At 40.0% G+C, this 113400-nt stretch overlaps 2 protein-coding genes and 2 long non-coding RNA genes across 15 annotated transcripts; 2 read left to right on the top strand and 2 right to left on the bottom strand.

Moving 5' to 3' along the window:
- Positions 1-8727: 8727 nt before the first annotated feature.
- Positions 8728-64596, bottom strand: LOC121892134. Of its 4 annotated transcripts, XR_006094304.1 has the most exons (7): positions 64229-64596; positions 59272-59425; positions 30606-30672; positions 30186-30326; positions 29804-29934; positions 17699-17761; positions 8728-8779 (listed from the first exon to the last, which is right to left on the bottom strand). It is a non-coding gene; the product is annotated as an uncharacterized LOC121892134 (long non-coding RNA). The 4 variants fall into 4 exon arrangements; XR_006094305.1 differs by lacking the exons at positions 8728-8779; positions 17699-17761 and adding an exon at positions 29345-29376; XR_006094302.1 differs by lacking the exons at positions 8728-8779; positions 17699-17761 and having other exon boundaries at positions 29331-29934.
- LOC121892132 (chloride intracellular channel protein 5) lies at positions 17299-47248 on the top strand. 3 transcript variants are annotated; one of them, XM_042404978.1, is made up of 6 exons: positions 17299-17380; positions 41022-41131; positions 41221-41346; positions 41782-41888; positions 46309-46490; positions 46653-47248. In XM_042404978.1, the coding sequence occupies exons 2-6, from the start codon at positions 41076-41078 to the stop codon at positions 46812-46814; spliced, it is 633 nt and encodes a 210-aa protein (XP_042260912.1). In that variant the 5' UTR covers positions 17299-17380; positions 41022-41075; the 3' UTR covers positions 46815-47248. The 3 variants fall into 3 exon arrangements, with proteins under 3 accessions (XP_042260912.1, XP_042260911.1, XP_042260910.1); XM_042404977.1 differs by lacking the exon at positions 17299-17380 and adding an exon at positions 38550-39910; XM_042404976.1 differs by lacking the exon at positions 17299-17380 and having other exon boundaries at positions 40631-41131.
- A 1025-nt stretch (positions 64597-65621) lies between the features above and the next one.
- On the bottom strand, positions 65622-75764 carry urp2 (urotensin II-related peptide). Of its 7 annotated transcripts, none has more exons than XR_006094083.1 (5): positions 69247-69543; positions 68938-68972; positions 68453-68612; positions 68173-68218; positions 65622-66986 (listed from the first exon to the last, which is right to left on the bottom strand). XR_006094083.1 is itself a non-coding variant. In XM_042404132.1 (5 exons), the coding sequence occupies exons 1-5, from the start codon at positions 75616-75618 to the stop codon at positions 65879-65881; spliced, it is 474 nt and encodes a 157-aa protein (XP_042260066.1). In that variant the 5' UTR covers positions 75619-75764; the 3' UTR covers positions 65622-65878. The 7 variants fall into 7 exon arrangements, 3 of the variants coding, with proteins under 3 accessions (XP_042260066.1, XP_042260065.1, XP_042260067.1); XM_042404132.1 differs by lacking the exons at positions 68173-68218; positions 69247-69543 and adding an exon at positions 75486-75764 and having other exon boundaries at positions 65622-65916; positions 66890-66997; XM_042404131.1 differs by lacking the exons at positions 68173-68218; positions 69247-69543 and adding an exon at positions 75486-75761 and having other exon boundaries at positions 65622-66997.
- Positions 70798-79340, top strand: LOC121891639. The gene is made up of 4 exons (XR_006094086.1): positions 70798-70854; positions 76673-76730; positions 77047-77159; positions 77994-79340. It is a non-coding gene; the product is annotated as an uncharacterized LOC121891639 (long non-coding RNA).
- The last annotated feature ends 34060 nt before the right edge of the window (positions 79341-113400 follow it).

Raw genomic sequence — 113400 nt, 5'->3', positions numbered from 1 at the left:
AGTCAAAAGCAAGAAGAACCAGCAAAAAGCAGCCCAAAAGAGCTGCCTATAAACAGCTTAAAAATACCACAGAGTCTCAGATAAGACACTGTTTTAAAGTTTCAGTCTGCCCACCCAGAAGGTGCATCCTGGCCAATTTCAGGGGTTGCAGAGTTCTGGGGGAGCAGAGTAGGTCCCCTGCTTTCCGCAGACAGGCGGGTACAATTCCTGGATGTGATTATTCTGTTGATCAAAGTATTTACAAGTTAACAATTGCATGATTCCTAATTTTGCAATTTCGACAGTAGCTCTGGCATTCTGAAAGTAAACCAAGCAGAATGGTATTAAACATGATAGTGTTATCATGGATGATGGGATTATGTTATTGGTACATTTCTTGGTTTAAAGGAAATGTATTAAAAGTCTAACTAAACTACATAACAACACATACTGTGATATACACACTCATACTAACATACAATATTAGTTGTCCTTAGACAAAATCTAAAACTACATTTGTAATTCCATGGGTTTTACAGTCCTCTGTTCCCCTTGATCTGACTGTGAACAACAGGGGTCTATGCCATTTGAGTGTGTGTGTGTGTGAGTGTGTGTGTGTGTGTGTGTGTGTGTGTGTGTGTGTGTGTGTGTGTGTATGTGTTCAGGTAAATGTCTGTGAGTATTTATATGTCACTGGGGTATGGCATACTGCGCAGCATGTCTTGTGCCTTATGCTGGTTTGTCCAGTGATCAGTTCTTGGGTTGGCCATTCAAGTCCTGAAATTCAAAATCCACAGTGGGATTAAAGTTGGTGCCAGCTCTTCTCTGTGTGTTCTCTTAGAGGTGAATTATGATAACCTATGGTGGGGGTTGTTTATCCAAATGGTACTATCAGTTCACACTGGGGTGTGAATTGGTCTTCCCATTTCGCTGGCTCTTGTAGCTTGAAGGATCAAGGATGGTTTGGGTCAGTGGTCTGGTTTGGTGACCATGCAGGAGATGGGGGGCGCCTTATCTGATCCTTTCTGTCAAAAATCCAAGATGGTGATGGTCAAATCCAAAATGGCGACGGTCAAATCATTAAACTTGGGGCTTAAAAACAGCAGTTCACAAACCAATGGGTGATGTCACAGTGACTACATCCATATTTTTTTTACAGTGTATGATTCAAACCCACACACACACACACACACACACATTTTGTTTGCATACATACATTCTGTGTAGTAGCTTGGTGGCAGGGTCAGTGCTTCAATTCAAACCTCACTGTTCATTTTATAAATGTCACACAATCTGGACATCATGCAGTTCGTGCGCAAGTTCAGCACAATGGTTTCAGCCCAGCACCAGTTCATCATCTGAGCACTCCACATTCCAGGTCACAAAAACACAATTCCTGATTCACTCTCTCGTTTCCTGTTTCAGAAATTTAGACAACTAGCTCCAGCCTCCGACCCTCTTCCAACTCCAGTCCCTCCGTTTTCAGCCACAATCTACAACTGAACCCGCAACTGGAACAACTGGTCACCACTTCACGGGACAACATCATCAACAGCGTCGCCCCTCAAACACTATCTTCGTACCTCACCGGCTGGAATTCCTTTAAAGCCTTTCACGTCTCCCACGGACTCCCATTCCCGTCACTGGACATTCTTACCCTCTCCTGCTTCATTACATTCTCCCACACTCAACTCAAGATCAAGTCTTCCACCATACAGACTTACCTCAGTGGAATCAATTTCTTTATTAAATTGATTTCCGGAGCGCCATGCCCAGCCTTGTCCCACTCTCATTAATATGTTAATTAAAGGTCTCCGCAAGGTGGAACCGCACCCCACACCAAAACGTTCACCCCTTACGTCAGACCTTCTGGCCCGATGCATTCACACACTCCACACAGGCTACTTGTCTCCCCACATAGACAAAGCCCTGGAGTCCATGTTTTTACTAGTCTTTTTTGGCTTCCTACACTGCTCAGAAATCACAGCTCCTTCCTACTCCTTTGATCCATCACTACACACCACATTGTCCGACATCTCTTTCCACTCTTCAGACACACTCATCTACCACCTCAAACGCAGCAAGACCAACCAGTCGGGTCAACCTCAACCCATCTACCTTTTCCGCCCAGATTCATACATAAGTCCTTACGAACCCATCCACGAGTACATCAACACAAGATTAGCCAACCAAACTTCCCCTCAAGACCCTCTGTTCATCACGGAAACGGGAAGGGTAGCAACACGTTCTTGGTTCCATCACCACATGTGCTCGGTACTTGCCAGATCCGGAATACCCCCTGACCAGTTCTCAGGACACTCATTCCGCATTGGAGCCGCTTCCACCGCCTCAAGACAAGGTATTCCCGACAAGATCATCAAAATCCTCGGCCATTGGTCATCTCCCGCCTATCATACTTACATCCATCATGACCTGGATAACATAAAGAAATCCCATTCTCGCCTCTCTGGTTGAAGTCTCTTTGGGGGCTTTGTACAGATGCTGGATCATCGAGACAGCACCCTCACCCTGAGTCTCAACCCCCTTGTTCCCACTTACCTCCCTGACGTCGACGCCTCTCCTCCTTTCATCTATCACTCTCCTATCCACTCCCTCCTTCCCCTCTTTCCCGCCTGCTCTTCTTTCTCCCCATCCCTTGACCCTCATCCCCTCGACCCTTACCCCCTCATCCCGCATCCCACAACCTCGACCCTCACACCCTCGACCCTCTCCCTTCCCCCATCCATCCTTCCCTCTCCTGGATGTGATTCCTCCTTTTCACCCTACTCTTCCATCACACTCCCAATAAACCATTAAATCCATATTCTAGAAGGAGTGGTCTTAGTTAGTGAAATTAAGTTTATAGACTTATAAACAAAGTTCGGGAACCAAAGACCACGCCTTGTACACATCCCATTTCCGCACCACAGGGTATTTAGCCACACCACATCCGCTCCTCTCCCCTTTGTCACAGCTTGCAAGTCCCTCCCACCCGACCCCTCCGCTAACTTTCCTCTCTTCTCTGCTTGAACACAGGAACAGGGGGCTTGGTACAGATGCCGGATCATTGAGACAGCACCCCCACCCTGAGTCTCAACCCCCTTGTTCCCACTTACCTCCCTGACGTCGACGCCTCTCCTCCTTTCATCTATCACTCTCCTATCCACTCCCTCCTTCCCCTCTTTCCCGCCTGCTCTTCTTTCTCCCCATCCCTCGACCCTCATCCCCTCGACCCTTACCCCCTCATCCCGCATCCCACAACCTCGACCCTCACCCCCGACCCTCTCCCTTCCCCCATCCATCCTTCCCTCTCCAACCATCCCTCTAACTATCCTTCCTCCTTTTCACCCTACTCTTCCATCACACTCCCAATAAACCATTAAATCCATATTCTAGAAGGAGTGGTCTTGGTTAGTGAAATGAAGTTTATAGACTTATAAACAAAGTTCGGGAACCAAAGACCACGCCTTGTACGCATCCCATTTCCGCACCACAGGGTATTTAGCCACACCACATCCGCTCCTCTCCCCTTTGTCACAGCTTGCAAGTCCCTCCCACCCGACCCCTCTGCTAACTTTCCTCTCTTCTCTGCTTGAACACAAGAACAGGGGGCTTGGTACAGATGCCGGATCATTGAGACAGCACCCCCACCCTGAGTCTCAACCCCCTTGTTCCCACTTACCTCCCTGACGTCGACGCCTCTCCTTCTTTCATCTATCACTCTCCTATCCACTCCCTCCTTCCCCTCTTTACCGCCTGCTCTTCTTTCTCCCCATCCTTTGACCCTTACCCCCTCATCCCGCATCCCACGACCTCGACCCTCACCCCCACATCCTCACGCCCCCAACCCTCTCCCTTCCCCCATCTATCCTTCCCTCTCCAACCATCCCTCTAACTATCATTCCTCCTTTTCACCCTGCTCTTCCATCACACTCCCAATAAACCATTAAATCCATATTCTAGAAGGAGTGGTCTTGATTAGTGAATTGCTAATAACCAAACCTGCTCCTAACTGAGTCCCAACAATAGCTATAGAGACATTATTCCAAAATCTTTGCAGATGCAGCTTTCATATTGAAAAAGTATTAAATTAGGCTAGATTTACATCAAGCTTTACATTTAAAAACTTATCATGTCAAAAAGGAGAACATCAGAGAAGTTGCTTGATATTGCTTGTCAATATTATAGAATATTATAGAATAAAAAACTATAAGCCTAACACAAATCTACTTACTTGGTTTTGTTTGTAATATAAATACCATGGTAAGAAAGGAAATGTTGGATCACCTAATGTAATGTTCTTTATAATTAGGGTCAACCATTTCAAACCATTCTGCTACATCTCAAACTGATTGTTGCTCTGTTCATCTTGCAGTCAGATATGTAATTTGCAGTCAACATTCTGCCCTCCTGTGGCAGGCTATACTTATTACAGGCTTTGACAGCATTATGCAGTTGTCACTGTAATCTGAATTTATAGAAGATATGCCTATATATTCGCCTAGTAATGTTTCACTTAATTTGAATATTTTGACAATGAAAACATTAAATCAATTACTGGCTATAAGTATTATTGGCTGGGAAGGAGTGCAATGTAAGAAAAACCCTCCACATCTGGTAAAACATATTAAGATAAAAAAGGAAGAAATAAAGATAAAAAAAAACAACAACTTGATATTATTACTGACTGTGGTGCGTTCAGGCAGAATATAAAGTTAAGATGTGGCCAGTTAGTGTAGAAATAGAAAAAAAAATCTGTAAGTCAGAGGCATGAGCAAAACTTTGAACAATAAGTTTTCATGGTCCTGTCTCAGTCCCGTCTGGTCTTATGGTGTTTTCTGGGTTTTGGTTGTCTATTTGGTCTGTGTCCCCGGGTGCTTTTCATTAATCCAACATTTTTCCAGCGTCATTTTGAGGAGACAACTACTCATAATACACAGCAACTCTACTGTCAAATATATAGAATTCAGCTATCACTATGTAGAAATTATTAAGTAGGCCTAACAGTTTACACTCTAAAGTTTAAACTTAAAATTCATTCATACAATTAATTAACACTTTACACTGTTACTTAATAATTTATACATAGTGATAGCTGGAAGGAAAACACCTGATAACTGTTCCCATTTTTATCTTTTGATAATAGATCTATAGCAGTGTCTGGCTGTCACAGAATAAGACATAAATAGACAATTTAAACCCATTAATATTAAATAAAATATTGCTTATTGATTTTGTGACAGCCTGACATCCCTTTCAGGCTCAGGATGATATTACAGGAGACATACAGCTGTGCAGTTTCATATTTTCCTGAAGGAGCTGAGATGTACTGAAACGGAAAAGAGGAAAAGAAGCCTTTTGGCTTATGAAGAAAAATAATAAAGTTACAAGAGTGTTTTTTGTGATTGATTCAATCATTTTTATTTTATAGATAAATATAATCAGCTGCTGTTTGTGCTTTCATTCCTGTTCCACAGGTACTTTTCCTGATCTGCTGTATTACAACAACAGCCCAACTGTTTACTGTCCCGTCAGATCAGCTGACCAATAAGTAAACACATTAGATCAAAAGGGTGTTGTTGTCCAGGAAAAAACTTCCGCATAGGTTGTGGGTCCTCACTCTAAGCTCCTCCAGGAGCCTCCTCTCTCCTCGCTCCTCATCTCCAGATTCATTTAGGGGATTGGAAGATGCCCCATGATGGCAGAAAGAGATTGGTTTCTGGCTCACGGAGGAGAGAGGACGCGAGGAAGCATAGGGTACATCCCAAGTCTCTTATTTGATCTTTCCTCACTCCTCGCTCCTCACCTGAATCGGAAGTTGTTCTGATCTGCAACTTTGATGGGCGTCCCAAGTCTCTTATTTTTGCTCCGAGGAGCGAAGAGTGAGGAGGGATCTCTGAGGAGCATGGAGCGAGGAAACACAAGAGCAGCCTTCACACCGGCCGACAGGCCCCATTATAGGATATCAGCTGCAGCTGATTGGACTGATCTGATACATCACAACATCACTGCAGTTTCATACCGACGTAGAGACAGATTACAGATTAAATTTAAGTGTATCACTCCTAAATTTTATATATTATTTGTTGTGTGATTCATCATCTAATTAAACATCTGTGTTAATTGTCTGTCTGATCAACAAAAAGAACCATACTTTCTTCATTTATTTGAAAGGTTTGTCTTCTCATGATCTTGTTATTTTCCCCATGAACTATTATTATGGATATAATTAAGGTCAGGGAGGGAGAGTCTGTATGTCAGCAAAAAACACATTTTAAACACATTTATATTTTACATAATTTGTCGTCATATCCATTCAGTCACATGTGAGGCTGAAAATGAGTGTTAGGTTTTATATAAGTTACATAATTTCAATTTTCCCTGACACATAACTAATAAATAATTTCCAGTGTTCAAAAGACACTGATCATATTCTGGGTTATTAAACAATGAATTCACAATCAGAATATCAAAAAATACAGACGCAAATAATTTATAAATGATATAAACATATTCTGCCTGATGTGCCTCTGAGCAGGACACAGTAAAGAATGCAGGTTTCTATTCATGTACAGGTGTTGCTGAACAGGTAACAGGCTACAAAGAGAACTGATAACGTGCACCTTTATTTGTATTATCACAGTGCGCATGTGTGCAGATACAAACTCCATCAAAAGTCGCTACAGCTGTTAAAGCCAACTGACAGCTGATCTGTTGTGAGCATCATCAGAAACAGATGTTACTTCACATGATGCTTCAGAAGAAAGGACGTCTCATGTCTCTAAAAACAAATTTCTTAATTTCCCCTCTCCTCATTTGGTTTCCTTGCATCTCTCCATGCATCCACAGAGGGAGGCACTAAGACGCAAGGAAAAGACGCAAGTGGGGGAAACGTGGAGAAGTCTCTTAAAGTGCTTTCCTCTGAAGTGTCACGTGAAGCGATGTCCATTTCTGATAACAGTGACAGCTGATTACAGCTGGCTCAGCTGTCAGTCGGCTTTAACAGCTGTAGAAACTTCTGATGGAGTTTGTGTCTGCACACATGTGCACTGTGCTGACACTAATAAAAGTGCACAGTTATCACTGCCAGAGCAGCCGTTTCCTCTCTGCAGCCTGTTACCTGTTTAACAAACACCTAAATAACAACCTGTGTCCTGCTCAGAGGCACAGGAACCATTTCTACTCGCAGAATGCGTTTATACTATTTATTGATTATTTGCATTTTTTGATAATCCTGATGGCGAATTCATATTTTAATAACCTAGAATATGATCAGGGTGTCTTTTGAACACTGGAAAATATGTATTTGGCTAAATGTTTCATGGAAATGGAAATTATGTAACTCATATCAAACCCGACGCTCAGGAATTTTCAGCCTCACATGTGACTGAATGGAAATGAAGATGTAAAATATAAATGTGTTTAACTGTTATTATGGATAAAATTAAAGTCAGGGAGAGTCTGTCTGTCAGCAAGAAACAGTTTAATGGCTGAAATAAGAGATCATGAAAAGAAAAATCTTTCTAATAAATGAAGAAAGTTGTTTATGGTTCTTTTGTTGATCAGACTGACGATTAACAGATTTTTAACTATATGATGAATCAGAAAACAAATAAAACATAAAACATGGGAGCGAAACACTTAAAATTGATCTGTAATCTGTCTTCGGTATGATGTTGTAATGTATCAGATCAGTCAGATCAGCTGCAGCGTCCAATCAATAACTGATATTAAATAAGGGGGCGTGTTGGCTGGTAAAAGACTTCAGTGAAGGCTGCTCTCGTGTTTCCTCGCTCCTCAGAGATCCCTCTTTGTTCCTCGGAGCAGAAATAAGAGACGTGGGACGCCCTTCAAAATGGCGCACCAGGAACAATTTCGGGTTCAGGCGAGGAGCGAGGAAAGATCAAATAAGAGACTTGAGATGTACCCATTGAGTTAGCAGAATGAAACGCACCCTCTGTGTTCCTGTGCTCCTCCCCAATCTGCTTTTCTCTAGACACTGCATCGTCCTGCCCTGTGCCATCTGTTCTCCCAGCCAATCGGCTCCCTGCCTGTTCTCCTGCCTAGTCACCTGCCCCCTAGGTTGTTTTTCATTGTTTCATCTTATTCATTCATTGTGCCCTGTTTTATTGTGAAATACTCACCTCTGCTCTCATTTCAGATACTTAACTTCCTGCCCTTGTGTGTTTCCTGCCTGTATGATTGTCTACTCTGCCCCAGTTAGTTTCACTTGTACCTCATTACCATTCCCTCCATAGTATGTAGACTGTATGTTCCCCTCTTTCAATGCCAGTTTCTCTTAGTACCTCTGTGTCTAGTGTTCCAGCCTTTTTCCAAGTGTCTAGTTTTCATGGTGTTTGAGATGTTTGCTTAGTTTTACCTGTTCTTGTACTTATTCCTGCATCTTTGACATGTGGACTGATTTTGACCTGCCTGCCTGCCTGCCTTGCCCAGTTTGGACTCGTTTGCCTTATTTGGACTGATTCCTCGCTAACTACCTGTAAGCTTGTGTTTTAGAATTCTCATTAAAAGCCCTTCTCACTTTACCTGTCGGTCTGTAGTGTCTGCATTTGAGTCCTCTTGCCTGTAACTTTACCAGTCCTTACATAAGTGAGGTGAAAGTTTGAGTTGTACTCCAACTGTATGTCCATCTGTGTGGCATAGGTACATGTACCATATGTAGTGTGGGTGTGTGTGTGTGTGTGTGTGTGTGTGTGTGTGTGTGTAAGGTACCGCATCTGAAGTGGTGCTGGTCACTGGGTGGCAGAAGGGTTTAATCTCCTGGTCATGTGGGGATCAGCTTTCAGGATCAGAGAGAGAGAGAGAGAGAGAGAGAGAGAGAGAGAGAGAAAAGAGAGAGAGAGAGAGAGAGAGAGAGAGAGAGAGAGAGAGAGAGAATTTATTGATGTCTAACTGTGCTTAAAGTACAGTGCTGATTTGAGAGCCCTGTAGCCACAAGCAAGGAGTAAAAGGATGGTGTACTTGAAACCTTAAGCCTTTATGCCTGAAAGACATATATTGTCTTATGATCTTGGACTTACAATCTGTGAATCCAGATTTTCTTTCTTCTGCCTGGAAATTTTGAACTCACAGGCATTTCAAGAACTTCAGAACTTTGTAAACATTCTCAGCTTCATCTTGGAACCCTCCTGAAGGATTGGACTCATCTGAAAATTATAGGCTTCAAATAGCATTTTGGAATTCTGGAATTATTCTTATCTACTCCTATTCCTAGCCACTTGCCTTGGAACAACCTGTGATCAATTTTGGAATATTTTCTTATTTATTCTACTCTTTATTCTACAATCTACAATCTTTATTGTCCTCAGAAACACTCTGAGATTTCTTTTTGGACCTAATCTGGAAATTGGAACCATTCTGCAATCTTAATCTTAGGTACCTCCTAATTCCCTATTCGACCTTTTCTGGAATACTGGGCTAAATCCGCAAACTTGACATCTTACAGAACTGCACACTGATTCTGGAAACTTGGGCACCAATTCGTCCTGAGTAAGTGTCCAATCATTTCCGCATACTTAATCAATGGCTCAGTCAGACTCCTGCCCAAACCCAGACATGTCAAATGGCACCATTGTCCACAGCCCAGTAGCTTTTTGTTCAGACCTCGACACTCAGAGGGGAAGAAGGAATGAGGAGGGAGAAGAAGATGAGGAGGTGGAGCTAGCGGAAGAGGTAGGGGAAGATGTTTTGATGATGGATGAAGCAGGAGAGTGGCATGCTGAAGGAGAAAGTGGAGACCAGGATGAAAGGGAGGAAGTGAAGATTATCCAAATGGCCCTGTTACCAAATGAAGCAATAAAAGAGGGTGAGGGAGGAGGTGAAAGACTGGAGGAAAATGGGGAGGGAGATGTAGAATTGGGGAATGAACAGCATGAAAAGACAGATGAACAGATTGAGAAAGAGGGTACAGGCAAGGGAGTAGAAAGGTCAAAAGACACAAAGACAGTGACTGAAAATTCATGTTACTTTTCAGCAATGATAGAGGTTGAAAAAGATAAAGAGCAGATATCACACAGCGATGGAAAACATGAAGAAGACAGTGAAAAAGAAGAAAATAATCAAGACTGTGTGAAAGCAAGTGTGAAAGAGGAGAGGGAGGAAAAGACCAGTGAGGCTGATAGAGGATTAGAAGAACATCAGATAGTATCTACCACTGATAATGCAGAGACTGCCTGGGATACTCAGAACTCAGGAGCTGATGCACAGAAGTCTGACGAAGGTACACAGTTGTCTTCTGATAACACAGACAAAACAGAAGTTGTTACATTGCCAACCAATGGTGATGTAACAGAAAGAATTGAGGATCCAATGATAGATGTGACCCCTGTTACCATGGAGGTAAATGAACAAGTCAAAATTCAAGATGATCTTTGCCAAACCTCAATTGTCAGTGACAATGTCATACCTTTTAATGCAATTGCTACAGTCGAGGTGGTGGCCAATGAGACAAGCAAATCAAGCAATGAGAGTCAAAATGAAATGAAAAACACTGATGAGAAGCTAACAGTAATGGATGAGGGAGAGCAGAGTACGGAAGAGAAGGGAAAGACAGGTGATAATGTTGTTAGAGAGTTAACAGTTGAGGAAGTGCATAGAGGAAGAGATGATCTAGAAATGCAGGAAGAAACAATTGTTCAGCTTCAAAACCAGGCTCCTCCAGAGGTAGCTCCTCCAGAACCAGTACTTCAGTGTTTGGAGGATTTACCTTTAGACACACAGTTACATGTGGATTTGGACCAGGTGGAGGAGGCCTTTGAACTGGAGGAAGGGAGTGAAGTCGACCTAAACCAGCCAAGGGGAGAGGTCAAATTAGAGGAGAGTCCGCAACAGAGGGGGGGAGGTGATTTGCAAGAACATCCTTCACAGCTCCTCAAAGAAGCAAGGGCAGACACCTTGTGGGAACAGCTAAGAGAGCCGGCCCTTGTAGAGAACGAAAAGGGAGTAGGAACAGAGGAAGAAGCAATGGAGGGAGATGTAGAGATGGCAGAAGAGCCTGTGACTGTTTTAGATGATGAGATTGAAGAGACAGAGGAGAGTCAGAGAAAAGAATCCGAGGAACAAAAGCCTGCCACCATTTTAATCACTTCCGAAGATGCCGCTGTCAAGACAAAAGATGGAGTGCATCAAGAGCTGGAAGGAGAGAAGGTTAAACTAGGTAAAGAGAATGATGAGAAGCAGAAGGATAATAAGGACAAGAAGCCGAAATATGAAAACCCAGAGGTAGAGTTGGATATACATGGAAGAGTTAAAGGACTGAAGCAAGCAATGGAGAATGGGATCCTATGTCCTGAGCCACAGCCATTTAGGAAGGAAGGATGGGGGACATCAAGACTGCTGTCACTCAGGAGAAAAGATGATGACTGGATTAAAAAAGATCAACCAGAGGAAGAGAGAGCTCCAGAAATGAAAGATTGGAGGAAAGACCTGAAGCCTCTGAAAAAAGACATCTGGGAATCTGAGAGGGAGAGAAAGGAATGGATGAACAAAGAACCAATGACAAAAGAGAAAAGTCCACCAAGGAAGGAGGACTGGATAAAAGAGCTGAAGTCAGTGATCAAAGACGAATCTCAGCCCAAAAAGAGGGATGAGCAGGTGAAGAAAAAGCGAGTGGTGCTGCTGGAGGATGGCCATTCATACATCCCCCAGCAGGAGGAGATGACAGAAGAGAGGAGAGAGGAGGTGAAACTGATCTCCCATAGGAGGGTGGAGAGCCCTTTGCCTCCTTTGCGCAGGAACAGCAGAACATCCCAAGACCAGGAGTATGAGATCTCACTTTATGTTAAGGTAATGAAACATATGCATACAGCCTTTCCAACATACACAGACTGTACACATACAGTATGTCCACCCTGAGTCAATAACACCTTATATACATTGAGAAAAGAGGATGCTTTCATGGTTCCTTGGTCAAGGCCACAGACTATAATGGTTTTAGTGGCTCTAGCACCTTAAATGACGTTATCACAATATAAAAGACAGCAATAAGACCATACTTAAAAGATGACGATGAGTATAATTTAAGCCTGTGGTCAGGCCGCCCAGATTAAAATACAAAGCTTCCTTATTCATTTCAAATAGACCACTGGGTTGGTAGAGCAGGGGTCCCAATGCAGAGGCCTCTAGCAAAAAAACAGGGTCATTTGGCAGAAATACTGAACCCATCTAATTCATCTTCTGTAATTCGCTGCATAGGCCAATCAAAAACCCACATTTCTGGTAGTTTACTTTGTATTGTGGATGGCGTAATCCTAGTATTTGCCATGCATAATGGATGATAAAAGAGTATTATAAAACACTGTGCAGTGTTTTGATGTCTGATAAGCACGGGGGTTCTAAAGGACAAAGCATTTACAAGAGTGAAAGTACAAACATTAAGGGAAATGCTCCAAATCCAGAAACCAAATAAAACCAAATACCAAAACACATACAAAAGTGAAAACACTCTTGTGTGTACTTTGTTCTAAGGGCAAAGGTAGATAAGCCTTAAAACTCAATTAGCTCCACAGCACATGCAGAATATGTCATACAGACAACAGAGGTTGTCAAGGTAACAGGAGCTGGGACGTGATGATCCAGGGAGCATATATGGCAAAACTACTGATTTTCTCAAGAGCTGACGTGTACCGACGCTTGGAAATAGAACATGGTGTATGACAATGAGGTGTCGTGCTTCAACCCAAAATGAAGAGTATTGAGATGCTGCTGGTGTGTGTGGCCCTAAATCTGGACTTCCTGGTTTGTTTCATCAACTTATTGATACCTGAAGCAAAGCAGCACACAAAATGTTTTTCAACACAGCACTATTTTTGCTCTGAAATCCTTCTAACTGATATAGAATTACTACTGACACAGAATCAAACTCTTGAATGGGCTTCATACCAGATCCACATAAACTTGTATTGTATCATTGGGTATCAGACCTAGAAACACCAGTCTGGCCACAGGGACAGCTGAGTTAGTCTATCTGCAGCTGATTCTCAGTGCACTCCCATGCTCTGGCACTGGAGAACCAAATGTGAGCCAGCTGTGTTTATGGCTGCCTTTAGACTAGGTTTCTGAGCAATGTAGACTTGGGACAATTTCTGGGTCACAAACTCAATAATAAACAATAGAACTGATTGTGTAGCTGGAAGCTATTCTACCAGCAGCAGCAATTTAAACAAATAGTATTGTGTAAAGCCACCTGACACTTGTGCTAGCTAACAGGCACAATGTGCCATAGATACTATATTCACACTTCACAGTGTGTTTTCAGTTCATAAGAGTTAGCTGTAACATTCCGGTCACCTAAAAAAATCTTGTTCAGCATTTGGTTGTGATAAAAGATCCTCTAAGGAATCAATGTTTTAGGCCTGTTTTTCGCTAGCGGAAATTAGCATTAGCATTAGCGTTATCACTGTTTACCATAGATTGTAAATGTACCATGCTAACCAAGCTAGCAGCTAGCGCTATGGTCAGCTCCAGCCTCTCATCCAAATATGATCACTTCTGGCTCCAAAAATCAAACATGGTGACAGTCAAATCCAAGATGGCGATGGTCTAATCGCTAAACTCGAGGCCTCAAAACGGCAGTTCACAAACCAATGGGTGACATCACGATGACTACGTCCATATTTTTTACAGTCTACGATGTAGATACATATGATGTTGTCTACTAATATTAAAGAGGGTGGTAGTTTTTGCTGATACTTAATAAGATTTTGGTTTGGGAACAAAAATACATTTATTATATTCAGGACTTGACAACATTACCTCATCATTGATAATTTCTTGATTTAATGTTGCCTGCTACCTCGTGTGCTCAGTGTGTTATCTTGCCTTCAGTGTATTTTTATATATAATATTTTTCCTCTTCAGTGTAAAGTGCCTGTGATTACCTTGAAAAGTGCTCTATGAATAAAATGTATTATTATTTTTGTAAGGTTGGAGTCAATGAAGTCAACGACAAGTTTTTTAAAATCAAAAAATGATTGTGTGAATTACTATTATTATTATTATTTCGATTAGATGCTGCCCTTATAGGCACATAATGTTACACACAATTACTTTCAAAATTAGTCTAAAAATAGCATAAATTTGAAGAGTGAGGCTGAAATGTTGAGTTTATGTGCTTTTGTATGTCTAGCATAGGTATGGGTACTATATTATCATTGTGTGTGTGTGTGTGTGTGTGTGTGTGTGTGTGTGTGTGTGTGTGTGTGTGTGTGAGTGTGTGTGTGCGTGATACAGAGAGAGAGCAAGTAAGAGAGAAACCCCATCTTGATCTACTTACCTTATCCAATTAAGATAGTGATATCCTAATCCATCAGGCATGGTAGCCTACATTTTACAAGGTTGTGGACAAAATAATAGGAATACAATATTATAATATAGTGTAACCCAATACAATATCCTTCTGAAGCTTATAATAATCATCGATCATCCATAACTTGCAAATGCACACACATACACACACCAGATCATTTCTCTCTCTGGTTCAGCAGCACATTCCTCACTGAGGTGAGAATAAAGGAGTGCAGCATGCTGAGGGCCAGCAGAGAGGTTTAACGCCAAGAAAAATGCACTAATATCTGAGAGCCTCTACTCACACATACACACAACCACCTTGTTCTCCATGGGAGTTCACATTCAAACAAAGGCCTCCTTTGTCAGGTACACTGTTGGCGGCACAGACTGAGGTAGATGGAAATATTATGGAAAGGTTCAAGTGTCCCTCTGTGTTGCTGTAGCTAATAGCACTTGAGGTATAGGAGGGTTGAAACATTAGATCAATCAGTCATCAAATATCTAGAAAGCAGCTCTTTCAAAATGACATGGTCAAATTACACCAACAAAATCTTGACTTAAATAGAGTATGGGTATTTTCTGTCATTGTCTTGCATGTACTGAAGGAATGAAGTTAGGGCATTAATGAATAGCGTAGTGGTGCTATGCTGTCGCCAGTAGCATGCAGGGTTAATCTCTACATTCTCACTCTGTAAGCTGATTAGCCGTTTGGTTCTTAGAGCTCTGGGCACAGCGGTGCTGGAAATAACACATCCTCACACTCAATTCTGCATGTACATTATGTTTAACAGCTAGGAACCAATCTCAGCAATGACCAAGGTTTGAATGATAAAGGCCTACTGGGTTTTTAATGTATACAGCTGATCTGACAGCTGACATCTGTTCCAGTGACTGCAGTGATCACTGCTGATTTGTTGACCTGTGCTGTCCAGTCTACTTATCCTCGTCCTCAGCCTCACCCGCTTCCTGGCCCCCCTTTTCATGGACTAGACTGATGTAAACATCATGGACCTACTGTCTTTGGACTTATTTTACTGCACTTATTAATCTAATCTTGTTATTTCTAAATTGCACGTACTATAATTCTACTCTTGGACATTGCATTTCTGTTTTGTTTTTTTTTGCTTCCTTCCCATCTACAGCTCCTATAGTGGACCACAATAATTCCTTAACAAGGTTATTATTGTAACCATGATGATGAAGGTCGCCTAACTTTAAAGTCCCCCTCCTTGAAAAAATGTGGTTTGCTCATAGTTACTTTACTTGGCGGTTTGAGCTTCACTGTGCAGAATGATGTATGTGCAGTTTTCACATTCATCTGCTTAAGGGGGAATGTTTCTCTGTGCTGCTCACAATTTAGGGCTTATACCAGTGAGCATGATTTATGACATCACAACTATTTTAGATCCAATTATGGTTGAGTGTACAACATACGGTGTGGAAACCTAAAGCCTCCAGTGCACATACACTGAGAAAGGACTGTTCAGAGAAGTAGGAGACATCTTATGTCCAGCAGTTTGCCACTTTTGAAATGAAAAAATATTTGTAGATTCATGGATTCTGGATTTATCAATGAGGGAAAAAAAAACAATAGATGTAATTTTAAGAATTTTTAATGAAGTAAATTAACTTTTTTTGTTAAAAAAAAAACATGATATATACATTATCATTCAAAGTATTTTTAGATGTCTTAAAACATGTCTGGAGGGGATCTTTAACAAAGTAGTTATTTTAACTTAAACCACAATTTTTCCCCAAACCTAACCGTCATTTAGGTTTAGACACAGTCATTTTGTGTCTAAACCTAATCAAACCTTAAACATAGCGTTGTAACATCATTTTCAGCACTGTAACAGTTTTAGAGGGCACCGACAAATGATGTTGTCTTGCTGATTGAGGCATCAGATCAAAAAATGCTTGAAAGTGTACCAACAACATACTGTATTTTGTCATTAAATTTGGTGGACTTGTTGACAGGGCTGGAATGGGAAAATCATTTGGGAAATATAGCGCGAAATATAGCCCTCGTCAGGGCACTTTTTAAGCTGGGTGTCTGAGGATCTCCCACTAGGAAAATTTTAAACTTGACTTGCTTGTGATCCCACTGGGTGCGCTGTGGCACATTTCAGAAACATCCCAGCTCCGGGCTAAAGATACGTGCCCTGTCTATTTTTGATGGATGCCGTGTCAAGTTGTACACATGGATATATTGTAAGAGCTGGATACCTGACTAAAAATGGCGCCAATTCAGTCCTAAAGGAATTGCTTGCCTGGCGCATATGCCAAAAAAAGTTTCTAGCTTCCGGGTTTGCTTCCGTGTTGTGTGGCCCACTGAATATGCGCATTAGTGTTTCCCCTGCTGGCCCCGCTCGCGAGTTCCCGCTCGGCCCATAGACTTTACATTGTGATGACGTCACAGATTTTTAAATTGCTTTTCTGGGCCTGAGGAAAGTTTTACAAATATAAAACTTCCATGAATCAAAAGTTCATAATAGAAAGAGTTATAATTGACGTTGTTTGCAGTTCGACGTGTCCTGTCAACAGTTTTACAGACGTCTGTTTTACAATGGTGGTCTATGGGGAAAATCCTTTTTGGCCACTGGGAAAAATTGGTTGCAAGGCTGAGTGGCGGTGCCCTATCCAGCTCTTATTATACATCCATGGTTGCACAGAGCAGATCAAGCTGGGCAGGAAGTCAGACACAGAAACAGCATAGAGCATCCGGTCAACTTTCAAAATGAACACCCCGTGCAGATGCCTGATCATATATCAACAATAAACACAATTAAACAGACAAATAAAGAAACCATTTAACTACGTCACCTACTTAACCATAGTAGAAGCACAAAAATCAAGGAAAATTACCAAATCAACAAAATCTGAGCAAGTTAACAAAATCAGGCAGTTTAGTTGCCCTGCTACTGCAGTAATTACGGTAGTCTAAAGACGCCTTTTCAGGCTGCCGTGATTACTGTAGTAGGAATGCAACTGAATTTAAAGGCGAATGGCTTCCCTGCAATCAAGACACTCCGCCTCTTAAACGCTCCTTGTGGCATAGGACGCCGTGCAGAGGACGGAGGAAATCTACGTTCCGGTTAGTACAATGTACTGTTATGAATCTCAAATAAAACTAAAAGTACATATCATTAAGTAGGGAGACGACACTACTACTACTGTGGCACCAATGCTACTCTCTTCACCTTCAAAAAGAAGCCGTGCCATATTTTTAATGAACGTTACCATAATACAGTTAACCACTACACTAAACTCCACCTATTCAAAGAACAGACCAAGAGTACAATACCCTATTCAGTTAACTGATTTACACTCATCAGAAGTTTGAGTACACCTATTTAAAACTATTTTTTCTATAAAATTACCTTAAACTGTATACATTTGATTTTTCTTGTACCTGCAGGTTGCTCTGAAGTAGTGGGCTTCTGTACTACTGTGGCACCAATGCTACTCTCTCCACCTTCAAAAAGAAAAAAGCATAGCTTAGCACAGCACATCATATCTTTTAATGTACCAATATAATACAGTTAACAACTCTCTCCACCTATTCAAAGAATAGAGCAAGAGCACAATACCCTACTCAGTTTACTGATATACACTACTCATCAACAGTTAAAATAGTCCTTTAGCCAACATAAACATTAAATAACAATAATAGGAAGTTTCAACAAATTACAGTAACCTGAATAGTGTGATAGAAGACTTTGTGTTGTCTCAATAATTTTCAATTATGAGTTCAAAGTATGAGCTCACTGACTGAAAATTTCACCAAAACATGAATTTTCAAATACTACTGATCACATTAACTAGACAAGATACGCCAATTATGCCATCAATGATTTTGAGGAAATTAGAAAGGGAACTACCACTTTTATTATTGATTGTGAAGTTTCCTGACAGCTTTAATAGGGGGTAATGATCATCAGTAACATTAGCTATGTTAGCTAGGTAGCAAACGTTAGCTAGCTAGCATGTTTATTTACTGACTAAACTGGCCGCTGTGGTCCCCTGCGTGCATCCATTTGGTCAATTTTGCCACATTTAGCGGCATCTCCTGCAAGCACCTTTCTTTTTTTTCTCTTTCCCTCTCTGCTCCACCCTCTTTTTTTCCACCATTCATCTTGCTAAGTCATTTAACCGCACTAACTGCCAACTACTCTCTCACCCTCTCTCTCTGTCTTTCGACTCGCTACTTCTACTGTGTCTGGCTGCCACAGCAGTCCGGGCAGTGTTATGTTCAGGGTCAAAAATAAAAATCTGCAGCCTGTGGCGAGCCTGCCGAGCCATTTAGCAGACCAGGCCACCGGGAAAAGTCCCAGTGCTCCCAGTTGCCAGTCTGGGCCTGCTTGTTGACATTCACACTTAATGCTACTTTGAGAGGAAGGGGCAATTATTTTGTGGTATGGTTAAGATTTGGCAGCATTTGCATACTGAGTTCATGTTTCAGGCTTTATTGTATTCATGTGTCAAACACCCCACCAGTTACCACACAAACCACGTGAACCACACAAAGAGGGAAAGAGTTGAACTATTAATAGGTGTCAGTGTCTAGTAATACAGCACCTTTATCTACACTTACACTTGGGAGATTTTGGCTTGTGACAAATTGCTCTGGATTGAATTTACAACCAGTGACAGCTTCTTAATAACAAATCAGCCTGCAAAAAAACATATTGGATGAACTCAACACAAATAAAAGAGAGAACAAGACAGATTTCACAGCTGCTGTGGGTGTGAAAAAGACCTTCCATCCCTGCTGTAACACACTCACACTGGATACATTGTGTGCATGTGTTTGCAATGAAGCAGAGATTCCATTGCCACCCACTGAGATATGAAGGAACTGTAACACTGTTCTGTGCCTCAAAAATTCACACAAAAACTGACCTCAAGTAAGATTACAATGTTTATTAGATAATGGTCATTATAAAAGGACCATCAGAAAGAGAGACAGATCATAACCTGCTTTCATCAAAACATTGTGTGTGTTTGTCAACAAAGGGGGCGCTAAATCAAGAAAAAAAACCCTGTTCTGATGTAAATGTACAGTACATGTTATCCTCATTATTGTTATACTGGCAGCTACAGCACTAAAAATAACAGCATGTATGTCTTTTATGTCTTTATTGTCTATAACTGCACTGTAAAAAACTTACTGTGATTTTTACAGTAATTAATTAGCAGCAATTGACAAGTAACTTAGGCGACTGTAAAATTAATTAGTTACTGTAAAATAAATTACAGTAAGTTAGTTGTCAATTGCTGCCAGTTAATTACTGTAAATATAAACACAGTAAACTTACTATAATTTATTTTACAGTAAGTTACTGGTCAATTGCTGCCGGTTAATTACTGTAAATATAAACTCACTGTAAAATATGTTACAGTAAGTTTACAGTGTTTTTATTTACAGTAGGACTACTGTAACTGTACTGTTCTCATTATGCGGCAATACAATTCAACAGCAACCCAAACTCCGTCCAATAAATGCATGAGAGTCAGGGATCATCTTAGTTGTGTCTTTAATAAGATGCCGTTGTAGATGAGAAAACACAACGAAATACAAAACAATTCAATAGTGTTAGAGCTGGTGACATGACAGGGTAGCTATGGCTTACTGCAGCATACTACATACATTTTAAATAAACCAAAATGTATGAATTTCTAATATGAATATATATTAAATTATAATAATGCACTTGCACTTTACATACAATGTAGTTCTCACAACAGTCTACATTCTTTTTTAGCTTATATCAGCGCCACAACAGGCAAACACATTAACTCTCAGCAATTACAGAATATATCTTACAAAGTTCACAAAAGCATCCTCCTCACAAATATCACCAAATGTGATTAGTATTTGAGATTAAATAACACAGAAACTTACAGATGATGCTTTCACAAGCTTAAACAAAGGGATGGCAGCAGATAATATATGTGTCTGCTCCTCAGTCTTCTTGAGTAGAAAGGGCTGATTTCAGATCACATGAGAACTATTTCCTGTACAGACAAACCCACCACTAGAAGGTGCTAAAACACTGCTAAAAGAACTAAAAAGCCTGGGGCAGAACACTCCCCGCCTGGCATCTATAAGATGTGTAAGAGAATTTCTTAAGAATTGAAGTTCTCTGAAGAATTAAAAACACAGAGTGATGAATCTTTCTTTACTCGTACATGCCAGCATGGAGAAGGGCACACAGCCGTTCTCCCGAACAACCAAACAGTCTCAACTTAAGTACAGTATATCCTAGTGGGAATTTGACAGAGAGAGGGTAATAAAGTAATAAAGTACTAATGTTGTAAAATAATAAAGCATATAGCCTAACCAATGAACACTGCTAAACTCTTGATGACCTCCTGACAAATTTGACACAGTCAATTCTACTACCAGGTGTCTCTAACAAGATTCATTGTACAGATGTCCTTCAGCTGTCTACAAAAGTTAAGGCACATACTTTGACACAATAAATCCCTTACAGATGTCATAACTAGTTAACTATCTTGATCTTTTCATGACAACAGAAGGATGACTTCCATGACTGGTCTGAGGAATGTCTTGCATGATCCTTCCTGGGAAACCTTGATTTGTATCTTGTCTACCTTCTCATCTGCACTTTTAAAGACCTCAGAGACAAGTGCCACCCGCCACTCATTGCGTGCTACTTGAGCGTCTCTCATCAGAACAAGGTCTCCCTTCTGAATGTCCGACTGTGTTGTCTTCCATTTGCGGTGAGTCTGCAAAGTGGGGAGATATTCACGTCTCCAGCGATACCAGGACTGGTCAACAAGACTCTGCACCTACCTCCATTTCTGTCTGAAGTGGTTGCCTTCTGAGAACACTCCCATTGGACGAGGTAATCCAACCTCTTGAGTAAGTAGCATGGCTGGAGTAAGTATCAAAGGTGAGTCTGGGTTGGTAGACACAGGAGTCAGTGGCCTTGCATTGATTATCGCAGAGATTTCTGCCATGAATGTGCAGAGAACTTCATGGGAGAGAGGTTGACACTTGTCCTGCATCAACATGGAGTCCAGTATCCTTCGAACATCCCTATCATGTGCTCCCAGGCCCCGCAGGCATGGGGTGGATTGAATTCCCATGTGCAAGAGTGATCCCTGAGGTATTTCTGTACCACAGGTTCCTTCGCCATCTTGTGGAATCTCAGTTCTTTGCTTGCTCTTATAAAGTTCATCCTCCAGTCAGAGCGCAGCTGCCTTGCAGCTCCTCGAATAGCAAAGAACCTTCGAAGAGCATTAATGCAGCTTGAAGTGTCCATCATCTCAATTACTTCAATATGAACTGCTCGGGTGCTAATAAAAGCACAGCCCAGAGTTCTGCATGCCATGACTGTAAAAGGACCAAACACATCCAGGCCGACTACATTCTTAGCTTGAACTAGCTCCCTTTGAAGATGTGGTTGTTCACACTGGTGCCAACCAGTGCATTTGTGTGAAAGATTGACAGAAGAGGACTTGAAAGAGCAGGCTACATGGATAAGTGAAGCGATTCCATTCAGCAAGCTGTCTCATGTGGAAAAATGCTCAAAGCATTCTGAACCAAGTTGTCTGTCTTTCATGCTGGTGGAAGATGTGGTGACCTGGGGCTGATGGTGAATTTCAGAGTCTATTTCTGGAGGCTTGAGTTGTAGGGTATTGTATTCTGGAGGAGGCTTGAGTTGTAGGGTGACATGTGGATGGTTTGTAGAGGAAATCTGGCCCTGTAAGCCAAGTTGTATTCTGAAGTTGAAGGGCAGGAACGGATCTCGAAGCATGGTCAGCTGGATTGAGCTCAGAAGGCACATAATGCCAGTGCTCGGACCTCGTTGACTGTCTGATTCTCTGGACACTATTGTGTACATATACATAAAAGCGTCTGCTCTCATTGTATATGTAGCCCAGTACAACTCTACTGTCACAATAAAAAACGCACCTCATCTGGCTTGATATCGATTTCATGTAAAATGAAATCTCTACAGCTAACACAGCTGCACACAGTTCAAGTCTGGGAATGGTGGGTTCGTGTTGAGGTGTCAGCTTTGCTTTTCCAAGAATGAAGCTGACGTCACACTTTTCATCCTCATAGATGGCTCTGAGATACGCTACTGTGGCAATAGCTTTGGTGGAGACATCACAGAGGAGGCACAGTTCAGTGTGTTTTGCCTTTGTAGTGTAGTCTGTAGTGATCTCCCAGCGCAAGCCAAGGCTACGCTGAATAAGCATGATTTCATCTCCAAGATTGAGGTCTTTGATGCCTTTAGCACAATCCTGAGGAGGGAAAGCTGACAGCACTGCTGCATTGTTGGATGCAATCTTGTGCAACCTTAGATTCGGCTCTGACAGTGGAGCCTGCATTCTCTGCAGCAGATCGATTGCCTCTTCTTCTGTAGGGAGTGACTTAAGACCATCGTCCATGTAAAAGTCGCGTTCAACGAACTTGCGAGTGTCAGGTCCATATTCATGTTCGCACTGCAGGGGAGGGACTATTTCCAAATACGTGGACCTTCATCCTGTATTCTATGATGTCCATGACCAAGTCATTGTCACAGAACCATAGAAACCTCAGATAGTCCCTGTGGTCCTCCCTCACTGTGAAACAATGAAACATTTGCTGGATATCTGCTGTTACTGCGGCTGGCTCCTTTCTGAACCGGATCAGGACACCCAGCAGGCTGTTGTTCAAGTCCGGACCTGTTAGGAGGACACTGTTGAGAGAGAGACCCTGATACTGTGCGCTGGAGTCGAAAACAACTCTAATTTGGTCAGGCTTTCTTGGATGGTAAACTCCAAAAGTTGGCAAATACCAGCATTCTTGACCTTCAGTTAAAGGAAGTGCTGGCTCAGCATGGTCATTCTCGAATATCCTCTGAATGAAGTCGGTGAGCTGTTGTTTCATTCCTGGCTTCTTTTGCAAGGTGCGTCGCAAGAAGAGGCGATTGAGCTCTCTGTTGTTGGGGAGAGGTGGTCTTGGGTGTCTAAAAGGAAGTGGGGCCACCCAGCTGCTGGCTTTGTCTTGGAAGAGCTCCTTTTCCATGGTGCCCAAGAAGACCTCTTCCTCTATAGAGAGAGCAAGTTTGTTGTCGTCTTCTGTCCGCTCAAACACTGAGAGTCCGAGGTAATCTTCGTCTTTTCTGCCTGTTGAGTCACCTTTGAAGGAATGAGGAAACCCTTGCTGTTTGCCATCTCTTTGAGATGGATGCGGTTTTCACAGGGTGTGAAGATTGAGGGCCTGCCATCTTCTAACACACTGGTTTTGAAGCATTGCACTCTTGGCATGTGAGAGCTGCCCAAACACACATCACCTACTAAAACCCACCCCAGGTCCAGCTTGAAGGCAAAGGGGGTGTTGTGAGGTCCATTCACTCGCTTCCTCACCTTGTGGACTCTCAAGATATCGCGACCTTGCAGCAGGAGGATTTGAGCTTTCTCATCCAGTTCTGGGATCTCTGGGGCGATTGACTTCAGGTGTGAATGGTAATGGGCTGCCTCGGGTGTAGATATCTCAGATCTGTTATCTGGTATTTTGTTACATTCTATCAGTGTTGGGAGTGACAGACAAACTCCCCCATGTACAGGCTCTATCTGGTAACCTTCAGCTCTACCCCCAACTGTATCTGTGATGCCAGCACAGGTTTCAAGTGAGTAAGGAGACGCAGTGCTGTTAATGCAAAAGTGCTCAAAGAACTCTGACTTTGCTAGAGATCGGTTGCTTTGATCGTCGACATCACATACATCTTCACTGCATTCTCCCGCTTACCCTTTGGACAGACTCAGACCAAACAAATCTTTGGACAGGACTTGGCTGTAAGACCTTTGCCACAGACCTCTGTACATGCACTGTTCACAGATGGTAATGAAGATGAGGCTTCTTCCTCCCCACGTGACCTGTAGAGGGGCTGGATGCTTGAGAGGCTGAAGGGAGAAGGCCTGCATGGAGGACAGTGCTGTGGTTTTCACTGTTGCACTCTGTACACTTAACCGCAGCATTGCAATTGCATGCCAGGTGAGAGGAAGATGCACAGCACCTGAAGCCGATACCATTGTCCTTAAAATAAGCTTTCCGCTCCTCCAGTGTCTTCATTCTGAATCCTCAACACTGCCTCAAGGGGTGAGGCTTATTGTGAATAGGACAATATTTACCATTTTCTTTGGGATATGGGTCTATGTTGGAGGGTGTTTTTGGAGAGACATCTGTTTTATTGACAGTAATGGGCATTCTCTGACTGCTGTATTTGGGTGTAAATCTGTCACCTTTTGTTGGGTTAGTACTGAGTATGGAGAAATTAAGGTCGTTCCTTGCTTTTGCCTCAAGGCAAATGAAACTGGTGAAATACCGGAATGGAGGGAAGTGTTCATGATTTTCCTCTTTGTACTTCATGCCATGAGAAATCCACCTCTCTTGTGGATAATTGAGCAGCTTCTCCACTATTAGATCGATCCCTCTTGCGTTATCCAAATAAGCCAGCCCCGGTAAGTATCCATCATCTTTGGCCGCTTGCAGCTCCATTAGAAGGTCTCCAAGTTCTCTAAGCTTGGCGTAGTCTCTGTTAGAGATTTTAGGAAAAGCATCCAGCTTCTTAAAGAGTGCATTTTTAATCATCTAAGGTGCGCCATAACACTCTGCTAACCTACTCCAAGCCATTTCTTTTTTTGGAAATTCTTTATTTTGGAGCAGCAGAATGTATTATACAGATAAAAGCAGTTACATTTTTCTCTGCCATCCAGGTTTTTCTTTTTTACACTGAGAAAAGGTAAAATAAAACAAGTAATAGAAAATATAAAAATAAGCAGACTTAAAGAACTTTATACAATTTGGGAGAGGTGAAGTGTGTACATAAGAGTCTATGCAGGAGAGAGGTGATGTAGGTGTTCTCAGTCAGTGGTAGGGAGGGAGTGAGCGGTCTCTTAGTTGGTGGTGGAGGGAGAGGGTATGAATCCCAATGTCTGGCAGGGAAAACGTGTATGGTGGTAGAGAGAGAGGGTGTGTGAGCATTGGAAAGCATATCGGTGGGGGGAGGGGGGAACATGAGAGAAATTAAAGAAAAAAGTGACAATAAAATAAAATGAAACAACAGCACAGTGTCATTCCTTCAGGGTCATTCCGAAAATAAAACAACATTAAAGTGTCACTTATTCACTCCTCCACAAAATCTGGCCGTAAAGGTTTTACATATTTGACCCACTTGGCCCAAAATTTAATGAATACATTTTTCTGAAGGTGAAGAGAGAAAGTGATCCTTTCCATAACATAAATGTCATCTACTATATCTATCCACTCCTGTATTGTGGGAGGTTCAGGAAGCAACCAGCACCTTGTGAGTGCTTTTTTACCAGTGGATATCAAAATACCAAATAAATATTCATCAGGTCGTCTTACCTGGAAATCAGCATTTCCTAAGAATAAGGTAGAAAATTGCAAGGACAGATCAGTGTTAAATATGCTTTTCAGTGCTTTGTGAAGCTCTACCCAGAAAGGTCTTATCGCAGCGCATTCCCAAAAAATGTGCCAGTGGTTAGCCTCCTGAAGTCCACACTGTCTCCAACATCTGGTATTCCCCCTCTTCAATATATGCTTTCTGTTTTGGTGTAATAAAAAATCGGATAAGACACTTCCACCCGAACTCCCGCCATATGTAGGAATTGGTGCACTTCCACTGGAATTTACATACATCAAGCCAATATTCATTTGATATTGAAAAAGTACCTTCTTTTTCCCATTTTTCTTTAATATATTCTGTAGAGTGGAGTATTTTTCGTCATAAGGCCTTTATAAAGTCTGGAAATAACACCCTTATTTGAATCTGATTGATAGGCACCAATAAATATCCTCAATATTGGGTCATTAAAGTCTGTTTTATTCTTAATGTTATGATCAAAATGATTACGTATTTGGAGATATCTATGAAAATCAAAAACAATATTCTTTCCTCAAAGTTTCAAAGTCATTTAAGTGTCCCTTTTCTGTGAGGGAGTAGAATGTTGTTATTCCTTTTAAGATCCAGGACTTAAAGCTCCGATCCATTTTATTAAGCTTAAAATCAGGATCATAGGCACACCATTGGAGTATTTGTAGTTTATGGTCCAGTTTATATTCTTCTCTTATCATATTCCAGATTTTTAATTGGGCTTTGATCCATGGGTTTTGTACCTTGTCTGTAAATTTTCCCAAATTTTTATGAGCCAATATTGCATGAATTGGGGGATCCTTCATAATAGAGAGTTAGATATCTTTCCACCTGGCATTAAATGTTGGGTTGCAGATGTTAATTAAAGGTTTAATCTGGGCTGCATAAAAATAATCCTTAAAATGGGGTAATGCCATTCCTCCTTCCTCCCTTGACAGCTGTAAAGTTTTGAATTTAACCCTGCCAGATAAATCTGGAAATAATCTTATTCAGTTCAGAGAGTTGTTTTAAGGAAATTTCTACAGGGAGTGCCTGAAATAGGTAAAGATATCGTGGAAGAATGTTGATCTTTACAGAATCAATTCTATGGCTGAGACCAGGGAAAGAGATGGCATTCCATCTGTGTATGTCATTTTTAATTTTTGTCAAGAGGGGGCCATAATTTATCTCTGCCAGTGTTGGGATGTTTTTTGGTAAGTATATTCCTAGGTATTTCAGTGAGTTCTGATCCCAATTAAGATGGTACTTCTCTCTGAGGTGTTTTGAGGGTGTATAATTAAAAGTCAAAATTTGCGTTTTTTGTACATTTAATTTGTATCCTGCGTATCTACCAAAGGTTTCTATCAGATTCATTAGTTCAAAAAAAGAGTTAGGGGGTTTACTTAAATAGATCAATATGTCATCGGTGTACAATGCCAGTTTGTGATCTTCGTCATTAATGCAGATGCCTCTGACTTTCGGTTTGCCTTATCCACTGTGCGAGAGGCTCTATAAAGAGCACAAAGAGTAGTGGTGAAATTGGACACTCCTATCTCGATCCACGCTCTAATATAATAGTATCTGAAAGGTACCCGTTTTTATCTGGGCTGATGGTTTATTATATAGCGTGCAGATGCCTTTAACAAATTTTGTGTGCATGCCAAATTTTTCAAGTACTATGTATAAGAATGGCCAACTCACTGAATCAAAGGCCTTCTTGGCATCCAGACTAACCAAGAGGGCTTCAAGTTTGTTCTGCTGGATATGGTTTAATATGTGCAGCGATCGTCTAATATTATCGTGAGTCTGTCTTTGTGAAATAAACCTGGTCTGGTCATTATGTATAAGCTGGGGAAGGATCTTGTCCTATCACCTGGCAAGGATGGCTGTGTATAATTTGTAATCAACATTCAAGACCAAAATTGGTCTATATGATCCACATTCTAATTTGTCTTTTCCCTCCTTTGGGATAACAGAGATCACTGCCTTGTTCCATGATGGGGGCATTTTAGCATTCGTTAGATATGAATTGCAAGCTTGAAGAAGGCTTGACATTAACTCGAGTCGAAAAGCCTTATACCATTCTGATGGAAAGCTGTCCGGGCTGGGTGACTTGTTAGCTTTGAGCCTGGAGATGGCGCTGTTTAGCTCTGTCTCAGTTACTGCAGCTATTAATGTTTGATTTTGTTCCTCTGACAGAACAGGTAAGTTAAGCGACTCAAGGAACTTTCCATTTTGTTGCTCATCCTTAAATGGGGTTGTGCGTACAGTAACTTATAGTATTTTGTAAACGTTTCCTGTATTTTGTCTTGTTTATATTGTATAGTTTTAGAATCTGGGTCCCTTATTTTATATATTGTGTTATCCGCTTGTTGTTTTTGTAGCCTCCTTGCCAAAGGTTTAGTTGATTTTGAGCCTGACTCATAGTATTTCTGTTTTGTAAATATCATCTTTTTTTCAATTTCCTGTGAGTACAACATAGTTATTTCGTTTCTAATTTTCTGAGCTGAGTCAACTTCCCCTTTATCATTTTCGTCTAGAAACCTTTTTATTTCCTCTCTCATTTGCGACCCAAGCCATTTCTAAAGCTGCGCTGGGGTCAGACACATGGACAGACTGAATTCTCCTCACATGCTCAGATGACTCCTTGCCCAACCATTTTGTGAGTAATTCCAGTTCCTCACCAGCTGTAAGATCTAGGCCATGAATGGCGTTGATGAAAGTGGACTTCCATGCCCTGAAAGTCTCTGGTTGGTCATTGAACTGTGAGACCAATATTGACGAGTTCACGACGTGCTAAAAATCTAGCAAAGTCCAACATGTCTCGAACTTCAGGCTGGTGATGGTGTAGAGGGTGGAGTGAGTTAAGTGGATGAGGGTCAGGTGAGTCCAGCTTAGTTAGCTTTGGATATGATGAAATACCTTTCTGGAATGTGCGATCTGTAGGTATGAGCCTTTCACTATTGGCTGAATCAAGATGGTTTTGGAGAAGCGGCTCTCTTCGGCATGACAGTTCTGTGTTTGTTTTAGCCCTCTCAGTAAAGTGATCTTGTGCCCTAACATAGTCTCTCGTACACTCCAGTCTGCTCTGTGATACGGTGCCATGGCTTGACTTGCTCAGGAACTCTTCTTCAAACTCTACTGCTGCTGCTGCCTCTAGTATTTCAGCTTAAGGCAGAGCCGCAGCTGCTTCCTTTTCATGATATAGCATATCTAAGTCTGCCTCTAATTTGGCTTGGTCAAACTGATGGGTCATCTAATTTTGTCAAGTTTGATAGCAACTTCCTTCTGTGCAAATACTGCATGTGCTTCAGTGTGAGTGCGTGCTTTGGCGGCTGCTGCAGCAGCTGATGACCCAGATCGATGTGATAGCCGTGATGAACCAGAATGTCTTGAACCCGCCTCTGACATACAGTCTGCCACACCTGGAGTTACTCCTGTCGTGGCATTGGCCATGCTTTCCTCTGCAGAGGATGCATATAGAATCTATGTAGAATCTATATGTGATCTACTACCATGAAACTTGCTTTGCTTGTAGGATTGACATATTTTCACTGTATTGTTCTCATTATGTGGCAACACTATTCAACAGCAAGCCAAACACCGTCCAATAAATGCATGAGAGTCAGGGATCATCTTAGTTGTGTCTTTAATAAGATGCTGTTGTAGATGCTTTCATGAATCAAGAGTAAAACTGTAGAAAACACAACGAAATCCAAAACAATTCAATAGTGTTAGAGCTGGTGACATGACAAGGTAGTTATGGCTTACTGCTGCATACTACATACATTCTACCACATCCCCTTTAGCCATAAAAGTAGGGTGCAACTTTCTGTCCTCTAAAGTCATTCAAGGTCAACAAAATTTTTAAATGTTTATATTACAAACATTAGCATGTGTTACAAAGACAACATTAAAAATCCAGCACATAAAAACTTGTTTAAATCTGTTGCCACAGTTAAACAAATTACTGAATTTGACAATATACTAGAGACTGTACTTTCCTTGAAACAAAACACTCTTCAGTAATCTAAACATGGATATTCAACTATGGGAGACCTCAATTCACCAGGTAGGCAGGTGTTCTTAGAGTCTTTAAAATTGTGTTTGCGGATACATACTTGCATAAAGAGTCCAGAAGCCCGCTTCAGTCTACTTTTGCAAGTGGACTGGGCCACAGGTCAGGAGCTGGGTGATTTCACTTTGATCCTCCACTGCTGCTTTGTGTTCTTCAGCAAATTGAATTAAACTACTGTAGATGACAAAAAACAAAAATGTTTTACCATTACTGTCTGTGGAATAGCCAAGCTATGATCGAAACATACATTTTTAAGACAAATATAGAAGTAAGATTTTGTAAAATAGGTTACACCTAACAAGATTTTATTTACCTACGCTAAGAAACTTTTAAAGACATATTAATAGCAGTCCTAGCAATAATAGGGAAAATGCAAGTGAAAAGAATGTAAAGTAGGATGTGATGTGAAATTATTTTGAACAGACTCTAGCGATGTTGTTGTTTCCTCCTGATATTCAACGGTGAACATGTTGTAAAATGTGAAGGACAGCCAAGGTGGTGGTGAAGTCAGGTCTCCATCGACAGCATCCATTTGGTTGTACACAGGATCTCAGGTTGAGGTTCTCCTGATGAGTAATGATCAAACACTGAATTGACAACAATTCTATTACCTTAAAGTATTGTTTTCTCTGTGAAAACTACGAAACCTACACAACAGAGACAGTATTGTTTGTGTGAGTTACTGCATAAGAACAGGTCTAGGCAGATGACTGCTGAGGTGCTTGTGGTTAAGCCAAAATAAATATAAAATATAAATATAAATGTCTAAAAACGGGCACATATTATAACCCCAACTGCCAAAAGAGCTGACTAAATTGGCTTTGTCTGTGGATTTTAAATCTTACCTTGCACAGTGAGACCTGTGATAATAGGGAGAGACTGGACTCTGGCATCCGCAGGAGTGGTCGTCACCTGTGAGGAGTAGAAATAAGATGAAAAAAGGCATCAGGATCAAGAGCCATGTACGACCTTGGAAAACATTATTTTAACTGAGAGTGATTACTTTTTAATTAACCATCCTTTCCTGGGGCTCTCACATGCCCCTTGAGCGCAGAGCATACAAAGCTAAAATCTGTAACATCAACAAGCCTGTTGACATGTTCGATTTGTAACATGAAGCTGTTTCAGTTTAACATAGTCAATGCATAGTCAGGTAAACTATGGATTTCTGTTAGCTAACAGACAATTAGCTAACAATATAATGCTCCTATAACACACTCATGAGCAGCCAGAAATCAATGTTAATAATTTAATTACAACACTAGCTTGGTGTAATGTCTGTTGTTAGTCAGCTCCAAGTGTTTTAATGTTGACGACTCTTATTGAGCTGGTGATGTTGGTGACTTCTGCTGCTACTGCTGCTGCTCCTGCTCCGGACTGTGGCTAACGCCTTGATTCCACCAGTCATGTAATGGCTGCATCGTGTTCTGGTGTCCTGACAAATAGAGCTACTGCTCAGAATGACCTACCAACACGATGTGCGCATATGCAGAGTGTTTTAGAGGTGAAAAAAATATTCCAGAGGACACGCACATAATTTTAAACTACCTGGGATTTTCATGGTGGAGAGAGCGGTTTTCTACAGGTAAATTAAATGAAATTAGACTAGATTAAAATGTTATCTCTAAAATTAGCGAGAAAAAAAAAATTCTTATGTTTCAGGTGTTTCAAATAGCTTATGACAAGTAAACTAGTTGTTAGCTGCTGGAGGTGGAGCTAGTTTGAAGCACTTTATATACAGTTAGCTATGTTTATTTTGCTATGAAGACATCACTCTGATACAATTCATTAAGTTACATTTTTTATCTAGTTTTGCTAGTATCTAACACTCTATGGATATGCGAAAGTGGCGCGGTTCAGATACAGTTAAAATGCTCGACAAAGACATTGCTAGAATAGCATTTCAGCCAAAAATGCTAGCTAGCTAAGGGGCGAATTCACAAAGAATGGACTGCAGCTACTGATAGCACCATAAATTGTACATCATTTGAAACCACTATTTGCCCCATCTCAAGGTCCTATTCACAAAAGATATTGCAGTAATGATATGACAAGCAAACATGCCCACAAAGTGTTGCAGCTGAGAGCAATTTGCCCTTGTTTTGCATCTGATTGAGTTAGCAGTTTCCATTGTTTTGGGTTTTCTCCAGCATACAGATTGGTCCATAATGAAAACTGCAGAGAGCATAAAATTGCTTTAACAGAGGTGTGCACACATAGAGCTCTCCACAATCACAAACCAACGTCCATGTATTTTGCTTCTTTTATTTCTCTAGTAATCTGCATCTATAACATAATCCACTGAGATGTCAGGTGTCAAAATACAGGGCCGGGGCTTTGTGGCAATTTTGTGGGGGGTGCTATTCAGCCAGTTTGCATCACATGTTCAGGCCGGGACTCTTATCAAACATTAAAAGTTTGGTGCAGACTGGAGCATGCACAATAAAGTTATAGCAACTTCCTCTGTCATGGTGAAGCATCAAATCTCAACGGTGTGAGGATGAGAATTTTCTGCAGGGTGAGACATGTCTGTCTTACTCACACCTGTGTCATCAAAATTCTGCAAGTTTTTGGCCCTTTCACTTGAATTTCAATTAGTAAATTGAAAACTCTTGATGAGTTTGGTTGTAAAAGAAATTAATTTCCTAATTTTTATCAAGTCTGTTTTTAGAAAAGTACAGACTTTTAACCCACATGACCTGGTGAAAGTTTGATTGAAATGTGTACTGTCAGGTGTAGAGAGACAATAAATAACTGCAGCTGGACACAGAAAAATACTCATATATTTGAATGGAGAGTATGAGCAAACCCACACTTTTTTGATCATTTACTGCTTCCACATAGTTTTGGATACAAACTTCATTTGAACTTTAAATGAGTCACGAGATGTTGACCTACAAATCTTGAATTTACATGTGTTTTCTATCTTTTACTGTTTTGGAGATATTAGAGTTTGAGTTTTAAAGTATTTTCTTGCTCCTCCTGGAATTTGATAATGAGTGTGCATTGCATCATGTGTCACAACGAATGACATCACCAGAAGCAGTTGGAGAGCAGGATTTCAGAGTACTCTTCTTGTGAAATATCTTCATAAATCCCATGACTTTGGCCAAAACACTAAAAATCATATTGTAGTAGGAAATTTCATTGCGAATCCATTGATACAGGTTTGAAAGTGGTCAGACTTATATTTAGACATCAGAAGTCTCTGTTTGACACAAAGTCCATGCCCAGAGATTGCCTCCCCATTGGTTTACATTGTAAGGTGCAATGTGGCACAGCAACTTTCAGGGCTTATAAAATCTAAACCGTTCAAGTTATTACAAAGCTTTTGACAACTTTTGTTCAGTACAGTGTCATAAGTCATGGATCAGAGTTTGAAGCCGATATTATTAACGCCCTCGGAGGAGATAGCGTTTGTTCGGGGTCCAAAATTGGTGCAAAGTTGTACTTTCATGTGTGTATTGTGGACTTCCTGTTGGATTTAGGTCAGGGGTGTCAGTGTATGATTTGTGGGTCTTGATGAGACGAATAATTGAGTTTTGGTTCAATCTCACTACGACATTCCTACGGGCCGTGGCGGCCATATTAGTGACATAGGTGGCGCTATAGAGCATATTTTGGTACTTTGGGGGTTAATTTTTTACATTTTACCAAATTTTTCACCAGACCTGATGTGCATGCCAAATTTGGTGAGTTTTTGAGCATGTTTAGGGGGTCAAATTTAGGTCTGAAGTGGCGAGATAATTAAAGCTGCAAGCAGCGTTGAACGGGCCCTCACACCTCTGTGCAAGTCAGGCCGCCGCACAATCGAAGGGCTTCTGTCACAGGCATGTAGATGTCTTCAGACCTGGTCTGTTTTCAGACAGTGCAAGAAGGAGATAAACATCACTTCCTTTGTCCACTGTTTTGCCCGCTGCTGGGGCTGCTTTGCTGAAATTTCGTAGGGGGCGCTCTTCAGCCAGTTCGCATCACTAATGGTATAATGTCATGTAGACGTGTTCAGGCCGGGACTCTTATCAAACATGTAAAGTTTGGTGCAGACTGGAGCATGCACAATAAAGTTATAGCAACTTCCTCTGTCATGGCGAAGCATCAAATCTCAACGGTGTGAGGATGAGAATTTTCTGCAGGGTGAGACAGGTCTGTCTTACTTACACCTGTGGCATCAAAATCATGCAAGTTTTGGGCCCATTCACTTGAATTTCAATTAGTAAACTGAAAACTCTTGATGAGTTTGTGTGTAAAGCAAATTATTTTCCTAATTTTCATCAAGTCTATTTTTAGAAAAGTACAGACTTTTAACCCACATGACCTGGTCAAAGTTTGATTGAAATATGTACTGTCAGGTGTGTAGAGACAGTAAATAACTGCAGCTGGACAGAGAAAAATACTCATATATTTGAATGGAGAGTGTGAGCGAACTGCTAGGTGCTTGGGCCCTAATAAAGGAAAAACTGCAGTACAGAGCTAAAAATTTTAGTTTTGGTTTTATTTTTCTGCAGATCTTTATCACTAAACTGTCACTCTCACTCAATGAGCTCCATTCAACCCCCACACCCATCACGCCCCCTCCTATTCTCTCTCTCTCCCTCTCAGTTGGAGAGGAGAATGTCACTCTCCTTGTGAAATCTCCTCATAAATCCCATGACTTTGGCCAAATCTTACATTAAAAGTCACGTTTTTGGAAATTTCATGGGGAATCCACTGCTACAGGTTTGAAAGTGGTCAGACTCATAGTTTAGACATCAGAAGTGCCAAAATGTGCTCTCTAGCACCACCTATGTAACTAAAATGGCCCGTAGGACTGTTGTAGAGAGATCGAACCAAAACTCAATTATTCGTCTCATCAAGACCCACAAATCATACACTGACACCCCTAACCTAAGTCCAACAGGAAGTCCGCAATTAGCCTTTCAAAATAAGACTTTGCCCTAATTTTGGCCCCTGAACAAACGGTATCTCCTTCTAGGGCGTTACTGGTATCAGCTTCAAACTTTAATAGGTGACTTATGACACTATGCTGAAAAAAAGTTGTTAAAAACTTTGTGATAACTTCAATGGTTTAGATTTTATAAGCCCTCAGAGTTGCAGTGCCACATCACACCTTACAATGTAAAACAATGGGGAGGCAATCTATGGGCATGAACTTTGTGTCAAACAGAGACTTCTGATGTCTAAATATAAGTCTGACCACTTTCAAACCTGTATCAATGGATTCGCAATGAAATTTCCTACTAAAAAATATGATTTTTAATATAAGATTTGGCCAAAGTAATTTAAGTAATTCATGAGGATATTTCATAAGAAGCGTACTGTAAAATTCTCCTCTCCAACTGCTCTTGGTGATGTCACTCCCTCAGTGTGGTGAAACATTCTGCAATACACAATCATTATAAAATCACAGGAGGAGCAAGAAAAGACTTTAAAACTCACACTCTAATATCTCAAAAACAATAAAAGATAGAAAAAACATGTAAATTCAAGATCTGTAGGTCAAAGTCTCATGACTCATTTAAAGTTCAAATGAAGTCTGTATCTAAAACTATGTGGAAGCAGTCAATGTTCAAAAAGTTGTGGGTTCACTCACACTCTCCATTCAAGTGTATGAGTATTTTTCTGTGTTCAGCTGCAGTTACTTATTGTCTCTACACACCTGACAGTATACATTTCAATCAAACTTTGACCAGGTCATGTGGGTTAAAAGTCTGTACTTTTCTAAAAATAGACTTGATGAAAATTAGGAAATTAATTTGTTTTACACACAAACTCATCAAGAGTTTTCAATTTACTAATTGAAATTCAAGTGAATGTGGCCAAAACACACTAAGAAATATCCCTCATTTTTAAAAAGCAAAATGATCTGATCCCGACAGGCCAGAGTGTGAGGTCCGGACCAACACTGCTTGCAGCTTTAATTATAAATGCATTTAAGTCCACTGTTACATGTAATGTACATGAAATTGACAGTATGATGGTAATTTCTGTTCCTGTAAATGGTTGATTATATAAAATATTTTAAACTAGTACTCTCAGTCTTCTATCTTCTATTGAGAAATGTCTGACCACTATTATTCTCCTCAGGTGCAGTGCCACATTCGTCTCTGATGGGCACGTCATTATTATCTGAAGTGTGAGTGCTTGTGAGATAGCAAATAATAATAAAAATAAGTGATAAATGTGTGTGTCTGTTTGTGTGTACATATGTTGGGTAGTCATTATGAGCTACTCTACTTTTGAACATATTCATAGTAGTCCATTCCGATATTTCCTACCTGACAGAATGAGCTACTCTACTTTTAACCACATTTATAGAGGTAGTTGTCAATTCTGATGAATATTCCCTACCTGCCAGAATTAACTACTCTACTTATAATTACATTTGTAGGAGTTGTATATGTGCTTCTCACACATGTCTGACCTGAGTAGCTACTAAACAATGTTTTTTGCCGGGGTAGGTCATTATGTGTGAGAGGCTTAGTTCACCGAACTAGTCTGACAGGATGAGCTACTGGTAGTCTGTTGTAACAAATATACTCTGATCAGTTGACTTCTGGCCTGGTTCCACTGGTTATGACATAATGTTGATGTAGTCATGTGATATACGATCGGGAGTCTGCAGGGGGTGTTTTATTTTGAAAATTGACTGGATGCTCTATGCCTTTTCTTTGACTGACTTCTTGCCCGGCTCGATCTGCTCTGTGCAGCTTGACGCAGCTTCCATGTCAAACTGTGTGACTAGGCGCAAATGTTTATCAGAGCAGAGCGGAGAGCCGCTTCTGGGACATTTCTGAAACGGAATGCGACACAGCCGTGTCCGGTGGACCAAGCCATAATGGCCAGGACACACAGCCTGTGCTAACAGTGCGCGTGTGTCGTGGAACCTCTTGCTTTTCATTTCAGTGCCCATGTTAACAGAGTAGAGCAGCAACACAGGTTGGAACTTTTAGAACTTTGGTCTCACCTATTTTTTCCATGTGACATGCGCGGTTCTCAGCAAAAATACACAGTGAAAAGGATCTGTTGATAGTCATATTGATGTCATACCAGCAACATTATACCTTTCACTATAGTTTGAATGTCTATATCTGTAGAATATGTCACAGACATGAAAAAAATGTAGTGTCACCACTGCAGGTCAGCCTGCACAGTGGACAGGGAGAGGGACAGGGAGCCTCTCTGGTGGGTAACTCCAGCGCAGAGAGTTGGTGACGCATGGCGCTTCTTCTCTTGACTCTGGCTCGCTTTCTGTGATATTAGTTCAAACTAGGACTCCTGCCAGTTTGACCTGTTTCGAGATGGAGATTTGGTGTTGTTATTTTTCATATTTGTTGTCACTTTCGCTCCTGACAGTTAGAATGGAGGTTAGTTTATCAGAGTGTGTTTGGCCTGTTTGAGGAACTTGGTGTCATCTAGAGGGATTTTCTTCACTTGGAGCAGTAACAGTGGGGGTTTAAGTGGAGGAATAATCAATATAATCAATAATGAAAAACCTGTCCTGTGTGAGGAGTGTATGTGGCTGGCTGACACAGAAGTAGCCCCAACCAGACCCCACCATGCCTGTCAGAAAGAAAGCCGCTTTCATCTCACATAATTATTTATTTTTCACAATTGAGCACATGCTTCTTAACCTTTTTTTGTCTAAACTAAATATAAATTAAATTTATAAAGAAATGATATGAAACACTCTATTATTGATGGCCATTATCAAAGTCAAACTCTGTAGAAAGATAGGGCTGGCGGTAGCAGTGCCCCAGCAGCAACGCTGTCTGTGTGGACACTACAGGTGAGCAAGACACAGCAGTTCAGTGATGCACATGCACTGCTTAGGTAGAGGTAGGCAGTGTGTCCCAGGCGTTAGCAAGCTGTAAGATGTCAGAAAGTACACTTTATCTATTTATTACACCATCTGACAACTTTACACCAAGCATGAACAGACAAGAACACAAGCACTCTTAAAAAGAAAATCCTTTACAGTAAAAAAGAAGAAAGACAACAAAGTAAATCCAAAAAGCTTTTAAGTCTTAAACTGGCTGCAGTGAAGAACTTTGGTGCCTAGATTTGGTGCCAGTGATGCATTTCAAATTTGAGATTGCGTGACACATTTCTTTGGCTCAACCAATCAGCTCACAAAAACTGAATGTAACAGCCTGCTGAAGCATGATGAAACAAGGCATGTTGAAGTATTTGAATTCATATATAATTTTTTTTTTTTTTTACTAATGTCTAAACTATATAATCTGCACCATGAATTTGAGGGTTTTATTTGAAAGTATTACAAAAGAATCTCGAAATTAGTGATTTTCTCTAAAAAAGGGAAAGCTGCTACCTTAGCTACAGTAACATAATGCAGTAGTATGATTACTGTGATTTTCTACAGTAGTATAATGATTACTGTGATTTTCTACAGTCACATAATGGTTACTGCAGTAGTATGAATATTACAGAGATATTCTACAGTAACAATGTTTTCTGTGGTAGTATGAATATTTCTGTGATTTTCTACAATAGTATAATGGTTACTCTGATTTTCTACAATAGTATAATGGTTACTCTGATTTTCTACAATAGTATGATGTTTACTATGATTTTCTACAGTAATATAATGTTTACTTGGATTTTCTACAGTAGTATGTTCACTGCTGTGACTTTTACAATAACATGCTGATTCCTGTTTTTAGGCCTAATACACAGTACTATACTGTCAATATATTCACAGTAATTAACTGTGCAGAAACACAGTAAATTACTGTGGATTTTTTACAGTGTGTAACCACTATAGACCTAACCACAACCCATGCCTTAACCTTTAAATGTCTTCTCCTGAATGTAATGCTTAGCTTTTTATCCCTAGATGTTTTTTAATCCCATAATGTGACTGTATTAACAGATTTTCTCTCCTCACAGTGTTATTAATACACACACACACACACACACACACACGTTCATTGAGACTGTGTTTGTACTTGTTCTGACAAAGAGGGGTTGTGTGTGGAGGAGACACTGACATACCAGAGAAAGCAGAAAAAACAACCAGTCCAAGGAGCAAGCAGATGGACAAACAGACACACATTGTGCTGGTTGGTGGTTATCATGGCTTTATTGGAAGACAGCAAAACTGCTGGTATGGATTAACTACCTCTGCATTATACTACATTTGCCCTGAACTGAAAACGTCCTTTTTGGCTCTGTTTTTTTTTCTTTGTTTTTTTTGTTGTTCTTGGAGAAAGAAACCGTCTTTTAAGTGTTTTTAGAGGAGCCGCGTGAGCTTTCACTCAAACTTTCTGCTCATTTGGAATGCTGAACTGGATTGTTCATAATGTCCTGGTATGACATTATAGTTAAAAAATTGGGCTTCCCTACCATTGAGTTGTTTGTCAAGGTAAGAGATATGGTAAATTTCTGAAAATCCTTTATTATATTCACAGTAATGTTTTTTTCTTTGTGGCAGCTATGTTTAACATATAGTTATTTTCCCTCTGTGATGTATCTATGTACCCTGTCACCTCCAGGGTCCCATTAAGTACAGTACACACAGCAGACTATACATGGCAGCTTCAATAGCTGTACAGAGCCCCAGAAACCTGCCAGGTTACCAGAAACCAACCAGTGCCCAGGTTTTACATTTCTTAGCTTGAGATAATTTAAAAAACAACAAATACAACTTAGCAATACTTACCATGTTAGCAATATAAACTGAAATAACTGTCTGAAACTCAAATTGTGAGACAGGTGAACTTCGATTTTACAAGACAGGTTCAGAACAGAAGTCAGTACTTGTCATAGTCACTACTTCTGTCCACCCCATGACTGCAAGTCCAATATTCACTCACCTTTTAGCTCTGTTTTGGTTTCCACCAATTCTCGAGGTAAGTATCTCACTCATTAGCTACTAAATGCTCCACTGTCTTCACTAGCGAGTCACTAACTTAATCTGTGCTGTTTAGTGTTGGGCAGCTGGTGTACAGTAGGTTTATCAGGACTCTGTCACTGAAAAGTAGTTTGATTTTAGCACTGAATGCATCCTACAGTAAGACAAATTAGTCAAGGTGCAGTTGCCAGGATGCAGTGACCTTGACAGCAGATATGATCAAACTGCTGCTTTTCTGGAGAGCTGACACACATTGACGCTGGGAGATACGGAGTGCAGGTTGTTGCCTTTCATGCTCTGGAAACAGGCCCCACTACCTTAGACCTTAGCTAATGTTAGATTACTGGGAACACCGAATGCTGCACACTTGGGCTAATGTTAGCTACTTTAGCTAAATTGTGCTAACAGGGCAGGTATCATAATCAAGTAACATTAAACTTAGTGAAAAATTGCAACAATAGTACGACTCAGTGCGAGTATTGGAGCTGGGGAGAGCAGCAGGTGAGCCTGCTGTCAACCACAGCTGTCAATCAATCTGTCAATCTTCAAATCTTATTAACGCAGCAATAACTTCCAAATGACGATGATGAGCACATCATTGTCATTTGTCATTTGAGGGCCTGAATTGAGCGATTGAGACCATAATGACTTGTTGAAAAAATGATTTTCTTAGTATTTTTAGAGATAAGTTGAGGCATTTTGAATGGGAGTCTATTGGAGACAGCATCATGTGGCCATCAATTGCATTGCATTTTAAGCTATTTCCGCATTGGCTTGGTGTTTCATATGCTGCCAGTGTATGTTGCTATTGAGACAGAAACATAAATGTAAATGTGCCCTAAAACCAAAATAATGGGCTATAAATAATATAGGCCAAAGAGCTATGTGGAGTTGACAGAACTGCAGAGTTGGTGATTTTATCCACAGCTAATATGAAAATATTGATTAATGGATGATAAAACTGGTGACTTTGACCACTCTAGAATAGGATGTAAAACTGGGATTTATGTGAAAAACAATGTTTGGCATTAAAATAAAATAGTGGTGAGAGCTATTCTGTGGTAAGCCCATCATTATTCTTAATATGTATTGTGTTCACTGTGTTCATTGTGTTTTTCTCCCTTTATTTGGCCAATTTATTACAGCACTGAAAGTGTTGTTTTAAGTGCTGATGGATCCTCAAGGAATTAAATGACTTGCAGGACTTTGCTTTTAGGTTTATATACAGATAAAATCCCATAAATATACTGTAATGTGCATTATGAATGACCTATTCTCATTTTGGCACTGACACCTACTGAGACTTTAAAGTTGATATAAAACATTCCCTCATTTCTATATTTGTGTGTGTATGTTTTCTTTGTGCATGCATGCATGCCTGTGTGTGTAGGCGGGAAGTGATGGGGAGAGCATTGGTAACTGTCCATTCTCTCAGAGACTCTTTATGATCCTGTGGCTTAAAGGAGTCATCTTCAATGTCACCACCGTCGACCTCAAGCGGTAATATTCTGTGAACTCACACATGCATATTCACCTGTGTGAAGATACAGTCTTTGTGAGTGTCTAAATGTTTCTTTTTGTGTTGTCAGGAAGCCTGCTGACCTGCAGGACCTTGCTCCAGGAACCAACCCTCCTTTTGTGACCTTTAATGGCGAAGTCAAGGTCGACGTCAACAAGATAGAGGAGTTCCTGGAGGAGAAACTGACCCCACCACGGTACACAAGCACACATTTACTGGAATATTGCTGGCCAGAGAGGACTTTGTTAATTAATCAAGGTTACACAAGTATAATAGGGTTGTGGCACCCTTTTTAAAGAGATATGATATAGTTGAATTGCTTTATCTCATAACAAGTAGGGTTGGGGTTATTAGTAGCAAAGATGGATGAGAGGCTCTCACCATAAAGGCAGTGGCTGATTGGATGAATTTCAAACAGTATGTGTAGCACTGATATGTGAGTGAGTAAATGATGCACAATGTGAAATAAATAATGAATGTTCTGACCATTGGATATTCTGGAGAAAGAATTAATTTCACATTGTCTCTATTGTTTAAAATGAATGTCAAAATATATGAGCATCATTTGGAGAAAATAAAACAGTATGCAGGTTTACACAGTTGACTTCCCTAATGTGTCTTTTAACACCAGTTACCCAAGATTGGCTCCTAGACATCATGAAGCCAACACAGCTGGCATTGATGTCTTTGCCAAGTTCTCAGCTTACATCAAGAACCCAAGGAAAGACACCAACGATGGTAAGAGACAGATGGAGAGAAGGATGGCTTCAGTTCATTTAACCCAGAAGTATTTTTGTTAAAGTTGCATAAATAAATATTTGAGTGTTTCTCATGTTGATGAACCCACAGTGAATTATCACTAAGTCTGTTAACTCAGTTCCCCTCAGCTCTACAGAGGTTTTTAGCTTATTTTAGCTCATTGTTTTGGTCTTATGGCCCGCAACCTCTGCTTTCATCAACCTTGTGTCCAGCAGTGGAAGGCAGCTGTTTTCAGTGAGCAAGACTATGGGCCCTATCTTACGCTCTGTGCAAAGCAGTGCCAAGCGCGATGCAAGTGTCTTTGTTATTTTAAGACAGATGCAGTTGTCATTTTCCTGTCAAGCGTCCACGTTGTTTAAATAGCAAATGCACTTGCGCCCATCAGAGCGTCCATGGGTTGTGTTGGTCTTAAAATGAGGTGTGGTCAGGCGCATTGTTGGCACATTGCTATCTTGAGGCAGCAGAGAGTGATTGCGCTATTGACCAACAAAAACCTGGTCTGAGGTCAATGGCACAGTGTTTCACTGTTATTTTAAGGGCGCATTATCAAGATAGTAATATGCGCCTACATAAGCGGGTGCACAATATACACCCTGCTTGTTAAACACACACATGGCCGCGCAGCAGCACACAAACATGCAAAAGATGACAAATAAAAGGATTACAATGTGAAAGATTATTATTGTATACATCGACATATGTTAAAAAATACATTTCATAATGCTTAGTCATAATATTTATCAGAATTAACTAATCGCAGTAATGATGGATAACATTGTCTAATTATTTGACCAAATCGTGGCAATACATGTAGGTATTTAAACAGATAGACAACAACGGATCAGACACAGATCGACTTTCCTGCTGCATCAATACATGATGACATGAGGAACACATGAGGAAATAAATGAGGTACTTTCACATACTTTCAGCAGTTAAAACCCTGCTGATTTTAGCTGTTACTCCATGACTGAACAAATCGATTTTTATAGAAACCAAAGCTGTAATTAAAAAATAAACCTTTTCAAAAATCAAATGAAAATAAAATTGCAACAAATTAATGAACAGGACCTTAAACTGGTGGTCTGGGGCTGGCCACAGGAGAGTCCAGGAGCAGCAGGGGACATTGTGCTCATTATGTATCATGCGCAGATCTGTTTCCTCTGCAGAGAAGTGTCCCTTCTTCCTACTTGGCAAATGCGCCATCATAATAGCAATCCGCCAAGGTGCGAGCACACAGTGCTTTTAAAAGGGCATAGGAGATGACATTCTGATTGGTTTATTGCATGTTTATGCCCAAAACACACCCATGATTAATTAGGAGACTATGGACAACCCCTTTGAACAGCAACCATTTTTCCAACGGTGAAATAGCAAAAGTGGATTTGGACACACCCTAAATGCACTTGCCCCATGCACTTCTGACTGTGCGCTTTAGATTGTTAAAAGAGGGCCTTAAGAGTGTACAGCCATGCTAGGAATTAAATGCTAATGCCAGCATGCAACATAATGATGAGTGGAAGGTATTTACCTTGTCAACCATCTTAGGTTAGCATTTAGCAGCTGGAAGACAGCCAGATATTTTTCTAAGGAGTTGGGGAACAAAACAGAGCTAAAAGGAGAGTGAATATTGGACTTACATAGGACTTCATCCGATGGACACAAACACAATTCCAAGTTTATGCTAGTGTTGCTCTGTGTCTGCGCGATGTGTAAATAGGAAACTGTTTGCTAACAGGGTCGCCATTTCAGCTTTATATGGTGATAATATATCAATATTGTGTTTACGGTCGGTTGCCCTGGCCCTAAATGGCCAAAAAGTTATTGCAGCTCTAATGATAGCTTGGGTGTGGTTGAAGACTTGAGACTTTTACTCATGTTGGACTAGAGTCACAAAAATAAGGACTTGTGACTCGACTTGGACTCTGCTGTGAGACTCAACTTACTTGAGACTTGAAAGCCTAAAGAATTGAAAATTGCTTTTGGAGCGCTGCTTGGTAATTAATAACGTAGTGGGGATACGCGCAACATCTCTATAACGCATACCTGCTTTCAGTTATAGCTGCTGGCACCAGAATAAAATTGAGACTCTAAAAGAAGAAAACTCTAAAATTCAGATGAGATAAGCCTTTCATAAAGAAATTTGTCTATCTCTACAAATAAATGAGTAGCTCAAAAGTTTTTCGTTCTTTCCAGTTTATCACCTCTCTGTAGCCGTGTTCTGATACACAAATCACTTATATTAAATGTCTGCTAATTCCTGCTTTTAGCTAATAAAAGAGCTCTTTTTTGTTTTTGTCTACTGCAGTAATTATTAGAATTTTTCATGCCATTTGGCCTGTTTTAAACATGACAACAAAGGGTGCCTAGTGTATGGATGGACCGTGTATGAAACACTAGAGGGCTTTTAATTTGTACGTCACCTGGTAACCATGGACATGGGCAGCACTTTCAAGATAGTAAGATGCTTTTATGTAAGTTTAAGTTTATTTATTTGTATAGCACTTTTCATCCAGTAGTTGTAACTCAAAGTGCTGTACACATAAGACTATAATACTAAAAGACTATGGTGCTGTTTTAAGAAGGGTTGAGTTAAGATTTAGGCTATTTTTATAGTATAGTTTATTATTGTAAGTTATTCCACTTACCTACAACCCAGAAAATAGTTTTAATGCAGTAATTATCAAATTAATCATTAATACTAAGAATGACCCCAATACAGTGTGTTTCATGTGTGTAAAGTTTGCATTTGAAAATGGGTTTGTTATATTGCTTTTATTTCATTTACCATGAACACAGAAGTGCTTTATTTTGAAAAGACACTAGACGCATGTAATGTGCAGAAACTGACAGTAAGTTACAGTGACGACAGGCACAGGTCATCTCTTCTCAAATAGGTGATAAACTGACTGCATATCGGGAATCTAAATGGTTACTTTCTAAAAAACTTTATAAAGTGACATATTAACAGTCCTACAGCAAAAATTACAACAAAAATTACAACAGCTTAATCTCTGCCATTTCTGTTGGTTGGTATGTAATGTCTTCTGGGATACTTAGCTTCAGCGGCCTTCGGCCTGCTCCGGCCACCTTTGGCCAACCAATGGTGTAACTTCATCACTCAGTCAGCCAGTCAGTCAGTGACTCTGTGACAGATAGATGTGGTTATAGGTCTGGCCCTGCTGTTGTGGTCCAGCCAAAAAATATCTAAAAAGAGTGCCCCGGTGGCCTACTGTGGCACATGCCACACAACCGCAATGTCCACAGTTCAACTCCCAGCCAGTGGACCCTTGTTGCATGTCATACCCCTTTCTGTCTTGTGTTTCATGTCTCTCTCTGTACTGACTGTCAAAATAGAATAGAATTTAAAAGAAATAAATACATTTTTAAAAAAGTTTTTGTAAGCTCTTACAGCTTAATGACAAATCATCTTAGCTGCTGAAAAGATGTGTCTAAAAAGATTCATGCGTCTTGTAAAGACAGCCAGGATACTGCACTTCATATCATCCTCAGAGCCAGTCTAACTGATATATAATATTGATACAAGTTGAAACTTGTTAGTTAAGCTGAATACAGCACAGTGTCTGTATGTGCATTTTATGCATTATTTTATAAATCTTTATCCTTCTGACATTTAAAATTAACACCATGTGTTTGGGTCATTGGTAGATCATCAAAAATCACTGCTATCATCAAAAATACAAAGTTGTTTCAACATGAAAATATGAGTGACCACTGCCTTAAAATTTTACTGAACCATTACTGAGTAGTAGGTATAATGTTAAACGTGCTGAGTCAATTGAACTAAAAAAATAACTTAAAATTAAGTTCAGTCAACAATTTGTACAACAAATTTGCCTAATCATCATAGCACTTGTCTACCTTTTAGAAGTGACATTCAGGTTCAGCACTAATCCCTGTTTTAATGTGAGCAAGCAAGGATGTGTTGAGATGAAAAGTCAGGAGCAATAATAGCAAACAAATGAAAATGTTCCAAACAGAAAGAAACTCCATGAGGCTTTCTGCACCATTAAACATATTTGAACCTTCATTTTAAGAGTTCTCACTGAATGACACACATGGGCAATACATTGTTTCCATTAAAAAATAAGTATTTTGTTTGATTTTGGCCATTGTGCTATTGCAACTTGCATACTAAGCCTTGATAGACCAAAATACTTGTTTTTTGACTTGCAACTAAAATGCAAAACTTGAGACTTGACTTGGACCAAAACACTTAAAAATAGCTAAGGGGTCAGAGCACATAGGATGATTTTTAGCAATTGAGATTTCTTCCTTTTAAGGCCACATTACTCTTATTTGTCCCATTAGTCTCCCTCAAGAAGCTATCTGATAAAGCAGACTCCATTTGTCTCTGCAATTTCATCCGTGTGTGCAGCCTTAGAGAAAGCCTTGCTGAAGTCTCTTCGGCGTCTTGATGACTTCCTGAGGACTCCGCTACCTGAGGAGATTGATGCTGACGCCTCAGGAGACCTGCCTGAGTCCTCCAGGAGCTTCCTTGATGGGCCTGAGCTCAGTCTGGCTGACTGCAACCTGCTGCCTAAACTACACATCCTGAAGGTTCTTTGAGCTTGATTTTCACACTGTAGTAAAAAGAATGGTCTATATATTTTTTTGCTCCAAATTCAAGAGAGAATCTATATGGATTTTGCACTTAAATGAGAACAAACAATGCTCCCAACTCCTGTCAACTCACTCCTACTCATATTTTTGTCTTTCCAGGTCGTTGCACAGAAATACCGTGGATTTGAGATCCCAGCAGAGATGACAGGGGTTTGGCGGTATTTAAATTGTGCATACCAGAGGGAGGAGTTCACCAGCACCTGTCCAGCTGAGAGGGAGATTGAATTTGCCTATCTGGATGTTGCAAAACGAATCAAATAAGGGGAAGAGTGGTACAACTGTAAAAAACTAAAACTAAACTAAAACTGATACTGATATTGAAACTGACACCTGTTAACTCCTTCTTAAGTCTGATATCTCCACAGTGGCTTGGAAGTGAAATATACCAGTGTGTGTGTGTGTGTGTGTGCATGTGCGTTCACAGGTTGGACTGCATGGTGATCTATTGTATCTTTATACCAATGATTTAACAAATAATGACATCCAGAAATAAGCAGTAATTAGAAGCAGAATGCTTGCAGAATTAATTTCTGATTTCTTTTTTTTTCACTTTTCAGATGATGGCCGGGCCAATAAAATAGCACATATAGCAAACTTCACCATTCAGTATTACAGTATCAGAAACTATAGTCAGTTTTTACCTAATACTTTTTAGTCTAACAATTACCACCTGACTTTAAATTTTAATCATTAAAATATAAATGACACTATTATCTTCTATTTAAACTAATTTTACTAAATGTTTACAGTTCATATGTGAATTTACATAACATCACTCAATGTATTATCAATTATGGCCCTTCAATAATATACATGACAGAATAATTTTACATTTTGGAAAATACACTATTTAATTTTCTTGATGAGTATTAGATGAGAAGGCTGATATCACCCTCATGCAGAGCCAGAGCTGGAAGTGGATAAGCTTAGCTTAGCATAATGACTGGAACCAGGGGGAAAGAGCAAGCCTGGATCAGTTCTGCCTGATCCAGTTAACTTTGAGTTAAAAACTCAAAGTTTTCAGTAGATTTTCTTTATGTTGTGGTCCTCCCTCTCCCAAAGTCCAGTTAAGTCACTGTAAGTGTAACCACACTGTGTATCAAAACATTATCTGATGGCATCTGTCTTAATGTTAAAGACCAATCAGTAGTTAAATCAAGCATTTAATGTCAAGGCCTGACTTAGAGTGTTTTCTATTTGTACATTTTATAAACAGTTAATTGTACTGTATGTGTACTCTTTATACTGATGCAATTAGACTATTTACTTCTATTGTGATTATCCTTTGATGGAATTCTTTTGTATCTTATGCTACTGACTGAGGCTGAGTGTGAACAGGTCTTGATGCTGGTTGGTATATCTAGTGTTAATGACATTTTGTTTGACATATTTTGTAGTTCAAAATACTCAAAGACCACCATTCTGTCACTTACCCAAAGTCACCTCACTCCTCTCATCTTGCATATTTGGGTTTATAGTCAGTCTGTTGCATTCAAGTAATATTTTCAGTTGTAGTAGAATCCACTTATTCTCAGGACAACAGAAATGATAAAGTTGCATTCATGCCATACAGGAATAACCTTTATTAGTTAAAAAATAGTTAAATTGTCAATTAAAATTAAAAATCACTGGTTCAATTGTTGTAAAGATGTGGTTTTGTATGTTTTTACGCCAAACCACCAGAGTTTTCCAGTCAATTGTTATCTGAACCAAACCAACCCTAACATCAGCCTGCTGTGTTTTGGCCTTAAATCCTCTCTGGGGAGAATCTTTATTAAACTGATTTTATCATTACAGTACTTGGTCTTCTTTGTTTTGGTTGTCTGTGTTCCTGTCATTGTCCTTGCAAAGGAAGATGGAAATATAACTTGAGTTTGAGTCATAATGCTGAGTTTACTGATCCCTCTGTTTCACAAGAATTTTTTCTGAGGGGACGTTTGTGTACAATATGTATTAGATTATAGTAAGTAAGTAATTTCATAGTAATTAAGTGCTTTTTGGACTACTGTTGGTACTCATTGCTGTATTGCCTGTACGTGTCTGTCTGGCCAGAGCAATCAACACTGATGGAAAACAACTGGGACACCGAGTGATTGAGTTTGGGACAAATACTGGCTCATGGCCAGTTGACACTCCTACAGTAAGTTTTCATCATAACTTACTGGTATATTTGCAATCTATTCCTCTGTCCTGCGGCATGGACGAGCCCAGGTACAAGAGCGAATCACCCATCCAGTGGACCGGTCATCTGCCACCCCATTTTGGAGAATAGCAGGTCTCCTCTTCATGCTGATCCTGCTCTCTGGAGATGTTCAGCTAAATCCTGGACCAGTGACCCCTCGAGTGCTGCAGAACTTTGATGCTGATTTGTGCCTGAGTGTGTCTGGGACTCCTCTGGTGCCAGTAATGAATGAGCAGCAACTTTCTGGGCCAGGCTTCTCCCTTAACAGACTAAACTTTGTTAACAGGAGGAATGACGCCTCGATGAATAACTTTTCACTACTGGGCTGTGGAAACCTTGATAGGTCCAGTGTCTCTCTCACAAAACCTGCTGCTGACACCACTGTGTGTCAAAACCCTGCAGTGAGGAGGCAGAGGTTATTCAAAACCTTCCAAACTGTCAATCATGCAAAAGTCTTATGGGACCCGAAGCTGAAACTGAGGGGGCTATTCGGTGGACATTTTAACATCAGAAGCAGTACTGCAAAGAGCAATCAGCTAACTCATCTTGTGTCTGACTCAAATCTTTCTCTGTCTGACTAAAACATGGTTGAAACGAACAACTCCTGCAAGTGTGTTCACGGTGCCCGGATACCAATATTTCGGAAGAGACAGACCTGATGGAAGAGGAAAAGGGGTGCTTTTTTTATGTGAGAGACAACATCAAATGTGAACGTGTGGTTTATAATGCGGGTAACACGTTAGAATATGTTGGGATAAAAATAATGTTATCCCAGCAAATGTCTTAACATCATAGGTCATCATCTATAGGCCCCCTTCTGCAGATGACACTTGCAGAGTGCAATCTCAACAAAGAATTATTACTTATGGGTGATTTTAATGTGAACTGGGAGGATAAAACTAAGAGGAAAAAAGATTCAAGATTCAAAATTTTTATTTGTCAATTCTCTACATGTGCCAAACATACAGAAGAATCAAGAAAACGTTTCTCAATATCCCGCGGTGGAAACATTAAAGTAAGACAAGACAAAGTGTGCAACAAATATATCAAAAAAAAAAAATATATATATATATATAATAAATAAGATAAATATATATATATATATATTGTCCTGTATAGTGCAAATAGTGCAGCAGCATGATATCATGCAGTAGTAGTGCAAAAGACAGTCTGTTTCTGAAGGTCAGGGTTCAGAGTCCAGGGTGTCCAGGAGGGAGTGGGAGGGTGGGGAGAGAGTTCAGCTTCCTGACAGCCTGGTGTATGAAGCTGTTAGTGAGTCTGGTGGAGCGGGTACGGAGGCTTCGGTACCTTCTCCCTGAGGGCAGGAGGCTGAACAGACTGTGTGCGGGGTGGCTGGCGTCGCGCACAATCATGGTCGCTTTGTGGGTGAGGTGGGTGTTATAAATGTATTGCAGGAAGGGGAGTGGGGCACCAGTGATCCTTCCAGCTGTGTTCACGATGCGCTGCAGGGTTTTCCAGTTCTGGTCGGTGCAGCTCCCGCCCCACACAGCAATACAGCTGGACAGGATGCTCTCAATGGTGCCCCGGTAGAAAGTGCACATGATGGGTGGGGGAGCTCTAGCTCGCTTAAGTTTGCGGAGGAAGTAGAGGTGCCGCTGTGCTGTCTTCGCCGGTGGTGCAGTGTTAGTGGTCCAGGATAGGTCCTGATGTGCACCCCCAGGAATTTGGTGCTGCTCACTCTCTCCACGGCAGTACCATTGATGGTCAGTGGAGGGTGTTGGGTGTGGCCTCTCCAGAAGTCAACAACTATCTCCTTGGTCTTGCTGACGTTCAGCAGGAGGTTGTTGTCATTGCACCACGTGGTCACCCCTTTTCCTCTCATCATCCTTGGTGATGAGACCCACCAGGGTTGTGTCGTCCGCGAACTCACAAAGTGATTTGCGCTGTAGGTTGGTGTGCAGTCATGAGTCAGCAGGGTGAAGAGCAGGGGACTGAGCACACAGCCTTGGGGGGCCCCTGTGCTGAGTGTGATGCTGCTCGAGGTGTTGTTGCTGACTCGTACTGCTTGTGGCCTTTCACTGAGGAAGTCCAGCAACCAGTTGCAGAGTGTGGTGTTGAGCCCCAGCTGGTCCAGTTTACCGATTAGCTGTTGTGGGATTATGGTGTTGAATGCTGAACTGAAGAACAGCATTCTCACATATCTTTTCTCATAGTCTTTTGTGTCCAGGTGGGTGAGGGCTGGATAGAGAGCAGAGCAGATTGCATCCTCTGTGGACTGTTTGGCCCAGTATGCAAACTGGAAGGGGTCCAGGGTGGGGGGGAGGATGGATTTAATATGTGACATGACTAGCCGTTCAAAGCATTTCATGATGATGGGGGTCAATGCCACAGGGCGATAGTCATTGAAGCTGGATGGAGCGGGTTTCTTTGGCACAGGTATGATGATGGTGGACTTGAAACATGATGGAACGGTAGCCTGCCTCAGAGAGGTATTAAATATATCTGTGAAGACATCTTTAAGCTCCTCTGCGCAGTCCTTCAGCACATGACCAGGGATGTTGTCTGGACCTGTTGACTTGCGGGTGTTGATGGCGAAGAGTGTCCTCTTCACGCTGGCAGCCGACAGGCACAGAGTCTGATCGTGGGAGGGGGGTGGGCGTGTGTTGTTTTGTGCTTCAGTGCAAGCAAAGAAGCTGTTGAGGTTGTTGAGCAGAGAGATGTTGCTGTCGCAGAGCTGTGGCGCGAGTTTATAGTCCATGATGGTCTGAATACCCTGCCACAGGCTCCATGTGTCTCTGCTGTCTTTAAATTGTCTGGTTATCTTGTTTGTGTATTCCTGTTTTGCTTTCCTGATGCCGCGGGACAGGTTGGCTCTCGCTGTTCTCAGGCCAGTTTCATCCCCAGCTCTGTGGGCATTGTCTCTGGCCCTCAGCAGCCGATGGACATCCCCTGTCAGCCATGGCTTCTAGTTAGCCCGAGTGATGATGGTTTTTGTGTGGGTCACATCATCGACTGATGCACTTGCTGATATAAGAAGTAACAATGTCTGTGTACTCCTCAATGTCTGTGAGGTTGTGTGTGGCTGCCCAGTCTGTTGTGTCAACGCAGTCTTGGAGAGCAGAGGAGGCCCCCTCTGGCCACACCCGTACCTGCTTCTGAACCGGTTTGGTGACTTTCACTCTCGGCCTGTATGCTGGTATTAGCATAACAGTGATGTGATCAGAGAGTCTGATGTGGGGCAGGGGTGAGGCCTTGTATGCCCCTTTGTGGGTAGTGTAGACCAGGTCCAAAATGTTGTCTCCTCTTGTTGGGAAATCAACATGCTGGTGAAGTTTTGGGCTGATGGTCTTAAGATCAGCATGATTAAAATCTCCAGCGAGGATGGTGAATCCATCTAGGTGTGCTGTCTGTTGTTCACTGATGGCCTGATACAGTTCACAAAGTGCTGCATTCCTGTTATTGCTGTTGGGGGTGGGAGGGATGTAAACAGCGACTAGCAAAATCGCTGTAATTTCCCTCAGCAGATAGAAAGGATGGCACCTTATGATCATAAACTCTGCCAGTGGTGCACAGTGTTTGCATATCACCACAGCGTCCCGACACCACGCATCACGGATGTAAACACAAACTCCCGCCGCGAGTCTTTCCTTCGTTTACGAGGGCTCTGTCTGCTCAGCAGAGTCAGGGATGTTGTCATTTAGCCATGTTTCAGTGAAGAGAAGCACACAGCAGTTACTCACGTTACGATTCGCTGACCTCAGCAGTCGTATGTGATCCATTTTATTGTCCAGGGATCGTACATTTGCCAGCAGGATGGATGGTATGGCTGGGCGAGTTGGTCTAGCCACTAGCCTAGCCCGGATACCTCCGCGCTTGCGGTGCCTCCTTTCTGGGGGGGGAGCAGCAGTCGAGTCTGGTGTGGTTGCAGGCCGGCGAAGTAATCTGAGCTCCTCTATCGACTCTGTTTGTGCAGTATCCAAAGTGTTGTAAAGCTGGTTCCTGCAGATGTCTAACAGTCTGTCGACTGTACTTGTATTCCAACGTAGACAGACTAGATGAATACGAAAAACTTCCGGACAAACACCTACTAACAGAACAAAATACCGCACGGTTGGGACAGCGAGGGGCTGCTGCGTCTACACGCACCACCATAAAAAGCTAAAAATGATCACAGAGAAATTCCAACTAAAACAACTAGTAAAAGGCCCAACTAGGATTACAAAATGCTCCATTACACAAATTGATCTGATATTTACTAACAAACCAGAAAGATAACTAAAAGTTATAATTTAATCACTGGCTTATCAGATCAAGTAGATTTAAGACCACGGCAACTAAGACAATGATCCTTCAATGCGTACCCAGAGCCAAGCAAGATAAATTTATCAATGAAATGAACAGCTTGAACTGGGATGATGTACTGTCCTCCGATGATCTGGACTATGGCTGTGATACTTTTACTCACAGAATCAACGCTGTGAGGGAAAGATTTAATGTAAGGATACAGATGAAATCCAAAAATAAAAACAATTTACCATGGTTTAATGAAAATTTGTGGAAACTTATGAAATCTAGAGATGCTGCACTAAGGAAGGCAATTAAAACTAGAAGGGACACTGACATGCTGATTTATAAAGGTTTAAGGAACAATTATCCAAGAGCTAAGAGAAGCTATATCTCGTTTTTATCTCAATATTTTGAATGAGGCAAAAGGCAATAGTAAATTCATCTGGAAAAACATTGATAATCTCACAATGAGGGACCCAAAATTTTTTAGGAGATTTTAAACTCAAAGTACAGGGAAAGTTAATTGAAGATCATTTTACTGTTGCTTCTGTCGTTAATATTTTTTTTCTTGAGTCTGTATATGAGTTAGGAAAAAAAGTTACAAAAAAGAAACTGGATATTGTTCCTATAGATGCTACAGGTCAGGTTTTAGAGCTGGTAGAGACTAATGAGTTACAAGTAAACAAAATTGTCAGCTCCTTAAAAAGCTCCAAAAGTAGAGATGCTTTCCAATTTGACACTACGTTTGTCGAATCACACAAAGATATTTTAACTCCCCCATTGCTAATTTCATTAACTTGTCTTTTAAACACAGCTCCTTTCCTGATGACTGGAAACGTGTCATTGTCACGCCTATTTTTAAATCTGGAGACTGCCTTGAAGCCAGTAACTACAGACCAATAAGTATGCTGCCAGTACTCTCAAAAGGTTTCTGAGAAAGTTGCCATTAAACAACTGACAACATTTCTTAAAGCCTCTGGAAATGTGGCTTGAAATCATAAAAATGCATATATGATATCAAAGTTGAGTGTCTCATTAAGCATCCACAAAAATCTGAATGAAAATAAACATTCATAACTTTTAGAAAACTTAGCTCAAAAACAGCTTATTTGGCTGCTCAAACCATTTCTCAGGACTGTGTGGGCGTGTCCTGATCACGTTTGATTGACAGCTCACTTTCAGTTCAAGTACCATTTTATTTTCTATTCATTCACTAAAATTTTTGTTGATATGGAATAAACTACCAAATCTATCAAATGGACCCTGCTTGGTTAGAAAGCTTGACTAATCGACTAACTAGCAAAACAGGTTAGACCACCCAAATCTGTATTTTTATTTAACTATACCTCCCGGAGTATGATGCTAATCGTTTTAGCATTCTCCATTCACTTACATGAAACGGTTAGCATTAGCTTTTCTATTCAAAACTTTTGAGCTTATTATCGATTTGCCTGGTTGTCTACTAGTTATCTTCACTAATCAGCTAACTAGCAGAATAGAGTAGACCACACATATCTGTTTTTATTGAACTATACCTTCCAGACCACAAAGTTAAGTGTTTTAGCATCTTTCATTCACTTACATGAAACGGTTAGCATTAGCATTCCTATGCTACACTTTTGAGCTACTTATCTACTCAGTGATTAATACAGATTTGGATGGTGTACCCAAGTCTGCTAGTTAGCTTAACAAAGTAACTTTCAAACCATATCAGGCTAATTTGAATTCTCATTCTAGCTAAAAGCAAAGAAAAGTGCACTGCATTCTTTTCTCATGGGGGAGATGAGAGTAAGTGTTGTGAAGTCAGCTTGGCCAGATAGCCACGTAAATCATCTTTCTCTTAAATATGATTGGGCAGGTATTTATTATGTAATAAATTCCCTAGCTTAGCCCCGCCTAACTGCAACCCAGTAACTTGGGAAGGGAGAGAAACTTTCTAAAGAACTACATAGGCTATGTCAAAGGCTATGCTCTCATACTTTTTAGGTGTTTACTATATACACATTAGATCCTAAATTACATGATTAATAGCCAATCATGGATTTGCCTTTCCAGGGGCTTTAATACAAGCAATTTTGGTCTACATTGTATGCAATTTAGCTTTAGAGCAAATCATTCCACCGAAACTGCTACCTTGCACTTAATAGAGCAAATTAAATCAAGACTTGATAAAGGAAGAGTAGTTAGTGCTGTATTTTTAGATATACATAAAGCATTCGATACAGTCAATCATGATGTTTTAAATATCGAAACTCTCTAAATTTAACTTCTCATCTAGAGCACTGGCATGGATGTCTTCATATTTATCCAATAGGACACAATGTGTTAAAGTTGGTGACACACTGTCCAGTAACGTGAAGTGCACAATGGGTGTTCCACAAGGGTCAGTGTTAGGTCCCCTATTATTTAGCATATATATTAATGATCTCCCTCAACAGTGTCATGATGTAGAACTACAAATGTATGCAGATGACACCGTTGTGTACACACATGCAAAAACAGCTGAGTTAGCTGCTGCTAAGCTAACAATTGCATTGGAAAGGATCACACATTGGTTTGATCAATCATGTCTGAGTCTAAATGTAAACAAGACAAAAGGTATGTTTTTCTCTAAAACTATGGTACAACCTCCTAATGCTGATATTTTCATAAAAGGTGAAAAAAATTGACATAGTTACTGATTTTAAATATCTTGGTGTGACACTGGATCCAAATTTGAACTTTAAGAAACATGTTAAAAAAACGGTTAAAACCATTAAGTACAACTTAGCAAATTTTAGACATATTAGAAACTGTCTCTCTTTGGACACAGCCAAGATATTTATGCATGCTATGATTCTTTACCATATCTCTTATTGCATCACATGTTGGGGGCAGGCTGGAGAAATAGCCATAAAACCTCTTGAGCCTTTATACAAACAAACTCTAAAAACTCTGGACAAAAAGCCAATGCATTTCCATCACTGTAGGGTACTGGAGAAATACAATTTACTGAGCTTTGAGAATTTTAGATTATTCTCAAATTTGTGCCTAGTTTATAAAATTTTAAATGGTTTGGCCCCTCCTCTACTATGCGACTTTGTGTACACTTGCTCAGTAAGTTCTATTAGATCCTCCAGAATACCATTTCGTCACACTGCATTTGGGCAGTCAGCTTTCTGTATGAAAGCCACCACTCAGTTGAATGCCCTACCTGATGATATGAAGAACTATAGTTCTATCAATACATTCATGGCCAAAATAAAAAATCTACTACAGACTACTAATTGACATTGTGGGTGTATGTGATGTGCTGTTGTGTGTAGCTTTGTATTTTGTATTGTGTGGGTTTTTTTTTTGGCTTTGTACTGTTTGTTGTTGTGCTGTTGTATGTTTTGATTGTGGGGGACTACGGATGCAAATTAGCTTCAAGCTAACTCCAGTCATTAATGTTTAAAACTGCACACTGTCCCAATCAATAAATCAAATCAAGTACAGTTTAACCCTTAGGATTAGTCGCTATACCAAACTTCTGAACCACAAATCAATATTTCATTCATAAATTGGGTGATTAATCCTTAATGAAACTTTCAGAGAACAGAGAGAGTGTATTCTTTAGGTTTTGTACTATTTGTTTATGGAAAAAAGATCACATTCACACTATTTTGGTCCCTAAAATAGTACAACATCCATCATGATTTAAATGAATGTTATTGAATGTGAAGAATGCAACATTTTTTGAATGGTGATTTTTGATTTTTTTTAATAAATTCAAACTCAAATTTAACCTGGAACATCCTCTATTTACAAAAATGTGTATCAGCTGCACCAAAATAAATAAGTTGTATATTTTGGGTCACTTTTGGAAAGTTCACAAAATGTCAGGCTAAAAGACAGCTGTTTGGGATGTTTTTACTGCTCTCAAATATAAATATAGGTCAAATTTAACCTGAAAAGTATGTAAGGGTTAAAAGGTGTTCAGTCCATGAACCAACAAACCTTTAACAGAGAATCCTCGAATTGGAACTGAAACTACTGAGTCAGTGTCACTGACTGAATCTGTAGCTTTTTCCATTGGAGCTCCTCCCACTGGTGACTGAACGCAGCATTGTCAGCTCACAGCCACAGAAAAAGAAAAAGCCACAGATACACACATGCTGTGGTAGCTCTGCTGAACAAGAGTGGTTGCTGTGATATTAATCTTAGGCTATAAAAAGAGCTTACATAGGCCTGGTTTTGTGCTGAACAGCAACAGCAACAGAATGACTTTACTACTTAAGTAAAGACAGTCAGAAGCAATGCTGTAATCGTGGTAATGTGATTGCTTAGAGTAGAAAAAAATGAATTAACTAGTCAGTGATTACACATCTTTCAAATGAACTGAACAAACAATTTAAATTTATTTTTTTATGTCTAAGTGGAGCAGGTGCCAATAGATTAAAGAAAAAGTTACAATTTCAAAGCTTACTGGACTAAGACCTAAATTGCCTTAGGACTCAAACTCTCTCCGGATCTGAGAGCAACAACAACAGTATGTGGGCATAATCATAGATAACCATTATTAAATTGACTACAAGCAGCAGGAAACAGCTCTTCTTCAAAGTTTAAAAAAATACACCCACAGGTGCCTCTAAAGCTAACTAATTAACATGTTACATCTCATCAATCTGTACAAAAACAGAAATTTTAAATGGACTATTTGTGGTTTAATGGGGTGTTGCATGCTGGAACTATTCCTTGATGAACAACTTCTTTTGATAAAGCCACTTGGCCTTCTCTTCGGTTTTCAGTCTTTATGCTAAACTAAAGCCAGCTCTGTACACAACCCACAGACATGAGATTGATGTCCATTTTAACATAAAAGCACAAACCTAATTTTAAAAAGGTTTTTTCCATTTACATACAGCATGTGTCCACCTGTCACATTCCATTTCACATTTAATGTGGTTTCTGCTTTAACATTTACAGTTTTCATTATGTGATCACTGAAATTTCAAGATGTGTAAGCAGTGTGCCACCCAAAAAGTAAATGAGGTCATACCTACAGAGCAGCAACAGGAGCTCTGATTGGCCAGCTGTTGTTCTGATCCCATTCAGAACTCCCCCCGCCCAACACATTGTAAATATGTATATCCATTTATTAATCAAATATAGTTAAACACTATAAAGGTCTAATTGTTCAGGTGGTACACACAAAATTTTACGTTGTTAGCTTTGGTTCTATTTCAAATACTATTATTATTATTATTATCATTATTATTATTATTATTATTATTACTCCACTTTCATTTTTTGGAACACTTGTATGTGTTTTACTTCAATGCTAAAGCCATATGTAATAATTTGCTGCTCAAAGAATCCAAAATGATACAACATAGATACACACATGTTAACACTCAGGCATGTGCAGACACACACACTCATCACCATGGTGACAATGACAGTGATCTCTGTGGAAACGCTCCGAAAATAATGACCCAGAGTTTACACACCCAGACAGCAAATACACACAGTTCAATTACCACAGAAACATCCAGAGGAAGAATGTCCTGCTGTTCATACTGTGGTCTAATAACACGGGGTAAAGTCACACAGTATAATTGTATATGTATCACCCGTCCCATGTAGCTATTTAGTTAGTAACTGTCTAACAAGTGTTGTAGTACGATGGGCGGGCCCTGGGTATGTTTACCTGTGGCTGGCCGTGCTAACCTGTATAACATAAATGAAATTACCAGCTTTTAAACTTTTTAACAAGACTATGAACTATAAATATATGGCGGTGCCTCTACTTAGCAGGAATGTATAGTAGGAGTCACTAATTTTAAATCCCACTAAGAATTTAGTTTTAATTACTATTCCCTGTTTTAAAACTCAAATCATGACTTAATGAAATGTAAATATGACACACACACACACACACACACACACACACACACACACAATACTTTTAATGCAAATAATGATTTTAGTTAATAAAACAAATATTTAAACCAATTAATAAAATTAAACAGGTATAAAAATATTATACAAAACTTAAATGTGTTTAACTTTTGCTTTTAAACCTTTCTCAGAAGTTATGACCTTTTTCTATCTTATCAATTTCGAAGCTCCTAACCAAAGGGCCCACACTCACACGCACACACTCACTCTGCAACCAAAATTAAAATAGTGTCCTTTAAACCAAAACAAAACGTGCAGGCCTGAGTCGTTACTCGGGAGCGTAGTGACCTAAAACAATTGGCAGCTTCACTTGCAAATGCAAGCTGCCAAATAAAATAGCACATGCACTGGTTAATTGTTACTCACAAATCCCTGAGTTGAAACATGGGAACGGGGCGATGCGTGACGAGGGGAATGATGAGTGAGGTTACAGGCTGGCGGGCGACAACAGTCCAGACGAAGTGATAGCTGAGCAGGAGACATCTACTCTTCCATAGAGTCCACGGAGTGTTTCCTGGTTCTCAGTAGACATACATGACAGTTTTTCTCAGTCACTTAACTCGCCCTAAAGTTCTTTTACTTCTCATGCTGAGTGCGTTTTGAGCTTTACACTTATGACATTAACACATACTATCAACAAACAGTAATGGTGTGTTCACACCAAACGTAAAGCAAATTTTTCGCGCACTGAGATTAAATATAAAGTCAATATAAAGACGTGAATAGACGCAAATTTGTGTGTATTCGCGCCGGGCGACATGAATGATGCAACTAATGGCGCGAATACGTGAAATTCGTGAAAATATTCAACTTGAGCGAGAAATTCGCGTGACGCTGTGTCAAGAGAGCCTATCAGCGTTTACATTCTCCTGACGTCACTGACATCCTGACGGGCTGTTGAGTTGGAAAATGAAGGACAAGCTTATTGTTGCGGTGTGTGGTCACACGGAGCTGTATGATACAACGGCGTACAGCTAAAGAGACCGGACAAAAAAAGAGAACGCTTGGAGGAAAGTGAGTGAAGAGATAGGACTAACGTGTAAGTTTTGAAAATATGTCTGTTACTTCATTCCAGCTATCAGCTGTACTTTACTATGGACCAAGTTAGCACTAGCATTAGCCCCAGTTAGCATAACCGTTCAGAGCTGGCTTTCACAGCATAAGTTACTTGTCTGGCTCACTAGTCATTTAGATTGAACAGTTCATGTTTACGTGTGTTTCTTGTCAGAGGAGGTGTGTCGAAAGAAGTGGAAGGGCCTGAGGGACACCTATTTGAAGGAAAGGAGAAAAGAGTGTGAAAGAAAGGGCCAGTTAAGAGGTGGAAGTGTTCTGCAGTCCTGTCTTTCCTCGACCCCTTTGTTACACCAAGAGACACCAGTAGTAACATGGGGCGGGTGGTCAAGGAAGACAGGACCGCAGAGTACGAGGACCAGGTGTCAGACGCAGCAGCAGAGCCGTCAGGTATTGGCATCGGAGGTTGGTTGACAGGAGAAGAGAGAGAGAGACACACACCCACAGATGCAAGGAAAATATTTTTTGTACAGCTGGATAACTAATTGTTTTTGTTTTTCTGATCTACCATAAGGCTAGAAATTATCATGGCTGGAACTGTATTATGTATCAATATGGTTGCATTTGTAAAATGCTTTATGTGCTGTAATTGACACTGAAAGCTAGAGTGGTTAGACAATCATATGTCTGCAAAACAAAAACCGAGACATTCTTATTATATGCACTACAGACAAGCCAGATCAGTCCTCTGAAGCCATAGAGGCAGAGTCAAGTGCTGCTGCAGTTTCTGCTGCAACACCACCCACAGGTATGTACTTCAGAAAAGTCGGGTTGCATTTTTTTATGGTATGAGTATAATTTCTGCATGAGTGAAATGTTTTTCACTACTGTATTCACTTCATGTTTGAGTCATGTATTTTTGTCTGTTGCCTGATCTCAGTAAATTTTAGCTTTACAAACTATTGCATTGATGGAAATATGGTGTTTTGATTTCATACAGTGACCAGGAGGACCTGAAAGAGGACCGGGGGAGTGACAGGGAGAGGGAAATAGAAGTACTCCTCCTGGAGGCTTTGAAAAGGCCGGCTCCACCTGCTCCACCTCCCCCCTCAGAGGATGAGCTTTTCCTCAAAAGCCTGGTTCCTTCCCTGCAAAGACTGTCACCCCAGCAGAGGGAATTTGTTAAATTTCAGATACACAAACTAATTTATGAGTCCAGCTCCGTAGTTCTCAATTTGGAACCAGCAGAATAGGTTATCAGGGCGACAGTCTTTGCAGGGAACAAACCAGGCCTTACATCATTATTCTTTTTTTTACAAGGCAGTCCCAGATAGCAGTGACAACATCTGGGACAATCTTGGAGACAGTGGAGACCCCAAAACGAAAGCTGTTTGCGATGGTCCTGAATGAGTCACCAGTGGCTAGGTATCTGCAACATAGAAAATATTTAATTTAGTTTAGTAGTTGTGCAATTTTATTGATATGGCTGCACAGGTGTTTTTTAAATGCTCACTGAGTGTTTATACTGATAGTGGGAAATTATCCTTTTAAAACGTGAACATCTACCAACCACTTTGTTCAAATTCATCTGCCACTAAATATTAATTTTGTGTCTGAAATTTACCAGCCACTAATATTTTACCAGCATTTGGCTAGTGCTAATTTCCCACCCATTTTATTTTTAATATTCTCATGCACACACACACACACACACACACACATTCACACACGGCCTCCTCTGAGTCTGTCCGTGCCTGCTGCCACCATTTGTCATACATCCATGTTCAGGGGCTCCATGCTGATGTTTTTTATGTTTTTATATTTTTAAAATAGTATTTTGTGTCCTTTTTTTGAGGCACCTTGTTGAGAACCATGAATGGTACAATGTTCTTTTTAAAAGAACAACAAAAAAATAAAAAAATAAAAGCACTATTTCCGTAATTTACTTCCTGTTCTTTATTTACAAAACTACAGTTGACACACAAAGGAAACAACCTTATGTGCATTTCCTATGTTGTAAGATAGATATTTTGTTCATAGCAAAAGTTCAGGTCAATATCAGGTTTATATGATAATTTATCTGCAGCGTACAAATGGTTTATGTTTGGTTAGCTGCTAAATGTGTTCATACTTCCAGTCTCCATATCTACACTGGATATACTTACTGACAGCTTATCACAGTGATGTCTTTTTTTTTGATAGGCAATATAATAGGCAATATAATAATATTGCATGAATTTTGCTCAATAGTAATGTGTGAGTGGCTCTTAAAAGAGCCGTTCTTGCCATGGGACACTTCCCTCTGCAGAGAAGTAGGACATGAAGACCTCCCTAACCCTGATGGCCTCTCTTGCTGAGTTGTTTGCAGCAAGTCTGCCTGGTCGGCAGTGGCTCCACCTCACCAACCAGGATGCTCCCCCTTTCTGCATTTGTCCGGGTTGTCCTCCACAGGAAGTTACGGAGAACACAGGTAGCCTTCACACACTTCTCTGCAACTTCTGGGTGGACCTCAAGGGCACACCTGTACATCCTCCACTGCGATGAAAGGATCCCAAAGGTGTTCTCCACTACCAGCCGAGCTCGGGACAGACGGTAGTTGAATATCTGTCGCTCTCATGGAAGGACATGCCCAGGGAATGGCCTCATGAGGTTCTTCCGGAGTGGAAAGGCCTCATCAGCAACAAAGACGTGTGACTGGGGTCCTCCATGGTCAGCTCCAGATAGTGGCAAGTCAGCAGGCAGCTGAAGGGTGCCAGATGGAAGTGCCTGACCAAAGGCTGAGTTGGCCACAATCCCACCATCACTCGTTCTTCCATAACCCCCAACATCAATCAACTAGAGAGAATGTTCCCTTGTAGTTGAAGTACTGGGATCCTGAATTAGCAGGGGCTTTCAGAACAACATGTTTGCCATCCACAGCTCCACAGCAGAGAGGAAAATTCCACCGCTCGTCAAACCTCTCTTCAATTGACCTCCATTCCTCCATGGTGGGTACAGCTACAGCTATGAACTCCTCCACAAGGCAGTCCCAGATAGCAGTGACAACATCTGGGACAATCTTGGAGACAGTGGAGACCCCAAAACGAAAGCTGTTTGCGATGGTCCTGAATGAGTCACCAGTGGCTAGGTATCTGCAACATAGAAAATATTTAATTTAGTTTAGTAGTTGTGCAATTTTATTGATATGGCTGCACAGGTGTTTTTTAAATGCTCACTGAGTGTTTATACTGATAGTGGGAAATTATCCTTTTAAAACGTGAACATCTACCAACCACTTTGTTCAAATTCATCTGCCACTAAATATTAATTTTGTGTCTGAAATTTACCAGCCACTAATATTTTACCAGCATTTGGCTAGTGCTAATTTCCCACCCTGTTCATATTATTATTTTATTGTGGTGGATAAAAGAATAACAAATTTTCCTTTGAAAAACACGAAGAGCAGATAAAGAGATTAAGGAAATAAATCTATTAACTTTAAATCTATTAACTTTACTCATAAATTGTACAACAACCACAATGAAGAATATAACATAACATTAAATTATAAATTTAATTTGGAGTCATACCGCTTTAGTAAACCAGATAATTCAGCAGACGTGTGACTTGCTAGATACAGTGAATATTTGTTGATTTTGACAGACCAAAAACTGCAATTCACTGGAGACAGATGGACAGGCGCTCCGCAGCTAAGACGGACCGCCTGTAGTTGGTGTCTATCCGTGATATCCTGGCACCGATCCTCGCCAACAGGTCATCAAGGTGGGCCCTGGTCAGCCTGAAGCACCGCTGGAAACAAGCGTCGTCCACACGCAGTTCCTGGAGAAGGCGGTGAAATTCACCCAGCTGTGTGCGCCTCCGGATAATGTCATGGATCCAGACACGGCGGCGTTTGGTTTTCCGACGTATCTGGGGCTTCCACAACAGGTACAAGGCAGTGATGGTTGTAACTTCGGTCATGGTTGATGATGGAAAGAAATGGCAGAAATAAATTCACCTCTTTTCTAGTGAATATTCGCGGGGGGAAAAAGTCGCGCGAGTGACGCGAATAAAGACAAATGATCCTGCGGCCAAACTCGCGCGAATGACGCGAATAAAAACAAATGATCCAGCGGTCAAACTAGCGCGAGTAAAGCGAGGCGAAAATTCGCTTCGCGTTTGGTGTGAACAAAATTTAACATTAGCTGCTACTATGGTGAAATATGTGCTAATATAACTAGCGTGCTAGTGCGCTAATCGCGATTAGCATCTATCTTTTACACAATACATTGTGATGAAGCGAAACAAAAATACATACACAGAGGTTATTTACCTTCTGCAGGTGGCTATGATGTCCATTACCCGTCGGTAAAACTCTGCATCCACCAAAGTAATGAACATAAACAGTCTTCACACAGCTCCTATTTGTCGTCTGACTAGCCTACGGCTTTGCTCTACGGGGGTCTTCTAAACAGCCCACCCCTCCACCTTTCCAATTGGCTTACAGGTCGGTCACAACCAGTGCAATTAAAAAATGCTAAGATTGACAACTTTACGCCCTCTAGGGTTAGGTTATAAGACAAACATGCTATTCTTATGTGTACAGCAAACAAACTACTTGAACTGCATGAACTTCACCCACACAATGACAAAGATTTATTCATCTGCCTATAGCGTGTTTTAATTCACTATGAACTGCATTAAACACTCAACTTAACTGGCTTTTAATAGAATACTTTTTAAACATTTTAAAATAATTTATTCGTCTATGTATTTACATATTTATTTATCTAAAATGAAACCTTTTTAGACTGGGCTACATATAATTATTCAGTATAGAGTAAATGTAATCTCCAATTTGGGAAAAAAATTAATTACCTAAAGTGTATCATTCGAAGTCCAGTCTTCTTTCACTGCACATCACTTGTGTTGTTGTCAGTTTAGTCCTGGAGCAGTGCCAATGTGGTCTAATCTTCCAGGTGTCTGTAATCCAGTTTTGCAATCAATGGTAAGTGATGACATAGCTTACATGAAGACATGAATTTTGTTACATTAAGTGCTGTGGACAGACAAAATGTGCAGATGTTCATCTCCCTTGTGTAGAAAATACTGCAAACCCTTGAAAATGTTTGCTAAAGGTTAAAGTCCCTGAGTATAAGTATTGTAGTAAGTATATTGCAGTATAAAACTGTGTTGTTATTTTACAATATACACACAATTCTACAAAATAAATTTACAAAGGAAAAGTAATCTTTGCACACCTGTATACCAACAGGTATGGAGGAGAATGAGTGATAAGTGAAAAATATATATTTTTAAAACTCCTGCAAATTATGGTAAATTTATTCAGGTTGTTTTTTTCTATAACATTTGAAAATATAAAAACTATTTAATAAGTTTACCATTACTTTTCATAGGTGAATTTGTTTTTGTGACATTTTGTGTTTTCATGTTCATGAAACCAAGTGTAATAAAAGAAAAGACAAAAACTTCTGTAAGCAATAAAACATCCCCCTGGTTCACACAAATTGTGTTGTTTCTTTTAAGTGTAGTATTTAAGTAAAACCAAAGGGAGCTGTTAATGCATTTTTTATGTGGAAGTTAAGCTGTATCAGTCTCATTGCACATGATTCAGCTGGTGACCTCAGAGTGTGAGTCTGCTTCCATAATGAACAACTAAAGAGTGTAAGTGTAGAAAAATAAATGATAAATCTTTATTATAATGGTTGGCTTTTCTCATGCTAGAGATGAACTTTATTTTAAAGTTGGCGCACACATACAGAAACAATGTGCGTCTGTCTTTGAAGGCAAAGAAAGGGTTAGCAGAGGTCTTTTTTCATGCACCCGGCCATGAGCACACATCGTCTTCTGATTCGTCAGTCTTGTTAATTAATGAGTGAATGAAAAGGACAGAGTCAAGGCTGGCGGCGCCATGGGGGGAGACCCCGGGCTTCCTGATGCCACAGCAACAGTCTCCCAGCACTCAGAGGTTGGAGAGGAGCCAGAGGAGAGGAATGGACACTGGGTGGAATGAATGTATGGATAAATGGATGGATGAAACCAAAGTATGAGCAATATGAACTTCAGAAGGATGATATTTTAGATTATTTAACACCTTTGAATGTAGACATTTTCATACCAATAGATTCCAATCAACGAACAAATTTTTCAAACATAGCTAATACAATTCTGCAGGGTATGGATAACGTAAAACCATTGCCAGAAATGTTAAAGGAATAGTTTGACATTTTGGAAAATATGCTCTTCTTCTCTTGCATAAAGACTGGTGAATCAGCTAGCCTAGCTCTGTCCAATATATGTCTAGCACCTCTAAAGCTCATTGATTAACTTATCTCTCATCATTATGGGTTTGTTTGACACATACAAAAACCTAAGTGTAAAATCAACAAGAAATAGAAATAGTCAGGTATATAACCTCCCATAAAAACACAACTTGTCTTTTTTACATTTGCAGTTGTAGTTGGAGCCAGTAGCTGGTTAGTTTAGCCTAACATTAAGACTATAAACAGGGGGAAACAGCCAGCTATAATGTGTTTATTAGTGTATATAGCTATAGAGGGGCTTGGCTTTGGACAGAAACAAGTGAGTTATTTCACCCTACTTCCCGTCTTTATACTATGCGAAACTAACCAGCTGCTGGCTCCAGCTACGTGTTTACTCTACAGACATGATACAGGTATTAATCTTCTTATCTAATTCTTGGCAAGAAGTGCATTTACCAAGATGTCAAATTATTCCTCTGTGGTTGCACACTCTGATACCTTCAAATCACCCTCTAACTACAATGAAAACAATGGAGGTGGTGGCAGCAGATACTCAGTCTGAAAGCACCGTTAGTCTTTTAAGTGCCAAATTCCCTCTTTGTGTTACCTTAGTCAGTATTTCCTTGCACAGCCAATGTAGGATATGTCCTGATGCATTCGTTGCCAGGACACAGTACTAGCAATAAACCTAAACATGACAGGACACCCACTTGATTCTGCTAACTTGGCTGCTGAAGCATTTTTTTCCCCAAAATGGAGTGGAATTGGTTCCCCATCTCTTTCAGTGTAGACATGTTGGGAAGGGATCTCGTTGCAGCCAGTATGGAGAAGAGAAATGATTAGAGCACAGTTATAATGCACATATGCCATGTGTGCATTGTATTACAATCTAATCGCCAGAAGAAAACATTGGCATTGAATGTTTCTGCAAACCACAGAAACGTTGTATATACGTTTCAACACGTGAAATACGTATCATAACATTTCTACAAACGTAGCATATTAACATTTCTACCCGTTGAATAATGATGTTTTATGTTCTGACGTCTCGCTAAAAACACTCGCTATTGTCGGTTGAAACGGGAAGCGGACATTGGTTTCGAGGTGGTCTCGAACCATGATTTCTGTACCGTGCTCTCCGTACCAACAAACTACTAACCATCCACCGGCCCATTCTCCTCCTAATAGGAAAGATCAGCTCATACAGATCGAATGTGAACTACTTCACTTTAGAAATGTTAAGATGATACGTTTTGTTGACATTTTGATATAATATGTATTGTTGAAATGTTAATATGCTAAGTTTTGTAGAAATGTTGATATGATACGTTTTGTTGAAATGTTAATATGCTACGTATTTCACGTGTTGAAAAGTAGATATTCAACGTTTCTGTGGTTTGCAGAAACGTAAACTGCCAACGTTTTATTCTGGCAACCAGGCTGTGTATTAAGAAACTTTAAAAAAAAAAACAACAAAAAAAACATTTGCAATGAAGAATGCTGTTCACATTCACTTAAAACATCATTTAACAGCATGTAAATCATTCATCAAATCAGCAATTTGAAACATGACAAGCAAAAATAGAAAAGAAAAAAAAAAAGAAATCCAGGAAAAATATTAAACTGTCACATGGATTATCCCATGCAGTTCCAAAGTAAAAGCTGGTGAGTTACCATGACTGGGCTAATTTGTAGCAGCACTGTCTCATAGACTGACTGATCACAATACTTTCCTCCATTAATTAGTTTGATACAAGGAATTGCAGAGGTCAAATTTTAAATTCCACATACAAGGGCTTTAACATTGTTTACATTTGTGAGAACATGTCTATGTCCTGCTATGACAAATCTGAGGTCCTCATTTGTTAAAATTGTCCATTACGAGTTTCACTTTTTTTGACTGGATAGATGAATGGGAGGAGATGATAGATGGCTGAAGAGGAAGAAATAGAGGTACAGCACAGAGTGACACAAAAGGTGGAAAGGTAAATACTGTCTGGGAGACGGTCAGTTCTGGGAGCAGTACTTCCAGAAACACACTGTTGAAGAAAGAGGAGATGATATTTGGTTATAAAACAGTTTCATTGGAGCTCTACTTGAGTACTCCAATTGCACAAATGGGGGAGGAAAGGTGTACAGGGTTACAGTAAAATTTACAGGGCATTTAAAGGCATGGACAAATCCAGGTTGAGTAAAGGCAAGAGCAACCCATGCTATGCTTGTAACTCACTGTAAAGATAAGGTAAGGCAAAGTTAAAATCGTGGACTTTCACCTCTTTTGTTGGTCTTCTTAGGCTGGGGCGAGAGAGACTTCTTGAGGTTTCGATCAGTCAGGCTGGGGACAATGACATCTGTACTGGCTCTGGATCCAGTGCTGTCAGCTGCTGCTGGAGCGGCAGTGGTAGGCTTCACTCCTCCCTCACCAGCAGGAAGCTTCAATCACAGCAGGAAGTAAGAAAATTGAGAGGAGGTGATTATTCAAAGCAAGGATGTTGAACTACATGTGTCCTGGAAGCCATATCATTACTTGATTTCATATTTTAGTCACTGTTGTTCTAGCATCTTTCTTTGAACTGAAAGGCACACCCCTGCTTGTATGTACCATATGCTTAGCTTTCAAAGTTGATATAAGATTCCAAACACAATCATACATTTCAAAATCTATTTAAATCAATGAATGAAAAATTGTCTTTGAAATTCGACTTCTAGCATAATTAGACTGCAAAGTACTGAATACAAATATTTTACTAGAACTTACCGCTTTATTTTTTCTTCCTGAATTCCTGCTGTTTGCTGAAATAAAATTTAAAAAACAGCTTTAGTGTAAATGTCTGATGCACAGTGTTACTTAAAGAAAAATGCTTAATGGACAGATTATATACAAAAACATACAGAATTCAGAGAGAAAGAGAGAGAGAGAGATATTTAATGGGATCCAAAAGTCTGAGACCACTAGCCAAGATATTTTGCATTTGTTTCAAATGTTTTTACTATAATACTATTATTCATTACAAATGATAATATCAACTTAACAATTTGAGTAAAGATGAATCTTTGAAAAATGTACATGAATTTGAGAATATCTTAGCATTTGGTTGTTGTGAAGAGTGGAGTGGAGCAGGTGGACCCAAGCACAGGAGACTACAGGCAACAGGAACTTGAAGAATAAGTTTTGTTTTGTTCTGCTTTGAGTGCAGGCAGAGCAAAACTGGTCTGAACAGAAGAAAACAGAACAAAGGATCCAAAAAGACTGAACTGAAAACCAGGACTTGAATACAAACTGTACTATTGAGGGAATGGGGAACAGGTGACTAGCCAGAGAACAGGCAAGGAGCTGATTGGTTAGGGAAAACACTGGGAGCAGGGAAGGACTAATGAGGCTGATACAGGGCAGGTGTGGAGGGAAAAGCAGTACAGGAACACAAAAGAAGAGAACCAAAAACCCAGAAAACACATTAAGTAGGCTCAAGAAAGCCTTAAATGCCAGCAGGCCAAATGCAAACACAAAATCACTTTGTGCTGAATGACATTAGCTCAAAAAATAGATCTGTTCCATTACCCCAAAGATGAGCAGGCAAAAATTGAAACATCAACAGTTAGAGTTTGAATTGCTTGAAAAGCCACCTGGCAGCTCAGTAAAACCAGCCTGAAACACATTCTCAAAACAGTCTGGTCATAGAACAAGTATTCTCATCCTTAACCAGGTGAAAGAAAATGTATATCAGATTTGACTTCAGTTCTGTATGCTCCTCCAATCGACCACGTGTATCACGAACTCAGCAGTAAAATATCTGAACAAAGATTCAATGCAACAAGCAACAGTATCTCATTTGTCCTTCTCCCACTCAATCAAGTCTAAATAGACAGGGAGAAAGGTCTGAGGGCATCTGGTGGACTTGTGGAGAATGGCAACTAAGACAGTAAATTCAAAATGGCTGACTTCCTGTTAGTCTTAGGGTATGGCTCCAAGAGGCTTTTTTAAAAGTCTGCAGATGTTACATCTGCCTACCAAATTTTGTACGTCTAGGTGAAACATACCTCAAGGGCTCCTCCTTTTGAAATTTTTAGGGGACTCTATTGAGACCCTTTTCCACATCTTAAGCCCAAGACCCATATCAGACAACAAAATACATCCCTTCTGTCTGTGCCTATTTTTGTGAGTTTTCAAGCATCCCCAGCCCCTCAAAAACAGCTTCCTTTTTTATGGCGAACAATACGCCACCATGGCAACACTTCTGATGAAAACCCAAAAGCTTCACTAATGAGCATCATCAGCATCTTAGAACTTAGCTGACTAAATTTTAAGTGGATCTGGTTTACCTGGTAGGAGTAGTTAGTAAAAGTATACGGCCTACAGCTTCCTGTTATCAGTAGGTGGCCATATGACTATGATTCAGTATTGGCCTGTACATGTCTTCAGACCGGGAGTCTTATCAAATGTGAAATTTGAGAAAGATCTGATGCTGTAGAGTTGACTTACAACAGTTTGTTTTTTCATGTTGAAACATCGAAATTCACTGCATCACCATGGCAACAGCATTCAATGAAAACTCTCAAGCTTCACAATATACCATCATCAAGGTCTTAAGGCTTTTCTGACCAAATTTGAGGTTGATCTGGTGAATCTGCTAGGCAGAGGTCATAAAACTACAGTGCCTGTAACTTCATGTTGCAAGTAAGTGGCATTATGACTATGACTCAATATTGACATTTAGATGTGTTCAGGCTTGGACTCTAATCGAGCATGTGAAACCTGGGGCAGATTGGAAAAAGTCCAGTAGAGTCAGAACAACTTCCTGTTTCATGGCAAAACATGCAAATTTACTGGCACGCCATGTCAAGAGCGTTACGTAAAAAGTCAAGATCTTGATAACTTTTCATTGTAAAGGTCTTAAGTTGACACTGACCAAGTTTGAAGTTGGGTCAAATCTCAAGGAGGAATTTGTTAAAATACAACGCCTGCAAACGGCAAAAACTGAGCAAAATTTGCAAAGAAAATTGGCTGACTTCCTGTTGGACCTAGTATATAACTCTGGAGTCTTTTTTGTGCATCAGGACATGATACATGTGCCCACCAAATTTCATTCATCTATGTCAAATTTAAAGGTGGGACCTTTGACTTTGACTTTAAAATTTTCTAGGTGGTGCTTTTGAGACATGTTGCCATACCTAAGCACAGGATCCATATAAGATATCGAAGTTTTGCCACTTCTGACACGTGTGCCAAGTTTCATGACTTTTCAATCATCCCTATTCCCTCAAAAACAGTTTCCTGTTTCATAGCGAAAAAAAAGTCGCCATGGCAATGGTTTTGCTTCACTTTTTATCATCATCAAGGTCTGACAACTTTTATTTTAGTTTATGACTTTCTGTTTCTAGCAGGTGGTGTTATAACAGTGATTCAGCATTGAACTGTATATGTCTACAGACTGGGACATGTTAAATTTGGGAAAGATCTCACCATGCGGAGTCGAATTACAACAGTTTGTTTTTTCATATTGAAACATTGAAATTTGCTGCGTCACCATGGCAACAGCATTCCATGAAAACTCACAAGCTTCACAATATAGCATCACCAAGGTTTTATGGCTTTTCTGACCAAATTTTAGGTGGATCTGGTCAACCTCCTAGGCAGAGCTTGTAAAAGTACAGAACCTGTAACTTCCTGTTGCCAGTAGGTGGCATCATGAATATGACTCTATATTGAAATTGTGTTCAGGCCGGGACTCTTATCAAGCATGAGAAATTTGGGGCAGGTTGGACGGTGTACATTCGAGTAACAGTAATTTGTTTTTTATTGACACCTGCAAATGGCAAAAACTGTACAAAAATTGCAAAGTAAATTCAAAATAGCTGACTTCCTGTTGGACTTAGAGGCTTTTTTGTACATGATACATGTGCCTACCAGATTTCATTCATCAATATCAAAACATGGGGGCTTCAACTTTTGAATTTTCCAGGGGTCGCAATCAAGCCATTAACCACACCCATGCCCCCAACCCATAAAATATTATATTTTTCACCACTTCCGACACAAGTGCAAAACTTTGTGAGTTTTAAAGCATGTTCAGCCAACCAAATTTCATTAATCTACATCAAAATTAAAAGCAGGGGCCTTGACTTTGAAATCACACAAGTTTTGATGCATGTGCAAGGTTTCTTGAGTTTGCGAGCACCGCTAGCACCTGAAAAATGCTAAAAGTAATTAGGGGGCGCTATAAAGCTGACATGCCACGACCAAGCCCATTTGTGATATCAAATCGAAATACTTGCTAGTTCAAAGATGCTTGCAAAGTTTTTGAGAGTTTTTGTGCATCCTAAAGGCCTCAAATGTGTTTGTATAATGAAAATTGAGAGCAGTGATGAGAGCAGTGATCCCACCGAATTTCATGAACATCAAAGTAACTTTGTTGCAAAATGGCCACAGACTTCCTTTTGTCAGTAGGTGGCACTATGACTATGACTCAATATTGACATGTAGATGTGTTCTGGCCTGAACTCCAATTAAGCATGTGAAATTTGGGGTGGACTGCACAAAGTCCAGTAGAGTTCCTACAACTTCCTGTTTCATGGCGAAACATGCAACTTTACCAGCACGCCATGTCAAGGGCGTTCCGTTAAAAGTCAAGATTTTGATAACTTTTCAACATAAAGGTCTTAAGATGACACTGACCAAATTTTAAACCTTCATGCTGTTCGGTACTTGGGCCTTAATAATCTCTACAAAAACAATAGGTTTCTTGCACTTTTAGCGCCAGGGACCGTTGGGCCCCTGTCACTTTGGTGCTTGGGCCCTAATCAAAGCTGTAAGCAGTGTTCATTGGGCTGGCACACCTTCGTGCACATTGGGACATGCCGCAGACATGCTGTTATGTGTGTGGTACGTGGTGCCGGAGATGACATATTGGAAATTGTGTATACATTTGATGAACTATGTATTATTTGGGCTTCATTTCCTGTTGCTTGTAGGCAATACTACTTAATTGAAATGCTAATGCAGCAATACATATACCAGAGGGAAACTGACATGGATATACATTTTCATGAATATTGGACATTGTATATTGGCCATTAATATCACTTCCTGGGCCATATTTTCGTGGAGGCGCAACCACCACTGCAAGCAGTGCTCTGACTATTTGGTATTTTCCTGACCTTGCTTTGCGTGTGTGGTAAAGTAAGTGTGGTATTTTGGTGACCAGCGCAGAATGCACGGTGTGCACAGGTGGGAAGAGAGTCACAGACAGGTGAGAGGTTCATTCAAGTGAAGCAGTGCAAAGAAAGTTATTGTATTTTTGTTGAAATTTGGTCTTAGATGTTGCCCTAAAAACAGACATGTCAGAGCCATGTGTATTAGTGGTGCAACGTCAATCCACCGCTTTGGTGATTGTGTCAACTAAATACTTGCTGCAGATGTGCTGCAGCAACATATTAATGATTAAAATATGAATATTTCAATTAAAAGCTCTTCAACCAAAATCAGCAGACAAAATAACATTTAATGTGGTTAAAACAGGAAAGTCAGTAAATCAATCTACATTGTTCTATAAATGAATGTGCAGCATCTGAAGACAGCAGGACTGATATATTTATAAATCCTCAGACTCTGAGAAGTGCCACACCAGAGCGCAGTGCCACTACACAAATCCGTTCGCTGTAAATCACCTAATGTCACCAGGCTAATACAGTAAAACCACATCAGACTGGTTGGTTATAATGCAGTAAATCCGATATTTGTCACATAAGGCTGACTTTCTGTTGCCAGTAGGTGGTGCTACACAAGTGGGTCATTAATGCAGCAATACATTAGGTGAAGGTCGCATGACATGCATATTCATTTTCATGAATACTGGATGTTTCACCAAGGAGTTAAATGTCATTTCCTGTGTCCACTACGTGGCGCCAGAGAACACCCCCTCCCTCCCCCCCAATTCAATTCAATTTTATTTATACTGCGCCAAATCACAACAAAAGTCACCTCAGGGCACTTTTCACATAGAGCAGGTCTAGACCATACTATTTAATTTACATAGAGAGACACCCAACAATTCCCCCATGAGCAAGCGCTTGGCGACAGTGGTAAGGAAAAACTCCCCTTTAACGGGAAGAAACCTCAAGCAGAACCCGGCTCTAGGTGGGTTAAGTGATTGGTTTCATTGATAAATATATTTGGGTATCATCTGCATAGCAATGAAAATTTATGGAGCGTTTCCGAATAATATTACCTACAGGAAGCATATACAAGGTGAATAGTACTGGTCCAAGAACAGAACCTTGTGGAACTCTGTGTCTAACTTTTGCCTTCATGGAGGACTCATCATTAACATGTAGAAACTGAAATCGATCTGATAAATAGGACTTAAACCAGCTTAATGCAGTTCCTTTAATGCCAATTAAATGTTCCAGTCTCTGTAATAGGATTTGATGATCAATTGTGTCAAATGCGGCACTAAGATCTAATAAGACAAGTACAGAGACAAGTCCTTTGTCTGATGCAGTCAGAAGGTCATTTGTGACCTTCACCAGTGCTGTCTCTGTGCAATGATGCGCACTAAATCCTGACTGTATGTCCAAGAGCACAATACCCTACTCAGTTTACTGATAAACACCCATCAAAAGTTTGAGTATACCTGTTTAAAGCTATTTTTTTTCCATAAAATTACCCTAAACTATATACATTTGATTTTTCTAACATCTCTTGTACCTGCAGGTTGCTCTGAAGTAGCGGGCTTCTGTGCTACTGTGGCACCAGTGCTTCTCTCACCACTTTCAAAAAGAAAAAAGCATCGCATAGTATAGAACTGTACACCATATCTTTCAATGTACCAATATAATATGGTTATCAACTCTCACCTATTCAAAGAATAGAGAAAGAGCACAGTACTCAGTTTACTGATATACACTACCCATCAACGGTTAAAATAGCTGGCTTTAGCCAACACAAACATTAAATATCATAGATTTTTAAGTTTCAACAAATTACAGTAGCCAGAATAGTGTGATCGAAGACTTTGTGTTGTCTTAATAATTTGAAATTATGAACTCAAAGTATGAACTCGCTGACTAACCCAAAACACATGGATTTTTATTTTTTAATATTGACCACATTGACTAGAGTAGATATGCCAATTATGCTATCAATGATTTAAGGAAATATAGAAAGGGTACTATCACTTTTATTATTGATTGTCCAGTTTCTCGGCAGCTTTAACATTGACAGTGGATGATGATGATGCATCGGTAACATTAGCTACATTAGCTGGGTAGCAAACGTTAGCTAGCTAGCACGTTTATTTATGGACTAACCTGTCCGCCGTGGTCCCCTGCATGCACACAGTTGGTCAATTTTGTTGCATTTAGTGGCATCTCTTGCAAGCACCTTTCTCTTTTTCTCTCTTTCCCTCTCTGATCCACCCTCTCTCTTTTTTCCACCGTTCATCTTGCTGCTAAGTCATTTAACTGTAACAATTGCCAACTTCTCTCTCAAGGTTGCAGCTTGTGGCAGGTCTGCCAGGCCATTCAGCAGGCCAGGCCACCGGGAAAAGTCCTGGTGCCGTGGTCCCCTGCATGCAGTCCCCTGCATGCAGATTGCCAGTCCAGGCCTGGTTCCCTGTTAAAAACCAAATGTGATTTGAACCGTGACGGTAGCTATTTTACTGAGAGTACAAGATCAAAAGCCAAAATGGTTGGAAACCACTGGTTTAATCCCTAACAACGTGTTGTATTTTAAAAGCTTGTTATATTTTCCAGGCCACCGGGAAAAGTCCTGGTGCCGTGGTCCCCTGCATGCAGTCCCCTGCATGCAGATTGCCAGTCCAGGCCTGGTTCCCTGTTAAAAACCAAATGTGATTTGAACCGTGACGGTAGCTATTTTACTGAGAGTACAAGGTCAAAAGCCAAAATGGTTGGAAACCACTGGTTTAATCCCTAACAACGTGTTGTATTTTAAAAGCTTGTTATATTTTCCATTGTGTCAAATCTTCATCTGAAAAGTAATTAAACCTGTCAAATAAAGGTAGTGGAGTAGAAAGTACAATATTTCCCTCTGAAATGTAGTGGAGTGGAAGTATAAAGTAGCATCAAATGAAAAATTAGAAGTACCTCAAAACAGTACTTGAAAAATTGTACTTTGTTACTTCCCACCAGTGTTTTTAGAGTACAGATTTCTGTGTAGTAAACAGTAACAATTTTGTAAAAATTACTAGTACTTTCAAATGTATTAGCTGTCATGTTTACTGTAACCATTCAGCAAAAATTTAGGACCATTTTATATCAACTCCTGGCTGTAATTATGCTTGTAATTTACAATATGTTCAAGGTATCAAAGTTTTATGCTGTGATAAGCCCATTTCATTAGAAATAACAGTTTGTGAAACACATGTTGCTTCCTTGATAATTATTTGTCCTATGCAGTGATGTTACCTCCTGGATCATTATTTGATTTATAATAAAACAGTATTACTTGTAAATCAGTGTGTTATTTTCCTTACTAGGTAATAAGACAAATGAACCAGTTGCCAGACCCTCCTACATGCATGGCACACCTTCCAGGTCTGAAGCCTAAGTGTTTGAATCCATACACCTTGCAGAACATCAACATCATTTACAGAGCAGACTAAGGACCTTTGAGTCATAGAACACTAGAAGAGTACGTTTTTATCACATATAATGAGATACAACTGTGTAAAATGAAATCAGAACCCAAAAGTGTCATTGTACCACAGGAGCCACATAACTAATGAAGAAATGAGAAAGAAATGTTTTCCCTAAAATTAGTTTATTTTTTTAGCAAAATAATACACAGAAATATATACACAAATAATACAGTATTTAACTGTAACAGTTATACTGTTCTATCTCCTTTCAGGCATTACCGCAACTTAGTCAGCTGGTGCTGGGGCTACCTAGGAAGGAAAGTCAGGGTTGTCATCCTGACCTGTCCTGTAGTCTGGATACACGAAGAATTTCCTGATTGGGTTGGTCAGTATGTTGGCTTCCAACTGCCACTTGAAACTACTGTACTGACACATGTAATGTTGCTTCAGCTGTGGCACAGCTTTAGTTGTGCAAACAACAGCAGAGTAACAATATCATTTTAAATAGCAAAATAAGTACAAATACATTATGAAAAGCACTGTGTGACAGTGAATATGCTTGTCTTTTCTAACAACAATCAAACTGTCTACATTTAGTTGGCTTCAAATAAGCCTGTTTCTCTCAAATCAGCAACTACATCCTAATTAGATGTTAGCATTAGATAGTGCTAAACAGAAAAAGACACACACAGCCCATTTACTTTTTCTGAAATACTTACATCTCCCCCAGCAGCAGTTTTGTCTTGGACAATTGGTGTTGATCCCTCTTTCAGATAGAGTTTCTTTGCAAGTCCTGCTCAATACCGACTGAAGTTGATAAAACTGTCTGGCAAAAAGTGGTTAGCACAAGCTTATAGCTGTTTGCCAACTTTATCAGGGACGTAACATAAAATTTAACCACTATGCTGATGTAGCGATTTATGCTGGTCTTTACAGTCTACAACTGAGCATTTAGCATGCTTAGACAGACAAAAACAGTGGTTACCCTCGTCTGGAAATTGTGGGCAGAGAAAGAAAGATGTCAGGCCGGTTACAATTCAGATGAAACTCCATGTGATGTAGTAAAGGGCATCAAATATGAATGGCTTGTAGAATCACAAGACTACAGAGGAAGCCAGTCCATACAAAACTGAGTTTTTTTTTATCATATGGCCCATTTAACAAACGTCACCAGATGTTTAAGTAGTAGTTGTGTCTGTAACCTGTTTCTTTTGTTCAGGTTACAGAAACCCAAAGAGTTTTGACTCTAAAAGCACTTGGTCCACACAACACCAAGTCACAGAAGTGTCCTTTCCTCCCAAGAAGCCAGATGCATGGTGGCAGAAAAAGCATTGCTGACGTCAGAACAATGCCACACTCCCAATATTTAAGTGCAATATGTAAAGGAAAGTAGACTACTAATTACAAAATTATAGTCAAAGAAAAAAACAGTAAACCTACCTATAATATTAATTTTCTAAAACTGTTTTGTCTTCTGTTGTGTTTTGCTGATTGGTGAGATGAAAGAAAAGGTAATGGCCATCAGCTCTTGCCCAAAGATGATCCAATGCTGTGAAGTGGAAAGCGAGGACCTCAGCATTTTCTTAGCAGATGAAACCACGCAGATCAAGCTTCAACTCTGGGACAACTAGATATTGGCAGTGAAGACACAGGCCTCCTATGCGTTCACTAATTTGTCTGTCAGAGAGTATGAAGGTGAGAAGTTCCTCACAACAATCAAAAATTCCACTATTGCTGAACCCTGTCACTGTCACTGACCTAACGGTCCCATCTCTGATCCTGGAGAAACAAAAGTCTCTCCAGACTGTCAGAACTGAGGTTGTTGCTGTGAAACTGGTGAACAACTTCAACTTCTGCTCCTGCTATAAGAGGCAATCCATCTCTTTCAACCCAAAACAGCCCTTCGGTTGCTGCAAGGGATACTGGCTTGTACGAAAAACCTTGCTGTTCCTGGCTAGAACCAGCAGAGTCCTGCATATCATCATTGATAGCGTGGAAACTGCATTGACCCTGAACGCTCAACGCTGAACACTCACCCCTGTGTCTCACTTTTAGAATAACAACTTAGGAGTAATGGTTGTAAGTCCTATAAGATTTTCATGCTTTCCAATAGAATTCTTTTAGATCCCTATAAATTTCTAAAAATCCTATTGGAATTCTATAGGAAAAAGTTTTGGTTCTTTTAGGATTTTCTCAGTCCTATTGGACATCTGTTTTTTTATTATTATTACTGGTTCCAATAAACTCCCTAAGGATACCTATGAATTTCTAAAAATCCTATAGGAAATCTGTTTTTTTCTATTGGATTATACATATATTTTAAATGTCTTACAAGACTTTTATTCAAGAATTACCAATGATACTCAGTCCTTATTTAAAATCAGATTTTAATCACTTTAACCACACTTGGTTTCAGTGATCAGAATTAAAGATTTGAACAGACTATAAGGGGCAAATTCACAAAAGGATTTGCAGCTTTTGCTAAATGTGCACAAATGAGACAAAAAGAAACTGTGTAATTCATAAAGCACCTGCAAAGGGTGAAATGCACCCCAAGCTGTGCTGCCAAGCAAATAGTGTCTCAATGATATTGAATTGATACTGAATGATATTACGGACGAAATCTTCAGTATGACATTGGTGGGGAGCTTATCTCAGACTTTCAGCTACTTCAAAATAAAAATGTCCTGACCACGCTGATGGAGCTCAGGATTCCATAAGGGCAGAACACAGAACATTAATTACCATCAGATCCAGACCGATCTGGTGTTGCTGTGCCGTGTGCGTAAATGCCTACACCCTCTTTCTCAGTTGGGAGATGCACTTATCGTTTCAGCGACTGTGTTATGCTGCAGCCAGCTGTGACACACAACCAGCTGTGGGCAACAAATAGAACATATGGACTGATGTTTCTATGAAATCTAGGATAAATTCAGTGACACCTGAACAACATTATTGTAAGACTCAGACGTTAATCTAACATTTTCAGACCTACCTGAGTCACATTAATAGCTGTATTTTGACATTTGACATTTCAGTAGATTATGTTTATGTAGATTATTATTTGCTGTTTTTTAGTTTGCAGTTATTCAGTTAAGCCGACAATACTAAGTCTTCTCAATGAGTAATGCTATAATTTCATGTGGGTCAATGTTTCTAGGTCAATATCACAACTGTAGGGAAGCAGCATCTGACACCATCAACGTCAGGACATTCAGCCTCTATTTATGTTTCCGTAAAAATATAAGATGGGTACCATTAATGATATTTTTTTCCCAGGATGGTGAAGTCATGACCTGCCCTACTCTGCCTCTGATTGGCTTACCTTGATAGTCTTGCCCTACCCTAACCAGTCTCACTCCTCATGCCTTAACCTACCCAACCCAACCAATGAAGGCAATTAGTACTAGTAAGTCAGAGACAGAGTAGGGCAGGTCATGACTTTGCCATCCTGGGAAAAAAAATTTGGCCTACAGGCTAGTGGTAGTAACCAAGCAAAACTGTAAGTTATTTTAATTTGCAGTACCCCAAAGAATTTTTTTTTGTAGTGCTCTTAAGTGAATACTCACTTGATCTTTAATGTTTGTAGCAGGCTGAATCAGTAGCAGGAGGCAATTTGGTGCATTAACATTAGCCAAAAATAGTAATGTAATGGAACATTCACTTATGCTTGATTCTGAAAGCTTTCAGAAGTAACCTGCTGTTGTTTCTAATGACTGCTCTGGTCTGGTGAGTAACACTTCCAACATTTCTGTTGTCAGTAGTGGTAGTAATAATAATAACACTGGTGGAAAGTAACTAAGTACATTTACTCAAGTACTGTGCTTAAGTACAATTTTGAGGTACTTATACTTTCCTTGAATATTTTTATTTGTTGCTACTTTAATTTCCACTCCACTACATTTCACAGGGAAATATTGTACTCTCTAGCTTTAGTTACTTTTCAGATGAAGATTTGACACAATGGATAAAACACAACCCTTTGTTAAAGATGAAGTCAGAGGTTTCCAACCTTTTTCGCTTTTGACAACTTATAATTTTGGTCACATTTCAGATGTCTGTTAGTTGTTAACAGCTCCATCAAAAAGTGATATTTCCCTCTAAACTTCTTACATGATTTAATTTCAATAAATGTTCAAATGATCCAATATTTCACCCAAAAGATTAGAGAAAAAGCCCACAAACTAAAAAACAGATTTGTATACCAGAACTTGTTTTTTCTTCTTTCCTCTCCCATTAATTACCTAACAACCCCTCTGATTTACCTGGTGACCCTTTGGAGTGGCCTGACCCTTAGGTTGGGAACCACTGGACTAAACTAGCTCAAACTGGACTAAAGTAGTTCAAACTAGCTCAACCTCCAGCACCTACAACAGTAACATGCTTCTTACATACTGATGCTTTCAGTGTTCATAAGCGAATGATGTCATATATAATAATATGTCAGTCAGAAGGATCAAACAACTACCTTTACTGCAGATAGATACAATTACATATTATTACATTTTGCTGCTAATACTACTTAAGTAAGATTTTTCATGCAGGACTTTTAGTTGTAATGCAGTATTTATACATTGCTGTATTGGTACTTTTACTTAAGTAAATGATCTGAATACTTCTTTTACCACTGAGTTACAATAATATGTTAGTAATATTCCATGGGCTCATATCAGCTGGAACAAAAACATTTTATATATTTGATACTGAAATAGTCAAAACTTTTTTTTAACCAGGAAAATTTCAGCTAAATAAAAGTGAGTTTGGTTTTGCATATAAATAGCTTGACCAAACCAGTAAATATGGAACTGTTTTACTACTGAACATACTATGGTAAGTCCTTCATATGTGTTGGTACTTGAATGCACAACTTCAAACTTGGGCTATAACTAACGATTATTTTCTTGATTAATCAATTAATTATTTAGTCTAAAAAATGTTACAAACTAGGAAAAAAATGCTCATTTTAGTATCATTTGAAGAAGCCCAAAGTAACTTCTTCAAATGTCTTGTTTTCCCTGACCAACAGTCCCAAACCCCAAGAGTTTCAATTCACAGTGATATAAAATAGAGAAAAGCAGAAAAGTTGCATATTTCTTTCAAAAGAAATGAAACAATTAACCGATTATCAAAATATAATTACTCATTAATTTTCTTTCGATCAACTTAAAAATTCACAGACTAAACATAGCTCTACTTCAAACCCTGATCATATTAGATTTTTGACATTTTTATTTGGCTGTTATTCTGTAAACTATTCACAAGGTCATATTCATGTATTTTCTGCACATCTAGGACTAAAGAGGGCTAAATCACATGACTCACCAGAAAGCAGCTATTATATTGCTAAGTCAGATAAATAGTTATATTTTGTATTTAAGCACTTTTCATTGTGAACTTCTCGTTAACTGGAATAATTAGTAATTAGGACTATAACACAGATTATTTCACATCTTTTGTTAAATAATTTCCTGCAGGATCAAACTGACTACTGAGTGACACTAGCCTTCCTACAGCAATCCAAGGTGCATTTTTTTCATGAGCCTGTAAGATTGACAGGAATTAAGTAATTCTCTGTGAGTTGTAGGGAAATGGCTGTAGTGGGAAGTGAATCTCTGAAGGACAACTGATCTTGTGTGCAATAGTGATCTAATGTGTTGCTGTTCTTTCCAGTCTGTTGTTCCCCTCATGATCCTGGTGGTGTGTTTGAGGTGTAACCTGAATGTCCCCTACATCCTCTCCTTATCTGCCATGGTTGGAGTGGCTGCAGCTTTCCTGCTGCCCTGATATACTTACATGCTTTGCACATGGAAAAAAAACCAAAACAATTCTGACTAAAATTTTTTCATCTGTAAGGTCTATGGTGCTTGATGCTGTCGATGATTTCCAAGTCCTGAACCCTGAATCTAGTGGCCACAAGTCTTTGTATGTCCTCTTCACCAAGTTCACCTCTCTGGTGTTCCCTTCACAGTCCTGGTGGTGTGTTTGAAGAATAAACTGAATGTCCATTCTCCTTCTCTGTCTCTTTCGCTGACAGGGTTGGAGTGGCTGCAGCTTCCCTGCTACCCTGGTGATACAACATTCTTACATACTTACATTCTTTGCACACATAAAAAAACAGAACAATTCTGACTGAAGCTGCTGCCTGATGCTGTCAGTGATTTCCAAGTACAGAGCCTTGAATCCACTGGCCATGAGTCCTATGTCTCCCTCACCGAGTTTGCCTCTCCCTTGGCATCTCCACTCTCTGTTCAGGCAAGGCAAGGCAAGGCAAGGCAAGGCAAATTTCATACCCAAATGTAACCCAAAGTGCTTTAAAGAGTACACAGGCAAAAACACAGATAAAGAAATTACATTAAAGCTGCAAGCAGTGATGAACGGGCCCTGCCACTTTGTACCCGTCGGAGGGAGTGGCAGCCGTGGTATCGCTACTGGAGGACTGTTGACAACTTCTGAATTTTCAGGATTATCACTGTGCAATTCCTGTTGCATGTAGGCAATACTACATAAGTGAAATATTAATGCAGCAACAGAGGGGAACTGACATGGATATACATTTTCATGAATATTGGACATTGCATATAGGAGAAACTTCCTGTGTCCACTATGTGGCACTAGAGAACACCCACTAAGTATACTTGATGTTGCTGTATATCATGTGTAGACCACACCATACAGTTTTCATGTAAATGACGGATGATGTTTGTTACATAAGGCTGATTTCCTATTGTCAGTTGGTGGCGCTATGACTATGACTAAATACTGACATGTAGATGTGTTCAGGGCTAGACTCTTATCAATTATGAGAAATCTGAGACAGATTGGAATGTCAAATGGAGTTACTTCCTGTGTAATGCCCCAAACATGTTTTGGGCAAATGCCACGCCAAGAGTGTTCCATGAAATATAAAAAGCTTCGCAATTTAGCATTGGAAAGGTCTTTAGATGTAACCTACCAAATTGGAAGTTGCTCAGGTTTAAACTCTAGGAAGAGTTCGTTAAAATACAACGCCTCTCAATGGTTTCACTTTGCACAATTTATTTAAATTGGCTGACTTAGGGTATGGCTCCAAGAGGCTTTTTTTTTTTTTTAAGTCTGGAGATGTTACATCTGCCTAACAAATTTCATAAATCTATGTCAAAATTAAAGATGGGGGCTTTGACTTTAAAATTTTCTAAGGGTCACCCTTGAGCCATTTTTCCACACCCAAGCCCAAGACCCGTATAGAATATCAAGTTATGCCAATTCTGATGCATGTACAAAGTTTCATGAGTTTTTGAGCACCCCTAGCACCTCAAAAAAGTTAAAAGAAAGTAGGGGGCACTAAAGAGCTAAAATGCTCATAATTAAAGCTGAAGCAGTGATGAAAGGGCCCTTGCACCTCGTGCATGTTGGAGGGAGCAGCAGCTGTGGTATTGCTACTGTAGATCTATTTACACTTCTCTGAATTTTCAGGGTTATCGGACACTGCTTGAATGGGTAAAATATTATTTCTGGTGTGCAGTACGTGGTGCTGGATATGAATTATTAGAAATTGTGTATACATTTGATGAATCATGTGTCATTTAAGCCTCAATTCCTGGTGCGCGTAGGCAGTACTCCATTAGTAGAATATTAATGCAGCAATACATTTACCAGACGGCACCCACTAATTATACATCATGTTCCTGTATATCATATGTAGACCATACCATGTAAATTTCATGAAAATCAATGATGTTTGTCATGTAAGGCTGACTTGTTGTCTGTAGGTGGCCTTTTTGACTATGACTCAATATTGACATGTAGATGTGGTCAGGCCTAGATTCTTATCAAGCATGAGAAATCCGGGGCAGATTGGACAGTGTAAATTCAAGTTACAGCAACTTCCTATTTAATGCTGTAAACATGTTTTGGGCAAAACTGACTGGCACCATACTAAGGGCTTCACAATTTAGCATTGCAAAGGTTTTTAGATGTCACCTGCCCAATTTGAAGTCACTCAGGTTAAATTTCTAGGAGGAGTTTGTCAAAGTACAACACTTGTCAATGGCTTCACTTTGCGGAAAAAATACAAAGTAGATTCAAAATGGCTGACTACCTGTTGGACTTAGGTTATGGCTCCAAGAGGCTTTTTTGAAAGTCTGGAGATGGTACATCTGCCTATCAAATTTCGTTGAGGAAGTTGAGGGCTTTGAGTTTGAAATTCTTTAAGGGCTGCCCTCAAGCTATTTTGCCCCACCCAAGCATATCACATATCAAGTCACACCACTTCTGATGCATGCTCAAAGTTTTGTGAGTTTTCAAGCACCCCAACCACCTCAAAAATGCTAAAAGAGATTACGGGGTGCTATAGAACCGACATGCCACACTCATGCACAGTTGTGATATCAAATCTAAAAACTTACTAGTTCAAACTCAGGTGCAGAGTTTCGTGAGTTTTTGCTTATCCTAAAGGCCTGAAATGTGTTCGTAAAACAAAAATTGATGCACAAAATCAAAAATGGCAGACTTACTGTCGGGTGAAGATATTTAAAAAAATATGTATTATGACCATGATGATGTGAGCTATGATCGCACCAAATTTCATGAACATCAAAGCAACTTTATCCCAACATGGCCCTGTGTTTGGAGGCTGTATGGAGCCTGTTGGCCATGCCCAAGCCGTGTCGCTACAGAACTTTGCAATTTTTGCGTTTGTGCCAATTTTCATGAGTTTTCAAGCATTGCAAGCCCAGGCATGGGGGAATAATAATAATAATCTTTACAAAAAAATTGATTCCTTGCATCTACAGTGGCCCTGGCACTTCCATGGTCGGGCCCTAATAATAATAATAATAATTTTTACAAAAACAAAAGGTTCCTCACACTTTCAATGTCAGGGAGTCATATTCATCAGCTACATGCAATTTCCAATATTCATGAAAGGGTTAGGGTATATCCATGTAAGTTGCCTTCTGATGCGTGTATTATTGCATTACTATTTTACTGATGTAGTATTGTCTGCGGGCAACAGGAAGTGAAGCTTAAATGGCACATATATCATCAATTGTATACACAACCTATATATATATTTCCTATATGTCATCTCCAGCGCCACGTACTGCACAAAGAAAATATCATTTTACCTATTCACATAGTGTCCGATAATCCTGAAAATTCATCAGCTGAACCCCAGTAGTGATAATATGATAGCCATCCGATGGTCCCTGGCACTGAAAGTGCAAGGAACTTATTGTTTTTGAAGGGATAATTAGGGCCTGAGCACGAAAGTGGCAGGGGCCCAAAGGTCCCTTGTACTGAAAGTGTGAGGAACCTATTGTTTTTGAAGCAATTATTAGGGCCCAAGCACGAAAATACCAGGGACCCAACAATACCCGGCCCCTTAATTACTTTTAGCATATTTGAGGTACTAGGGGGTGCCGAAAACTCATGAAACTTTGCACATGCATCAAAAGTGGCGTAATTTGATATCTGATATGGGTCTTGGGCATTTGTGTGGCAAAATCACTCAAGGTTGCCCCCTAGAAAATTTCAAAGTCAAAGCCCCCACCTTTAAATTTCACTTATATGTATGAAATTTGGTAGGCAGATGTATCATCTCGAGACTTAAAAAAAAGCTTCTTGGAGCCATACCCTAAGTCCACTGTAGGTGCAAGGAACCTATTATTTGAAGGAATTATTAGGACCCAAGCACAAACGTGCGAGGAACCTATTGTTTTTGTAGGGATTATTATTATTGTTATTATTATTATTATTCTAGTATGCCATTGCATTTTGAGGGGCTTAGGATAGTCGAATACTCACGACAATTGGCACACATGTTAGAACTGATGAAAATTGCGAAGTCCTGTAGTGACTGGGCTCAGGTGTGGCCAGCAGGCTCCATAGTGCCCCCAAACACAGGGCCATTTTGGAACAAAGTTTCTTTGATGTTCCTGAAATTTGGTGATTTCATTGCTCTCATGATGCCCAACATAATACATATTTTTTCAATTTTTTTGCCTGACAGGAAGTCAGCCATTTTGGAATTTGTGCATCAAGTTTCATTTTATGAACATGTTTTAGGCCTTTAGGATATGTAAAAACTCACAAAACTTTGCAGCTATGTTCGAACTAGTAAATATTTCACTTAGTATCACAATTGGGCTTGGGTGTGGCTTTTTGGCTCTGTAGCGCCCCCTGATTACTTTTAGCATTTTTGAGGGACTGGGGTGCTCCAAAACTCACAAAACCTTGCACATGTATCAGTAGTGGCGTAACTTGATACCTGATATGGGTCTTGGGTTTGGGTGTGGCAAAATGGCTCAAGGGCGCCCCCTAGAAAATTTCAAAGTCAAAGCCCCCACCTTTAAATTTGACGTATATGTACGAAATTTGGTAGGCAGATGTAACATCTCCAGACTTTAAAAAAAGACTCTTGGAGCCATTCCCTAAGTTCAACAGGAAGTCAGCCATTTTGAAACTACTTTGGCCATTGACAGGTGTTGTATTTTAACAAACTCCTCCTAGAGATTTAACTTGAGCAACTTCAAATTAAGTAGGTGACATCATAAGATCTTTTTGATGCTAAATTGTGAGCTTTTCATAATTGAAATGATTGTAAATTTTGCCTAAAACAAACAAACCGTTTGGGGCATTAAACAGGAAGTTCTTGTAATTCCATTTTACATTGTCCCATCTGCCCCAAATTTCTCATGCTTGATAAGAGTCCAGGCCTGAACACATCTACATGTCAACATTTAGTCATAGTCATAGCGCCACCTCCTGACAACATGAAATTTGCCTTATATGACAATCAAATTTCTCATGCGTGGTGAGAGTCCAGGTCTGAACACATCTACATGTCAATATAGAGTCATAGTGATAGTACCCCCTACTGACAAAAGGAAACCAGCCAAACGTGACAAACATCATCTGATTTACATGAAATTTACATGGTGTGGTCTACACATGATATAGAACAACATGATGTATAATTGGTGGGTCTTCTCTGGCACCACGAAGTGGACACAGAAAGTGATAGTTATCTCTTTACCCATTCACAGTTTCAATAATCCAGACAATTCAGAACTGTGTAAGATTACTAGTTTCAAAGCAAATCCTGGTCTCATATTCAACTTACACAAGTGTGATGTGGAAACCTGAAGCCTCCAGTGCATACATACACTGAGAATGGACTTTTTGGTGAACAAAGATAATTCCTTTTTTAATGAGGGAGGAGAAGATGTCATTTTAATGTGGTCATTATACTTTTTTTCTGAAAAACCCATATCAGACATGCATTATTGTTCTAAGCAGAATACTTTTGTATGTCCCAATACATGTCTGGAGGGGCATCTTTAGGTTTTAGTAATATATTAATTTTGATGGTTATGATGGGTCCTATAAGGGAAAGTGGCAATATGTTTGGTTGAGTTGAAGGTGATTGGAAACTCATTTTGTTTTATTTTTGCAGGTATTTGTTCATAAACCAAAATGTTGGACAAAATGACATTTTGACCTGATGATGGTGCCATATAAAAAGACGGGGCATCATCAAAGTTACAATAGTTCCTGCAGAAAACATGAATGTCTGCACCACTGTACCAATCCATCACTAATATTTCATGCTGAGCCAAAAATTTGAAACTGCAGATAATGCTGAATGAAAAGTCAAGGAATAACCAAAGTCATTAGGATATACTATCTGGGAACCATGAATGTCTGTACAAAATGCTTTAATGAATTTATGAAAGAGATGAGAGGTTATTTCACTGAATAAGTGACAACTTTGACCTGCTGATGACACTAAAGGAGAAGTCAGTAAGTCAACAAAATCATTAGCGTTCATTCTCTGGGAACCTTGAATTTCATGGAAATCCATCAATCTATCCAAGTGATGATCCAACCAGCAGACAATGCCATCCCTAAAAAGGTGATTAGTGAAACTACAATGTTCAGTGCAAATGTAGGAAAACTGCAATGAGTGGCCAGTGTTACTAAGGATGTAATGATGAAATGTCAATCAGAGGAACTCCAACAAGTACTGCATCATTATTGCGTCATTATTACCTCGTGGCATGATAGTGATCCGTGTGTTCAGTGTGTTGTTAAATGTCCTGTGCAGCTCCTCCAAGGCTGAGATCATCTTCAGCATCTGGACTTGTTTATCTGGATCGACTGTCCCAGGGCGGATCCTCAATTGTCCCACCCTGATTCCAGCAGTAATAGTCCTTGTAGTGGTTTTGTCAGTGGTTTTTGATGTGCCATCCACTCCAGCTGATTTGGTACTTAGAAGCCACTGTTTCAGGTACTTGCTTGGATTTAGAGCTGCAGACTTCTCTGCTACAGTGGATGAATGAGTGAGACTGAGAAGAGGATCTGGAGGTTTCACAAAACCTAGGAGAAAAAAAATATAGTAACAGGTACTTAACATTTTGGTCATCATTCCAGGGTAGTCAAACCTATTTGAGGAAAAAATGAAGAGTATTATGAATGACATTTCGGGTACGCTCACTTTCAGTTTGACCTACAAAGTGGTTTAGATAATGTGCATAAACTGTTGGTTTGTTTACAACCTATAAGATTGTCTGACTGCCCATGTTTCTTGCCCTGATGGACTTTGTTGTAGTGATGTTGCAGCGTTTCCAGATCTCAACAATTAACTTGGTGAGCAAAAGTGATAAACCAGACTTATCCTTTATAAAACAAGCCATCTAAACCATCCCAAACAGAGGCTAGAGGGGTGCTGGAAAGGCTATGCAATGATGAACATGCCTTGGGCCCTGCCAGAACGCCACTCTTCATCATAATTTTGTGCATTTTAAAAGTAAAAGATCTGAAATTAGACAGGGCACTCTATTGATTTAACATGTCAAAGTCAAATGTAGAGTCAAAACAATTGAATCATGCCTTGTGTGATTGGAGAAACTTTGCCAAGTCTGAGAAAATTACTTGAGTAATCTTGGTTTAGACTTGGAAGCTACAAAATTTTAAATAATAAGTGTCAGCACTGGGCATAAAAAAGTATAGCCAGGGTGTGTATGCGGTGTAGGATCTCCATTAGAGATTGCAAATTGATCTATCTTTATCTGTATTCACACCTCAAATACGCCACTTCCGGCATTCCTATAAATACCACCTAACCCTCTCCTCTTCTTCCGCTCTTGTATTCTGCCCCCCCCCCAAAGGAGGAATATCCAAATAACAAAACCAACCAACTCTGTGTAACATTAACCACAGAGCGAACTGTGAATGTGTGCCAAAAGCTGGCAAGCTGCCAAGTAAGTCTGCACTGTTAAAAACAAAACCCAAGAGAAGATTTGACTGCACTGAAAAAAAGTCAATGAGTAAATAAAGGGCATTACAATAAAGAACTGTTTACAAGTTGAGTAAAATAATTGCAAATATACAGCTATACAAAAAAAGAGAAAACTAAAAATAAAGAAGGAAATAATGGAGGGAATGAGAAATTGCTGGGAGCTACAGCAGCGCCCTGAGATCCGGAGCCACCAGCATGGCTGAAAATGCTATTGGATCACCAGGCCCAACAGTTTCAACAGCTTCCAACACCAATCCTACAGCATGTGATGGCAGAACAAAGGGTAACAACTAGAGCATTGCCTACACTTCCAAACAATCAAACTCAATTTGTTGAGCAACCCCTCCTCCATCCACATTCCAAGAGACTCCAGAGCAACCCAGCATCCAAATGGATGCACTGTTTGCAGCAGAGTTAGAGGTAATTCCACAGAGGTCACACAATGCAGGTCCCTCTAATACCTCAAACATACACAACGCATCTGTGCAACGAAGAGATGAGAAAATGCCTCAATGTTCCACCCTGGTACGCATGGCTTCACATGAAGTACCACATGCATGTCAACAGTGGAAATCGGCATGACTGGGGCAACAACCGCGTCATGAAGCTTCCAAAGTCAAGCTAGCAACTTATGATGGCAAGGAGGACTGGGACTCGTTTCTGCTGCCTTTTGAGCATCTGGCATGCAAGTATGGATGAACTGGCGCAGAGCGAGTTGATAGACTTCATGAGTGTCTTCGTGGAGTTGCTATTTGTTATGTCTGCTCCTTGCCAGAACACATCCGAGAAGACTATACCCTCCTTAAAGAACAACTCACACAACAGTTTGCAGTAAAAGATCTCCCTACAACTGTCTGCAGGAAGCTGGGAGAGCTACATCAAGGTAAAGAATCTCCGGCAGAGTTTGCTGAGGAGGTGCGACGCCTTGTGAGCCTGGCTTATCCTGGAACAGACCTATTACTGCAGGATCAGATAGCTACCTGCCTTCCTAAAAGGATTGAGGAACCAAAATGTAGCCTGTGAGGTTTTGAATCGTGATCCACAATCACTGGCTGAGGCACAGAAGCTAGCGGAAGCCCACAAACATAACTTCAAGGCAACTCTGTGCTGTGAAGCTGAGATAAGGACAGGAAGGGCCAGATGCATCTCCTGGGCAGATGGAGAAGGGGACTTCCCTGATGAGCTTTTCCTTGCCTCTGGACATCTGCAGAGCCCCAAATATGTTACTGAGGAACAATTTAAGATGTTGATAAACAAAGTGGAGCAGCTGTATCTGAAGCTGGAGCATCTGCAGCTTGTAGCCAAAGACTGTAGGGGTGCAGGGTCCACAGAGCGCTCTGCACCATATGGCGACAGAACACATGAACCAAGAGGAGTAGAATATAACCTGCAGCACCTAGCTGACGTCTTTGAATGCCTCCACAGCTACGGCATAAAGCTGAAACCCAGGAAGTGCCAGCTGTTGAGAGACAAGGTCCTTTTCCTGGGACATGTGGTCAGTTGAGAGGAGATAAGTCCTAACCTAGCACTGATCAAAGACGTGCAGGAGTGGCGGCCTCACACAACCACTTTATTCCTGCCTTTGCTGAGCTTGCTAGCCCCCTCAACAATCTCTTCAAGAAGGCAGCAGAATTCCAGTGGGGTGAACCACCACAAGAAGACTTCCTGCAGCTCAAAGAGAGACTAACTGCTGGCTCAGTTCTCGCTTATACGGCATCCACAGGTGCTTACATCCTGGACACCGATGCTTCCAACCACACCATTGGCACAGTGTTATCACAGCTCCAGTGGGGGGAGGAGAAAGTTATCTCATATGCCAGTAGCCATCTCACCCCTGCACAGCAGAGATACTATGTGACCAGACTGGAGCTGCTGGCCATCATCAGATACACAAGACAGTTCTGCCACCTTCTCCTTGGCAGGAAGTTCCTCCTCCGAATGTACCACAGCAGTGTAACTTGGCTCTTTCACTTCAAACATCCAGAAGGCCAGTTACCTTCAGTTACCTTCAACTCAGCTTGCTGGTTTGAGGAGCTTGGTCAATACAACTTTGAGATTGAACACCTTGCTGGCCAACAACATGCAAATGCAGATGCCATGTTGAGACACAACACAGAGGGCCCAACAGACTGCAACTGCTATCAAGCAGGTAAGGAAGTGACAGAGCTTCCATGTTGAGGGTGTTCACACTGTCAAAGGCTACATGAACAGTGGGCCGGATTCGAGGAGGATGTGGATGATGTGGTGCCTCTGGTCATCAGGCAGATTACTGTACAGGAGGCTGAGAACAGCATCGAATGGCAGCAGCAAACGGAAGCTGATCCCCACACTTCCACAGTGAAGTGGCTGCAACCTCTGAGCTGCCAACAGTTAGCAACAGCCCAGAAGGATGACCCAGTACTTTTCATCTTGCATGACTGGAACGAATCAGGAATTGTCCCAACCAGAGAGCAAGTGACAATGGAAAGTCCAGCAGTGAGGAAATACTTGCCTTTACCTCTGAGAGAATGCGGACAGATGTAACCCATCCTTGCTGTTGCTGGTCCCTGCCTCACTGCAAACCGAAGTCATGTAGGCTTGTCACAACCCTCCACAGTCTGGACATTTAGGAGAGGCAAAGACCCTGCAATGTCTCCGGCAAAGTTACCACTGGTACGGCATGGGAGCTGATCTTCACAAATACATCCAAAGGTGCCCTCATTGCAAAGCCCAGAAATCAAACAGCCACACAAAGAGCCAAGCTGCAAATCTACCAGGCCGGAGCACCTATGGACCGGTTGCATCTTGATGTATTGGGTCCATTTCCCATCTCATCATCTGGAGACAAGTACATCCTGTTCATCATGGTTCAGTTCACCAGGTGGGTGGAGGTAGTGTGCTGGTCAAGAACAATTGCCAGCTCTTTCAGATCTCTAAGACCAGGACCACACTATACCATCCTGCTTCGAATGGACAGGTGGAACGATTTAATCGTACTCTTCTCCACATGATCCGTTGCTATGTAGACCAAAGACAGAAAACTGGGATGAGCACCTACCCCTACTAACAGCTGCATACTGCAGTGCACAGCATTCTAGCACTGGTTTCACGCCCAACATGCTAATGCTGGGAAGTCCATCAGCCACAGGACGTCTGGTTAGTGGTGGCAGAGCGGAAACACAGGGAAAAGGAACTGCCTGAGTATGTGCATGACCTGCAGAAGAGCCTGGGTGAGGTCCATGAGATGGCTCGGCAGCACCTCCATGCAGCTCAGCAGCGTCAGAAGAGGACTCACAACTTTAGAGCTCAGCTCTGGTACTGGTACTATTATTGTCCCTGTGCCCTATGTTATTTAGTATGTTGGTCATGTTGGTATGTCAGTCATGTTGAGATAATTATAGATAAAGGATAATTTGTTATGGCAATGTTACCTTGCTACCGGAGCTACATAGGTGGCAGTTTTTTCTAGTTTTGCTTGGTACACTTTGTTGTTGTTGTGATTGCTCGCTGGCTTGGGTGTGGACTCAAAAAGTTTCTGCATCGCAGTTAGAGCGTTCTCCAGATTGTACTGCTGTTTCCACATCCTCCACAGTTAAGGAAGATAAACGTTGCACTCCTGGTCCTGAGTAATCCTTCCTCCTGCACGTAGACATCTAAATATCCCTTGTTGTTTGAAGCTAACAATACAAATGTTTAAGTTTCCATTTCTTAATGTACACAAATTTGTCTGTTACAAAAACTTTACATACAAAATATATTGTTGGGACTACATGTGGACCACAGTTTACCACATGTTTCAAGACTCCAAGTAACCTGAGCCCTGGGGGTTCGCACCCAAAGTGTGAAGCTCCACCCATGGATCCAGGTTATCAAAACTAGAGATTCCCCTCTTATCTTTCTCTTTTCTCCCTGAGCCACAGCAGGAGCAGCTCCTTGCTCGCTCTCTCCTTCTGCTGCAGGAGCAGCTGCTTGCTCTTTCACACCTCCAGCAGCTGCTGGAGCAGCTCTCTGCTCTCATGTGTGGCCTGCTCACAGCAGACACACACAGTCTTCCTTACGGCAGAAGATGTTAGGGCCTGCCTAAGACTCAGAAACTAAGTTTCCTTGTGCCAGCAGCTAACACACAAGTCTGCTGGCCAGTTTAACAAGTACAGGAGCCGCGAAATGGAGTTAGCTTGCCGCTAACTCTACACAAAGGAGTGACCTGGGCCCTCTGCATGACTGGAGTGTATTGATTTGGTTAAGGTTATACATTGAACTGTTGTGATGTCCTTGTTGCTTATAGTCAGGTTATTGCATAGCCACACTGCTAGGTTAATGTTAGCAGGCTAAACACGTTACATCCAGTAACTTGGCCTTGCATGCACCTAACCTCGTTTTAACCTGGCACTTTTAGCATACACCAATTGGCCTTGAATAGAGAACCACACAGTTAAGAGGTTAAAACCTAGTTTGGCAAACTTTGGTTCAGGCAGCACATGTGGTTCAAGAGACCACATGGTCTGGCCTTTTATCTCTGTAGTTCCCTTTATCAGCCAAATTGTCGGCATGCCATGTGCTCAGTCACCAGGTGACTGCAGCCATCTTGCTGTTGTCTTCCCTACACACACACACACACACACACACACACTCACACACACACACACTCACACTTGTATATAGGTACACATAACTAGATTAGTATTGTTTTTTGCTTTTACCCTTTGTTAAATAAATGCTTTTGGATATACCTGTTGTCTGTTTTAATGTTGCACAAGAATGAAGGATTTGGAGTTCTTTACAGAGCAGGGGTTGGCAAAACTCAACCATAACTAACTACTGATATGGTGATTTTGTTTATAGTTATTAAATTAATTATTAATCAAAGTCCCAAATTCATAGATTAGTACACTTTGAGACTGAATTGAATATCTTTTTCCCTGAGTCCAGGGTGGTGTCCTGTTATTATTAATTCTCATTAATAATTTTATTGATTTTCATAATTAACGATTATCTTTGATAATCGTTAATTATTGCTGAGAGCCAAACTTGTAGCCACGGCCCAACAATATATATCAGACACTCTGTTTCATACATATCATACACCAAGAGCAATCTCAACAGCCTCCATCACTCCCTTTCTCACCAAAATATTACTTCCATTTTGTCTCTGTATTGACATTGGTAAATGGACTTTCAAGGCTCCAAAGTAATATTTCAATTTGGCTTTTAAGTTCTCCTTGATAGGAAGTAAATTTTCAACATCATCCTTGATATTTGTAAGCAATTAATCTAAAAGCTTCTCTAAATTTTCAACAACAGACATAATAACATTAGTTACCACATTGCAGCCTAGTAGTTCTGCAATAAAAGATGTTCACATTTCTTGAGTACTTTGTATGTGTGTGTAGCTTTAACCAGATGGACCTAATTAACTTGACACTGAGCATGTATTCCTTACTATACTCTGAATAGGCATCAATCAAAGTCCAGATGATATCTGACATCTCTTTGAGAATATCCTCATGAATCTCTGTTCCACTTTCATCCACCAGATACACTCACCGAGCACTTTATTAGGAATACCTGTGCAATCTAATGCAATCAACTACAACAGCTCTGTGATAAATTCAAATTTCACCTAAAATTTTTTTGAAGCTTATAAATTTTCAATTTTTGTTGACATTGTCAGAAAGTGGATAATCCTACTTTATATTTATTATTGAAGTTGTAGTGGGTAGTGGTGGTGTACTGCAGTATTGAAAAGTGTTTATAATATTTTGCCCCCCTCATGTATGTTAATGGGGTTGACAAAATATCAGGAAAAGTCCCGCTAAAATCATTTAACTCAATGACGAAAGTAATGTAAACCCCACCAGCTGCTTACAGGAAATGTCTAAATGCTTGGTTTTGATTATACAGTTTTATAGTATCTCTTTCTCTATCAAAGTCTAACAGAGCAAAGTGGGAGATGCTTTTTTTTTTACTATAAGAGAGCAAGAAATACTATCAAGGCTGACAGTGAGTTAGCGAACTAGTGTTAACCTAGTTAGCTAACGCACAGCTTGTGAGTCAGCATTAACCATAGATATATCCATGTGTGTATATCAATGAGCGTTATCTAATAGTTAGCTTGTGAAGCTAACAAGCAAACGTTACCTTATTTCAAGTTTTTAGGGCTCAGCCAAAGTACAATAAGTACAATTCATGTTACATGGTTAGCAAAAGAACTAGTATTTGCAACATTAAATTAGTTGAGTTAATGAGATAAAAAAAAATCCCAGGAGAAAAAATGTCCACTCACTTTTAGCTAGCCACTCATAAATTTAATTTAACATTTTAAATAAAACATGTCACATGCCAGTGCTTGTCTTACTTCTGTTTTCTGTATGATAAAGCTGTGCCACTCGCTTCCTCCATCCAGCGCCTCAAAGGAAGATCTACAATCCTCCGCAGGACTATACCACTGTATGTTTTTCTACAGTTTGGTTCCAATCAATGATTGGATTCAATATATTTGTGTATAAAGGACAGATTCCCTTTGACTAACTCTGAATTAAAAGTGGGTTAAACTGTGTGAGGAAGCTGTCTGAATTCAGGTTTTTGATTTGCTGACGTCATCTCATGCTCATCATGTCATTTATCAGTCTAGGATTGCCGCTGCATACACATAACCCTCAAATAGTCCTACACACACACACACAAATACACATGTGCACATGCACACACACACACACACACACACACACACACACACACACACACACACACACACACACACACACACTATTTCTGTGGGATTCCACTGCATTGCTGGTTGTAAGAGGAATATCTAAGGGACATTCAGCTGTGACATAAGAGTTATATGAGTTGTGTTTATGCGTGTATGTAATGATGTCTAAGTTTTTGCAACAATGCGGTTCAATGACTGAGTTGTGTAGTTATGTCAGTATTAATAAGAATGTCAGAGAGGCTGTGGAGAAAGCCTCAAGATGGCTGTGGATCCGGAGGGGGGATCCTTGGAGTAGTGGGCCACTTGGACACAAGTCAGGGGCTGATCACCCCTGACTGGGTTGCCCGGGCGAGGGTGTCTGATGATCTAAGACCCTATGACCTCGGGTTAATCACTGATGATGTGTCCAAGTAGCACCAAGAGGTGTATTCTAGAACTCAGCAGGTAACACAAAGTACTTAAATTATAGCAATCCTGTTGTTATTTTTTAACAATTTAATTGTTGGTGTCTAAATTCAAATTTGTGGTATGATGTTCTGCATATAGGTATTGAGTTTGGAATAAAGTACAGACATCATGCTGTTTTGCTCTAATGTTCTGTAATTGAATAGATTATTTACCAGCCTATTGGCAACATTTACTCTAAAATACTGTATGTGTGTTATATATTGGTGATTACATAAGAACAGTGTGCACTGTAAGCAAAACAAGTGACTACTTTAACTGAATGTGTATTTGGATCTTTTTTGATAATCAGTTTGAAGGGAGAGCCTGGATTCAACCATTTTTTTCATTTTTTCATGTAACTTTCATCAGTATGCTACATGGGCTGCTCCATAAAATATTTTCTGTCAGTTCTGTTTATGGAGACAAAGGCTCTTCTTCAGAGGGTCCAAGAACTAAAGAACTTTCGTCCAACCTTCAGAGGGTTAAACGTAGGATAGCATACAATATAACTAAACATCATTATTGCACATGTTTATGTCTAACTATAGTATATTTGGATTGATAGACATCATTAGCCAATCATTATTGGATTCTGGTAAATGTAATTTAGCAGTTTTTACATTAATTATTTTTGTCACAAGTAGAGAGGTTTAAATTGCTGCAGTCCACATTAACATTTTAAACACAATACTTTGTTCTTTATGACAGAACAGAACAGAAACAAATGTTCAGCAAGACATAAATGTACAGTAATTACATCTGTACACTATCAGACATGTTAGAAAGTGGAGAAAATGTACATAACATATAAAATCTAATTCTTATCATTGATAGAAGGCCCATCTAGCTAAAATATTAGTTTAGGTCTTGTCATAGCCACAGCAGCAAGTTCAAGATTTAATTTGATAGTTTACCATTATCATATATAAGACTGACAATAGGTCTGTTCTTAACATAACCCAATCCAGTAACTTTTACTTTGACAACATTTTATATGTTTTCTCATATTCAAGTAGATTTTGAAAACAGCTAATTTATATCAATAACCTGAGTAGGTTCTTTTGATACTCTACTAATTTTGTGACAGCATGCACAACGAGTTGTAGATCAGTGCAAGCTTCATGCTGCTTCTGCGTCTAGCTTCTGCTGAAAGCAACTTAAGGTTGTTGCTGGTCAGGGTGTGCTGGTAAAGGGGTTTACAGTGTCCCTTATTTGTTGTTGCATGTCCTCCCCATCTCTGTCTCTCCTTATTTCTCTCACCTCTATACAGTCTACTAACTAATGAAAGCAAAAATGCCCACAAAATACTTGAAGAAAGATGTAGGTCTTTTGATGGTTGATGAATGATAACTAAGAAAAGCCAATCCTATTGTCAGAACAAATCTCCAAAATTGGACTATGTTCTATGACAATTTTTTCTGATGTTCAATGCCAACGTTTTCTTTCTCTCTCTCTTTTTTTCCTTAAATTCTACAATATCTGCACAGGGCAATTATGGTTGAGTTTAGGGAAAGATTTTGGTCATGCCAAATAAATGATAATTAAGGTATAGTCAGGTTTAAGGAGCTAAAACACTTGGTTAGGGTTAGGGAGAAAGTGGTTACAGCTGACCAAATGCAAAAACTAACTGTTGGATTGTGACAGGACATAAACTCCAGCCTCCTGCTTGAAAGCCATAGTTGTATTAGTCTTTGTGTCTACCCGCCCAGGGACCGCAGATGAACTATAGTTAGTAGCTTCATCTGGTACAATACAGTAATGTCTTCTCTTTGTATGTGATTAATGTTTATTGAACATGGCCTTGACAAATAAAGGTAATAAACTAAAGCCAGATGCACATGTCTATCACTCTGATCTATACATCCTTTTTCAATATTTCTACATACTGCATGCTACTTATTGCATTGGCACTGAGTTTTTTTTTTGCAGTGGACGTAAATCGTGACCCATGTTGAACTGTCCAATATAAACATAATTCTTAGGATATCAGGCTGGATAACCTTCAAAAAGCTAATGAATCAGCAAGAGCCATCAAAGCGGCCAAAAACCTTCCATAGTGACCTTCAATAAACTTCTCATCAGTCTTCACAAACATGATGCATTTTGAGAACATGCTCATCTTGTCTGTGCTACTCAGCTCAGTATCTTCAGAATTACATTAATATTGGATGATTCATGATTCACATTCAGTGCCAGTGCAGGAAGTAGTGTGTATTAATGTTCTGTCTGGCAATAGATTTGCAACACCAATCTCATTAAGCAACTTGAAAAGCATCATCATTAAGACCAACTATATCCATCAGCATCAGCTGCTATTCTTGCCTGTTATCTCAACAGCTTCCTTACCTCTCTCAGTGGGTGCTGCCTCCACACCCGTCTGAAGAATCATCAGCATCATCATGGCAACCTTCATCACCGTCACTAGTGCTGCTTTGTCAAGCATGGTGGATGTTAATGAGCACTTGAAACGGATGGTAACTTACTTATGTAGTGCCAAACTATTGTCACTAACAGTGAATTGGCTTTTTTTCTTAAGTTTCAAACTCAAACTCTTTCAAACTCTGCGTCAGGTTTCTGTTCCCTATAAGACTTCTGGTATACAGATTTTCAAGCTATGTTGTTGATTCTAATGCTCAACTCATCGGTCTTATTCTTCAGACTGTCTGTTGATGTTGGAGATCTTGCAGATGGTGTAGACATTAGCTAAGATTTTCAAGGCCTGTTGATCTCCAGTGTTTTAGGTACCTCTTTTTTTTATCTTTTGAGCTCTTTTTCTTTGAAGTCCTGTTGATTCCGCAAAATCTGTGACACAAGAACTCTCTTCAGTTGTGATAAGTCAAGAAGTTTTTCCTCTGTATTTCAACCAGATGTTGGTATTCGTCTACTCTAACGCCACAGTTTTACAGTTAAATATCTTTGTTTTTATCCATATAACAAAGGGAGTCTTGTCTGTTCTTCATGCCAGTTGATTTTCCATCGATGCGCCTCTTGAAGAAGGCTTGTCAAGAGTGTGTTGGATGTGTTCCTCTCCCTAACGCACCCAACCAATCTCATCTTTTTAAACCTGAGTTTGCCTCTGAATGTCTGACCAATGGATCCATGTCGACCAATGGCAGGCCTGAAAAGCTGTCTAGCCCCGTCTCTTCTTCCTCGATGGATCGGTGACATTTGGGGAGTTTGGCGGCGAGCTTTGTGTGTTTGAAGTCAAAGCTATCTTTTTGTGAATGTGATGTGTGTTTAGGCTTGTATTTAATGTGTGTGTGTGTGTGTGGCCCTGGCTGTATAAGCAGTGATAAGGTAGTTCTTAATATGTTTGCTCAGGGGCCACAGAAAGAGAAAGGCCCTCTGACGCATGAGGGCCTGGAGCCACACTGACATGCATGCATGCACGCACGCATGCACGCAAACACACACACACACACACACACACACACACACACACACACACACACACACACACACACACAAAGCTCACAAATACAACATTCAACAGTCAAACACAGAAAACGACATGGCAAACTCATGTATACAAACACACACACTCAGACATTATCCTGGGGTCAGTTTGAACTTGGAAGAAAGGTTGGGACACACACACAAATTGTAAAAAAAAGCGTGGGATGCACAGTAAAGGGCACAGAAAGGCTGAGAAGAATGTTTTTTGCCTTTTCCTGTGTTGTTCACTGTGACGACTAATCCCATTGACAGGAAGTGACGATCGGACACCTAACCCTAACTACCACAAATAATCCCCCACTTAGTACTCATGATGAAGGGACATTATGCACCGGAACAATATTTTTCTTTTGTCCTCCTCTTTAAATCATGTCATTTTCTTTTGCTGTCTGAAGGTGTGTTTGGAACAACCAACAGCACTGACAGACTGGGATATTAAATCCCAAATACGGTTTCTCTTTGTCAAATTTCAATTCCTTCCCTGAAGTTTTGAGGAATGCCTCTGCACATGGTTGGTTAGGACTTGGAGCTTGAGGTCTGAAAATTTTATTTTTCTTTTTTCTCTCTGCCTACTGTGTTCTTGGGGCAAAGGCAACATTTGTACTTTGCCACATGAACAATTGCATTCAGATGCAAAACAAGGGCAAATTGGATTCAGCTGCAAAACTTCATGGGCATGTTTGCGCTGTAATATCATTAGCACAATATCTTTTTTTAATTGGACCTTAAGACAGGGCAGATAGCAATTACAAATGATGCACAATTCATGGCTCTATCAGCGGCTGCAGTCCATTCTTTGTGAATTTGCCTCTATGTGTGTATCCACATGTGAGAGAGATGGGAGAACGACAGGAAGCTGAAGGAGTTTGATGGTTTTAGGAAAATAAAGTGGGCTTTATTGACATGAAAGTTTTGAGAACAATGTTGCCAAAGCAGTACAAAATAACAATCATATGGACATTAACACAACGTTAAGTTTATAATTATATTAAGGATGTCTGCAAAGACGAAAACCAGAAGGGCACAGAGGCGACATCAATCCCATCAGAGGAATGACAACACAGAGCTGGAACACTCGGTAATTACTCGGAACATTAACTACTTGTTAATGTTCCTTATTTCATTGAATGTTTTACATTGTAGGAGGAAGTGCATCTCTGCAGAACATATTCTGTTTTCTTTTGGTTGCCATGATTTTTTGTGTCGTCCTTTTTCGAACACCAATTTGTCATCACTGAGCCTGTACTTGGTTAGGATCTGTCTTTGCTTTCTATATCTGACAGAAGAGAGATATTCTGCCAATTCATAATCTCTATTTGGGGCCTGATTACATTCTAATCTACTTTGACTTTTAGTTTCTTCTTTCCAGTGTTCCAAATAGGTTTCTTTACATTGCATCATAATTTGGTTTATTCTGATTGGAGTTTGGAAAGCAGTGTTGGTGTGAGACTGGTCAGAGTGTGTCTGAGACAGGGCAGTTAGTCTCAGCACCAACTGACATAAGGGACTCTTTTCTGGGCTCAGCTCTTGAGTTTGGAAGGCTTTGGAGTGGAGGGTGTCTAGGGGGCTGGATTTAAGGTGATTAAAAAGTCTGAGTGCTCTCTTTTGAACGTTAATTATCAGTGGGTATCTATTGACATTTGTTTTCTTCATATTTATGCCAGGGCCCAGCTCTGAAAGTACTGTTTCCAGCTGCTGCTGTAGTCCTTGTTCAGTAGGAGGCAGTAGAACAAGGTCATCAGCATAAAACAGAGACTTCACCTCTCTGTTTAGAAGGGGGAGGCCAGGAACAGCACATTGATCCAACTGAAAAGAAAGTTCATTAATGTACACATTAAATAAAGTTGGACTCAAAATGCTACCCTGACAAACACTTCTGTGGGTGAAAAATTCAGTTTATTTGTCTCCACTTTTAACAGCACACCTATTTTCCAAATACAATGATTTAACCAGATCATACATTTTGCCCCCTATACCACAATGTAGACGTCTGTAATAGAGTCCTTCATGCCAAATAGAATCAAAAATCTTTCTTGAAATCATTAAAACAAGTGAATATTTTGCCATTTTTTGTTTGGTGTACATGTTTGTTAATGAAAGTATGAAGGGTATCTACATGGTTGGTGGTGTGGTGTTTTGGGAGGAAGCCAATTTAATTTGATGGAGTGGAAAAGATGGAGTGTTTATCAAGGAGATCTAGTATTCATTTATTTAGAATACTACAGAATAATTTACCAGACAACTGCTGACACAAATGCCATGATAGTTACCATACTGACCCAAATATAAGATGACCCTTACTTTATCAGCCACTCAAAGCGCTCTATAGTACATGCCAGTATTCACCCATTTACGCACATATTCATACACTGATGGCAGGGGCTGCCGACCTGGTGCCAACCTGAGCGATATTGTGCTTCCTATCCAAAGCACCCCACAATATTTCTGTGCTCACCCATTTACACACAATTTGTGGTTCAGTATCTTGCCCAATGACACTTTGACATGTGGACTGGAGGCCCGGGATCAAACCACCAACTTTCTGATTGGTGGACATCAATACGATATTGTATTGTATTATTATTTTTCATGTTTTATTGTCTTACAAGATTTAGTCAAATTGGATTTACCAGCAATATTACTTTTTAAAGACCCTATGTCAAAGTGAAAACAGATCTTTACAAAGTGATCTAAGTTCATTAGCAGTATTTTGTATTTTATGAAAATCTAGATCTGAAAAGTAACTATAGCTGTGAAATAAATGTAATTGAGCAGTACAATATTTTCTTCTGAAATGTAGTGGAGTGGAAATATAAAGTAAAATGGAAAGTACTGCAAAATTGTAGTTAAGTACTTGGTTAATTCTAGTCGTGGGTAGTCCTTGTATTACAATTTAATAGGTTTTTGTGTCCAGCACCTATCCCACAGAGGTATTGTGGATGTGCACACAACTCTCCTTATTAGTCAGATATATTGACATAGAACCTAAACCTGGATAACCCACTCTGTCAACAGTTTTCACAGGGACTATTTCTTCAGTAGAAAATAGTTCCAGTGAAAACTACTCATACTGTAGGGTTATATAAGGTAATGGACAAATTGTTGCTTGAAAGAACTTTTAATTTTGCTCATGGTCCCATGATCCCATGGTTACTTCTCAAAAAAAAAAGCTTGAACAACTTTACAATAACAATATCCTCTCCACCCCAGTCCATGAAACAAAAAATGAAAAAAGAAGAAAAAAAACAAGAACAAAGAACATGAGACAAACCCTCGTTTGGCTTTAGGGACAATCTTAAGGTATACAGTTTATCACTGTTCAAATTCAAATTCAAATAAGCCCTATTCACATGACAGATCAGCAACCTATATTGCCAAAGTCGGACAGAAAATTATTAACATTGACAGATGATTAGTAATAAATATACAATAATATGCAAATATTAACAATTATTTCACATACAAAATATTAAAAGGCATTTTTAAAAGATGTATTCACTCAAACATTTATTAAAGAGCTTGTTTCTCTTAGTGTATGACAGTAGTTAACATTTTGCAGATAATACTGCACCATGACTTTTCTCCCCGCATAGATAGGGTAGTTCAGGGCCGGACTGGGAAAATCATTCAGGCTGGGAAATATAGCGCCCTAGTCAGGCCATGTTTTAAGCAGGGTGTGTAAAGGTCCCCCACCAGAAAAATTTTAGTAACAAAGACTTGATTCCTTGTATTCTGGTGAATTTTAGTGCATGTGAATAACAAACTAATGTGCCAACAACTACTTATGGCTTGATCCCACCAGGTGTGTGTGTGTGCCACGTTCCGGCTCTAACACTGCTGATCGTGGCCACTCTAGTCAATGCTTGTGATCTCACCGGGTGTGTTTCAGAAATGTCCCAGAAGCAGCTGTCTGCTCCACTGCCCTAAAGATACGGGCCTCATCTATTTTTGATGGAGGTCGCGTCAAACTACAGAGAGCAGATTGAGCTGGGCAGGAAGTCAGACACAGAAACAGCATAGAGCATCTGGTCAACTTTCAAAATAAACACCCCCCCGATCAACAATAAACACAATTAAAACAGACAAATAAAGAAACCATTTAACTACGTAGCCTACTTAACCATAGTAGAAGCACAAAAATCAAGGAAAATTACCAAATCAACAAAATCTGAGCAAGTTGACAAAATCAAGCAGTTTAGTTCCCTGCAACCGCAGAAATTACAATAGCCTAAAGGCGCTTTTTCAGCTTTGACTAGGCTGCCATGATTACTATAGTAGGAGTGTGACTGATTTTAAAAAGGGGGATGACTTCCCTGCAATCAAGACACTCCCCCTCTGAAACACTCCCGGTGGGATAGGATGCAGTGCAGAGGACAGAGCAAAACTGCGTCAGAGCCGGAATGTGGCGCCGGGGGGATCCTGGTGATAGTACAATATGCTGTTATAAACCTCAAGTAAAACCAAAGGTACATATCATTAAGAGACGACACTATTACTACTACTACTACTGTGGCACCAATGCTACTCTCTCCACCTTCAAAAAGAAAAAAGCATAGCATGGCATAGCACAGCACACCATATCTTTTAATGTACCTATATAATACAGTTAAAAACTCTCTCCACCTATTCAAAGTATAGAGCAAGAGCACAACACCCTACTCAGTTTACTGATATACACTACTCATCAATGGTTAAAATAGCCCTTTAACCAACACAAACATTAAATAACATAGATCTTCAAGTTTCAACAAATTACAGTAGCCTGAATAGTGTGACAGAAGAATTTTCACCAAAACACATGAATTTTCAAATAATATTGACTACATTAACTGGACTAGGTATGCCAATTATGTCATCAATGATTTTGAGCCTGCACATACTTGATCAGTTTTGCTGCATTTAGCGGCATTTCCTGCAAGCGCCTTTCTTTTTTTCTATTTCCTTCTCTGCTCCACCCTTTCTCTTTTTTCCACCGTTCATCTTGCTGCTAAGTCATTTAACTGCACTAACTGCCAGCTACTCTCTCACTCTCTCTCTCTCTCAACTCGCTCTCTACTTCTTCTGTGCCTGATTGTAACAGTGCTCCAGGCAGTCCGGGCCTGATCTCTGCTTTCTACTCCACCTATACATGGTATTGGACAGAGATGTGATCCAGATTCAGCTGATGAGCCAGAATAATGGGATCACACACTCCATCGTGCTGGTCCCACTCAACGCAAACCATAGGAAGAGACACACATCTGATTGTTTACTAAAACAATCATCAAGTAAGGCTGACACCTGGGCAGACTCACAGTTATAAGACTGTGTGTTATTTTTATGCGAAACACTGATGTTTGATGTGAGATTCCCATGCTTGATGTTAAATGTTTTGTGAGAGCTCCACTTGTCAAGCTGTGTTGTTTTGGTCGATCTGACTGTTGATTCAGCTTTACTTTAGATGTGGTTTCACCCAGTTAGACTTTGCATGCATGCATTTCTCTCTCTCTGTCTCTCTTCTCTCTCCCTTACTGACATACAGGCACGCACAGAGTGGGCGCCCTCGGTTTTTGCTCGACTCAGGCCTGTGTTTTCAAATCCTCCCGCCTGTGTTGCCAGCTACTTTGTGTCTCCTCTGTGTTCCCTCACACCTGATCTCACCCACCACACATGGTTTGAGTCCACCATATTGTTATAGTTCTCCCTTTGTCTACTTCACCCACCTCACATGGTGAGTCAGTCATATTGCTTTGTAGCTCCCCTTTTTGTCTGACATGCCACACACACACGTGTGCACACATACACACTGTATATAATTACATCATTAGCTAGGATTTCCAGTTATATTGTTGTTTGTTGTACTTGAATAGCATTGGCTGTAGTTATTATTGTTGAAGTAGAATAAATGTCACAGGTAGCAAGGCAGGTGTGCCCAAAAGTAGAGACCAAGGCAGAATTACTGATTTAAGATCTTTACTTTGTGTTCAGCATCATGATTGGGTAACAAGGAGGATGTGTTGTTATTTCATTGATGCTACAGACTCAGCTGTAACAATGTTATGACTGAATTTGGGTTGGTTTGGGTTAATCATTTAACTAGATTTCACCCTTTTATTTTGATAATCTTAATTATTAATTAAGATATCAAAATTTAGGATGAATTATTTATGAGACTGAATCAGTGAGTTGGTTATCAGTTTCCCTATCTTCCAGGGTGGTGCCCCCGAGGTGGATTTAATGTGAATTAAGTCCTATTCTTGATAATCAATTACTATTTAATTGATTCTTTTTTTTGATAACCAAAATTAATCTGAATAACCCTGTTACACCTGTAATAATATAACAGGTACCCAGTAGTTAAATAATAACAACACTATAATAATTGGTAAGTTCCCAAATTGTTACCTCCTTATTCCATATTCTATATTAACGGTGTACTTGTAACCAGTGAGAAAACGCTTAGAAGTTGCAATATTGATTAACCACATAAAATACAGAATAAAATCAATAATCCTTAATTTCCTAATCTGTAATTAAATTTATTAAGAAAGCATTATCCTAGTCATTGAACCATAGCTAAATAATACACTTACACTGGTTAATATCAAATAAATCAAATGTGATAATATGTGTGACTTATAATTAACAAATTTTGAAGCAGAGTTTGAATTTAGACTCTAACCCACAGTAAAAGTGGGTTAGAGTCAAGATACATATATATTTACACATTTAGTGGCATTGCAGACCAATTCAGACACTTATTGTTCATTAAAAAAGAGAGGACGAGAGGGAGCAACCCAAAGGAATGTGGCTTCTCCCAAATTTTATGACTTAAGAGATAGTGAACTAGCAGAAGAAGGGAGGATGGTTCATTCAGGTTGGTGCAGTCTGATTCTGAAAAGAAAAACAAAATTGTTAATTCCAACAGTCCATTTTCCTCCCGTGGTTGGTGGAGGAAGGGACAGGTATTAGTCCTGATTCATGTCTCCTTGACATCATTATGTCTTTAGGTCAGAGGTCAGAGGTCTGTGTGTGTGTGCTCCTGCACCTACACAGACAGACTGTTAGGCCAAAAGGCATCATGATGTTTTTGAAAGAATTAAACTTCTTCTGTTGGGTTCATTCTCCTGTACCTAGCTTGCCTTCCCTGCTGACCATCTCCCTGAGACAAATCCCGTAACTTCCCCTTGCTCAAAGTGACTCAAACAAACAAAAAAGAAAGAAAGAAAGAAAAATAAAATAACATGACTTCCACTGAATCCTCAAAGATTTTAACATTTTAATTCATTCTTTAATTGTTCATTGCTTTGAGTAGCACAAAATAAAATTTTATTAATCTCCATTGTATTGAGGTGGAGGTAGAAATTCCTGGGACATTTCTGGATCAGTTACATCTCCAAAATGTAACTGAGTCAGTGTTGGTATGTATATGCTGAGAGGAAGGTGCACAATCCTCTCGCTCATCCAATCAACATATCAGTCATGAAATTGTGATGTTTAAGAAATACGTATTCACTTATGTCCAGTCTTTTGCTCACAGGTTTCCTGTAGGGGGACTTTAATTCCCTGACCTGCCTGACCCTTTAAGAAAAAGGAGTGCACTTCCCCTTTAAAATTTTGCTGTGGGTATTTTTCCCTGTTGTAATGTTAATCCTTTCCAAAGAAGGGAATGTTTACTTACTAACTTAATTAACAATAAGTATTTTTGATTATGCCTCTTGAAGGAGTAAATCTGATTAATAATTTTAGTCAAAAATACAATTGATGAATGTTATTTAATTCCAAACAAGGGGACATTAATGCCACCTGGGTCAAAGTGGCACTAATTCCAAACTACTAATTCCTAACACCCCCAATGCACACAGACACAAATAATGTCTCCATATCAACAGTGTACTTGCATACCCCACTACTTCTCCATTGATACATAGCCCACAAGCTAAATTACTATCTGTGAACAGATTAAACGTTACCACCATTTGGCTGGTAACCAGTGTTTTGCTTGTTAATGTTTGCTAACTAAACTCATAACATTAGCTTAACATAAATGAAAAAGATCAGGATGTAACTTACTGATCACACTGAGGATGCTTGCAATCAAGCAAAGGGCATTGTTTTTGTTTATTTCAGTGGAGTACGTTTTTGAGCTATGATTGTAAAGTGAATGTTATTCTTCAAAAAGTTGGATGAGCTGGTCCTCCTTCTCTTCTGTCCAGAAATCCGCCATGTTTTCGTACTGGACTGTGCAGTTTTCTGATTGGCTGAAGAGAAATAGCTATGTCCTTATGTTCTAAAACTGCATTTGGAAATTTGTCAAGGTAGGTCTTTTGAGACCCCAGCGCAATGGCTTCAGACGCTCTGCAACTAACCAGTTCACACTGCTGCAGTTTTTTCTTCTAAAACCATTTCATCTCGTTGCAAATCATTGATAGGCTTTACAGATGAGAAGGGCATTGCAAAACCTTGGAGTTGCAACACTCCATTCCTTGTATCAAGATACTGTTAGTGTGTTGCTGCATTTTCATCTGAGATTAGAACTGCAACTAATGATTATCGATTACCTTCTCGATTAATCATTTGCTCTAAAAAAATTTAAGTAAATAGTGAAAATTGCCAAGGTGTCATGTTTTGTCTGACCAACAGCCCAGAACTCGAAAATATTTAGTTTACACTGATAGGAGAAAAGGCAGAAAATAGTCTCATTTGAGAAGCTGGAAGCAGTGAATGTTTGGCATTTTTCCTAGAAAAAAATACTTGATTAATGATTAATCGCTTAATAAGTATTAGCAGTCATTTTATTTTGGGAGATTAGCTCTGCTTGGATACTTTGAGATTCCTCTCAAACAACTTAGCCTTTTCTTTAAATTTAAACTGTATAACCACGTGTGGCATGTTCACACAGGACACAGGATGAACACAGTCTGTTCACTCAAATTTTTTCACCTCATCACACATTACACTTTAGCCTTGATGGCTAGTTTGGTTAATTCATTTAGATACATGTAATCTGCTCCCCATCCCTCTGCCTCCTTCAGAGAGAATAAGAAAGGAAAGGTCAGCATGAGCAAACACAGAGCTTTCATTAGTTGTTCCAGTATGGTCAACATATTTGTGGCTGTTTCCCTTCCAACCAGTGGTGCTTTCTTTTCTGTTGGGCAAACCTGCTGATCTACCAGCCTCCACTCTTCTGGTTTCAGGCTTTCCAGCAGATGTTGGAACCTGGCTGCAGGAATTTGCTCCCCTTCAGCCACAAGAGCAATATTGAGGTCCAACACTACTGATGTAAATGCTTGTTGAATAAAATAACAATAACAAAAACAGTAAGAGCAATTTTATTCTGTTTTGTCACATTTTTTAGATTTTTAATTCATCCATACAGTTGCAATACCAATAGTTGCACAGTAGATGTTGCCATGTTGTCCAAATCAAATGCTTTGAAACAGTGAACAGTGAATTTTCAATATTGAGTGTGTTTCAGAAAGCTTTGTTTCACTATCCAACACTGGTGTGGGATGTTAAGCCCTGGCTCACAGTTGGTTTTCCAGATCAGCTGAAAGGTATTGGATGTGTTGGACTGAGGTTAGGGCTTTGCTGACTAGTCAAGTTCTTCCACACCATGGGTTAATTATTTTGTTATGTAGCTGGCTTTGTGCATGATGAAAGGGCCAAACACAAACTGTTCCCATAAGTTAGAATTCCTTTACGGGACTCTGGTGTAAGATCAGTAGTTCATTTCTGTTTTCTTTGCAGGATGTTTGAGTTTACTGTGAAGAGAGAAAAAAAGAGAGGTACGTGCAGGAGATGCCACTAAATGTGGCAAAATTGACCAAATGTGTGCACACAAGGAACCACAGCGGCCAGGTTAGTCAGTAAATAAACATACTAGCTAGCTAATGTTTGCTACCTAGCTAATTTAGCTAATGTTACCGATGCGTCATTATCATCTCCTGTTAAAGCTGCAAAGAAACTAGACAATCAATAATAAAAGTGGTAGTTTCCTTTCTAATTTCCTCAAAATCATCGATGGCATAATTGGCATATCTAGTCTAGTTAATGTGGTCAATATTATTTGAAAATTCATGTGTTTTGGTGAAAATTTCAATCAGTGAGTTCATACTTTGAGCTCATAATTTAAAGTTATTGAGACAACACAAAGTCTTCTGTTACACTATTCAGGCTACTGTAATTTGTTTTTTTATTTTAACTGCTGATGGGTAGTGTATATCAGTAAACTGAGTAGGGTATTGTGCTCTTGCTCTATTCTTTGAATGGGTGGAGAGAGTTGTTAACTATATTATATTGGTACATTAAAAGATATGGTGTGCTGTGCTATGCTATGCTATGCTTTTTTTTCTTTTTGAAGGTGGAGAGAGTAGCATTGGTGCCACAGTAGTACAGAAGCCCACTACTTCAGGCAGGTACAAGACATGTCAGAAAAATCAAATATATACAGTTTAAGGTAATTTTATAGAAAAAATAGTTTTAAACAGGTGTACTCAAACTTCTGATGGGTGTTTATCAGTAAACTGAATAAGGTATTGTGCTCTTGCTCTGTTCTTTAAATAGGTGGAGAGAGTGATTAACTGTATTATAATGGTACATTAAAAATATGGCGTACTCTTGCTTTTTTTTCTTTTTGAAGGTGAAGAGAGTAGCATTGGTCCCACAGTGGTAGTAGTAGTAGTAGTCTTGTCTCCCTCCTTAATGATATGTACCTTTGGTTTTATTTGAGGTTCAAAACAATACATTGTACTAACGCCAGCATCCCACTGGGTGCATGTACGCCGCGTTCTGGCCATAGACTGTATAAAAATATGGACGTAGTTACCGTGACGTCACCCGTTGGTTTCTGGAGAGCGGTTTTGAAGCTCAAAGTGAGCCGCTCTGGCCGTTGCCATCTTGGCAGTGCGTGACGCTGTCTAACTCCCAGCCAATCAAAAATGGGCGACTGGCAGACCTGTCACTCAAAGCAGCCATGTCCTTCATATGCATAACTTTACGGCTAAATAAAATTTAAATGGGTGAGTTATAAAAAAATTCACCCCCCGTACAGTTGCCATGAAAGGAGAAATTAGCTATAGAGACCAAAATCGTTTTTTGTACCAGGCTGTAAACATGTTTATTTCTGCTGTAAAGTTGGGCATTTTAACATAGGGGTCTATGGGGATTGACTCGCTTTTGGAGCCAGCCTCAAGTGGCCATTCAAGGAACTGCAGAACCAAACTGCTGCTTGGTTCTGGCTCCGATACGATTTTGCTCCGTCCTCTGCATGGTGTCCTATCCTACCGGGAGCATTTCAGTTGTGGAGCGTCTTGATTGTGGGGAAGCCATCTGCCTTTTAAATTCAACTGCACTCATACTATAGTAATCACAGCAGCCTAGTCAAAGCTGAAAAAGCGCCTTCAGGCTACCGTAATTACCGCAGTAGCAGGGCAACTAAACTGCCCGATTTTATAAACTTGCACAGATTTTGTTGATTTGGTAATTTTCCTTGATTTCTGTGGTTCTACTATGCTTCGTAGTTAAAATGGTTTCTTTGTCTGTTTTAATTGTGTTTATTGTTGATCTACGATCAGGAGTCTGCATGGAGTGTTTTATTTTGAAAATTGACTGGATTCTCTATGCTGTTTCTGTGTCTGACTTCCTGCCCAGCTTGATCTGCTCTGTGCAGCTTGATGCGGCCTCCATCAAAAATAGATGGGGAGTGTATCTTTAGCGCAGTGGAGCAGAGAGCTGTTTCTGGGATATTTCTGAAATGCGCCGCGGCGCATCCGGTGGGATCACAAGCATTGACTAGAGTGGCCGTGATCAGCTCGGGCAGTCGCATCAGAGCTGGAACGCAGCACACATGCACCCTGTAGGATCGAGCCGTAAGCAGTTGTTGGCTCATTAGTTTGTTATTCACATGCACTAAAATTCACCAGAATGCAGGGAATCAAGTCTTTGTAACCAAAATTTTCCTAGTGGGGGACCCTGCTTAAAAAGTGGTCTAACTAGGGCTATTTTTCGCACTATATTTCCTGGCCTGAATGATTTTCCCAGTCGGCCCCTGAAGGAAGGGACAGAAAATTTTAATCTAGTGAGGAGGTGTGTTTGACTGCATTGTAAGGTGTGGCTAATGTCTTTAAAAGGTGTGATTGGTTGGTCCAAAAAAAAAAAAAAAAAGAACTCAGTGAAAATAGGCATAGAATGGACAATGATATTGGTAGGCCTTATCATAGAATTTAGTCTCTATTAAGACATGGTGTAATTATAAATGCTATTTTATGTAACATCTCTGTTAAAATTGTAAGCCATTAAAAGCACCTTTAAAAGTAGCCTATGAAATGTTATAAAACACAGGCCTAATTGCTCCTAATTTTCCCAGTCGCCAAATATCTTAGTGTTGTGATCAATTTCATTTTTGGCATTATAGTGTTACTGCATTGGATGGGAGATGTGAGCACATCTCTAGTGAGATCGACCACAAACATTATTTCTGCACAATCTAATCTGTAGCTTTTCATTAACTAAAACAATATTTCTCTTACGTCTTCTTCTTTCTGCCACTTTCTCCTCTGCTGAGGAAACTTTTAAGCTGCTTAAAAGTCCTCCTCCCTACTCCTAACAGTTTTTCACCTTAAGAGCTCTCTTAAGGGCTAAGATGCTTTGTGAATAACTTTTATCTTTACCAGGATCTAGTGTTAACTGTAAGGGGATATTCTTAGAAAACACCATAATTCTAAGAATTTTGTCACTAGGAGCACCTCTTTGTACTAGGGAACGTTATGAATA

Source organism: Thunnus maccoyii, chromosome 24 (genome assembly GCF_910596095.1).
Source record: "Thunnus maccoyii chromosome 24, fThuMac1.1, whole genome shotgun sequence".
Lineage (NCBI taxonomy): Eukaryota > Metazoa > Chordata > Actinopteri > Scombriformes > Scombridae > Thunnus > Thunnus maccoyii.
This window is presented reverse-complemented; position numbering and strand designations above follow the sequence as displayed.

Excerpts from the sequence above, each read along its gene's own strand:
- LOC121892132 (XM_042404978.1), top strand. The coding sequence starts at position 41,076 with ATGATCCTGTGGCTTAAAGGAGTCATCTTCAATGTCACCACCGTCGAC. Across the intron at positions 41,889-46,308 it reads AAGGAAAGACACCAACGATG|CCTTAGAGAAAGCCTTGCTG; the intron begins GTAAGAGACAGA and ends CCGTGTGTGCAG. Across the intron at positions 46,491-46,652 it reads CTAAACTACACATCCTGAAG|GTCGTTGCACAGAAATACCG; the intron begins GTTCTTTGAGCT and ends TTGTCTTTCCAG.
- urp2 (XM_042404131.1), bottom strand. The coding sequence starts at position 75,618 with ATGAACGGTGGAAAAAAGAGAGAGGGTGGATCAGAGAGGGAAAGAGAG. Across the intron at positions 68,973-75,485 it reads CAGGGGACCACGGCGGACAG|CAAACAGCAGGAATTCAGGA; the intron begins GTTAGTCCATAA and ends ATTTTATTTCAG. Across the intron at positions 66,998-68,452 it reads TAAGAAGACCAACAAAAGAG|GCTGCAACGAGATCCCTTCC; the intron begins GTGAAAGTCCAC and ends TTCTCCATACTG.